The sequence below is a fragment of the Gouania willdenowi genome, chromosome 8 (assembly GCF_900634775.1).
Source record: "Gouania willdenowi chromosome 8, fGouWil2.1, whole genome shotgun sequence".
Taxonomy (NCBI): Eukaryota; Metazoa; Chordata; class Actinopteri; order Blenniiformes; family Gobiesocidae; genus Gouania; species Gouania willdenowi.
This window is the reverse complement of record NC_041051.1, coordinates 12781769-12925947: the sequence shown is the minus strand read 5'-3', so window position 1 is coordinate 12925947 and position 144179 is coordinate 12781769. Positions and strand designations below refer to the sequence as shown.

At 38.3% G+C, this 144179-nt stretch overlaps 9 protein-coding genes across 12 annotated transcripts in view; 5 read left to right on the top strand and 4 right to left on the bottom strand.

Annotated features, from left to right (window-relative positions):
- LOC114467874 (mitochondrial import inner membrane translocase subunit tim16-like) overlaps window positions 1–12753 on the bottom strand; it is a 130754-nt gene extending 118001 nt beyond the window's left edge. For both annotated transcript variants that reach the window (XM_028454371.1, XM_028454369.1), the window contains exons 1-6: window positions 12585–12753; window positions 10159–10255; window positions 9225–9305; window positions 9049–9119; window positions 7960–8146; window positions 5979–6055 (exon numbers count right to left, since the gene is read on the bottom strand). In XM_028454371.1, coding sequence (XP_028310172.1) covers window positions 5979–6055; window positions 7960–8146; window positions 9049–9119; window positions 9225–9305; window positions 10159–10255; window positions 12585–12644 — 573 coding nt within the window. In that variant the 5' untranslated portion in view covers window positions 12645–12753. The remainder of the gene's footprint in view (window positions 1–5978; window positions 6056–7959; window positions 8147–9048; window positions 9120–9224; window positions 9306–10158; window positions 10256–12584) is intronic.
- Window positions 12754–14320: 1567 nt separating this feature from the next.
- Window positions 14321–22786, top strand: dnaja3a (DnaJ heat shock protein family (Hsp40) member A3a). 2 transcript variants are annotated; one of them, XM_028455056.1, is made up of 12 exons: window positions 14321–14579; window positions 16751–16887; window positions 16975–17058; window positions 17151–17357; window positions 18315–18467; window positions 19490–19637; window positions 20757–20821; window positions 21286–21414; window positions 21505–21620; window positions 21720–21817; window positions 21960–22080; window positions 22271–22786. In XM_028455056.1, the coding sequence occupies exons 1-11, from the start codon at window positions 14339–14341 to the stop codon at window positions 22064–22066; spliced, it is 1485 nt and encodes a 494-aa protein (XP_028310857.1). In that variant the 5' UTR covers window positions 14321–14338; the 3' UTR covers window positions 22067–22080; window positions 22271–22786. The 2 variants fall into 2 exon arrangements, with proteins under 2 accessions (XP_028310857.1, XP_028310858.1); XM_028455057.1 differs by lacking the exon at window positions 21960–22080 and having other exon boundaries at window positions 14324–14579.
- A 631-nt stretch (window positions 22787–23417) lies between these two features.
- On the bottom strand, window positions 23418–43310 carry clcn7 (chloride channel 7). The gene is made up of 25 exons (XM_028455840.1): window positions 43068–43310; window positions 41554–41631; window positions 39496–39561; window positions 39287–39352; window positions 39012–39144; window positions 38611–38720; window positions 37966–38046; window positions 37815–37877; window positions 35869–35952; window positions 35686–35779; window positions 35062–35126; window positions 34536–34652; window positions 34390–34444; window positions 34240–34300; window positions 32363–32504; window positions 30775–30868; window positions 29583–29755; window positions 29420–29471; window positions 29206–29333; window positions 26941–27026; window positions 26720–26852; window positions 26579–26638; window positions 26299–26475; window positions 24876–24956; window positions 23418–24774 (listed from the first exon to the last, which is right to left on the bottom strand). Exons 1-25 carry the CDS (start codon window positions 43179–43181, stop codon window positions 24688–24690), a joined length of 2400 nt encoding a protein of 799 aa, XP_028311641.1. The 5' UTR covers window positions 43182–43310; the 3' UTR covers window positions 23418–24687.
- A 6256-nt stretch (window positions 43311–49566) lies between these two features.
- On the top strand, window positions 49567–57311 carry slc2a6 (solute carrier family 2 member 6). The gene is made up of 8 exons (XM_028455592.1): window positions 49567–49812; window positions 50051–50322; window positions 51327–51423; window positions 51822–51921; window positions 52129–52322; window positions 53330–53505; window positions 55469–55764; window positions 56422–57311. Exons 1-8 carry the CDS (start codon window positions 49759–49761, stop codon window positions 56745–56747), a joined length of 1515 nt encoding a protein of 504 aa, XP_028311393.1. The 5' UTR covers window positions 49567–49758; the 3' UTR covers window positions 56748–57311.
- Window positions 57312–73281: 15970 nt separating this feature from the next.
- Window positions 73282–82234, top strand: litafd (LITAF domain containing). The gene is made up of 5 exons (XM_028455591.1): window positions 73282–73386; window positions 77794–77849; window positions 77950–78015; window positions 78114–78300; window positions 81242–82234. The coding sequence occupies exons 2-5, from the start codon at window positions 77798–77800 to the stop codon at window positions 81357–81359; spliced, it is 423 nt and encodes a 140-aa protein (XP_028311392.1). The 5' UTR covers window positions 73282–73386; window positions 77794–77797; the 3' UTR covers window positions 81360–82234.
- Window positions 82235–86260: 4026 nt separating this feature from the next.
- On the bottom strand, window positions 86261–113992 carry usp7 (ubiquitin specific peptidase 7 (herpes virus-associated)). 2 transcript variants are annotated; one of them, XM_028455589.1, is made up of 31 exons: window positions 113775–113992; window positions 108281–108385; window positions 107343–107541; window positions 105356–105494; window positions 105193–105281; window positions 104987–105095; window positions 104003–104133; window positions 103357–103411; window positions 103201–103281; window positions 102597–102687; window positions 102300–102382; window positions 100917–101026; window positions 100362–100539; window positions 99813–99957; window positions 99539–99669; window positions 98739–98873; window positions 98260–98361; window positions 97829–97934; window positions 97483–97575; window positions 97317–97384; window positions 97090–97190; window positions 95725–95878; window positions 94208–94275; window positions 93624–93732; window positions 93152–93229; window positions 92972–93072; window positions 90994–91093; window positions 89051–89170; window positions 88896–88967; window positions 88724–88814; window positions 86261–87560 (listed from the first exon to the last, which is right to left on the bottom strand). In XM_028455589.1, exons 1-31 carry the CDS (start codon window positions 113857–113859, stop codon window positions 87454–87456), a joined length of 3336 nt encoding a protein of 1111 aa, XP_028311390.1. In that variant the 5' UTR covers window positions 113860–113992; the 3' UTR covers window positions 86261–87453. The 2 variants fall into 2 exon arrangements, with proteins under 2 accessions (XP_028311390.1, XP_028311391.1); XM_028455590.1 differs by having other exon boundaries at window positions 87426–87560; window positions 93624–93726.
- A 3334-nt stretch (window positions 113993–117326) lies between these two features.
- Window positions 117327–126855, top strand: hapstr1a (HUWE1 associated protein modifying stress responses a). The gene is made up of 5 exons (XM_028455824.1): window positions 117327–117810; window positions 119173–119253; window positions 120552–120619; window positions 120760–120970; window positions 126184–126855. The coding sequence occupies exons 1-5, from the start codon at window positions 117615–117617 to the stop codon at window positions 126501–126503; spliced, it is 876 nt and encodes a 291-aa protein (XP_028311625.1). The 5' UTR covers window positions 117327–117614; the 3' UTR covers window positions 126504–126855.
- A 2423-nt stretch (window positions 126856–129278) lies between these two features.
- On the bottom strand, window positions 129279–134582 carry dctn5 (dynactin 5). The gene is made up of 6 exons (XM_028455027.1): window positions 134440–134582; window positions 134213–134281; window positions 133267–133385; window positions 131931–132042; window positions 131482–131584; window positions 129279–129878 (listed from the first exon to the last, which is right to left on the bottom strand). Exons 1-6 carry the CDS (start codon window positions 134485–134487, stop codon window positions 129781–129783), a joined length of 549 nt encoding a protein of 182 aa, XP_028310828.1. The 5' UTR covers window positions 134488–134582; the 3' UTR covers window positions 129279–129780.
- Window positions 134583–135501: 919 nt separating this feature from the next.
- On the top strand, window positions 135502–141084 carry ndufab1b (NADH:ubiquinone oxidoreductase subunit AB1b). Its single transcript, XM_028455259.1, has 5 exons — window positions 135502–135722; window positions 136859–136978; window positions 137094–137181; window positions 140699–140812; window positions 140883–141084. Exons 1-4 carry the CDS (start codon window positions 135552–135554, stop codon window positions 140788–140790), a joined length of 471 nt encoding a protein of 156 aa, XP_028311060.1. The 5' UTR covers window positions 135502–135551; the 3' UTR covers window positions 140791–140812; window positions 140883–141084.
- The last annotated feature ends 3095 nt before the right edge of the window (window positions 141085–144179 follow it).

Below are 144179 nucleotides of genomic sequence, written 5' to 3'. Positions count from 1 at the left end.
AATATTCACAACTTGAGTTCCAAAAAGAAAGAAACCCAGCTATTACAAGCGAATTTTGAAAAAAATAATAAAAATAAATAAATAAAATTAAATAAATGCAGTTTAAGAAGGCCGTTCAACTGCTATTTGCTGTTTAAAGCAACACACAAATTTCTTCCTGGCCATGATAAACATACATGAAGTAGATAACATATTAGCAACATTTACTTTGTCATAAATACATATATAATAGCCAAAGTATGGTAGAAATGTTCACTTCATATCATCCTTAAGGTGGGAGTACAAACACATGAGAGAGGAAACTATCTGGTTGTTCAAACACAAAGGGGGGGTTACACACACACACACACACACACACACACACACACACACACACACACACACACACACACACAAGTGTCCACGAACACCCACATGGTCTAATACACACACATTACACACACGCACAAAGCAAATACAGTGCTTTGAGGCTATGACAATAACATATCTAAACTCACCCCTCTTTGACTCATAAATGCACAGATGGAGACCTCAGATTGCAGTGTTTGCATTTGTGTGTGTGTGCGTGCTTGTGTGTGTGTGTGTTCAGACAGTAGCTGTTTAATCCATTTTTCAGACTCAATGCAGAGCTGAGCTAAACATTGAATTGACTTTCAAAACTCTAGGTGACACCAGATACCCGACAACACCTCATTTCCAAACATGGATCATCCAGACACGCCAAACATTCCCTCAACCTCTGCTCTGTGAACTGAATGCTGCCATTCTCTCTACAACTATGTCATTAAATATACATCTCTGCAGGTCTAAGCGGGGCCGCTCACAATTCCTGCTCATTGAGGTGGTGGTCTTTCCTTCATCCTCCCCCACCCTCACATGCGCCCCGATGTTTACCCTTACAGCAGGGCGGAGGGATTGGACCCACATGTTGGCGAGCCCTATTTGCTTTAATAAGCTGGATTGAAGATTGAAAGAGGCCCCCTTTGGGTTAAATGACACCAGAGTCCAAGCCAGCAGGAACCCGAGGGGCCCCACAGCCTCTGATCATGAACCCCCTTTTTCTTGTCCCCTGTCTCGATCTTTTAGGCAAAAAATTATCAAGTCCGCCATTATCCTGTCATGATTTGGACATCTGCTGTGACAAGTGCAATAATTAGTTAGCTGTCAGAACGAAGACAAACAAAGTGAGTTGGACTGACATTCTGTTTATTAGGCATGTGCTTAAGTCTTATTTCGGGGTCAAAGGTTATTTGGTCTCAGGCTCATCCTTTTTAAAGTGAGATCCAGGTGCTTGTCGCTCAATCCGCCTGTGTGAGGTTACACAGGGAATAAAGTCAGACTCTTTATGTGCTGGCCTTCACAAAATGCTTTAGGCCATGGGATGCGATAGCTATCCGTGCACAATCCCCGCCCCCAAACATGTCCGACACCATCTTTTCTTTTATGCTTTAGGGCAATGTTTCTCAAATGGGGGTACGTGTACCCCTAGGGGTACGCAATGGCACTACAGGGAGTACTTAGAGAGAGAGAGTGGGAAATTAACAAATAAAGTGTCAGTCATGAGGCATGAGATGACAGGAAGTGATCAAATCTATAGAAATAAATATGCTGAGGAGCCACTAAATCAGTGTTTTTCAATCATGGGGTGGGGACCCCATGTGGGGTCACCAGGAGTTTAGAAGGGGCTGCCTGAAATTTCTGAAACATTTAAACTGATTTTAGAAATGTGTTATTTTTTTCTTTTTTTTTTTCTTAAACAACCGCATTTCTAGACTTTCACTTCTTTGTCAATATAAATCCTGTTCAACTAGAATGCAGTTAAAAAAAATATATATATATATATGTGTGTGTGAGCTGAAACATGATCAAAAAATTCTAGAAAAAACACGTCTTTGAGGTCACCAGAATTTCTTGATATCAAAATGGGGTCACGATCCAAATGAAGGTCGGGAACCACTGCACTGCACCACTGTTTGTTTTCCCACTTATTTACAAAGTGAGATTCTTTCAAATGTGTGTTATCACTCATTTATTCCATCATTGTGCTCTATACTTGTTTTTAATCAGTTTACTAAGCAAAATGTTGTAGTCGGACAACGGGGGAACTTGAGCCAAAAAGTTTGAGAACCACTGCTTTAGGGTGTTCTGAACATTAAATCAAATGTTAACATTGTATAAGTTGGGATGAACTTGTTAGAGGTACCCTTGAAGCATATTTGGAATCGATATGTTTCCTAATCCATTTTCACGTTTAACATTTTTGTCGTACGTGGTATCTGTGTACTAACAAAACAAACAAATGGGGTACCAAATTAAAGCTGGGCTTCTGCTCGTTTGAATTATTTAAATTTTTTAATGAGTTATTCGATATAATATTCACATTCGACACTGCCTATTTCTGTGAAGTTCATATCTCAGGTTTAATCGTAATTTAAACTGTGACACTAAAAGTTTCTACTACATTACCTCACAAAGTTAAAACAGATTAGAATTCAAGTAATATATCACAAAATATGACCAAATATGCCAAAACAACAAGTTCATCCCAACGCATGGAATGTTAACATGTGATTTCATGTTCAGAACACCCTAAAGCGTCATAAAAATATAGTGCATGGATATCTACCGTAGCCCATGACCTACTGAGACCACTAATTTACCTGCTGAATGTCCAAAAAGACAAAAAAACACTCTCGTTTATTAATATTACAGAAGGAAGAAGCTCAAAGACGCATATCTTACCATTTACTCAATGCACGTAACGGACTAAATCCCCATCTTACTACATGCTAATTTATGGCTTAGTCATGTCTTCTCTTTCCTCAGTTTTACTCACCCTGACTCTCTCTATCCAATGCTTCCCATTCCTTTACAAAACGTCTCCCTGGCTCATATTAGCCATGATCTTGATTTTTGATTTGCTTTAAAATGTATTTACACACTTATTTACCAGTACTTGTTTTAAAGGGGAGAGCAGTGATTTTCACAGACAAGCACATAACACACAGGTCTTAAAGTGCATATATCCTCATGAGATGTTATCTCCATCGTGTCAAATAATAAGTCAAAAGCAAAACAATAGAAAAAAAAAATATATATATATATATTTTCTTTTTTTTTAAGTCAAAGTGAGGGACTAAAGCACTGATTCTGGCCTTTTTCTAAACCAAGGGTTCTCAACTCGTCTCACCCTGACACCCACATTTTGCCTCAGTCATCAAATCATGACCCACTTTTTTTTCTTTCTTTTTTTTTATTTAACCAACCAAATTTAGTTTTTTCAAAGACAGCTGTTGAAAATACGCATATATAATTAAAAAAAAAAAAAAACATAAATCTATATATTTTGCTGTGCAGCATGCTTTTCACAGCATGTCTGTCAAAAGAAAAGTTTCTTTCAAAATAAAAGACAAGTCACACATGACAGACATTAAGTTTTTTTTTTTTTTTTTTGGGCCAGCTTTCCGTGACCCACCCAGTACAGATCCGCGACCCACTTTTGGGTCCCAACCCACCAGTTAAGAATCACTGTTCTAAACTTTTTAATATTATTATTCATTCATTCATATTTTTTAATCTGAATTAAGGCAGTTAACTTTGATCTGATCCTGCTTCTTGATCTAATAAACAAATTCCTTGTTCTTCCACTGGCACATGTGATTTCTTTAATCATGTCTATTCACTATGAAACAGCAGACAGTGCTATATAAATCACCTCTATGTATACACGGTGAAGTGCTACGTCTGAACTATATAAAGAGCTGTTTGGGTAAAATGCACTTACCTGTAATTAAACTTTAGAGCTCTACGTGTCAAACTATTTGCTGTGTGTTTCTGGGAAGATTTACACCGTCTCAGAGGATTTTTTTTTTTTGTTTTGTTTTTTTTTTTACAAAGAGCCATAAAACTACATGCACTCAGACAGCAGGTCAGAGGTCAAAGAGGGTTCAGACAAAACAAAAACTGATGATGATCCTCCGCACATCGCCCTTTGGATTTTGTTGTATCCCTTTATGCCCAAAGGTGAAAGGAAGACTGATATAGGCTATTCAAGTAGAAGTACGGTTAATTGAAAATTGTACTCAAGTAAGTCATAGATGAAATACTTAAATGCAAATAAAAAGTAGCTCAATTAATTTATCTTGCATACAGAAAACATCTCATGTATGAACTTAAAAAGGAAGAGACAAACTCTTGCACAATCAGAACTTAATTTATTTGCCACAAAGGCATCTGCATAAAAGAAAAGGTTTGTCACAATGTGCAATTCTTTTTTAAAAAAAAACAAAATAACACCTATGAATTCAATTCAAAGTAAAAAGATTAAGTATAACTACATTTATAAGCAATAAAAGTGTTAAAATAACCGACATTTCATGCTGTTTTGGTGACATACATTACGTTTAATCTGGTTGTTCAGCTGTGATGTGATCCATTTAATTGTTGCCTGTTCATTTAATTTTTTGTAGTTTCACTATATCCGTTGGTCATTTTAAAACAAAAAATCATAATGAACTCAGTAACGGTTGGGTGTAAAAATGTAATGAATGACTGATTTAGAAATATAATCAAAAAAGTAGAAGTAGCCATAAAAGCAACTAATTTACAGTAACGTGAGTACTTGTAATCCATTATGTTCACCTCTGTTTATGCCTTAATTACCATGACTCAACAAAGTGTCGTCTTTAAAACTTAAAGGTTGTCAGATCTATACCCTTTTGCAATAATCGTACATTTTTGCATTGTTGTGTTTATACACGGAGGCAGCCAAAGAAGAATATCTGTTATCTTTTGTCAAGCCGACAGTAAAATCTGTTCTATCAAGACTCACTTTATAAAAAGATAATATTTGCCCGTGGGCTTTCAAAGTGTACTCTTATCAAACTTGGGTTATCATCAATTCCTGATTCAAAGCTAATATGATCTCAACCCTGTTATGAAACATGACCTCTGCTGAGTTGTTGCTTTTTTTTTTTGGAAATACTCCTTTTAAATAGAAAAAGGTCACGAGAGGTTGGTAAGATCCTTTCTTCACTAAATATGGAGTCACTAGCAACATCTAGTGGACACATTCTGTAAATACACATGTCAAAGGAAAGTGTGGCCAGGGTTGGGATCAATTACATTTTAATTTACGCTTCAGATTATCCATGTTCAGTCACAATTCAATTAAGATTCAGTGACCAGCTTTTTTTGCAGTTACAATTCAATTATGATTATTTTTGTATCCTCTGAAAGTCCATTATGATTCTCAATTCAATTACAATTAATCACAAAGTGGTACATTAACAGGCCTGTTCTTCTGTATGTGTGCGTATGGTGTTGTTTTAGCATCATTACATTTACATTTTAGTGCATTGATTAGAGTATCTTATGTAAAAGCCCAACTTAGGATAAGAGTTGGAATTTAGCAATAACTATAAACTCTTAATGATATTACTGTATTTCCTAACACTAACCCTTCTAACCATTACCACCTGTATGGGTGTGAAGATTCCCTCACAGGTAGTGGGAAAACCAATGAAACACATTTGGATAATTATTAACTACATACAGTATGTGTAAGCCATGGATCTGTAACATTATTCCCCAGTTTTGCATCTAATTAAATTATAATTTACATTTTTTATAGAATTATAATTAGAAAGTCAATTTTCTGAAGTCAATTCCAATTCAATTATGCATACAACAGCAACAGATTTTTTTTTTCAATTACAATTTATATTATATTTACGCCATAACTGTAATTCATTATCAATGACACGATTACAATTATAATTATTGACCCCGTGACCCTGAAAAAAGGAACAAGCGGGTCAGAAAATGGATGGACCACCCTGAGAGTGTCTTCCAAAATACTAAAGAATAAGTTTCTTGTGCTTGTGTAAGTTTTTATACTTAAATATATATATATATATATATACACACAATATACATATTGTGTGTTTTACTACTGTGGTTATAGTTGCTGTGCTCACCTTACAGGAGGAGGCCAACAGAGAACCATCCCGTTTCCAGCTTACACTTTGCACCTGATCACCGTGTTCCTCCAGAACTGTGAAAAACATTGTGACGCAAATATCATATAATATTCAGATGAGATAGAAACACAAAAGCATTAGAAAACACAGTTGAAGATGTCCAGAAAGAGACATTCAAAAGCACATAAATGACACAAAAACACACGTTCATCTAGATAAAAGGTCACTGGAGGAAGATGTGTCTGATTAAACACAATAGAACACCAGACAAGGGGGCATATGTCCTTATCTTAAGGTGCATGTGTCCAATCTGGGTTCTAGAGGTCTGCAGTCCTGCAGGTCTGAGATGTGTCCCTCCTTCTACACATGGGATTCTGGTCATCATTTTTCACCTCAACAGAAAACTTCTCTTAACAATTAGGTTTGTTAGAGCTGGGAAACATTAAAGCATGCAGGACTGTGGCCCTCCAGGACTAAGATGTAAAAGCACTGTTTTAGGCCATATGGAAGTAAATATAAAGGAATGGCAATGTAAAGCTTTGGTGCCTTGTGTGTGCAGCACAACAGAAGAGAATAATCGTTTACACTTTACTTGAAGTTTTATAGATAAGGCTGACATTACACTGTCATTATAATGACATGACTAACCCTGTCATTAAGTGTCATTTGTTACCCTAACCACACTGGATCCCCCACCTAACCCGAAAAATGCCAACATAGCTCCAAAGTAGGGCTGCTCAATTTTTGAAAAAAAATAATAATCACGATTATTTTAGTCATAATTCAAATCACGATTATTCAAACAATTATTTGTCAACCAAAAATGTATTTATTTTTTGTACAAAAAAAACGTAAAATATGTTCTTTAAACATAAATAAAATCCTTCAAACACTGAAATCATGTATGTTCACTTTTGCACAAAACAAAACACGTGTCTTTGCTCTAGATCTTCATCATCAAACCCAAAGTGTTCCCATAGAAGAGAATATGACTTGCCACTTGTTTACCAAGTGTTTTTGCTGATTTTCTCCTGCCATGTTTCAGACCACTTCAACAACTTTCCTCATGTTAGCCTGCAGGCTAGCTTCAGCTTTGAGAGGGGCGGGGCGGAGGGGAGGAGCTTGCATGTGCATGGATTAAATAACTCAAAGTTAGTATTAATAACATGTGTGTGCCAAGCTTTATTATTTGTAGATGTCCAAAATAGTGGGTTTGTTTTATTTAGCAAATAAAACATATGTAAAAAAAAAAAAAATATATATATATATATATATTTTATTTTTTTTTTTGGTTTCTTTCGATTATGTTATTTTGTAATCGTTGGGTGCGATAATCCAAATCGTAATCAAATTTTGAATAATTGAGCAGCCCAACTCCAAAGGTGTCATAATTTAACGAACGACACTTAATGACAGCCTTCATAACACCTTATTCATGCTAATGACAGATCATGACAGCATAATGTCAGCCTTATGTATTAATCTTCAAGTAAAGTGTTACCGAATAATCTTAAAGGAATGAATGGTGCTCTTGTGAAGATAGACACCTTACTTTACATGGGGTCAGAATGTAGAGGACCCCCAAAAAATACACATTTAGATAACACATCATCACATCTATAGCTATAAAGCTAGGAGAAATGAAAATGAGAGCGTGGGGTGCTGCTTGTGAGAAGCTGGATCAGCAGAGAGCAGCAGCAGCCAGGCTCTGCTCATGGTAGGGGGAAGAAGTGCAGTCTGACTGTGAGTGTGTGGGGGGGGGGGGGGGGTCTCCGTCTAGAGAGACAAGGACCAGGACTGCAAACAAAACGGTTACCTGTGCTGCTCCAGCATTTAGACAGAGCCACAGGGCTGTAAAACGTAGACAGGGACAGTCTAAAATGAAAACTTAACAGACAAGCTGAGAAAAGTTAAACATAAGAGACAAACACAGACAAAAGCTTCCGTGTATTTGGTTTGTGCTGCTTCCAGTCGCTACCTGCGAGCGGTGCATCCTGGGAGCTAACGTCCCATATCAGAGGAGATCTGGTGGTGCCTACAGCCAACACGCCCGAGGAGGTGGGATGGAAGAGCACCAGCTCCAGCCTGCCAAGCCCTGGATGCAGGGTGAGGTCTGGACTGCTGGGCTGCTGCTGGTCGGGATCACACAAATGCCACAGCTTCACCTGAATACACACAAAGAAAACGGAGAAAACTTTTCCCAAATCCTTAAAGAGTCATTATGAAGGCATTAACAGATTGTATTAAATCTGTTTTAAAATGTTGAAGCCACACTATTTTTCTATTATTTTTTTACATCAGTGCTTTACAACATAAAGGTCAGGACCCTGGATTTTAAATGGGGTCGCCTGAAATGTCTAGTAATTGATAAAAAAAAAAAAAAGATAATAATAATAAAAGAATTACTGATTTAAACAATTTTTGAACATGGATGAATTATTATTGTTTTTGAAAATAAAACAATCTTGAACAGCTGTATTCTATTGATAAATATAACCACTTTGTCCTATTTCAGGATTGCTGGGCAATATAAATCTTATTATTAATAATAATAATAATAATAATAATAATAATAATAATAATAATAATAATAATAAAGTAAAAAAAAAAGAAAATCTGAGCTGGCAAAACGTGTCACCAATCCTGGCTGCTCTGAATTTGCAACAAACATGATGGAAAACTAATTCTAGAAAGAAAAAAAAATGTCTTTAGGGTCACCAGAAACTCATATCAAAATGAGGTCATGATCCAGAAAAGGTTGGGAACCACTGTTTTACAACCGTAGGACAACTCATTTAATAAAACAATACCCTATCATAGTGTGAAGAGAAAACATGAAGAAAGTGCTTTGTAGATGGTGGGATCTGAAGTTTACATAAGCTCAATGAAGAAACCAAACCGCTGAGTTGAAATCCAAAATCAGCACATTCCTGTCAGTCAGGCCACAAAATTCCCACAGGAAGTCGTTGAAAAATCGAAATGCAAATACTTGAGCTTGGTTGTGTTTTCAAAGAAAAGTGTAGGATAAAAATCAATAAATGAACAAATCTTGAGGGAAGCGACTCACTGTTTCATCTGCAGAGCATGTTGCTAGGAGACTTTCATCAAAAGGGGAAAAGTCCATATCAGTCACCAAATCTGCCAAACAGGAGGAAAACATGGGGAAATCAAAGAGATTTACCAGCACTTTCTAGTGTTAATATTCTTTCTTTACAGAGTTCACTAAAAATTTTAAAAAGTTACCGGAATGACAGGAAACCTGGTTGACCGACCATTGTCCATCTGAACTGGGTCGGACTGATGTCAGGCCCAACATGCCTCCACCTACATACACACATACACACACACAAAAAATACAATTTTAGACTCACACTTGGTCAAATTCAAAATGCATGTTTAGTAGGGCTAAACAATTAATTGCATTTGCGATATCATCGAGATATCATAAAACACGATTTTCTAATCGCAAAGGCTGCAATTTATTTATTTTTTCTTGTCCTGTCCTGTTAAGTTCAGAGTGTTTAAGAAGTGCAGTCCACATGTCTCATGGAACGTGAAGTTAGTTAGATATGTTGAAGACGTAAAGACACAGGTTTGTTTGCTTTATTGTTGTAATGTGTGCTTTAAAATCAATATTTTATATTTATTTTAAGTTTAAATGAATCTAAAATTGTTTATTATGAAACAGATTGATTTATTGCTTGTGTTCATTGAAAAATACATGACAAGAGGCCTTTGAAAGAATAATAGCATATTAAATCGCAATATTGAGGGAAAAAAAATCACAATCAGATTATTTTCCAAAATCGCTTCGGCTAATATTTCTTTTCCCCTTTAATGATAACATACTACCCTTTATTTCTGACACATGATTCATGCATATCATACAGACTAATGCAATACTTGTGTAAAAAGCCTCAGTAGTCTGCATGTGTCAAAAATGAGAAATAGTATATAAATAATAATAGTTTTTGGCTACGTAATTAAATATATATTCAAGTTGTTCTTATTTTATTTTAAATATAAAAAGTACAAGTAAAAATTCTACAAAAGTCATTCTTTTATATAATTTATCGTATTCATGTATCTTTGTCTCTGATATTAAACCAAGTTTGATAATAGATTAAATTATACTAATGTGGGTCAAAATCAGTGTAAGACACTTTTAAAAGCTTACCGGCCTGCTCAGCATTAAAAGCCACCAGTCTGGAGCTGGCTTTGATGTGGTTGCCCTGGCAGGAAAAGGAACCAGCCCGGATATTGTTGATCCATTCCTACAGTTAAACATTAATGGAATTAAAAAAAAAAGAATAAACATGCAAACCAATAACAGAAAAGCACCCCCGCCCCCCCCCCCCCTTTTTTTTTTTTTTTGTTTGTTTCATAGCTGCATTGATCAGTTTAGATGCTTTGGAAAGAGAAACATATTGAGGAAGTACAAATGTCGTATGTGTTGCACAGCAGGAAACATTTTAAAACAACTTTCACAACTTCAACAACCAAAGTCGACAAAAAGACCATTTATGTGTGTTTTTGTGGATGAGGGTATTTATCTGAAGAAACGCACTGGTTTTTTTTTTTGGATGGTGGGGATCAAATACTTACAAATAGGGACGTGCGTTGCCATGAATCTGACGATAAATACGACTCACGATTTAAACGTCACGATACAATATATGAAAATAATAATAATAATTCATTGTATTTCATTACATTTTATTTGACTTTTTTTTTTTTTTTAAACTTGCGAAAACAAGTAAATGGTAACTAACTGTAATTCTAGTACCAATATCAAGTGGTATGTTTATCAAATTATCAAATCACATTCTTCAAAAAACAGTTACAATTTTGCTTCTACAACAGATTATGATTCTGTTAAATACATCTATAAAAGTAGGGATGTCCCGATACTATTTTTTTTTTTTTTTTTTTTTACTTCAGATATAATGCAATATTGCAGCCTTGAGTAAGCTAACCTTCAACATAATATCTACAGTATTCTACAATTTAATAAAAATAATATACTATATATCGGAGAATTCCGATATTCGTTTTCTGGCTGTAAATATCGAATCGATATCAATATCGAATCGGAACACCGCTATATAAAAGTGCACAGTTTGTTTTATTAAAATAAAGTGTAATCAACTTCCAAGTTAAAATGCATTGAGTAGTGAGGTAGTTTAACAAGGTCTGATGTGGTTTACTGACAACTAGTGACCAGGCGTTTACATGCTATGCATATGTTAGTTCAATTAAATGTTTTTTTTTTTTGTTCAAAAAAACCTGATTTAAAAATTTATTTGGACTTTTTTTTTTGGATCGATACAATAATCGCTCGATGAAATATCACATAATATCTCTAAATGTTTTTTTTTCTTACACCCTTACTTACAAAGCAAAGAAAAGCCTGACACTATTAACTAGGGATAAACTGATATGGATCATTTAGGGCCGATGGCGCCAATACCAATTTTTTTCCCATCAGTCTTACCTAATGACCGATACGGACTGCCGATTTTCTTGAGCCAATATTTGGAGCCGATACTACTTTTACTCCCTTAATTTACATCATATAAATTACACAGTGATGATAACAAATGGAGTCTCAATTTTTCAAAAAAGAACATTAGAAATTAACAAAGGTGAGGTAGAACGACAACAAGTAAAAAAAAAAAATATTTAACAAATATCAAAAACAGGTGATTTAGAACAAGAACAAGTAAAAAAATATATATTTCTGCTCTCTGTAAATAATGCAGATTGGTGAACGCAGCAGCCTGTATTGGCTGATGCCGATACACGTAAAAAATGCAAAAATCGGCAAATGTATCGTCTACCTCTGCTATAAACTTGATGAACTTTCTGTGACCAGCCCATTATTTGAGCTCACAAACACATGACTACCACTCCTGCTGATGAATGCATTATCTTCTGCATTGGTGTGTTTTACATTCACAGGAGCCAAAGCACCACCTGCTGTCTCACAATCTCAGTGCAGAGACTTCATAGACACCCAGCCTGAGCAGAGTCTGTCTGTCTGTGCATGCCAAGCATTTCAGTGCTTCAGTAAAAACAAGGTATGGGGGGTTTGCATAACACAGAAAACTGCACTGAAACCTGCAGGCATTGCAGCCTGGGAATAGAGGAATGTTTAGGATGAGCATACTGAACAATCTGCAGGTTGATCATCATAATCATTTCTGCTATTGTTAATTAATTTGGCCCAAATGAGAATTCTCTATAGAAATATCAAATAAAAATGAAAAAATAATCATAAAAAGCCTATTTAAAGGCGACTTCCTAAAACTAGAAGACAACGTGTTTTTGACAAAAGCTCAGCAATGTGATATAAGGAAAAGGATGGGCGTCACTGTAACATGATGCAGGCTAATAGCAGCTCCATTCAAACACATGCTGTAGTGTGCAGACATCACTAAAACACAGCCTGTGCATTCCCATTCCCTGCTGTGTGTTGTGCACTTCTTCCAGATGCAGGAAGTCCACCAACATCCCCTCCAGGCAGGCAAAGCACCACTAAAGCCACTACATGAGCTAACATTAGCCGGCATCTCAACACACAAGCACGACAAAACTACTCACGTCTTTCTTGGCGATTTTCGCGGTGGTGTTTTTGTATTTTGAAGTCTTAAAACGATTCATGTTCTCTCTGTGTATCAGGATTGACTCAAAGTCTTCCGGGTGTGTGCGTGTGTGGCTGGTCGGTAAAACTCAGAGCTCCAGCTTCGACTGACAGCTCTATCCGCCGCTCCGTGTGCGCCTGTTTTCATTCACAAGGCGGCCCGGTTGGGCGGACCCTACCTTTCTCCATTCAAGCAAACGCTTGTGAGTGTTTTGCGTACAACCAAGAGTAGTAAAACAATTACACCTTTCTAAACTTGTGACACTCTTTTACACACTTCACTGTATAAGGACCCGTGTAGTTTAAATGCTTTAAAAACTATGTACGTTTAGAGTGAAGTTTTATTGTAAGTAAGTAAGTAAGTAAGTAAGTAAGTAAGTAAGTAAGTCATTTTTAAAGCAGTTTTTGCAGATAAAATCACAACGTGCTGTACAGAGCTGCGGAGAAATTAATACAAGTGCAACATCATAATAGAATAATAAAACATGGGTGCATGGGTTAATATCCAGAACACTTTTTTAAATTGGGTATTGTTGGAACCGTAAATATTTAGCAAAACACAACGTGTATTTTTGTCTAAATCTTGGGAGAAATCAATCAGTTTGGTTGAAATCAATTTAATAGATTGGACCACATCTGAAAAAGCCAGCAGTACACCATCCTTTTTCTATCTATATGTTTTATCTATTCAGCAGTGTATTTATTTATTTGGCTACTTCCTGTAATAACAATGAAGCAATCAACCTGTTCCTTTATATTTAAGTAATAGAGTGATGTTTTCCATTCACTCTTTGAGTCACCACTACTACTATTACTACTGATGTTTTTGTTCTAAGAATGTATTACGAATACAAAGACTAAACAAACAAAAACAAAAAAGCTATGGAATTAAATTTAGTTTTTTCATAAATATTTTTATCTGCAAATATGTTGAAACATCTGTATAAGCGTTCAAAATGTATAATAATTATTATTATTATTATTATTATTATTATTATTATTATTATTATTATTATTAATATTATCAGAATCATAATCAAAATAGATTTATTGCCAAGTAGAGTTTAAAACAATACAAGGAATGCGACTTGGTGGATGGTGGGGAAAATCAGTATTATCATTTTTATTATTTCACTGTTTTCCATATTAATACGGTGCAGTATATCTTGTACAAAGCAACACATCTTTGTGCGGAGGTAGCACCTGTCAGTGCCCAATCATGGGCCTGATGTTTCGGATCCAGTTCGTGTACTAGGTTGAAACCCTGCTATTTAAAAAGTGAGTGAATTACGATTTATTTTGGTTTTTATCTTATTTTCTGTTTGGTTTTTGATTGTCAATGTTGTGTATTGTGTTTTATCCGTTTTTTGTTAGTTTTTAATTAACAATTAAAACACCACAAAACATTCACATATTTAAATGTGTACACTTAAAATATTTAACAATCGTATCTGTCGTAAGGATTTGAGTGAAGGAAGTGACGTAGTCTACGCACATGCGTTGAAAGTATCTGAAAAGATCAGGCCCGTCCTTGTCTCCCATGTTATATGCGTCTTTTCATGTTTTCTTGGACGATATGTTCTTGGGGAAAAATAAAGTTTTTGATTCTATTTAACGGAAGTGAGCAGCATTACTTATTTAGTGTACAGCCTGCCGGAAACCATTAGAAGAAGAAGAAATGAAAGCGCACTGACGGCCCCTACTCAGATTGCGCATGCGCAGGCCGGCCCTTAACAGCAGTGCAGGAATGATGGCGTCTTCGGCGGTCCGCTGCTCCTCACGCTTGTTCCCAGTTGTCGTGGCCGCCGGGCCTCACAGGACTGTTGGAGCCGTTGTCTGCTCCGGTCATGGAGCCAGACGAAGCTTTTCCACACTTGGGGCTGGGAAAGCCTGGCTTGGAGGGAGCCTGTCGTGCGGTGGAGTGGGTAAAGCGTTGACATTGAGAGGACTGCCAGGTGAGTGCGTGCTAGCCTGGAGAAACTACTAGCCCGAGCTAAGCTAGTCCAAGTATAATGAGTTCTATTTGTGATTCTATTCGATGACTTCATTTAAAACAACTATACACAAGATACAAAGAGCAAGCGATCTAAATACCTGGAATGAGTTTGTTACGTTTGGTGCATTTGCTTGAACGTACATTAAATATTAGTACCGGTAGTTGATGTGATGCAACTTATTCTGCTGACTTTGCAGCCATAGCGTTTGTTTTGTAATGATTCATGTCGGTTTAATTTATTGTTTGCCCACATTTACACGCTCATGTAGATTGTTAGACTTCATTTGATTTGTAAATTATTCACCTTTATATTAACAAGTGCAGTGTCCGTAGAAAGTATGTATTGCTAGAGAAAAGTGTGTGTGTGTGGCTAGAGCATAATATTTAGCATTGTAATATAGTCGCTACACACACACACACAAATCTTATTTTTTATTATTATTATTACTCACCTTAATTACAAACGTTTCTCACCTGCTGGTCAATATTTACGGGGTGTTTTTATTGCACAACATTGAACCAAGCAGCAGCCATGTTGAAAGACTCAGCTCTATCTGTCCCTGAACCGCAGAAAGATTTGAGCCACACAAGCACACAGATTCTTTGCTTTATAAACTATTATAGTGCCCGTCGGAGGTATGTATTCATATTGACATTAACAGGAGTTCCACAGGGTGGATGGGAAAATGAATGGGATATATATATATCTATCTATTTTCTTTTGGTAGCCAAAACATCACCAAAATTTAATTAGCTGTTCCTTGAGCCATTATCAACATTTCCTGAAGATTTCATTAAAATCCGTTCCTAACTTTTCAAGTTATCGTGTACAGACAGACAGCGCCGCACTGCATTAGCTTAGCATTAGCATAGAATAGAACACAGATGATGAAGTCACTTTTGATGACTTCAGCTAGAACATTCTGTTTTGGAACATTGATGACATCACGGTTGATGACATCATCAGTGTTCTAAAACAATGTTTGGACATGAGTTCCACAGTGTATATTGGTCATTTTAAATTGGTTTTGGAATGACCAAATTACTGCAAAATTATGCACACACTCGGGGTATTTAGGAGTCGTTGACAAAGTTTCAGGTTGATCAGACAATGCGTCGGGGAGATATTTGCTCCACACACACACACACACACACACACACACACACACACACACACACACACACACACACACACACACACACACACACACACACACCTTTCTTGCATTATAGATAGATCGATAGATAAATAAATTCTTATGCCTGTAATAAGAGACACCCTACGCCCTTTTCTTGTTATACTGTTACAAATACTAAGTGACAATATGCACCAGCTCAGATATTTTCATACTGCTTCATATTTGAACTAGATTTTTATTATATTATGAAAAAGTGAAAGGCATTACAGTTGATAGAGAATGTATGTGGTCAGGTGTTTTAATTTGAAAAAGAATAAAAAACAATTTAAGCTCTGAGCTTTCTGCCCCTTCCTGCCCTCTATATATATTTATGTGATATTATTGTCACTATTGTTTTGTATATTTGTATTATTTTGTATATATTCTTTTTATATTACTGGTGTTTTTCTGTTTATTTGTTTTTTTGTTGTTTTGTACTGTTATTCCTTTACTCTATTTATTCTTTAAGGGCTTAACAGGGAACATAGTGATGTTATTTTGTTCTGTACATGACGTTAATACATAATTCAAGGATTCAGTCAGAACATTGGCAGCCAATCCACTGTCAATAGTCAGGAATTTTAGAATGTGTATGTATATGTATGTTTTTTTTTTTTTTTGTTAATAGTTTTAGTATATTTGTAATTTCGTATATGTATATATTCTGTTTTATTGTGCAACATGTTTTTCCCGCTTTCTATCTGTACTGTGTACAGGCCTGTGTGTGTATATATATACTCTTATTTACCTGCTGCTGAAACGTCAAGGATTTTTTTATGTGCAAAATAAACAAAATTAAAACAAATTAAAATTAAAAAAATGTCATTTTAATCAGAAATTTTTAATATTTTAAGAATACTAGGTATTTAAAGCAACCCCAATGTTGAGAAAGACTGAAAAGAAAGGTCACGTTCATTATATTTTCTTACCATCTAATTCTGCTCTGTTTTAGGCATTACATTTCCCCATGCTGTTTACACACTATCATTTCACACAAGTGCCCCTGTCAGCAACAAGCAGGATTTCTACGAGGTCCTCGGGGTGCCACGCACAGCCACCCAGAAAGAGATCAAGAAAGCATATTATCAGGTTTGTTTCTTCCACACGCTCATTCTGCTTCTAAGCTGAGCCGTTATTACAGCAGCTGACTGTAAGTTTATGTTCAATCTGCATCAGATGGCTAAAAAGTACCATCCCGACACCAACAAAGAAGATCCTCAAGCAAAGGAAAAGTTTGCTCAGCTGGCTGAAGCATATGAGGTTTGAAGTCTTACACCCAAATTGAACTTCGTACCTGTTTGTTAACAAGGTGAGTGAGAAAATCTAGTATGTTCATGTTTTGTTGCTCACAGGTCCTTAGTGATGAGGTGAAGAGGAAGCAGTATGACACGTATGGCTCAGCAGGCTTTGATGCTGGCCAAGCAGGTGGAGGACAGCGTTATTGGAGCGGTCAGACCTCTCATGTGGACCCAGAGGAGCTTTTCCGCAAAATATTCGGGGAGTTCTCAGGAGGCCGTGGCTTTGGGGATTTCAACGCTATATTTGATCAGCCACAAGAGGTGAGAGTTAAAACCCATAAAGGACTTAAAGGGATCCTCCACTGTTTTTACAAATGTGGCCTAAAACCTTTAAAATGTCCTAATTAGAAGATCTATGCCTAACAAAACACATTATTTTGCACCATATTTGTTTATTAACTTTTAAAAATAGGACCACTTCATTGTTTGAGAGCCTGTGCGTCTCCATGTTGAAATTAGGATGTCGCAATACAACTTTTTCATTTCCGATATGATACCGAGATTGCGTATCGGCCGATATTGATCCTATATCAGCATGAATCATACATACTTTTTATTTTTTTCTCTCTTTTCTTTAATAAAAACATTCTAATGACTTATTATGTAATGTGGAATGTTAGAAAAGACTTGATCAACTGATGTTATTCAAACAGAGAACAATAGTCAGCAACAGTAGGGATGAGGAAAAACTAACCCATTTATTATTAACCAATTGGTTACATAATTTTTAACCTTCACCATAATATCTACAGTATTCTACAATTGAATAATAAAAAATTAAAAAAATCCGGAAATTTGAATTTGATATTTATTTTCAGGCTAATATCGAATTGGGACACAACTAGTTGAAATGATGTCATTTCTATAGGAGTTGAAGCATTTAGGATCATTTAGCAGCTTTTTCAGTCAAAATGACAACTTGTGCTGTTTTGGGTTGATCTAAAAATCAGTAAAAGTTAAAATTTTTGTCATCAGTGACGTCATTTCAACATGACAACGCACAGGCTCAAAAAAGGTATAGTAGTCCTATTTTTAAAAGTTAATAAAATAAATATGGTGCATAATATTGCATTTTGTTAGGCATAGGTCGTCTAATAAAGACATTTCAAAGGTTTTAGGCCACATTTGTAAAAACAGTGGAGGATCCCTTTAAGCCATTTGTTTCACCCCGTCCCATTTTAAAGAAAACTACAATATTGTTTTTTTTATCTGCAACAGTACCACATGGACTTGACGTTCAATCAGGCAGCGAAAGGAGTCAACAAAGAAGTGTCCATTAATATAGATTCATCGTGTCGACGATGTGACGGCAAAGGTCACGAGCCAGGCACCAAGGTGCAGCATTGCCATTACTGCAACGGCTCCGGCATGGTAAGAGCTGCAACACACCGAGGGCAGTTTGTGGTTCTTTTTGTTCGTTATTGCAAGACAAACATAACAACTAGAAACACAGAACCATGGGGGAAAGTACAGGACTGAAGCAGATTAGCTATACAGTATAGTTAATATATACATATAAAATACAGGTGTGTGTGTAAAATTATTAATCATTATTGCTATTATTAGTATGTATAATGCCATCATTGCCGTCACCATTATGTGGTTGTGTTGTTTAACACAGGTGTAAAGACTACTGATATAGCCTACTCAAGTAGAAGTACTGTTACTAGATTAAAATTGTACTTAAGTACAAGTAAGTCATACATAAAATACTCAAGTACAAGTAAAATATAGCTCAATTAAATAGTACTCAAAGTAAAAGTTACTTTCACCCCTAACTTTTATCTTGTTAATACATCTTGGTACAGTTTTCTTGCATACAGTAAACATCTCATGAATAAACTTAAAAAGGAAGAGACCAAATCTTGCACAATTGGAACTTAATTTATTTCCCACAAAGGCATCTGTATAAAATAAAAGGTTTGTCAAAATGTACAATTCTTTTTTTAAAAATAAAATAACACCAATGAATTCAATTCAATTGGAAAAAACCTCTCAGGCTCTAAGTGTAGCGCTAAATTTATGAACTCTAAAACTTAGAAAATAACCAACAATCAGTGCTGTTTGGGCGCCGTGCATTGCGTTTAATCTGATTGGTCGGCTATAATGTGATGCATTTGATCGTTGTCTGGTCATTTTATTATTTGTAGTTTCACTATATCTGTTGGTCATTTTAAAACAAGAAAATAATAATTTACTTAGTAACGGTTTGGTGTAGAAATGTAACAATTGACTTTTACTAAAATTTACTTAAGTACAGGTAAAATGACTGATTTAGAAATACACTCAAAAAAGTACAAGTACCCATAAAAGCAACTCAATTACAGTAACGTGAGTACTTACAATCTATTACTTTCACCACTAGTTCAACACGTGTGTTTTTGCCTCCATAGGAAACCATAAACACGGGACCATTTGTGATGCGCTCCACTTGTCGTCGCTGCGGCGGAAAAGGCTCTGTCATTTCCACGCCGTGTAACTTGTGCCGTGGCTCAGGACAAACCAAACAGAAGAAGACTGTGATGGTTCCTGTTCCAGCAGGTCAGCAACAATCACACACTTAGCTTACTTAGGAAAGTACACAAGGTGTTATTTTGTCTAATAAAACATGATTTTAGCCTGTTTTCATATTCTGGAGGAAGTTTTAATGTTTAAGAAACCATTTAGATGAATTTTCAATCAGCAGCTGCTTTTTTTATCAATAGAAATGTTTTTACACTGTGTGGGTCGGTTTGTATGGTTTAGACTTTATTTGTAGAGCACCTTAAAGGCACAGCGTGGACTGTTTGACCTAAAGAGTTGACCCAAATAAGTCATTTTTAATGATTCCTCAGGCCAATAAACAGGGCTTGACAGTATCAATGCTCCGAGCGGAGCTTCCCTCTTGAAATACGACTATGGAAGTTTGGAGGAGACGGACCGTCTTTCACCAGGTCATGTGACCTGGAGAATGCCTGGAGAACGTTTCACTTTACGGCAGTCACGTGACCACAAGCTCAGATATATATAGTTCCCATGTGACGTCACGACATACGGGGCTTTTCCCGACCCGGCGCCATTGTTATGGGCAGAGTTTAGCCTCTGTTTACAACCAAAAGAGCACAATATGGTAGTTCCGTGTTGGGTTAGTGGTTCACTAATGGTGGCGATAGTTCAGGTAAATGTGGATTTTTTTAGTAAGGGAAGTCAGCAACTCAGATCCGTAACTTCAGGATAAGGATTGGCTCTCAGGGCTGGGGTGCGAAGCGGGGCGGCTGCAGTCTATAGGCTGGAGGGCCGACGATTGAAGTTTTTGGACCTGCATACGAGCCAGGTCCAGAAACTTCAATTTACTACTGGTATTTGCTTTTTATTCAAACAAACGTCTTATTTTAGGCACAGAAAATAAAAGCGAATGGCTTGTGCTGTCACTAGCTCTGACGTAAATTCCGTCCACTCAGACACCATTCTGCATATGGAGCACTACGCATCTGTCCTGAGTTTTAAAGCTTTACCTTTTCCTACATTATCTGAAGCTGGTTTCTGAACATTCAGTGGCTTCTGCAGAGCTGACTGTCAGTAAAAGTAGCATACAGTACACTGGAAAATACAGTACAAAAAGTCCCATTGCAACTCCAGAAAGATGTTGTTGAGGCTGATCTTGTATGTTTTCACTCTTAGGTGTGGAAGATGGTCAGACAGTTCGAATGCCAGTAGGAAAAAAGGAAATCTTCATCACATTTCGGGTTAGTATCAACTTTCAAACTCCTAACGATTGTGCAGCAAATCCTTTTTCTGTTAACTTGTCTAATCAGGTTTTGGCTTTTGCACTCGGAAGGACAAGCTCATGTTAGTCAAAACTTGCATTGTATTCTAGTTATTTTCTTGTAACACTTTACGGGCCGTACTACGATCTTTGATGTACAGCTTTATGTGTCGACTAAACCTCACAAATATAAAATGGAGTGTGACACTTTATCAGTCTGACTTGTATAGACATTGGCATGATTGTCTTTTTAAAATGCAATCTTCATTGTTTGTCTAGTCCTTTTATTTTTATTGGACTACGAGTCTTAAATAAAGTTAAATTGTAAGGTGAAATGTGTAAAATACATTTTAGCTTCACAAAAACAGATGTTGCGATTGAAACATTTAATAGTATTGCTGCCATAAGCCGAGAGGTTAATTTGTTGCTCTGTGTTGTGTTCAGGTTCAGAAAAGCCCCGTGTTCAGGAGGGAAGGTGCAGACATCCACTCTGACCTTTTCGTCTCTGTGGCACAAGCAATCCTCGGCGGCACCGCCAGAACACAAGGCCTTTACGAAACACTCAATTTATCAGTAAGAACAAACCCTATATATAGTCCACTCACTGTGATGAGACAAACAGGAAGTGATGTCGTCAGTAACTGTAATTTTCCTGGTTCTCAGATTCCCGCAGGCACCCAGACTAACCACAGGATTCGCCTCACAGGAAAAGGAATAGCGCGTGTGAGCGGCTACGGCTTTGGAGATCACTATATTCACGTTAAAATAAAAATACCCAAGTAAGACAATAAATAATAATAAATAAATATGACTATGTTGTGTACTTAGAGGGTAGGATTTATGAGGTGTTTCATACTGACTGGTTTTTTCCTGTGCAGGGCGCTGACAGACAGGCAGAAGTCTTTGTTATTGAGTTACGCAGAGGATGAAACCGATGTAGAGGGAACCGTCAACGGCATCACTTCCACCAGCACAGGTATGACTGCACTGTAACAAAGGCATGGCACTGAGTCCAACAATTGTTCTACAGGTATTTATTTAATGCCTCAAACAAGGCTTGAGGGTGAGACGCTTTACCTTTCATAAATCTGGCTGATGCAGTATTGGTCTGTGTCCAGGTGGGGGCAGCAGTGATAAGCGTTACGAGGCAGGGCAAACCGAGCATGACCAGGAGGCTGAGGGAGGCTTTCTTTCCAAATTAAAGAAATTGTTTAGTTTTTCTTGACAGTCACAAACCAGGTAGGAATGTTTTTTTTTTTTGTATTTCCTGTATAATTGTTTCTAATATCTGTTCAGTAATCTGGTTTGTGGCTGTCACTTAGAAAATGCCTCCCTTTATTAGCCAAGCTCTGAGAAATCTAAGTTATTTGCTGTTATTTGAGATTATTTTCAAATTCTGAAAACCTGTTTTAATTGTTTTATCTTGTAGGAAAACAATCCTCCTGGAACTGAGGGTCTCTGTAGACACAGTGGAGCTTAATGGACACGTATTGAAAAACAGACTGAGATTCTTCATCCTTAAGGACAGGATAAGGAGGTTTAAGGTTAATGAAAAATCTTCATTCATCTACACACAAACAAAGGTGGCGCTGCAGCAACAAAGCTTCAAGATTATCCATCAAATACCTTTCCATCATGTGATCTATGTTGACCTTTTCCTGTGGTTTTCTACAACATCATGATGATGGCTAGTTCTAGATTTAAAGGTTCCACTACTTTGTGCCGTTTCACCCTTGGCTAAAACATTCAACTGTTCACCTGAGTGTTGTTGGCTGATGCATTTGTAGTAGATTGCCTCTTCTCTAAACTACAAGCACTTATTTTAAATCAGACGCTCTTTAACAGTCTGCGTTTTGAGCAAAAATCCATTTTGTTCAAATTAAACGTGAAAATATCCTGATACATTATACTGTACAGATATAATAAAGCTATTGTCCAAGGAGAAGTGCTGAGTCGTACATTGGGCTGAAATTATCGCATTAGATGAGCAAGAGTGACTCCTCTGTGCCAGAATCTCTGAAGTGGGGGTACGTGTACCCCGAGAGCAGTGGTCGGCAACCTTGACTCGCAAAAAAAAGCCATTTTGCTTCATCTCACATGGATTGCTCATTTTTTGCCACATATCGAGCATATTTAGTTGTTAGTTACATGAATCTGTCTTTCATTAAAATCTCTATTTTCATCCAGAAGTCTTTTAATTGATAATAGTTTTTAAAACTAGATTTTACAGGAGATGAAGTAGGAAGGTGGCACATGTATTTATACCGTGATGTATTTTAGTTGTGATTTTTAAAGCTATAGGGAGCCTTTGCAAAACAGCCACTGAAGGTTCCAGAGTTGCAGACCCCTTCTTCCCAACAGCTACATGATGGCACTACAGGGGGTAGTGATGAGAGATGGTGGAAAATTAACAAATGAAAGCATTCAAAATGTGGAGTTTTGTATTGTTTACTTTTAGTTAAAATGATGGAAACTATCTTTATTAGAACATGAACTGAAAATACAAAGATCAGCTTTGGTCCCACACAAGGCGAGAGATGACGGGAAATTATATATAAAAAATACAAAACTAAATATTCAGGAGGCACTAAATACCGTTTATTCCACTTTTTTACAAAATGATATTCTTTAAAATGTATGTTATCACTCAATAATTTCATCATTATGCTTTGTAGTTGTTTTTCATAATATTCTGAGCTAAATGTAGACAACAAATTTTTATTCAAAAATAAGATAAAGGGGTACTTGAGTCTAGAATGTTCAAAAACCACTGCTCCACACTTCTGCGGTTGAGCAGTAACATACAGGGCCGCAGAAAATTGACTGTCACGAAGTCCAAAAAAGTAGTGATGTTTAGTCTGGTAAAAAAGGATAAACTTAAATAATAAAATACTGTGTAAAATTTGACGGGTTTGATGGTTCAATTCCTTTTCTCCATTTGATGGTATTGTTCACACAGCTTAGGATCAAAGTTAATTTAATTTAAAACCTCACCATTTAATATGTACTCTGGCTATTTTTTTTTAATTCTTTATTAGAGCTCAGTACAAATATGGTTTAAAATCCAATAAAAAGAAGCGTACATTAAAGGTAAACGTGACAAGCTGAATGTAAAATATTAATAGTGCCTTAAGCTAGAAAATAACACTGATCACTGAGGAAGTGTTTAGACTACATGGATTCATTATTAGTTTTTCCACAGTAGTTAGAAAATATGTGCAACACGAAAGGCAAAATACATTCATCCCATCTTTCAGAAGAACATACGGAAGCTTCTACAGTAGACTGTCCCAACATTTTTGTACACATGGAAACCAATGTGGTTTCTTCTGATCACAGTGCAAAGAAGTGGTGAGCGAACAGGAAGAAAAAGGTGGAGTGATTCAAAATCATCACTTCTTCAAAAATGTAGATGTGGAAAGAAGCACAGAGATGAATCACGGGGTGTAAAATCCAAAATTTCGCCACACATGAACTCAACAAGTATAGTTTAAATTACAACACATTAAACTTCTGAAATAAATAACCTCAGTGCAGAACAAAGAAAAGCTACGTAAAGCTGTGTGCCTTTGCCATCAGTTCTTTAACTTAAATGATTTTAAATATGTCTTACAGTTATTAAAGCACTCTCTCCTATTCTTCCAAAGCAGAGATGTTTTTAATTTAATTAATTTTCAACTTTTGACCACTGTGAGAACCTGAAAAACACTAATGTGATGAATTCAAAAAACAAAAGCCACTGATTATCAATAAAACTCATTCAATGGGGCCCCTTTGAGCAGCATGGCTACTGGTTTAAGGACAGTTTTTGAGGCACTGGATGGCCTGAGTCTCTGTGTCTGTGCTCTATGTCTGGGCCAGATGAAGCTCCTCCAGCCCGTGTTTTCCCAGGTGATATCTGGCCAAGTCTTTTCTGCTAACCAGTCCAACCACCTGCCAATCACAGAGCAAAAACATCACAGCACTGATTTATCTACACACACACACACACACACACACATAACAGACGTGAAGCTGACGCTGAACACACTCACTCTGTTTTCATCATCCACTACCACCAGGTGTCTGAGTCCCAGCGCTCTGAACAGCTTAAACACACGGGGCAGAGATGTTTCCTAAAACACAGGAGTTACTTTGACATATTTTAACACCAAATGTGCACACATTTCCAGAGAATTACATTGAATCAAAGTTTATTAAAGTAATGTCTTATTTTGGTTTGCATTTAGTTTTCATTCCAATCTAACCCAAGCCTTTAGCAGAGCTAGTATGAATAGAATGTAAACACATGTAGAGATTAAATCCAAACTACAGTAATTCATTCCATCCAGTGAAATGAGCCAATCAGAGGTCATCTCTGTATTAGAAGTGCATCACTGCCTGACAGTAATCTTATTCTACGTCAACAGAATCAAACAGGTTTTAATTAAAAAGGTGTGTGTTCTTTCCCCGAAATAATATGAACTCTGTACTCGTGCAGTCACATACCAAATACAACACTCAGATTCACCTCCAAAACATAACAGGAGCTTGATTATTTACAGACAGACTTAACTATTAATGTGTTGAATTAAAAAATAATTATGCTAAATACTAAACTATTTTTAATCTTAACCATTATTATTTTTTTATCCCCTTCTCTGCACATGCTGGTCAACACTACATGTAGCTAGAGCTGCACAATTCATCAAATTTACATTGTGATCACGATTTTGGTTGCCACGATTGAATAAAACTGATAGTTTGCATTATTTACATTTAAAATATGAGCTCTTCACTCTGTAATAATGGATTTATTTTATTAGTCTTTGGTACATTTTAAATTCTTGGATTAATTAAAAACAAAAAAAGGTATAATTGTTATTTAAAGCTTAAAGCTTTGCACTGTAAACTGTACACATGTTTGTTTAAAAGTAGTGTTATAAACATGATAAATAATTGTGATCATAATCGTGAATATTGACCAAAATAATCTTGATTATCATTTTAGCCATAATTGTGCAGCCCTACATGTCGTGCAATGTTTTCGCAGCAGCAATGCATATTTTTTTTATTATCAATTAATTAAATAAATGCTTTTATTTTATTGCATAATTGTGACAATCACCAGCATTCCCTAAGGAAGGGTAAAAAACACTTTATTATAGGGAGTATATAAAAAGAGAGGGCAGTGTTACACCTCGGTGAGGGGGAAGGGAACAGGGAAGAGGGAGTCAGGGTAGGACAATTGAAGGGGTGGGGAAGAGTTGACTGTTTTAAGGTGAGTGTGAAATGTGATGTTATAGTTGTGCATATTGTGTTCAGCCAGTCTGGTGACAAGTGTGGAGAAATTGAAGCGGGTGACACAGCACCCAGTTTAAGTATAATGATGGTGGCCGTGAACAGAGGGAGGGAGGTAGTGGTTATACCTAATATACTGTATATATATATATATAAAACAGTGTTTCCATCTGTTACCTGTGGAACCGTGTAAGGTGTTGGGTTCATGAACTCCGTCAGGTCCATCATACACTCTCTTTCATCCTGAGACACGTGGATGCTCTGGATGGGGGGAAAGCGAGGGTACGCGTCCCTAAAGTCTTTGAGCAGGAGTTTTCTCTGAGTCAGCCGAGATCGAGCCAACTCCACAAACACCTGCAGGAGGAGAAGAAGCCCCCCACCCCCCTACCGTTAACCTTTCTGTCAGAAAATACTTCCTGTTGAATACCTGCGTGTGAAGCTGACCGAGGTTGGATACCTTGTGTTTGAGGAGAACGATCAGCTGAGAGCGGAGGATGAGTCCACATAGCTTGGCTGGCTGTGAAACAGGGAGTAATCAATAAAAACAAATGCTTTCACCCAACATGAGCAGCTGATAAGTGATTCTTTGAACAATTACCACATCTCCCTCCATAACCTGCACAACCACCGGAAAGCCGTTGTGATTGGTTGACGTGTTGCTAAGGATGTCGACAATGGTTCCCACTTTCTCTATTTTGTTCAGACACGTGACTGGAGAACTCATCACCTCTCTGGATCGTGAGAGGAAAGATTTAAAGCGTCAGACACATGACCACTGAGTCATGAGGCCATAAAAAAAAAAAAAAAGCTCATACACACCTGGCAGTTAGCCAATGGGAGGTGGCAGGAGCCTCCCAGTGCAGGAAGGGGACGCTCTGCAGCTTGATGTGGATGTCATACAAGCCCTGAAGCAAAAACACTCAATTCAATCCCCAACATTCTAGATGCTACAGTAATAATAAAAAAAAACTCTAAAGTAGCCCAAAGTTCCTCTGTGTCCTGACCATTTTACTGAAAAATGTAATTGTAATAAAACCATTAGATCTTGTATATTTATTTTAAAGGACATTTATTCATGCAGTGTTAACTAATCTACACTTCTGGTAAAAGGTGGCAGTAACTTTCACACTTTGTTGTTGTTTTTAATAGCACAATAAGATTAGATAATAAAAACATTTAAACATGGGATGGTGGTTCCTGAAGACAGTCCCATTTAGAAATACTGATCTAGTCTAGCATGTGTCAAACTCAAGGCCCAAATCATAGTGTATAATAGTGTAAATTGCTAAATAATCAATTTGAAGATATCTCAGCCATTCTAAATTCACAAATTCAATGAAACTCCAGAATATTTGGAGGATCGCAATTTTCCTATGTTTTTATTACATGAAAGCAGACATTTTAAATGTCAAATTGTTCAAATAACTCAATTTTCCTCAAATTATTAAACAGTTTCCCCCAAATTAAATAAAAACTGGTCACAAAATGACATTTAAAAGAGAAAATTGGACTGATATGTGTCACTATTGCTTGGGGACATTAATGTTGAAATTGCTCATTTCGCCTGCTAAAATCCGCAGCCTACTTAAGATCTAAAACTTTGGATTATGTATATAACCCCGGTTCTATGAGTAATATGGGTGAGATGTCTCACTATGGGATGCAACCTCTGTCTGCATTCCTCAGAAGCATTTATTTCAATCTGCCAATTCTGATTGGCCGTTGAAGCACGTCCGTCCGCTAGGGGGAGACCCACCTCCTATAAAAGGAGTATGCGGACAAACATGCACCATTCAAAATAAGCACCTCTTCTCCTCGTTCGAGCAAGAAGGGTAGTCTGGTGAGACATCTCACTCATATTACTCATAGAACCGGGGTTATATACATAACCCAAAGTTCTATTTCATAATATTTTTTGAGATGTCTCACTATGGGATATGGAAACTCCCGTAGTGCAGACATGCTTATCGAGCGGTACCAGCCCCCAGGGCAGGAGTCTGATCACTTCAGGACAGCAAAACCTCCCGTGCCACGCACAGTGCGAAAACGTTCAGCATGTAAAAGCGGACAAATGTGAGATGCGAGGTCCAACTCGCCGCAGCACAGATGTCCTGAACAGACACTCCACTGAACAATGCCCAGGATGTGGCAAGACCCCAAGTCGAGTGTGCACGCAGACCCTGACACGAGTAAGCCAAAGCAATAGCCTCCACCACCCAGTGTGACAGGCGTTACTTAGTAACAGGCTTCCCCTTGAGGGGATTGGCCCAGCTGATCGCTCCTCCTGAGGCCCCTAGTCATATCCATATAAGTGCGGATCGCACAAACTGGACATAACACATTCGGCCGCTGCTCACCCTGTGAGGCAGAAAAGGCCAACACGTCAATGGGAGAACACGAGCCCACAACCTTCGGCACAAAAGGGTCTCAGGATGATCCTCGCATCACCTGGGAAAAGATGAGCGCATGACGGATGAACCGAGAGCGCATGGATGTCAACAACCCTCTTGTCTTAAGACAGCCTTAAGAGAGGCGAACTTCAGGCCCGCCTCCTCCAGTGGTTCAAAAGGAGGACGTTTAAGACCCTCCAAAACCACCACCAGATCCCACTGTGGCACCAGAGATCTGGACACGGAGAGGACTCCGGTGCACCCACGGAGAGAGGAGCCATACACAAAGCAAAGGCACCCTCTCTTGGAAGCAGACCGTAAGCGACCGGGGAGCCCAAAAGGGAAAAGGGGCGTGATAGCGCCCCCTGTCGAAGGCCGCCCATGTAGCCCGAGGCGGCCCAACCGCACAACGGTGGCCGTATATGGTCAGCCGCCCGACCAAAAACAAAGGAGCCTCATGCACAGCGGATAAATGTGCCCTAGTGGAATTTTCATCAGCAAATTAAATCAAGAATTGTCATTATGATCAGACTTTATTGAGTTAAAAATGTCAAGATTTATAACATATATTACCATTTTGAGAAAAAATATTGAAATATGAATTTTGGTCGATATTGCCCAGCCCTAATGAAAACAGTTCAAAGCCAGCTGATTGTCTGGTTCACAGGAAGTGCGTCTCTGCCTCTTCACCCACCTCTTGAAAGTAGTCGCCCACTATCTTGGAGGTCATTAGGACGAGCATGATGGGGAGTCCATATGTCACATTACCCGTCGCCTCCACCAGGATGACGGTCAAGCTGAGAGTCATTCTCACAATCCCACCTGTGGACAGAGAGTTGTTACCTCTATTTTCAATAAAAAAATAGAGGTTTAAAATAGATTTAATAAATGTGGTCAAATGGACTCACCTAACTGAGCTGCAGCTCCAATCAGAGCATATTTACCAGGATCAGCCCATGTCTGACAGAATAAGATAAAACAGTGAGCTGAAGAAACATTTGTGTACAGCCTTTAACCTCATCTCAGTACAGAACACCAAAACAAACTGGAACAATTGCCAGATTAACTAACCGAGCTGGAGGAGAAGATGGAGGCGAGCAGGATGCCACATAGCCTACCCCAGGCCGCCCCGATCAGGAGCGACGGGATGAAGACTCCTGCAGACACCGCCAGGCCGTAGGTCCAACACGCCAGGAAGAAGTATGTCAGCGTGAACAAACCCAGCGTCAGAGGGTTGTAGGTTCCTTTTTTAAAAACACACACACACAAAGAGGAATGGTGATAAGAGCACATATTGGAATGTCTTTTTGTTTGGCTTGGTCTGTAAAGGTGGGAAATTTAGTATTGCCAAAATATATCATAGGTTAACATGGTGTTATTCAACCTCAGGGTCGTGATCCCATGTGGGGTTGCCTGGAATTTAAACGGGGTCGCCTGAAATGTCTAGTAATTGTTTTTTTTTTAAAAAAACATTCTTTTTTTAATTATTCACAACACACAATTTAAAACAACAGTATTTTCACTTTCTCAAATATAAATCTAAAATATAATATATAAGAAAAATAATAAGTAAAATATAATTCATATGATAAATAAAATAATATAAACTTTTTTTTTTCAAATCACTAATCCTGGCTACTCTGTTGTAACACAGTATAACAAGCATGATCAAAATGTAATTCTAGAGGGAAGAATGTATTTTTTGTTATCGCCAGAAATTTGTGATATTAAAATGGGATCAAAAAGGTTTGGGAACCACTGAGTTAACAACTTAGGGATGTCGCTATGCATGTTTCTATCATCCAAATGTGGATGATAGAAACATGCGGATGATGGAAAGTTTGCTATAACATTAGTATAATCTGTGTTTGAAGAGGTTACTGTGGTTGTTATTATGTCTGTAAACCAGCTTTGAATATTTTTACCCAGCACTATTGTTTTACAGCTTCAATCAAACCCACTTGTATCTTCGTTTCAAACCATGCCAGTAGTTTATACAACACACAACACTAAATAATGGTAAAACTTTCTTTCTGCTTTTACATTCTTGAACATAATCAGACAAAAAAGTTTATAAATACATTTATCTACAATATCAGGTTTTTATTTTAAGGTTTTTACTTTAATTCATGCAGGTTTTCAAACATTTTCAGAGAGAATTTCAGCAGGATGTCATCATAGGTGCCATCTTAATCAATGAGACATGCAACATGAGAAACGCCACGTGACCGGCGGCCGAGGTTACTCCCGAGCACACTTTTACCTGGCTGATCGTGGAAGAGGCTGGTCACGCTTTTCTCTGGAGTGTTGAAGAAGGCTGTCGCCATGGAGTTATACTCTCCATCCGCACAGAACAACTAGACAAACAAAACAAAAAGAAAACAGAGTGACCACACAATCGCCGTATTTTGATGCAACATAATATGTCACAGAGTCAGCAATGTACCTGGAACATGACGTTTATTTTTAGGATTGACATTCCATCACAGACAAGTGTTCAAACAAAGTCGCTTGCCCAATGCCAGAGGCAGTGACTGGAAATTATAATTTGCTTAGATGCATTCGTTGGCACAGTGATAGGGTGACACAAGCATTGTTAAAAAAAAAAGTGACTCGGCTTTAACAACTGGTGTGGCTTTGATACCAACAATCACCCTTTGATAACAAGATACAACCCAAATGGAGGAATATTTGTACTTCCTTAAAGTACAGAGGTACTGCCAAATCCACTTCATCTAGAAGATGGTGGTGCTACAGAGCTAAACAGCTAAGATATTTTTTTTAAAAAAAAAACCTGAAAAGAAACATTTAAAAAGAGAAACAGCAGGTAAACAAGTTACCAAAGTGTCAAAACTTTGAATAAACAACAAGTGGCAGCATAAATAATTACCCTTCACAGTAAAATAATGTTTTTCACCTACATTTTCTCAGGAATGTTACAACATTTTGGAAATAATAAAAAACAGATTTGTTTTAATTTTTAATTAATTCATTACACCCCTACATTCCCACTGAAAACAGGTCCAAGGCCGACAGCGAGTTGAGAAACCCTGGTTAAATGCTCAGAATAATTCAACTGTAATAGCTCTGATTGAAAAGGCGAATAACTAATTTATTTTGTAAAGGATTAAGATGCCCAATTGAAGGAAGGCTGGGAATCTGTTGTTTGTGGTCATGTTATTTCTGATTTAAGATCCAATTGAATCAGGGCAGGCTGTGCATTGGGGACAACATCAGTACAAGGTAAAAACTAAAATATTCCTTACATCTCAAGAAAACAAAGGCTGAATCAAATTATTTTCACCATTTGTTGAAATGCACACTCCTAGAATTTAGAGAGACACTGTGAGATTGTGGCATTGTATATATATTTTAAACTCCAAAAAGAAACTCCTAATAAATTAATTGTAAGAAAACTTTAGCTGTAGCTTCACTAACCTAAAAATAACAAAGGTGGTTTGCATTCATTTTTTGTGTGTTTAGTTCTATTCATGCCTAAAACAACACAATGATTTGTGTGATAAAACACAGAAGGGACCTATCAATAAGTCAGACCGCACCTCACAAAGACGCATACATAAAAAACCGGCTCATAAAACAGCATAACCAGCACAGACACTTTGTCATGCGTCTTGTATAAAACTGTAAAGTACTGCACAGCAATCCAGGAAACTCATTTTTCATAACAGGCTTTAGCTTCAGGGACGACGTTGTTATTGAAAGTAAGAGGAGATGCATCTAAAATAAACCTGTGTGTGCCGGTTGAACCAGCTGAATGAGAACTATGAAAACACATTGCTCGCGTGTGTGTGTGCGTGTGTGTGTGTGTGTGTGTGTGTGTGTGTGTTCACCTGCAGTTGGTACACCTCAGTATTATCAGGTGCCAGAGGCTGACAGTCATTGGAGAAGTAGATCATGGTGAATGATACGGCTGCGGTCACTGCAGCCACCAACGTGGCCTCCATCACTTGCAGACATGGCCGATGAACGTATCTACAAAACAACACAGCCGACATCAAGCAAAGCAATAGTTCAGCCTGTACTCTACCAAAGAGTGTAAAACATGTGATTGAAGTGTTGACCTCAGTTTGGACTTTCCCGAAAGAAAACAAAAAGAAAAGAAAACATGGGAGACGTGCCAGCTCTGCTATTCTGCCAGTAAACGCCTTTGATCAAACCTTAAACAAACCTGCTTTGAGAGGTAAACTGATAAACTAATAAATAAACCTCATTTACAGTTACTAATAAGACGAATTGGAAGAAGGTGGCTCAGGTGATAAAGCGTGTTGTCTTATAATCAAATGGTTGGCAGTTCAAATTCTAAATACGCCTGTCCATGTGCAAGACATCAGGCTATATAAGGATGAGTGAATAAGTGATAGTTTAGACCAGCGATGGGCAACTTCAGATCTGGGCCCACAGAAATGTGAATGTTTGATCCAAAGGCTACATTATCAACGTTCATGTTAGCATTTAGAAAAATTAATGAGCATTAATACAGGAAACAACTAAAGTTTTGTCTTTGTAGTCCTTTTCCACTGGTTTTCTTGGTGTTTTTAGACATTCTGTGTGTTTTTGAATTAATTTTGTCTATTTTGTTGTCAATATGGCTAATTTTTGTTGCCTTTTTGTGTTATTCGAGGTGTTGTGTGTTTTTGTTACATTTTTTGTGTTACTATTGTCTTTTTGTGTATTTTCCTGTCACTTTGGTTGGCATTTTGTCTTTGTCTTTGTAGTCCTTTTGTATATGTTGTTTTTTGTGTTTAGGTGGTTGTTTAGTGTCTTTGTTAGTATTTTGTGTACTTTTATTGACAGTTTGTGCATTCTGCTGTCGTTTCTGGAGTTTTGTGCATTATGTTGGGCTTCATATAACTTCCAACTTTATGAATTACAACTTTGTTTTGGGGTCAGTTCAAAACTGGACTGAGGGCTGCATGTCTGGTTTAGACTTTAGACTTTGAGGTGTGCTGGTTGGTGACAAACTCATAGCCTACAAGACTGCAGGCCGTCAGGACAGATTCTTTTCTTCTATTTACAATTGTTTTTTAAAGTTACCCATCCATAACAAGTGTTAACTTGTTAGTTTTGTAATTAGTGTTATATCGTATTAATAAGCAAAGCCAACAATCACCCATCTAATATTACATAATTAATTTTTCACTTAGTCAAACCTCTGCTTGCTTTTTCTTCACTCTTCTAATATATTACACTTATCAAACAGTGTCATGTACTGTGAGAATCTGTGATACAGTATATAAGTTTTTATATGTGTACATTGTGTAGTATGTGTACATGGACAAAAACATTAAATCTTAAAACTGTAACTGAATTTTTTTTTCCAACTTTCTCCTTAATTTATCTGTAAAAGTGTGAATAAAAAGCTTCAAATTAGCTTCATGCATCATTGATTCATTCAATTTTCTTTAACAGAATATTTCCTTCGACTAACAGCATGCCTGTGTTTATTCAGGAAGTTATTACGAATAACAGATAACTTGAAATGTCCAAATTACAACACACAAATTGTAATTACTGATAAAGGCTTAATCAGCCAACTAGCTAAACATTACCAATGGGAAAAAATACAGCTTGCCAACATCCAACAGCAACGCGTGTTTTCATTGAGTTGATTATTTTGGCACGAAAGGAAGTTCCGCGTACGTCACCTCGGGTTTGTTCAGTTTGTTCAGTCATTAGAATTGGTTCTAGATTCAGAGGAAAGTCTTACCTGATCCTGAAAATAGTAAGCCAATAATTAAGGAAGTTAAAAAGTGCACCCAGTAATCCACCTGCGCAGAAAGAGAATTAAAATATCTAAATGTGAACACAGCAGTTTGTCTGTGCAAATAAAAACATGAATGGGAATAATCTGGATTACCTATAGCTCCCATAGCAATGAACAGGGGAATCTCATAGAAGGTATAGGCCAAGCTCTAGAAAACAGATTAAAATTGCACATCATGTGACACAAACCAACAAACACACTGTAGAGCTGTGGAATATAGAAGTAAAAAAGTCTCCTACATCACTCTCAAAGCGTCCAAAGTTGATGAGACCCGGATTGGAAAGTTCTCCAGGTTTTTTGTGATAAACACTGAGGACGAAGTTAAGAGTAAAAGTGGAGATCATGGAGGCAAAGAACTGTGGGTAAAAAAAGATGAAAAATGATAAACTGAACAGGAAGAAAGTGATTTTCATTTAGGCTGTGTTTGAAATGTCATACTAACATTTTTGAGGTATGCATGGTGGGCACACTAGTTATGCCATTTTAAACACAGCCGAAGTCTAATTTGACATCATTATTTACAGATAACAGCCATAACATTAAAGCTGCCTGTCTAACGTTGTGACAAAACAGTGCTGCCTTCTTAATCTGTGTAGCCTGGATCAGATATGCTACATTAAATTAAATTAACCCTTAAAAAAGGCCAGCTCTACACAATAAACTTGTTGTCTTGCTCAAAGACATGCTGATGGTAATATTAATATGGGTGAACAGTGTGTTAAGTGGTATTTATAATGGCGGTACAAACAAGGAATATTGACTTACAATCCTCCACGTCAACATCTGGTTCCAGAAAGAAGCTCCCTCCTCCAGGGAGAATAAAACTCCACCTGTCGACCCAAACACAATCCATCAAATTAAAAAAAACAAACAAACATACTAAGCACAATTAATTCTCTAACCTGCTTATCTACATGTAAAATCTCGAGGTGACCTCACTGTATCGAGTCAAACATTTAACTGGGCTCAACTCTTTTGTCACATGATCAGAAGAAAACAAAAGTCAGTTTTTAGCATTTTTCACTCTTCTCTTTAGTTTCTGTAGTTTATCTAAAGTCCAAAACTCATGGATCGACTAATCGTGATACAAAAGTTTGGTCAAGCTTTTGTTTTGCTTCAGCACCTTCAGGGTTTACAATGTTTTATATGATAAAAGAGGAACTAAGTGTGAGAGAAAGCTCATCACAGGTATAATTTGGGCCTTTTTGTTACATTTAGCTACATTGTGATACCATAGCCTCTGCAGCTGAACAGCAACGTCATATAAAATAAGTTATTTGTCTTGAGATTTATCAGGCTGTCACACTATTTTACTGTTGTCTCTAACAACTAAACTACTAAGGCTGATTAAAAATCAAACAAAACAGAGAAAGGTGAGCTCTGCGTTACCAACTGGTGCTCCAAACGCAGCAGAAACACCAGCAGCAGCTCCAGCGGAGACAAAGTCCCTTTTCTCTGTATCTCTTCGAAAATATTCAAAAATCTACACACACACACAAAAAAGGACATTTTTATAATTATATATTTATAAATCAGCAATATTGTGACAGCTGCAGCTTCTTTTACACTGACCTTAAAGTCTCTCTTCAAAGAGGTACTCCTGCCCTGAGAAACTCCTGCAGCAACAACACCACCGGAGTGGATCATGGGGCCTTCCTGCAGAATGGGGGAAAAACAAGAAAAGTGTGAGAATTTTCTTCACAGCGACTGGAAAAATAAGACATAACTTCTTATTTACATTTTTACAAAGGCTTATTAGGGCCACATTAAATAAAAAAAATCTGGGCACTACGAGATTATAGTCGTAATATTTTGAGAATTAGGAGAATATGCGTTATGGAGAATGTGTAGCATTTAGTGAGATTATACTTCCTCTTTAGGTTTCACACATGGTGAAATACTGAGCCTTTTGACCCATCATCACCACAATGTTATCAGTTCAGTACAACCACTTTGCAGATGTTGGTGTTTGTTCCGCAAAAGAACCTGACTTCAAGGCTATCGGTTTTAGTTGCGTTCATTTTATTCTCATAAAATTATGATTCAATTCTCAAAATATTACAACTTTATTCTCCTAGTGCTCAGATTTATTTTAATTTTAACTAGTACAGTGTCCATTGGAAGTATGTATTCATATAGTGGGAGCTTAAGTACAGTTGTCAATTATGGCCAAATGAGTATGTGTATGAAGTTTGGATGTAGAGTCTGTCGGGTCGGGCTTCATTTTGAACATTTAATCTCTATTACATTAATATTATTTTTTAATAAACACAAAAACGCTTCTATATTAAAGTGATTTCTGCTAGTAGTGGGACAGGATATTGCCGGCGTTGTGTTGCATTTAGTTGTTCAGCGTTCACATTCACTGAATATTATTTGCTGATTTTGCGCATTCCTCACTCGCTGCCGGAGCGCAGGGAACAAATATGATCGCGTGCTTCAGTCAGGTCTGCGCTCCAAGCACGGGCTGCCCGGTCTGGTCTGCATACTGTAACGGACTGGGTTCTAAGTTCTGATTATGTTCCACTTGTGTGTAATCAGTGGTTAACTGATGCTGAGATTTCCCATGGCAGAGAAGGCATCATGGTTACATGCAGCTTTCTCTGCCAATGTGTGTCTTTGTTTACATGTGTTCTCAGTGTTGATTGGCTGGGAGGCTGGGGAAAGGGCAGGCATAAGCGGGGAAAAGACTAGTGAACAATTCGGTTCCCACGGTAGTGTGAGTGTATGACTGTGTAAGACGGTTCTTTGTGTGTTTAATTGTTTATTTTTGGCGTGTTTAATATTTAGTTTTGAGTATTTTTTTAGTCATTTTGTGTGTTTTTGGAGCCTTTTTGTATATTTTTGTGCGTTTCTATTGTGTGTGTGTGTGTGTGTGTGTGTGTGTGTGTGTGTGTGTGTGTGTGTGTGTGTGTGTGTGTGTGTGTGTGTGTGTGTGTGTGTGTGTGTGTGTGTGTGTGTGTGTGTGTGTGTGTGTGTGTGTGTGCGCGTGCGCGTGCGCGTGCGCGTGTTTTTTTCAGCACAGCCGCTGCCCCGGAGAAAGTGAAGTCCGTGACCCGCGATTTAAAGGAAGTCTGGGATCACGGGATAATCTTAAATAACCATGAGTGATTAACTTAAATAACTTTTAGCAGTACAAAAGCGTTTTTAATATTGACCTTTTTTAAACCCAAACAAACTGCGACACAGTGACGTCATACGACCCAGAACCGGAAGTAGCGCGCTCAATACCGTGCTCACCACTGAGAGGGAGCTGTAATCTTAAAAATAAAATGAACGTTTTGCAACACCAAATTACTCCAAAATAACCAATGCACACACTTGTGGTATTTGGAAGCCCTTGACAAAGTTTCAGGTCGAACTCATACCGCGTCGGGGAGATATTCGCTCCACACACACGCACGCATGTAGACCTTTTTTTGCTTTATAGATAGTTAGATATTATAGATAGATGTGGCCCTAATACATCGTTGTACATATTCTAAAAACACATTGCTTTAACTTCCAGTTGCTCTTACCTTACCGACAGCAAGACCGCCGACTACTGAGCAGATAACTCCACACACTTTCACTACCAGCGTCTGTAAACAACAAACACGAGAACTGCAAAGAATGTTTCAGCCAAAGATACCACGACTTTAACGTTCCTGTGTCGGTGTGCATGCGTACCTTGAGTCGTACCACTCTTGGGATTTTGACTCCGTTCAGGTAACATTTTATTTGAGGAATACCACTTCCTGCAGCAATAGGCTGGTTAAAACAGTGGTAGAATTAAACAGCAAAGAAAAAAAATTATACAATACTTTGTAATAAAATAAATAATGAAGGCAGGAGAACAAAAATTCAAATGAACGTGACTTTTAAAAACTTAAATCTTTCCCTTCAAACAGTTGTAGCGCTCACTTTTATTAATAGAACACAATGACAGATACCACAAGGGTGACTGTCCCCCACTGTGGCACCTGGAATTCTCAGTGGTCTCCCTTTCAACTACTATCCAGGCCCAGACTTGCTTAGTTTCTGAGATCCAAAAAGCAATGACAGGCTGGTATGGCCACACACTTTTGTGTCTAAAAGCTTTAAACCAAATAGGGAAATGTGTATCTTTGCGTTGTTGGAAGCAGATGTAATACTCATTACCACATTGACATTTCAAGGACAATAACTTATTGAGCAATGTGTCAATTTTCAAATGCCAAAGATTCAGAAATGTGATTCAAAAATATAATAAATCATAGGAAAAAAGGAGAAAATGCTTTAAAATGATTATTCTGACTAAAAGATAAAATAAAAAAATATTATTTTCAGTCTTACCTCAAAAAAAGCAACAAGGATGGCCCCCACAATGACAAAGGAACAGTTTAGAACAGCCCAGAGGATGAGGGAGATGGACAGTCCTCCTGCCTCTGTGAATGTTTCGATATCTGAGAAGAATAAGTTAAGGAAGCTTTGGGTTGTCCTGAAAGCAAGCTGTGAAAGCTTCCAACAACAAAAACCTTTTTCTTTAAAAAAAAAAAAGAAAAAAAAAGGCTTTTCCTGCAATTAGTCAGTGAGTAAAATAACCCTCAATTACCGTTGCTCTGAGAGATTCCATAAACTCTCAACCATCTGACAACACAAAAAACAACACCGTTCACAAACAGAATAATGGTGTGTCTCATGTAAGTTGACATTGTTTTTCCTTCTGGGTTCATTATGTAACACATGCAGGATACTCTCTTTGATCACATTGTATTTGACCTTAGCAACCTGCTCCACTACTATATCTATAAAACAGGCAATGAGGCCGGTCAGAAAGCCAATCAGAGCACAGATCACCCAGCGACTGATCTCCAGGCAGCGAAAACCCTGAAAACATCAAAGGCACAAACATGGAGAATAAAATACAGGACGATGCTGACTCAGAGAAATGTGTATTAAGCACATCTTCATTAAGTTATTCAAAATGAAACAAATGAAGAAATATTTTAAACAATTCTCTTGCACTAACCATGTAACTCATCCTCCTCTCTTCGTCTAGAAATAGCTGGTTTTCAATGTTGTCATAGTCCAGACTCTGAAATAGAACAGACAATGAAAAAAAATACTGCATGCCTATCCTGCTCTACAGTGGTGTGAACTGGACATTTTAATTTATGTTAACCAGCAGAACAATTCACATCGGGCCTTGGATTTCCAGGACCTTTAAATTAGCAATACCTCAAATTTAAGTGACAGCAGCTTTTCATTGTGTGGAATTTCTTTGGGCCGCCCTCTTAGAAACTCCTGTGAAACACACAGATCACTGACATTATTGGAAGAAAAATAAACTAAACTAGCAAAATAACACACACAAGAAGAAATTGCATCAACATTTTAACCCCAGAGGAAAAAAAAGTTAATGTTACGCACAGTGAAATGACCAAAAAAAAGGTTTTTATGGACATACAAATAATGTGTATGTAATGTGTATGGATTATATAAGGAGGCAAACAGAGTGTTTATTGCTGGAGGAAACACTGGTTATCATCCAGTTACAGGAAAACCAACTGTGCTCAGTTTCACATCCACATGTAGCGTTAGGAGGGCGGAGGCCAGTGGTTCTCAACTAACAAGAATATTCTCAATTTCAACCAACTGTTAACTCAAATTTCATGCACTTACATTTACTAATTTAACCAAAGATATCACAGTTTCTCACTGAAATAGTAGCAAAGTGATTTTTTTTTTAAGGTTTTTCTGGGACAACTCATTCATCACATTTATGATTACCAACAACACGAAAAACAAAATATCTTTAAAAAATATCTCTAAAATAAGAGCACATGATGTTTTTCTTAACTTAATGCCCGTGACCTAGAGAAAGCACAAATGTGATGCACTATTAAATTATAATCCCGCGGTTAAGAACCTCACACATGCATTTAAGTGAAAACACTCCAACTTTTCTAATGATAAACAAGAAAACTGGTGTCAGACACCCATCATTTGATGAAACACAATTTGTTTGACAGAAATCTTAAATAGCTACGTGGAGGTAAAAAATAAAATAAAAAAAGAAACCCTTGAAGATTCAGTGTCATCACTGAATTCATCATTTACTACATTATTGGACTGTGTTGCCTTATCTTTCTATGATTGTTGCTTCCACAATTCATGAAAATGCAACGACATGTCCTTTACAACATATGATGGAAATCATTAGTTTCCCCACACATGGTACAACAAATCTGGATGAATCCACATACATTGTCATCCTTAAGAAGCTCAGTTCTGCTTCAGTTTTCCCATTTTAGTCATCAGCCATAATTAGAACGGAGCAACTAACAAAAATGTAAAAAAAGACAACCATCTCAACCTTCAGCTTTTATCACAGGCTGCATCTACAAAAACAAATATCTGATTAAAGCTGATATCCGGAGTTTCTGAGAAATCTATGTTTAGGTATGATTATTTTAAAACGTGAAAAAATACCTAATAGTCTTTTACTATGGTCTACTGCCAGTGGTCATTCATATACATTAATGTATATAAGTCCCTCCTTCTTCCTATAGACCCCTATACAAATGGAAACGATCACCGAGTGTGCCCAGCCAATAGGCTTCAACTTCCTGGAGCGAAGACTGTCAATCAAAGTGAATGCGCGTGCTGCGTAAACTGTGCACGGAAACAAAGCCGCGCGTCTCAAACAAGTATCACTCCGAGCAGCAGAGCGTCATGGAGGAGCGCTCCGAAACACCAAAGTTACCCATTCCACGATTGCCAACGTATAAAACTTCTACTAAAAGACAAAAGAAAAGCTTGTGGATAAACGTCTTTGTGACCGCAACAGAATTTATCTCGGAGCTGATTTTCAAAGACGGAGGAACTTTCTGCTTTTAAAAGAATTCTGAATGAACCAGGATTTGGCAAAATTTCCAATGGACAGATAATAAACATGTTTTAATCAAAAGTTATTGCACTAACGAATGTGTAGTTTTTGTAGTTACGCGACTTTGTTATGTTTTGCAATGTGCGTGCACGAACGTAGAGGCGTGGCTTCTGGTAGATTGGCAGAGGCAGGAAAGGAAGTAGAGCTGTTGGGGGCGGGACGTCAAAATGTTCTCTCAGAAACTGCAGATAGTAGCTTTAAGTGGTGAAAACTTCATCTTTTGATATTTTGCATTGGTTTAACATAGGATAACTCAACTTAACAAAAAAGGCTTCACTATTAAAAAATATTTATTAATCACAAGATTCACTTGCAGACTGCAATAAGGTTTGTAGCTCTGACTTTACCTCCTCTGTCGTCATTTCTTCTTCCAAATCCCCTGCGCCGTGTCTGCCTATGTGAAATATGGCGCCTTCTCCAGACATCTATAGACATCACAGACAGCAACAGAATTAGATGTGGCTATGTGGAGCAATGTATAGCCCATCTGTTGACAGCAAACATCTCACTTTCTACGAAAACATGCCAGAAAAAAAAACAAAATGACTCCAAAAATGCAAAAACAACAAAATTACACAAAACAAAAACAAACAAGATAAATATAACAAAATGACCAGAAAATATATGAAACAAAACAAAAAAAAATCCCTTTGTTGTTTCCTTTATAAATGCTCAGGTGGGTGGTTATTCTAAATGCTGACATGAATGTTGATAATGTGGGTCAGACAATCACATTTTTGTGACCCCCGCTGTGATAGAAGTGATCATTACATCAGAAAACTAAAGTAAAGAGAACTAAGATGTCAGGAATGCTTGATTGCTCTCTCTTTTATGACTTTTTAATGGACATTAGAAATATTTAAAAATTATCAACAGCTGTTGAATTAATCTACTGCATCTACTTTAGGGATCCAGCGTCTTTACTGCTGACGTCCACGTGTAAGACATTTAAAGGCTCCAGTTCAGGGGGGAAAATGATAGATTGTGTAGTTCTACTGTTAAGTGTAAATTCATTAAATTATTACCAATGTTCAGTCAAGTCTCACTGATGGCTGATGCAAATGTGTGGAATTAAAAAAACACATATATCTACATTCACTCCATGTGATTTGAGCATCTTTACCTTTGAAAACAAATACAATGCAAAAAAAAAATTGCACAAGTTTGTCTTTTCTTATTTATCAGTGGCTTTACAGTCCTTGTGTTGACAGTTACTAAGTCAAGTTCCTCATTCTATTTTGGTAGTCTTTTGCTCCTGTGTCATGTACGGAAGCATATTGCATTCAATTGAAAAAAAAATGTATAATTTTTTGGGCAATTTTACCCTTTTTTTCAGGTAATTTTTTCATGTTTTTTTGCTTGAATTTTTTCGGTTTTTCAGGCTGTTTTTTTTTTTTTTTTTACCATATTTTTTTGATAATTTTTTTCTGAGCATACAGGGCATTTGAAATAACAAATGCATGCATTTCTTTATTGAGATCAAACATGGCACACATTGTGCAGCTGTTTGTTAATACCTGTGCCTGTGTGACATTTTGCATCAACACATTTAACCCAGAATTGTCTTTCTGGTCAGACTTTATTTGAATTAAAAATATCGACATTTATATCATGCATCGCCATTTAGACAAAAAAATATGGTGATATGACTTTGGTCCATATTGCCCAGCCCTATCTAAACAGAAGCACAATACAACTTAAATGGAGCCGAGTTGAGTTGCACAACAGACCGCAACAAAGCAAAGCCCTCCTACGGCACTGCCTGTAAAGCCCTATTAAATCTCTAAAACCATGCAGCAATCACAGCATCTGTCCACAGCTGGGGGCTCTGAGCCCTACTGAGCTACTGAGCTAGCTCTACCTGTCTGGAGTGTCTGGGCTGCTCGGAGCCGTTGAGCAGCGGTGTGGTCTCTCCGGTAGCCCCCGTCTCGTCCGGTCGGCTGGACCACGACACTTTCTTGGTGATGTTAGCCATGGTGCTACACCGCTAGCTTGTTCCTGCGGGTTTTTAAATAAGCTTAATTCAAAGCTGTCATTGGAGGCTAACTGTTGTTACTCTTCATAGCCACATGACCAGCGGTGCAACTCGTGACGCTTAGTAAGGGTCGCTAGAAGGACCAAAAGTTGCTACGAGTCGCGTTGACTGCTGGGAGTTGTAGTCAAAAGAAGAGCAAATGCGTAACATGCCACAACTTCCTCAATACACAGAGGTGTAAAGAGTACTGATATATCCTACTCAAGTAGAAGTACTGTTACTTGAAATTGTACTCAAGTACAGGGAAGTCATACGTAAAATACTCAAGTACAAGTAAAAAAGTAGCTCAATTAAATAATACTCAAATTAAAAGTTACAAGTTACTTTCACACCCCACGTTTATTTTTGGTAATAAATATTGCCACGGTTAACTTGCATACAGTAAACATCTCATGTATAAACTTAAAAAGGAAGAGACGAAATCTTGCTGAATTGGAACTTAATTTATTTTCCACAAAGGCATCTGTATAAAGTAAAAAGTTTGTCAAAATGTACAATTCTTTTTTAAACAAAATAACACCAATAAATTAAATTCAAAATATGAAAATTTCTCAGGCTCTAAGTATGGATACATTTATGAACTCTAAAACAGCGCCATGTGAGTAACAATATATTAGGTAGAAACTAGTGATCAACCGATTCATCGGCCGATTTTTGCGTGTTTAACTTGTGTCGGCATCGGCCGATTCGGGCTGCTGCGTTGGCCGATCCCATTATATACAGATAGTCCTCCACAGGCTGCTCCATGTTGCTGGAGAGGCTGCCGTAGTGCAGATGCAGAGCCCCTCCTCCACTAGGAGAGCGCTGGAGGAAGCTCTTTAACACAATTGTAAATGTTAAACTTTCAAAGCATTATTTTAACTGTTTAACTTAGCTGAAATATTACTATACAGTTTAAAAGTGGAAACACGAATGCAAAATGCATGCTCGACATGTGTTTTGCTTGAAACTATACGCTAAACCAGTTTATGGGTCCAAATGGTTAACGGGAATGCCGAATGCCTCGGCTATAAAACTGCTCGCCATTGTGGCTATATGTATTTGTACGGTAGCTGCTACGAACACTGGTTATAGGATTAAGTAATGCCGACGTTGTTCCGTGGTGTTGTCGGCATCGCAGTTGTATTTAGCGACCTGGCTGGAGGTTTGGACGTGTGTGTGTGTGTGTTCTTCTCCCTCCTTCTCTGCGTCTCACTCACTGGGACACACGCATCACAGCGATGCATGCGCTGACTGAAGGAGAGCTTTTAAAACTTTGAGAAACTGTCCTCTGTTCCCAGTGAGAGGGTAATCAGCGAGGTCAGTCAGATATATGAAAAAAAAAGAGGAACAGGCTGACGGGAGAAAATGCAGAGCGTCTGTTTCCTCCACTATAACCTGCAGCTCCTAAACTGGGAGTATAAGCGTTCAGTGAGGGGTGTGAAATGACCGCCCTCTGTTTTGGTAACACCGATCAGCAGGAGTCTAAACTCAGTGATACATTCAATATCACAAGTGACATTTTAAAGTTTTTAAGTTATTTGGTGATCTTTTACATTTCTCTTTTCCTAAATCACTAATAATGTCTTTGAATCTTTCCTGTGTGAGGTCAAGACTCAAAAGTTTGATCTGATCATAGAGTGTATTTTTGTTGCTGTGCGCAATAGTGTGTGTTATTTTATTTATGCTTAAATATATATTTTCAGAATTCATTATGTTTACAAATATGTTGTTATTTTTACTTGTTCTACATCACCTGTTTTTAATACTTGTTGTACCTCACCTTTTTTAAAAATTTAATTTGTGTAATTTTTATGATGTAAAAGTAGTATCGGCTCCAAATATTGGCTCAAGAAAATCGGCTGTCCGTATCGGTCATCGGCTAAGGCTGATAGGGAAAAAAATAGGCATCGGCCCTAAAAAACCCATATCAGGTTATCCCTAGTAGACCCCAACCTGAACCTAAGAAAGTGGCTTCATGTTGATCAGAAATGGCACGACTAAGAACATATTGATTATGTTCAATGTGCCTTCATAAACTAGTTTATGAAAAGACCATGAAATGGAAACAAAAAAATTATCACAAAAAATAATAGTTTTCTCAGTAACGGTTGGGTGTAGAAAGTAACGGATTACTTTACTTCTTTTAAAATGAACTTAAGTACAAGTAAAATGACTGATTTAGAAATATATTCAAAAAAGTACAAGTACTCATAAAAGCAACTCGATTACAGTAATGTGAGTACTTGTAATCCATTACACCTCTGGTTCTGTTTCATAATATTTCGTGAGATGTCTCACTATGGGATGTGACCTCTGTCTACATTCCTCAGGAGCACTCTATTTCACTATGCCAATCCTGATTGGCCGGTGAGGAGCGACAATCTGCTGGGAGACCCTCTCACCTCCTATAAAAGGAGGACATGGACAGGTCCGCATCATTCAAAAACCTCTTCTCCTCTCAGCTATCTCGTGCTTAGTTCTGACCAGTTTAACTGTCCGCATGCTGGATTTTCTTTGTTTTCAGTCGACGGATGCTGGCAGGACTACCGCCTGCTTAAGACCACACCAGGTCGAGAAAGTAGGTACAACAACTCTGACCTTGCTCTGCTCGGTGAGTGATGTTCTTCACTGCCGCAAGGCACGTGAAGCCTCCGGGCCTCAGCTCCGGCTGACTGCTCCACGTTGGTCTCCAGCGGCATCTGACTCCAGTGTCAGCGCCGCTGGATGTTCTAATAGAAGTGGACGTGGACACCACAAGGGTGTGGTCAATAGAACTGCAATCTGGAAGGGTGGCGTTGGTGAGATGGAGAGGTCTCTTTCGTTGGGCGGGTCAGCCTGGTTGTCTGCTTCAGCCACTTTGGTGAGGGTGAAAGTGGCGCACGGTGCCCCTATTGGAGTGTTCTTCAATGGCCTATGAGGGAGAGGTTGCTAGTTCACCTCCGCAAGAATAAACAGTGTACAGTATGCGTGGAAATGTGTGTATGTGACGTTTACTAATTGTGAGGATGCTAAGGTGTTCTCTCATTGTCTGGAGCTTCAGGTGGTGCTTCTGGAATTGTCGGTTATGGCATCTTCTTGCAGTGTGTTGCGTGAACCCACCTGGCTCTCTCAGCAACCTTCACAGCCGTGTAGGTCGTCAGTTGGACTTGGAAAGGGCCCAACCACCGTTGGTCGTACCAGTGTTTGCACCTGGGGTTGTGGATGATGACGTAGTCACCTGGCTGAAGTAGACCATTGGCTGACAGAGGTAAGGCCGTTTGGATTCTGGACCTTTGCATGAAGTCAGTTCAGTGAAATCCATCATGAGATGATTTGGTGAACCACTGTGACTGCACAGCTGCAGACATCCCTCCTTTTAACGCATGGTTGCCCATGCGTTAATTTAGACACCAGAATGGGAAAGCTGCAGGTCTCTAAAAATTGCTAAAATAGACAACAGGCCAATACAATACTTTAGCTCATTATTCTCACACAATGTGGTACAGAGAAAGAGAATTAGGAGGTTTAGTTTGTTAGTTTGTTAGGTTATTATTTTGGTTCTGCGACCAATGTCCAGCTGTAGTCCCCGTCCAGGTGTACTGCTTTCCCTGAAAGGTAAAGAAGGACCAAAACTGGCTGTCCTTGTGGACAGGAATGCTGAAAAAAAAAAGCATTGGACGGGTCAACCACAGAAAACCAACAAGAGTCAGAGGGTGTTTGTGATAGCATAGTGTGTGGGTTAGGGACATGTGGTGCAGGAGGGATAATGACTGAGTTAAGCATTTGAAGGTCTTGGACAAAACGTCATTTGGTAAGCTGCCCTTCTGGTCTGATTTTTTTAAACAGGGAAAATGGGAGTTTGAACTGGGGAATTTGAACATGGCACAATCACTCCTGCTTGGAGGAGAGACTGGAAAACAAGATAAATCCCATCCATGGCTTCCTGATGCAAAGGATATTGTTGCTTGTGTGGCCTGTAGGAAGATTTTGGTTGAATAGTGATTGAAGTGCATCTTTTAATTATTAAACCAACATCATACATCTTTTTAGCACAAAGGGAAGTAGAGATGTGGCGCAAGGCTGGTGACACTTCAGATACATCTGTGATGTGAGCAAGGCGAGTGTCCGAGGTGGTGTCAACGAGATACAGGGAACGCAGTGACTCAAATGTCAAAGAATAGGGAAGTCTGAAAGTGGCCAGTGAGGGCGAAAATGAAATAAAAGGATTTCATGTTGGTTGCCAGTCTGACGCGGTCACACAGTGTTTAACCCACAGGCTCACATCCCGGCAAGACGTGTCATGACACTTGGCAAGAGAAATGTGTGGGTGTGAATGACGAACGGCAAAAAGGGGGAGTTGTGTGGGTGTAAAAACAATTACAGCAAAAAAGTCAGAGAAATACAAAAAGTCAGTGGTGGTCTTGTCATTTAAGTCTGAATAGAACACTTCATCATAAAGTGGATCTGTGTCATAAATAAGGAGAAATGTGATGAATAATTTGGCACAGAAGTTGTTCTGCAACATCAACTGGAATCCACCAGTGGTAAACAAATAAACATCCTCTGCAGGTAAATAAATATGGTCAGAGTCAGACATTTGTGTGATTTAATTCCTGTTAACGAACAGGTCAAAACAGTTCCTAGTTTAAACAAAAGGGTTTGTCCACATCCAGTTTAAATCTTTTATTAATAAAACCATTTTATGGATGAATGTCATTTAGAATTTTGAAGTTGACTTCTTTAAATTTTTTCGGGGAATAGGACATTTAAAATATGTTGTTCTGATGGCTGAATTTTCAGCTTTATTGTGGTTTTTGAAGTTAAGTGTGCTTTTCACAATGAAAGGGTACATGGAATTTACTAAATATTGTCTCAGAAACTTATTATCACACTTTTTGTCTCATAAATCTACATTGTCTATTCTAATTTTGTGTAATTTGAGTGGTGACATATCAGCTACATTACTTTTTATTGTCAGGATGAGGACATTTGGTATTTTATTTTTACTATATTATAAATCTTCTGCGATAAATCTCTAACAGTCTTTTTCAAACAATCTGTGGAGGCAAATTTCATCATCCTGCCTTTACAGTGAAGAAAAATGACTTTGTTTCGGTCATATCACCGGCTGCTGCGCTAAAAAGACACAGCGCGCTCTCTCCAAATCCTTGCTTCTGATTGGTCAATCCCACACACGGGGTAGCGGGGAGGGGAGGGGTCATTTCTACGAGCATTAATCGGTTTTGCTGCAGACGTCTCGCAAAATGTGTTGCAAAACTCAAGCAGCGCAGATTCACACGAGAAAAGGAGTTTGTGCATCTGTAGCGGCAGTTTTGAGAAGTTGTAGCCGGAGAGTTGTGGTTATAAACGATCATTTACACAAGTAATTAAAAAACATGTGAACAAATGTTCGATTACAAGTTTGCAGCTGTAGTTTTATGTGTAAATATCAGTCGATGCCTTTTTTTCCCCATCATTTGTGACATTAAATTTATTTCACGTGTGTGGATTTTTTATACACAACTTCACATCACATTTTACAAGCTCTCACATTTTGCAACATATCGACCTTCATAGAATTGGCCCTAGTCCGCTTCCGTAGATTTGACTTCAATAGGAAACCTTCAACTTTTATCACAATAATGTGTTTTGAGTTCATTTTTTAAAATTTAATCTTTAATCTCGTCTTTTCAGGGCGCACGGTGGTTTGGTGGTTAGCACGTCCGCCTCACAGCAAGAAGGTCCTGGGTTCAAGCCCTGGGGTGGACTTGGGTCCTTTCTGTGTGGAGTTTGCATGTTCTCCCCGTGCTGCGTGGGTTTCCTCTGGGTACTCCGGCTTCCTCCCACAATCCAAAAACATGACTGTAAGGTTGATTGCCCATAGGAGTGAATGAGAGAGTGAATGGTTGTCTGTGTCTGTGTTGCCCTGTGATGGACTGGCGCCCTGTCCAGGGTGTACCCCCGCCCAGCGCCCTATGAGAGCCGGAGATTGGCACCGGCAGACCCCCGCGACCTTGTTAAAAGCGGGAATAAGCGAGTATGAAGATGGATGGATGGATGCATTTTTGTCTACCCTCAGTTTAATCTGCTTTCTGTTTCATTTGACCACACCACAGTTAATCACCTCTTGCTTTTCCTTCTGCTTTTTGCTCAACACGAGGGAAGATATATCTACAAATGCATGCACAATAGGGAAGTGCAATGAAGCAGTGAAGGTACTGTAAATTACCTCAACATCAGAAACTGTAGGAAAAGATTTCAGTTTCAATTTGACTGGAACTGCCTCCTTTTGTGACTTCCGTCAGTGATTTCATTACATACTGGTAAATCCTGAGTTGCAGCTTGTACTAACACATGACAGGACAGCATTGACAGAGCTACTTTTGTTTTAATCAGTTCTCTGTCTTTGCTCAACCATCAACAGCTAGCTGACTTTCTAAGTTTTACTAGAATCAGTGTGCTAGATTTCAAGCTCTTCTTTTTATTTCATTATATATATATTTTTTTTCAGTGTTTACAAAAAAGAACATTTTTACTATACCAAAATCCCTGCAACATGGATGAAGAAACTCCACTGCTGAACGGAAGATCAACATCATCTCAGTCAAAGGTCAGAATGGTTTATTTTATTTTACTTTATTGTATTTATACAAATTCTTCCACAGAATGATAACACTGTGCTACCTAGAAATGGTGAAATTGACTGAGAAGTTAAAAAATTTAAAAAAAATTTTAAAAAAAGAGAGAAAAAAAACACCATAAATACACTTTGTGGTTGTTGATAGTTATTTGTCTTAGTTCTGGAGATTTTAACATTCCAACTTCTTGTATCCTCTCCTTTATCTTAGGAGAATAATTTAAAGCTCTTCCTTGCCGTCTTCTCTGCGATCTTGGGGAATTTCAACGCTGGTTACTCTCTGGTTTATCCGTCTCCTGTGATACAATATTTCACAAGTTCCGATGCTGACCCTCGGCTCCGGATGGACAAGAATCAGGCTGCTTGGTTTAGCTCTATTTACTCCCTGGGTGCAGTGCTTGGTGGGCTGGGGACCATTTTCCTCAACGACAAGATTGGACGGAAGGGAAGCATCATGTTGTCAGCAGTGCCATCAACGATTGGGTACATCCTCATATTCCTCAACATTCAGCCTCTAAAATGAGTTTGGATAGCTGTACTGGAAACAGAATCCAAAATAATAATGCTATTAATCAATATGTGTATTAATCACCATCACCAGTGCAGCCTTTTCATCTTTCATTTCCATTGGCTCAACCTGATCTAAGATGCAAAATAGTTGTAACTAACTAATAGAAACTAGAATTTTAGTGAGGCTGCAGGTTCTGGCTCGCGTAAGCAAATTCAGAAGATCCACCCATCTATTTTGTGACACCCTCACTCAATACAACATTATTTTAGCATAAGTTAGCATTAGGATGAGCTAGCATTAACATTAGCACACGTTAGCTTTAACTAGTTTTAACGTTAGCATTAGTGATAGCATAATTGATTATTAACATTAGCATCAACTTTAGCCTAGGATTAGTATTAATGTAGCAATAGCGTTAATCTAGCTTTAGCATTAGCCCAACATTAGCATTGGCTTAACATTAGCATTAGCCTAGCATTAGCCTAACAATGGCATTAGCCTAGCATTAGCTGAACATTAGTAATAAGGTTAAAAAAGGTTGGAAAAAATTGACAAAAGTTGAACTTGTCTAAAACTAGGTCTTTGCTGAAAGTGAACAGACAGCTGAACATGTTAAAGGTTAAATGTTTGAAGTCAGTTGAAGAATGGCTGAAGTTCTAAGTTGAATGTTTAAAATGTTGAAAATGTGGATGGGGAAAGTTAAAAAGTGAAAATAGATTGAAAAGTTTAAAAGTTTGAAAAAAGCTAATACATAGCATAATGTTCAAAGAATTTCTGGACATTATGCTATCAAACTTGTTGGAAATGGTTTTGGTGTTATTATATATATATATATATATATATATATATATATATATATATATATATATATATATATATATATATATATATATATATATATATATTAGACAGATGCTGTGTGTTAAAGTGTAACACTTGTAAATGTATGATGTCAAATTTCCCATATGTGTCCCAGGTATATGCTGATAGGAGGAGCTGTTGAACAGTGGATGCTCCATTTAGGACGTTTTCTTACTGGTATTGCTTCAGGGATATCAGCATCCTCCATTCCTGTAAGCTGTGTCATCATGTTCTGTTCTTTGTTTCACATCTCTCATGCACAAACCAGTGTTCATTTCAAGGTCACCCAATAAATTTCTATGAAAATCCCTGCTTTGAACATTAACCAACCTGTTTTTACCAAATTAATCAATAATAAAAGAACGTTCCTTTTCCAGGAGCTGCATCCATTTTCTTAATATATGCAGCAAGGTGAACAAGTCCAAGTCCAAGTTTAAACAATTCCTGGTTTAAAAATGCACATTCACCTATAGCTAACAGGGCATTTCGACTAGAAGTAGAAAATCATTTTTCTTTTTGGAAATCTGAGTATTTACAGAATAAATGTTACTTTATCGATGCTATTTGAATCATAAGCACAGCTCATGCCTCTGTCGTGTTTCACTTGTAGGTTTACATCTCAGAGACCTCCTGCAAGGCATTGAGAGGCTCTCTTGGTTCCTGCCCACAGATGACTGCTGTGGTTGGAGCTTTGGTTCTGTATGGCCTTGGTGAGAAAATACCAATACTGTTTTCCTGAGTAAAATCTCACTCGATATAATATTAGACTGAACATATGGATATTAGCTTTATGCTGTCAGGACAAGACCTGCGGCCAAAAAAAACAATACCCTGAAACCTGTTGTCCGACGATTTTTAATGATATAATTTGTTCTGTTTTTCTTGCTTTCCATACCCAATATGAATACTGGTTACAGGTTCGGTTCTATCATGGCGCTGGCTGGCAGTATTTGGATCATTTCCTGCACTGCTGATGATTGTGTTGCTAGTTTTCATGCCTCAGTCACCTAGGAGGCTCCTCTCCCTCGGCCGGGTGCAAAAAGCAGAACAGTCGCTCCGCTGGCTAAGGGGAAATGACTACAATATAAACAATGAGCTCAGACAAATACAGGTACAAGACATGCACTGGATTGATTGATTGAGATTGATTTGTTCTTGGTTGTTTTCCAACATATAAAATGCAATAAAAAGAAAAAAACATTCATTCTAACAACCAAAAGTGGAATGGGCTGAAGCAGTAATTGTGTATCGGAGCCCATCCCCAAACAGCATTACAGTATATAAAAAAACAATAGAAACAACTCAAAAAATAGGCTAACAGCACTATTCATCAACCTATCAACTTTTGTTTCAATAGGTACAAAACATTTTGAACATAGACAGTGAACTGATTAACCTGATGATCCTCAAGACCATTCCAATCTTCTTTTAACATTTGTTCTAAATTTACTTTATTAAAAAAAACCCTCTTAAATTATAATTTCCTTCTCTTTGTTTAAAAAGTTAGATGATACCCAAAGGATGGCTTTTATTTCTTACTCTGAATAAAATCTCTAACACTTTTAACCTTACTAAATCAACAAGTTCTATTAATCTATATTTTTTAAACAGTTAGTTGGTAGGTGCGCAGTGTCACGGTCTGAGTTTACCTCCGTACTGAGATTATAACCCTAACCATAATCCAATAAACAAAATAAAACACGTGTTAATTCACTTTGAAAACTAAAATAAACAAAAATTAATTGTTTTTTTTTTTTTAGCAAAAATTAATTTTCCGGTAGTGCGCATGCACATAATATATATGCGCATATACAATCTCAGTACGATGCGCACTAACGTGACACCGGAATTATTTTATCTATTATTTATTATTCTTAATGATCTCTTTTGTAATTTGATTAATGGATCAATACGTTTTACATGTATTACCCCTGTTTTCTGAGCAATAGCTTAGGTAAGGCAATATAAAAGTTTTTGTTCTGTGTAGAATGCTTATACTTTTATGTGATATGTGATCTATGTTGACTCCCAAGAACTTGGTCTGGACCTTTGACGTCTAACAATATGATCTGAATTCTGTGGGCTGTAAGTAAATGTGTTTTTTCTCCTGAAATGCAGGACAGCATCAACAAACAGACCAAGGTCTCATGGACCCAGCTAGGAACTCCACAGTACTACCGTCCAATCCTCATCACCCTCATGATGCGTTTCATGCAACAGTTGTCAGGAATCACCCCCATTCTCATTTATCTGGAGCCAATCTTTTCAAACAGTAAACTCCCTATAAAGCCCAGGTTCGTTCTAATCCTTGTTCTTTTTGTGATGCTTGGATAACTACAATTTTACACAGTCAATTTTGTGTTTCTTATTCAAATCGTTTCCAAACAGATCCACATTATAACCAGAGGGAAATTGTACATATAATAATTATTATTATTGGCACAAATTATTGTTTCTTCTCAATTACGGAAGTTCAAATTCAATTACAATTACTGAGCCTGAAATAAATAACTCCATAAAACTTAATCTCCTCTTGTGTTAGCTTCCTGTTAACATCTCTTATGCCCTAAATCAGCTGTAAAATATGCAAAAAATGTGATCATCTAATGTATTTTTCACCGCTTGTTTACATTGTTTGGCTTCCTTATCCATGAAAATGTCGGTAGGAATGTTTTTGGTGTGGGTGTCGGAGCCTTTTCTGTGTCTGTATAGCCCTAGATTTTATTGAATCTTTTTAAATGGTAAAATAATCCTCAAGAGAACTGACAGGTAGTGGGAAAAGTTGATATGAAACATATTTTAATGATTATTGTGTATGTGCAAGCCATAAAAATGTAACATAGTTACTCAGATTCATGTTAATTAAATTGTAATGAACAGTTTTTATAGTAATGTAATAATTAGCTGAACTTACAATTCAATTATTACTACAACAGCCACAGATTTTTAATTCCAATTCCAATTGTAATTACATCATGATCATAATGAATTATCAATTATGCAATTAAAATCATAATTGACCCCAATCCTGATATTGACACTAGCAGTAATGCTGTATACATTGCTTAAATGCAAGGTAATGTTATTAAAATAATCATAATTGAATTGTAATTGCATAGAATCCGTGTATCATTCGTTTTTCATTGTGTAACAAAAACATGGAAAATGAAAAAAAAAACACTCATTATTAATATTTGTTTCCAAAACCAAAATGAAAAAACGGAAAACACGCTGTTTTTCAAATTCAAGCTCTTTTGCTTCCGTACAGAAAACGAAAAACTAACACGTTTATCCATTTTCTCCATTGCCGATTGGCCAAAATACGTGACCTGGAAGTGTACTTTCATCCGACGCTAACGGCTATGCTAACGGCAGTTCGGCATTGTGCATCCAAAACGTGTCCTTTTCGCTTTAGCTGGTGTTGGTCACAGAACCTCCTCACGTACGTTTCGGAGGATTTAGAGACTCTTAAGTGTTGCAGAGCTAATGATATCGTGGAATGTGTGGGGCCAATTGGTAATGGACAATACGAATACATTTGAAATACTTTATTAATCCCTGAAGGGAAATTACATTGCACTCTGTTATTTTTCTTAGGGACATGCTTCTCACACACATAGGCCCAAATCACGCACATGCACAAACAGGACCTGTGGACATGCATTAATGGAGAGATGTCAGTGGGGCTGCTTTTACAATGAAGGGAGCGCACCAGAGCAGTGTTGGGGTGTGGTGCCTTGCTTGCTCAAGGGCACCTCGGCAGTGCTCAAGAAGTGCCCTGGCACCTCTCCAGCTAGCAGAACAACTATATATTTTGGTCCGCACAGGGACTTGAACTGGCCACCCTCCAGTTTCCAACCCATGTCTCTAAGGACTGAGCTACTGCCGCCCGGGTACTCGTTGTCCGTTTTTCGTTTTCTGTACCGACACAAAAGTTTTTTTGTTTTTCTTGTTGATGATACACGGATTGCATAGATGCTGGTCACTGAAATTGTAATTCAACAAGGGTAATTGAAAATGTAATTTTAACTGAAAAATGTATTTGACCCTATCCCTGACAGTGTGTATATTGCACTATTACACATCATGGTTGGTTGTAAAGTAGGTTGGTTTTGTGTGTGTGCGTGCAGCGTTTAATTGAATGAACACAGGAAGTTGAACCAATGTTCAGAACACTGTGGATCTAAGCAAAGGTTAGAAATGAAAATGTGTTGTAAAACTCATATTGTTCTCATTTAAACCTGCCTGTGCCCTCAGGTATGAAGCTATTATAGTGGGTGCCATTCGCTTGGTTTCTGTTGGCTTTGCAGCCATTCTAATGGACAAGGCAGGCCGCAAAGCGCTGCTGTATACGTCGAGCATCTTGATGTTCGGGTCTACTCTGACGCTGGCCATGGTCTTCCATGGAACACAGTGCCCTCCAAGTCCTACACCTCCAAACACGACAGCTCTGGAATACAGCCTTCAGACGGGCATAGAGCACACTTTTCAGGCCAGCCAACCAACCACAGCAGGCCTCGTCCCTCTCATCAGCATCATTGTCTTTATATGTGGTGAGTTTAGGAAACACCTCTCTCTTCTTGTTCTTCTTCTTTCTTGGTTATTGGCATGTTGTAACCAACTTGAATAGGTGCATATCGCCACATATTGAACATGTTTTATTTAATTACGTGGGCTCTACAATCTGTGGTGAGTAGGTTGGATTGAGAATAGAGTGAATAGAGAGGTATATTTAGTCATGAGTAGCTATAGTTAACATAGCATAGATTGTTCATTGTTCATTGGAGCCCCGCTCATAATTTTTTAATTTCCCTCCTAGTGGCAGGTCAGGAGAAATCAGGGGTTTAGTTAGTTTTTTTAGCTTGTATTTATTATTTAATTATTTTTCCTTAATTTCATAAAATCATTTGCGTTTTCGGGCCGGGCCAGGTATTACAACCTTCTAAATTGTTCTTCAATAAATTCAGCTATTATGTTGTCACACCTACTTCAAGAAATCATACTATGACTGTGTGGTACTAATCAGATTTAAACCATAACTTATCCCATTTGTAAACAATTGAATCCGTTTGAGTAGACACGCAAAAATGTTAAATGCCTCCTGAAAAAACATGACTGCGCCCAAGCAGAGTGAAACATTTTGTGCTTTTATTGCTTAATGGGGTCATTAATACTAATTTCAGCTCTTTGCATTGTTGTTCGTTTCCTAGGTTACGCCATGGGATGGGGCCCAATCACGTGGCTGCTGATGTCAGAGGTATTGCCACTGTCTGTAAGGGGAAAGGCCTCGGGCCTGTGTGTCACAGTCAGCTGGCTGACCGGCTTTGCCCTCACCCAGGGCTTTACACACCTCATGGATCCCAACACCCTGTACATACCATTTCTGTTCTTTGCAGTAGTGAGCGTTTTCTCCCTGCTCTTTAACGCTGTGTGCATTCCAGAAACTCGCAAGCGCTCGCTGGAGGAAATAGAAAACTTTTTCAGGACAGGGCGTACCTTTACCATCACCAATGAGGATCAGTCTGTCAACAGCTAGAACGAAAACACTTCAAATCAAGAGTTCTGTTGTTATGTTGAGATTGGGCTGTCTGTAATCCAAACATGTATCTTTCATTATACTATAGTGTGGATTAAAGCTGGGAAGGGTGGACAGGGTCTGTTGGACAGCCAATGAGTCCAGTAATGGATGGATGAATGAATGAAGGTCCATTTCCCCCAACCTGGTGGTGTAGAAACCCTGGGCTGTGGGGTTGTGTTCTGCTATGAAAGGAGTGGCTCTGGAAATACCATCATTCAGAGCTCACTGTCACACCCGTAATGAATGAACTGGTTCCCTTTTTTCCCCTTTATGTGTAAAAACTGGTTGTTACTGGAGGAACCATGATAGGACCTGGCCCTGCCAGGACTGACACTCATACACCTCAGGGCTGCAGAGAACGTCCGTATTTTTAGGAAAAGACTCAAGACTCACCTTTTCAAATTAGCTTTTAGCCAATTACTTATTCATAGCATTGTTATCTTTTGTGTTATTATTGTTACCTCTTGTTGCCTTTATAGTTTTAGGATTTGTATCTTTTATGTTGTTTTTATAGTTTTAGGATTGGTGTCTTTTTTGTTGTATTTATAGTTTTAGGATTGGTGTCTTTTTTGTTGTATTTATAGTTTTAGGATTGGTGTCTTTTTTGTTGTATTTATAGTTTTAGGATTGGTATCTTTCGTGGTATAATTATCTTTTCCAATCCACATTATTTATATCGCACATTTAAACAACAAAACGTTTCCAAAGTGCTGCACATGAGATCATAAAAACAATAAAACCAGAACAATGCAAATGAGCTCCACCATTAAATGAGTATAAAACAATAAATAGAAATAAAAACACATTTTTTGTTGTTTTTATAGTTTTAGGATTGTTGTTTTGATAGTTTTGTTATGTTTTAGGATGACTATCCCAGTGTTTCCGCAGAGGGAGCCCTCTTTGAACTGTATCTCACTGTATGAAAAGCTCTTTTAATAAGATTGATTGATTGATACATGTCGCTGCAACATTTCAGTTTGAATTGACAGAGGTGGAAAGATGTTAATGTGTACAGCAAAACAAACCCAAGAACAGAGCTACCACAAAATGTGGCAAAGTTAAATTAACTTGGAATTAACGGGAGCAAGGGTTCTCAACCTTGGGGTCATGGGACACTGGAAGGGGGTCGCCAGATGACTTAAAAAAACTAAGAATTTTTTTTTGAACAATTTGAGCCGATTTGTGCCTATTTTTTTTATCCGTTTTCTGCAACTACACCATATTTTCCATATTTGAACCTATTTTCATCACTTTTTCTTGTCACATTTGCATTTTTGCTACATTACTCCCATTTATGTCACTTCTCCATCAAATTTTAAGAACTTTTCTGCACATTTTTTCCTCTTTTAAGACATGTTTACCATTTATATACCCTTTCCATCACTTTTCCCAACTAATGTTGCATATGTCAACCCATTATTGTCACTTTGAACCATATTTCATGCTTATTTTTTCAACTGTATCCACATTCACGATTTGTCATGCCCATTATTTGCCAGTTTAAACTAATTGTTCTTACTTTTTTTTTTGCTACTTTTAAGCCAATATTGACACTTTCAGCCATTTTTTACCACTTTTTCTGTCTGTTTTTGGCCACTCTAATATATCACTTTTCACCAATTTCTGTCTCCAAATGACTGTTCTTCAAAATTCATGTCTGTAATCAACCACCAGTCTCTGCCACCTTTATTTTGGGGTTCGCGGGCTGAAAAGGTTAAGAACCACTGCAATCGAGGACCTCTCCTGTCAGCATGCACTCTTGCAGGTCACTAAGCGTAGCACCTTCTCAGGAATGCTTTAATCTTGTGATAATAGTGAATACAACAGTAGAACAATCATTTTACAATAGTGGTTTTGTTATTATTATTTTTTTTTAATCTTAAAAGCAGAGAGAGGAAATAGTTCTTTGTTTATCTTTTTATTAGCTGCCTAAAGAAATGTTCCCACTCTCACAGTTTCTACTTACTCACTTAAAAAAAAGTTGCTTTTCAAAGAGTAGGAATCACGCTAAATGAACCTTTTTCCTAATGTTTAATGATTGAATACAAAACATCCTACTTTATAGATCAAAACACAGTAACTGTGTTTGTAGTCAGTTATAATGTCATGTGTTAATCAGATAATCTTATGAATAAAGGTCTAAAAATAATAATAAAACAAATGAAAATATTTACATTTTCGATGCTTGACATTATCAGGTTTAAAAGGCTGGCTGTATAATAAGCTTCAATGACTCATTGATTTCTTTCATATGTTTTTTTTATTTTTTTGGGCGGGGGGGTAATGTAGTGCCAAGGCTGATCCAGGGGAGATCAGTGTAACAGTGCTAAAAAAAAAAGAAAAATGTAATCAATGTGACAATTGTTTATTTCAACATGGCACTGTTTGCAGGTAAACAAAGATAACTCATCATCACATCTGTAATCTACTTTATATAATATATGAGATTAATACAGACTGGGGTTACAACCAATAATCACTTCTGTTTACGCACAACCTTTGGTCAGTACTTGGGAAAATGAAGTGTCTATAAATGCATTGCAATGGTGGTTATTGTCCGCTGCTTGCACATGGAAACACAATGTTTCTCCATTGGATCAGGCATACTGTATAATAGGTGAGCAGGTAACGGACATATATATGAAGGGTTGCTATTAATTGCATTGCTCGCCCACAGTGGAGTGGATTTGGAAGTGGAATAACTGGGTGGATTTTCTTTTATCCACATATCTCTGTATGATGTGTGGTTTTGGGAATTCTTTATAATGAGAAGCCTCGTGGGCTACATTTGATTGTATGAAAGGTTCTCAACAAATAAAGCTTGAATGATTTGTCAACTGCTCGAGTGCTCAATCTCCTTCATACGTCACACGGGGGCGCAAAAATGAAGAGAGCGCCAAACTTTTGATTTTAATTTGACTAAAATAAATGCGGTGAGTAATCTGGTTAATGATGTGTGAAAACAAAATACCAGCTGTCTTGTGGGAAAGAAAAACTTGGTTTATTTATCTTATGAGGACAGGAAGTAATGCCAGCAAGCTTAATGTGTCCAAGCCAGCTAGTCTGGTCACATGTCAGCACAGAATCAGTCTTTCATCAAGTCTGATCATCCACAGGCAAGGATTGAAAGTACTGTATATTATCATCCATCAATACATTTGATCATGAGTTTATTTTTCAATATAAGTGATTGTAGTGGATCATTTTTACAAGTGGTTCTCTTTTTTGGCTCAACTTCCCCTTTTTCTTACTTTTGAATCCATGTACAGTTCCCCCTTATGTCCGACTACTACATTTTGCTCAGAATACTGTGAAAAAACAACTTTAGAGCAAAATGATGGAATACATCAGTGATAACACACATTTTAAAGAATTTCATTTTGTAAATAAGTGGAATGAAACAGTATTTGGTGCCTCCTGAATAAAATCAGAAGCGCTTTTTTTGGCCATGTATGTTTAACACACAAGGAAACTGACTTCGATAGACCGTGCTCTCTCTGTACATGTAAACATTAAGTAATAACAATCAACTAAAAATATAAACAAGTATTTCAAAGACTAATATGTACAAGACTAAATAGAGAGTTATAAGAATAAGACTAAATAAGATAATAGTGCAGTGGTAAGTATTGTAAAAGGATGATGAAGTAAACATGAGGTAGTTATCTTTTCCAGATAAAGAGTGTGTGTATGATCATTTAAATTAAATAATATACGTAGTGCATATGTACATTCACAGTGACAGTTTAGTTCCAGGGTTATTTCACAGCAACAGGTCTGACACTCTTTGACTGTTTAGTGTTGATCAGAGTGACAGCCAGGGTGAAGAAACTGTTTTTATGACGAGTTGTTTTGGCGTACAGTGAACTGTAACACCTGCCAGAGGGGAGGAGTTTAAATGGTTTGTGTCCAGGGTGTGAGGGGTCGGCAGTGATGTTACCTGCCCGTTTCCTGGCCCTGGACCGGTAAAAGTCCTGGATGGGGGGCAGTTCTGATCTTTTCTGCAGTCCTGATTGTCTGTTGCAGTCTGTGTCTGTCAAGTTTGGTTGCAGATCCGAACCTGACAGTGATGGAGGTGCAAACAGATTGATTTCTATAGCTTTTATCATTTACAGTCATCTTTCTCCTGATGTGGGATCTTTTTGGTGTCATTTTGTGTATTTTGTTGTTGTTTGTCTTTTCTTTTTTGTATTCAGAATATTTTTATCTTCTTTTGTGTGTTATTGGGCCTCATATTCTATCTCGGTGTGTGTGTTTTTGGTTGTTCCTTGTGTCATTTTGTATGTTCCTCTGTTATTTTTGTGTGTTATTGTTGTCGTTTTGTGAGTTGCTGGTAATATTCAGTGTGATTATCATTTTTAACTAAAAATAAACATTATAAAAACCCATGTGTTTAATGCTTTCATTTGTTAATTTTCCTCTCTCTCTCTTTCTGAAGTACCCCCTATAGTGATATTGCGTACCACCATTTGAGAAACACTGCTTTATGCAATAATTTGTACATTTATGAATGAAATGACTTGTAAAAAAAAAATAAAAAAATCCTGAAAAATGAACTCTGTTGCTCTCTCAGCTTGGTCACATCATGCTAATCTCTTCTTGTTTGTTGTGCAGCATTATAAATTAAACCTCCCTCTGTGGTGTCAAACTGTCATGTGGCAGAACGAGTCATGGTGCTTTTATGACGTGTGTTAGTTTATCAAAGGTTAAGATAATCCTTTCCTGGAAAATGCTTTCAAACTTGACATCTTTTCATATTTTGCATCAACCGAAGGAAGGTTTTCATTTGATATCCTGATAAGGGGTCACAGGGTGTTTGAACTCAGTTCATTTAGGGTATAAGTAGCTGGTACACACGGTGCCAGTCCATTTCAAGGCAATTACATGAATATTTGTATTCACTTTTGCAGTTTTGCAGAGATTATAAATTACACAGTGACTGTGGGAGGAGATGGGAGAACAATAAGAAAGTCTACATCCATCCATCCATCCATCTTCATACGCGCTTATTCCCATTTTATCAGGGTTGCAGGGGTCTGCCGGTGCCAATCTCCGGCTCTCATAGGGCGCTGGGATTTTTTTTTTTTTTTTTTTTTTTAATCTTCCGAACAATGACATCAAACTCAAAAACTCCAGATCAGGAAACAAGCTTGTTAAACAAGACATTACAGGAATAAACCCTGCCAGTAGAGACACATGCTATGTCAAATATGCAAATAAAAAAAATCTGTGTGTGAGTGGAATGTTTTATTCTCTGTCTCTCTCGAACTCCAACATTGATTTATTTAGGGCTTTTAAGCAATCACAGATGGATCAAATCACACCGAAATACATCAAAGATTCAAATATCTAAAGAAAGCTATAAGAAATACATAAACACATAAAGTACAGATGCAGCAGAGCCGTTTCTGGCTATATGCCGTTGATAGAGATTTACTATGATTTAAGATGTTTTTTTATGGGAGCGTATCATAAGTGTAACCCATTAGGCTGGAAAACTGTAATAAATTGTAGCAGTTTGTGGACCTTTTAATGGATTATGAATTATTCCACGTAGTTTAGCACACTTAGGGCCCCCAAACAGCATAAAAGTAACCTAAAAACAGGATAAAAAAAACCCCTGAGAAAACAGGTGGGTCATAGATAATGACTGAGATGAGGGATTCAATATTTATCTCAGTGTTTACCACTAAGTGAATATATTGAGATGCTATGTATGCTATAATCTTGCACAAATAACACAAGGTTTTATTTCACAGGCTTTATTGCAAGGTTTTCCAAAAATGTTCATTTTCATTCTTGATTCCAACATATAGTGTGTAAGTCTGTCCTGATTGATCCTCTGTGTCATGATCACAGAAGTGGCATTAAAATGGCTAACTCTTTATCAGTGTTTTATTCTAAACAAATGATTTCATTGAAAGTCAGATCAAATCCAATCCAATCCAAATTTTTATTTTTATAAATCACCATTAAAAACAACTCAGTTGACCAAAGTGCCGTACAACAGGGCAATAAAAATACAATTATAAATACAACAGTACAGTGGCATCACAGAGTACAATTGGAAAAGTAAAAGTCACCTTTAACACTGATTAAATGCCAAAGAGAACATGCGTGTCTTAAGGTGTGATTTAAAAACAGGAAGGGAGTCAGCCTGTCTGATGTCCTCTAAGTTTGTGATACGTCTGAGGGACCATAAGCAACGCTTGATCGGCTGACCTGAGTGAACGTGCTGGGGAGTAAGACACGAGCAGGTCAGACAGACAACGCGGGGCAAGGTCATCGAGGCATTTAAAAACAAATCACAGAATTGTAAAATCAATTCTGTATTGGACTGGGAGCCAGTGAAAGGAAGACAGAACAGGTGAAACGTGATCATGTTCTGAACCAGCTGCAGGACTGACTGACGCCGGCGTACAGAGCGTTACAATAGTCCAGCCGTGTTGTGACAAAAGCATGGATCAGTATTTCAAAGTAATGCTTTAAAAGTGAGGACTTTATCTTTGTTAGTTGCCTCGGATGAAAAAAAAAACTCGTCTTCACCACACCACCAATCTGTTTGTCAAATTAAAAATTTTGATCCATTTTCACTCAAGATTTGAAACACGTGGGCTTGACAAACTATGACAACGATTCTAGGTTTACCAAGGCAGCACAACCAGAATTGCTCAGCCGAACTAGGAGGACTTCAGTCTTTCTATCATTGAAGTGCAAAAAATTAGCCGACATCCAGGATTTGATTTCAGCAATGCACTCAAAAAGTTGAGTGGCACTGAATGCATTCTCCTGCTTAAGGGGCACATAGATTTGGCTGCAATCAGCATAGAAGTGAAATGACACCCCAAATCTACAGATCCTAGCGGTAGGAGATACAATGAAAACAGGAGTGGCCGGAGGATGGACCAATGCGGTACACCGTACGACAGTGGGGCTGTGGAGGAAACACCGTCCTCAACTTTGACGCAAAAACTCCTCTCTGCTATGTAAGATCGGAACCATTTCAAAGCACAGCCCCAAATGCCAACCAAATTTTCAAGACGACGCAGGAGGATTTCATGATCCATTGCATCGAATGCAGCGGTCATTTCCAACAGCACCAAAGCCACAGTGTGGCCAGAATCACTAAACATCAAAATATCATTAAAAACCCTTAATAAAGCTGACTCAGTACTGTGGAGGTTCTTAAAACCAGACTGAAAAACCTCAGGGATCTCATGCTCATCCCACTGGACAAAAATGGGAGCTTGGCAATTGGGTAAAAATTAGAAGGATAGTTAGAATTAAGGCTTTTTAGATGTATAAACATGATGTCAGTCAGCATTTAGTAGATATGCTTACAAACACATCAAACTGAATCTATATATGTCATGCCCTCTACCTCTGGCATCTCCTGAACTGGTCCGTTGGCACCATCTGGTGGTCTCCATGCCTCACTATCCAGACTACTCAACTCTAATCATCAGGATTGCTTCCAGCTGCGGCGGGGAGTGGTCACACCACTACTTAAGACACCGGCAGACCACAAACCGACGCCAAACTGTAAGCATTGCAGACTCTGACCCTCTCAGCCGATGGGAGCTCTCCTGCTTCCTTCCCTCCTGGAACCATCATCACCGCTGGAATCCCTCAGCTCACTCCACCCTTCAGCTGGTTCTTCCCCACTCCTGTGCCAGGCTCCTTCGTTTCGGCCGCGTTGGCTGCAGCTCGAGCGTCTCTGTGTTCCTGCCCATTTGGGGTTCAGAGGTTTCCTTTGTTAGTTTAGTCATTCTGAGTTTATGCCTTTAGACCTAGGGTTCTGTTTTTTCATCAGTAGTTTCCTGATCGTTTTTAGTTAATCTTAGTATTAGGTCTCCCTCAGTTAGCTCAGCACTTAATTTCTCCACCACCCCACTTAGGGCGCTGGTAGGTTTTCTGTTGTATTCAGTTTTTGTGAAATAAATCAGTTAATTGTATCTGTGCCTCCTGTTGTGCTGTCTGCGCTTGAGCCTCAGTTCCGTCTCGTGACAGTACAGTTTGGCCATAATGAGCTCAGCAGACCGCACTACAGATGAGGCCTCAGCCGCTCATCATGCTGTAGTTAGTCATGACGCAATTCTAGGCCGGCATGATGAGCTACTCAAGACTCTCGTGTCTAGCGTTAAAGCTCTAATCAGCCAAATGTCTCACCTTACTGGTCAGCAGTCCGTGTTAGCATCTTCACTAGCTGCGTCAGGTTGCCAGCCTACCCCCATTAATGCCCCCGAGACGACGGTTGTAGGCTCTCCCTCTGCCCTGGCCACAGTAGGCCGTGAACCCACGGTTCCGGTTCCTGAGCGCTATGCTGGAGATCTCGGCTCTTGCCAGGCCTTCTTGACTCAGGTTTCACTCGTCTTTGAGTTACAACCGACCTCCTACGCGTCCGATAGGGCTAAAATCGCATATCTAATTGGCCTTCTACGGGGGCCTGCACGGGACTGGGGAACAGCTGTGTGGGAGAAACAGGGGGAGATCTGCACCTCCTACTCCCGCTTCTCTGCAGACATGAGGCGCGTCTTCGATCACCCAGTTCGGGGGCGAGACGCTGGAGATCGCCTCATGGCCCTGAGGCAGGGGGCCCGCAGTGTTGCAGAGTACTCCGTGGAATTCCAGGCCCTTGCAGCTACCAGTGGGTTCAACGATCCGGCCCTCCAGAGGTCATTCTATAGGGGACTGTCCGAGGCTCTGAAGGATGAACTCGCCACCAAGGAGGAGGTGGGCAGCCTGGAGGCCCTAATCTCCCTCGCCATCCGGCTTGACAATCGCTTGAGGGAGAGGCGCAGAGAGCGCGCACACTGGAGGGACTCAGCACCCTCCCGCCGACTGAGTCCCACTCTCCAGCCTGCTACGCCCACACCGTTCCCTGAGGCTGCCTCCGAGGCCATGGAGGCACTTCATTGCTTCCTGCCCCAAGAGACCAGCAAAAAAGAGGGCTCACTCGTGACAGGGAGTCTACGAGTGAGCCGGACTGCTTCCACCTCCCCTCATCTGTTACAGCTACCCGCTACACTCAGCTATCAGAACCACTCACTTTCTGTGACCGTGCTGGTGGATTCTGGGGCCGAGGAGAACTTCCTTGACTCGGACCTCGCCAGGCAGCTCTACATCCCGTCGGTGCCACTGGATTCTCCCGTGGAGGCCCGTGCTCTCAACGGCCTCCCCCTGGCCACGATCCACCGGAGAACAGTTCCTGTCACCCTCCGGTTAGCAGGTAACCATCATGAAACACTAACCTTTCACTTGTTGGAACATTCTCGCCCACAGTTGGTGCTGGGGCACCACTGGCTGATTAAACATAACCCCTCCATTGACTGGTGCGGCAGCCAGGTTAAGTCCTGGAGTACTGGGTGTCATGCTAACTGTCTCCGTTCAGCCCCATCCCCTGCTCCAGTAAATCCCAAGCCAGATCCTCGGCCTCCGGACCTGTCCGGCGTTCCTGAGGTTTACCATGACCTAGGTCCAGTCTTCAGTAAAGAGGATGCCCTATCCTTGCCTCCTCACCGGCCCTACGACTGTGCCATCGAGCTCCTGCCTGGAGCCACTTTGCCCTCTGGCCGTCTGTACAACCTCTCTAAACCCGAGCAGGCCGCCATGGAAACTTACATAAGGGACTCCCTGGCAGCAGGTATCATTCGGCCCTCCACTTCTCCGGTAGGTGCGGGATTCTTTTTCGTAAATAAGAAGGACGGGTCCCTGCGACCCTGTATTGACTTTCGGGGCCTAAATAATATAACCGTGAAGAACAAGTACCCTCTACCTCTGATAAACTCTGCCTTCACCCTCCTCCATGGGGCCAAAGTGTTCTCCAAACTAGACCTGAGAAATGCTTATCATTTAGTGAGAATAAGAGAGGGAGATGAGTGGAAGACGGGTTTTAATACCCCCCTGGGACACTTTGAGTACTTAGTAATGCCCTTTGGCCTCACGAATGCCCCCGCCGTCTTCCAGAACCTGGTTAACGATGTGCTCCGGGATATGATCAACCACTTTGTGTTTGTTTACATAGACGATATCCTGATTTATTCCAGAGACCAAGAGGAACACGTCCGCCATGTCCGCCTGGTTTTGGAGCGCCTGTGGAAGAACCGCCTTTTTGCTAAAGCGGAGAAGTGTGAGTTTCACATTACTACAGTATCATTTTTGGGTTTTGTCATCTCCCCAGGACGTGTTATGATGGACCCGGCCAAGCTATCGGCTGTCTCCGAGTGGCCCCAGCCAGAGACCCGGAAACAGTTACAGCGTTTTTTGGGCTTCGCTAACTTTTACCGCCGCTTCATCCGTGACTATAGTAGGGTGGCAGCCCCTCTCACAGCCCTGACCTCCACCTCAATTCCCTTCCAGTGGACCCCCAAGGCCGAGCAAGCATTTCAGTCCCTCAAGGTACGCTTTACCTCTGCGCCTATCCTTGTTCAGCCAGATCCCCACCTTCAGTTTGTGGTCGAGGTGGATGCCTCCGACTCCGGGGTTGGGGCCGTACTCTCCCAGAGGACCCCATCTGACCAAAAGCTGCATCCCTGTGCCTTCTTCTCTCGCCGCCTGACCCCAGCAGAACGGAACTACGATGTGGGGAACCGGGAGCTGTTGGCGGTCAAGCTCGCTCTAGAGGAGTGGCGGCACTGGCTGGAGGGGGCAGAGCACCCATTCATTGTCTGGACAGACCATAAGAACTTGGAGTACATTCGTTCAGCCAGGAGATTGAACTCTCGGCAGGCCCGCTGGGCGCTGTTTTTTGGTCGCTTCCAGTTTTCCCTCACGTATCGCCCGGGGTCCCGTAACATCAAGCCGGATGCCCTGTCTCGTCAGTTCTCCTGCGACGAACCCTCTGGTGACCCTGAATCTATCCTTCCCCCTGCTCGTCTTGTCGCCTCTCTAACCTGGCAAGTGGAGGATCAGGTCCGTCAAGCACAGTCCCAACAGCCAATCCCAGGTAACTGCCCGCCTAATGTTCTCTATGTTCCTGAGTCTGTGCGTACCCAGGTGCTCCAGTGGGCTCATACCTCTCGCTTCGCCTGCCATCCTGGGGGCTTCCGGACCACAGCCATCCTTCGGCAGAGGTTTTGGTGGCCCTCTCTCGAAAGGGACACTCGGGACTTTGTCGCCGCTTGCCCCACCTGCTCCCGGGGCAAGACCCCTTACAGACCCAGCTCGGGTCTCCTTCAACCACTCCCGGTGCCCACTCGGCCTTGGTCACACATCGCTGTGGATTTCGTCACGGGGCTACCCCCCTCTGGAGGTAACACGGTCATCCTCACCATTGTTGATCGTTTTTCCAAAGCAGCACACTTCGTCGCCCTTCCCAAACTCCCCTCAGCCAGGGAGACGGCATCCCTCCTAGTTGACCACGTCTTCCGGTTGCATGGGATACCAGCAGACATTGTCTCGGACCGGGGTCCACAGTTCATCTCCGGAGTCTGGAAGGCCTTCTGCGCTGCCCTAGGGGCCACCCCCAGTCTCACCTCTGGCTTTCACCCCCAGTCTAATGGCCAAGCGGAGCGGGCCAATCAGTCTCTGGAGACGTACCTCCGGTGTCTGGTCTCCTCCAACCCCACTGCCTGGGTTGAGCATCTGGCCTGGGTGGAGTATGCACACAATTCACAGATAAACTCTTCTCTGGGGATGTCTCCTTTTCAGTGCTCCCTCGGCTATCAACCTCCGTTGTTCCCCTCCCAGGAACAGGAACTCTCCGTTCCCTCTGTACAGACCTTCGTCAGCCAGATCAAAAGGGTCTGGGACAGGGCCAGGGCCAGACTTATTCAATCAACTGAGAGGATGGAGCGGCAGGCCAACCGCCGTCGCTGCCCGGCACCAACCTACTCTGTGGGCCAACGAGTCTGGTTGAGGGCCAAGGACCTCCCTCTGAAGGTCGAATCCAGAAAGCTGGCACCCCGGTTCATCGGTCCCTTCCCCGTGGAGAAGATCATCAGTCCGACAGCGGTACGTCTCACCCTTCCCAGAACTTTGAAAATTCACCCCACGTTCCATGTCTCGCAGGTCAGGCCCGCCAGGGACTCCCCCCTGGCTCCTCCTGTTCCCCCCCCCCCTCCTCCCAGGATGGTGGATGACTCGCCCGCCTACTCGGTTCGGCGCTTGCTGGATGTCCGCCGCAGGGGTCGCGGCCTCCAGTTTCTCGTGGACTGGGAGGGTTACGGGCCTGAGGAGAGGAGCTGGGTTCCCCGCAGTCAGATCCTTTGCCCTGACCTAATCAGGGATCTCAAGCGGCGGCGTCCTGAACGTTTTGGTCGTGCGCCTGGAGGCGCACGTAGGAGGGGGGGTACTGTCATGCCCTCTACCTCTGGCATCTCCTGAACTGGTCCGTTGGCACCATCTGGTGGTCTCCATGCCTCACTATCCAGACTACTCAACTCTAATCATCAGGATTGCTTCCAGCTGCGGCGGGGAGTGGTCACACCACTACTTAAGACACCGGCAGACCACAAACCGACGCCAAACTGTAAGCATTGCAGACTCTGACCCTCTCAGCCGATGGGAGCTCTCCTGCTTCCTTCCCTCCTGGAACCATCATCACCGCTGGAATCCCTCAGCTCACTCCACCCTTCAGCTGGTTCTTCCCCACTCCTGTGCCAGGCTCCTTCGTTTCGGCCGCGTTGGCTGCAGCTCGAGCGTCTCTGTGTTCCTGCCCATTTGGGGTTCAGAGGTTTCCTTTGTTAGTTTAGTCATTCTGAGTTTATGCCTTTAGACCTAGGGTTCTGTTTTTTCATCAGTAGTTTCCTGATCGTTTTTAGTTAATCTTAGTATTAGGTCTCCCTCAGTTAGCTCAGCACTTAATTTCTCCACCACCCCACTTAGGGCGCTGGTAGGTTTTCTGTTGTATTCAGTTTTTGTGAAATAAATCAGTTAATTGTATCTGTGCCTCCTGTTGTGCTGTCTGCGCTTGAGCCTCAGTTCCGTCTCGTGACAATATAACAAAATCTAAAGCTGCTGTTGGCGATAACTAATATTTTTAGAACACAGATAAAGACGTAGTGTTGGCGTCATAGATCAATAAATCAAAAGTATTTCTTCTGAAAAATGGGTGAATTTACTCATACACATGATGCTCGCGATCAAACAATTGGTTGGTTGACAGATGGTCATGTCATTTAACTTGAATTTTGGATAACTTTCACACTTTGCATTGTGGGATTGTGAAACCCGTAGAATGTTCGATGTTACATTTCGATGTCTAAGAACTGTTTTTCCTTCATTATTACCGTGATTTCTTCAGTGATCGGCTTGACCTCATTTTTTGTTCTGGTTTCTTCATGGTGTTCCCGTGATATGACGTCAGCGTTAACTTACACATAGTGTAATGACAGAAGGCTGAAGTTAAATATGGACTACCAAATGAATCAATGCAGAATCACACAAAGCTGAACCGTGATGCATTTGACAATTATTTTTCCCACAATTGCCTGGGTGTACTCTGCCATACGCCCTAAGTAAGCGAGGATAGGCATCATCTCCCTGTGAATCAGAACAGGGTAAACAGGTATAAAACGAGGATGGATCTGCAATGTCCTTTAGCAACAACAGATTTAGGAATGTTAACGCATTCACACAGAAACACATCATCCTTTAAAGAATGTAAAACTCTTGAAGGATTCATCTATTTCTTGGAATGTTGCTCATCTGGACAATCAAAACATGCACACACACACAAATGCGCTCTCTCTCACTCACACACACACACACACACACACACACATACACGCCTCACCCTGAACCCAGGCTGAGGCTGAGACACGCCTTCAAACAAACACAAAACTTGTTTACTGCAGACACTTTTTGATCAGGAAAAGAAAAACAAGGCTTTTTACTTTTTAGTTGTCGTCAAAAGATGTCTAGGATGATTTACAGGAAAACTGGAAATCCCATTCAGTCTCATTTAGCATGCAAGTCGTCTCATTGGAACAGTGGGAACAAGTGATTGACTAGATAAAAATGTAGTCAAACTGGCTTGTTTTCAAATGCATGAAAGAAAATACTAATCTTTAAACACGTATTTAGGTCTGAAATCCAGTGACGTTAACATGACTCAGGCAAACAAAGGTGGTAACAAAAATCAAAAATAATGCTATGATTCTGATAATCCCAGGGGAGGAAACTGGGGCTTGTGGTTCAGACCTCACAGTTCTTCACATTTTTGCTGATAGATGAAACATCAATAAGGAAAACTCATTCCCCCATCCACAGCCACCACCATTATAGCTAAGCTTCACACTTGTCACCATACTGGCTTGACACAACATAATAAGCACAATATGTTCTACAACTTCACATCTCACCCTCACTGTAAAATAATCTATTCTTCCCCACCCTTTCTATTTCCTACCTTGAGTCTCTCCTCCCTGCTCCCTTCCCCCCCACTTCACCTAGGTGTAACACTGCTCTCCCTTTTTATATCCTCCCTATAATAAAAAATTTCTTACCCTTCCTTAGGGAGGGCTGGTGATGGTCACAATTAAGCAATAAAATAAATCAATTTATTTTATTGCAATAACAAAACATGCATTGCTTTCTCATAACGATTGCACTCCTTGTAGTGTTGACCTTTGACAGCATGTGCAGACAAGTAAAAAAAATAAAAATAAGGAAAACTCCAAGTACTGCTAATGTGAAGTGCAATGACACTGATGAGTCATTTATTGTTATTCCCACATGGTGGGGATTGTTCAGCATTGTCTCTCGTTGGCGAGCGGGCCTCGTTTATTCATCTGATTTAATTAATAAACATCATCCTCCTGCACACAGCTCAAAAAGGCAGTTTGAGACCTAAGCTTTTTTCAAAAGCGTTCTTACTCTGTTCCTGTCTGCAGCTTTTGACTGATATGCCATCACAGGTAATGAAGAACAATCAATCCCCCCCCCCCCCCCCCCCCCCCCCCGTTTGTCTGTAAATGGTCGCATTTGCTGGTTCAATAAACAGGAAGAGATTCAAATTCTGATGAAGCTGGTTATGATTTACAGTCTGCATAAACAGGACTGAATCATAACATAACATAACCGCTAGAGCGGACATGGGCTTTACAATAAGTGTTGACTAGGCCACTGGGAGTGAGGCCCAAGGCCAAGGCAGGAGATAATACTGTATCATGTTTTTCTGCAGTCAGTGTCTTCTCCTTGTCCTTCTCTCTCTGCTCTGTTTCAGGTGTCGTGAAGCTGATGATGGCAGTTCCTGATCTGTGGTTCACGGCTCAACTAGTCTGGAACACTCTGATGTTCTATCTCTCTATCCTGTTCTGTTGGTCCTCCTGTCCACTAACCCCAACCAGTCGAAGCAGATGGCTGCCACCTCTGAACCTGGTTCTGCTGGAGATTTCTTTTTGTTAAAAGGGAGTTGTTTCTTCCCACTGACGCTAAATGCTTGTTCATGTGGATCTTGTTGGGTTTTTTCTTTCTTAATATGAATTTTATATTTCAATAGGCGCATTGAGATTATTTTGTTGCAATTTGCGCTATACAAATAAAGTTGAATTGATAAGTGTCCATTCCCTTTTACATTCAACAGTGGTGGAGCTGCCAAAGCTTGAAAACCAGAACCTTTTTATGCTGCATTGACATGGAAGCAGTTATACTGATACTAATAGTCATCATCTCATGGATCTGGCAAATAATGACTTATCCAAAAACTTTTGTAGATAGCATCCCCTTGCTATTGAAGTAGTGTGTCAGATGAATGGTAAGAAAAAGAATGGGATCAGAACAGTCCATTGTGGAACCAGTAAGCAGGACAGAGCCCTATTGGACGGTCTAAGTCCTTTATGGTAAAACACTCTGTTACACCAATGAACAGAAGTGTACAGGACAGTTGGAGAAGATGGTGTTTGAGAGCAGTCTGTTGGAGAAAAATACCACAAAACTTCTTCTGCAAGCCCTGGCTTTAGTTTATCTGATTCGTTGACTTTGGGTGTCAAAGGAATTTATTAGCACCGGAAGTAGTGTCTCAATAGGAACATGCCACACCTTACTTTATGAGTCTCTGAGTGGGACTCAGAGAAAGCTTTGTGGTTGTTTATGGATTAAATCAACCTGAAACAGCCACCATTATCATTATCGTTTTATCACAGGTGGTAGAAGGATTGTCTTCTGAACTTCGATTCCATGATCATACTTGTCCGTGAATCGAATTTTTCTTGAGCAAGAAACTGAGCCCATAAGTTTCTCCCAATGGTAGATAAGCACCTTGTAAGGCAGCTTTGTAACTTCTGTCTTACTTACCGTTGAATGGGTAAACGTGTGTGACACTGTAAGGTGCTTTAAAACTACTTGCTAAAAAAAGCCTGAGCCTGTCAATAAAGCCAGGCAGAATACCAAGCACGTTGTCAATCTTTATGCAAGCAGCTTCGTCGTCAAACTTAGGCATTTCGATTCGACACATTTTCACTTGATACTTTAAAAAGGCGTAATTGTCGAAGCTTTGAAAGTGACTAACCACTGACAGCGGCATAGGCGTGTCTTTCTCGAATGGGGAAAGGTTGTGGGTGGGTCAGTATGGATTGACTGAGGAGAACAGGTGGATGGCTTAGAATCAGCCAGTCTTCCACATCAGCAGCAGCAGTTCACATCACATCAAGCCAAGGTAAGACTTCATTCAATTTCATTACTCAAACGTATTCAAACCAGTTAAAAACTTCATCATTTTCCCACCTGAACAGATCCAATCATTAATTGACGCAGCAAAATCTTTCATCTGTGTATTACTTAAAAATGCTTTCAAAAGGTTTTAGACTAAAAGGTATGAATACATTACCTCACGCGGAGGTTTATCATTTATTCCTATTAGATAATATTCAGAACTGATGACAGGGAACAATATTATATATTTTGGCCAGATGGTAGAGAACATGATGACAGACCAAACAGGTTTTTATCAAATCTTGCTGAGCCAGGTAAAAGTCTTTAAATGCTGGTTCACTGTTTTTACCTTCTGACTTCTGTTGCTGGGTCTCCTGCTTGTTGGTTTGATACAGCGTGTGATTTCAGTCGGTCTGTTCAGGTCAAGTGTAACATTAGTTTAAATAACTGGAGAACCACAATCAAATAGAATTTTTATTTTTTATTGCCGCTTCTGTTCATACGTTCTCTATGGTTTATAACATATTTATAGCTAGAACCTATTAAACGGGTGCATTACCTGTGACAATTTGAGTTTAGTTGTCAAACTTATAAATGTGCGTTTGGTTGGCAGCAATGAATCATGCTGAATGTAAACATTTCATCTTTCCAAAAGCAAATGAGCAAAATGTGTGTTTGTTTTAAATAACTTTCTTTCATTAATATAGCTTTCCAAAGCAAAACAAAAAAAAAAGAGATGGATTAAAGAAAACTTCAATTTGCATGTATAGCTGCTATAAAAGTTAAGAATAAAACATACTTAGAAAGATCAGCCAATCACAGAAATGCACTATTTATCCCTTACCCTATCAACTGACAGACTAACAAACACGCACAAAGTGTCAGAGTCAGGTTTGACCACTGACGCCACACCTATGATTCACATGCGTTTCAGGGTGTCACCTCGTCTCAATGTAAAAGTCAGAAAGGGCGAGTTTCGCTGCTCCCATGATTCATAGCTGATCTGGAGATTCATCCTAATGAAAATTCCCTCAGATCTTCTCGAAATCCAATATACATATGTTTCTAAAGTGAAATAGCAAATCATTTTGGTTTTGTAACATCTGGTTTTAAAACCACAGGAGCTTCAATTTTTTTGCAAAGGTTTTCAACCAAATTTCAAAATGATTGACTGTTCTTGGTTGGTCAAGTTTTTCCATATGACTTAATGTTTTTGCACTAGAATGTTTAATACCTTCAAAGCTACAGTTTCATTTTCCCAATTAATCTACAGACAAAAGATTAAACTGTTGCTTTGTTAGCTCGGTATGCTTTGATTGACATTTAACCCAGTTGTTCTCCTTCAGTAATCCACCTGCCTTCACGATGAATCTTTTCAGTGAGCAAACACCAACTAAGATGAAATAAACCATGTCAGTTCTCTCATACAAACGCCCTATTGTTACATCTGTAGCCTCCAACAATACCCCATGGTGGTTTTAAAGGGTGTGTGTAGTGTTGGCGATTGTTGGCCATAAAAGTCACTAACCCCACCACCAGCTATGATCTCTATCCGATTATGGAAAAGTTTAATTATATAAAATCAGATTGACCTTATGGTTCCCATCTGTCGGTGAAACTACTAATGTTCTCAACTATCTGCTTGACAAACCTGAAAAACACACACACCCAGTGTTTTCCGTCAATGTTCTGTCAGCTGCTTTGAGTAGATGTGGAGCAGAGCCAAAAATCTGCTTGTGATCACAAAGACGACAGATTTGTCTGGGATGTAGAATAGAACAACTGCATATGTCTGAATGTGCTGTCGGACTATCTCAGAGTTTGACTTTTTTTTTTAAGGTGAAACAGTGCAAAGGTGATGAACTTGCGTGATAGACCGCAGATCAGTTCAGGTAGCAATATATGCCAGGTCATCGTCATCATTATCATCATTATTATCCACAGCAGCAGCAGTAGGTTTTGACAGACACACCCTGTCAGTGACTCAGAGGAAAACATGCTGCTCAGTGGCATTCCTGCACTACCATCTGCCTGTAGATGGACAAAGCATTCTTTTAACATTCTACTGACACACAACCCTAAGGACAAGTGACAAAAGTGACGCTACACCTTAGTTTAGACTTCTAAATAAACACTTTAAAGACAATAACTATGGTTTAAAGTTATATAGAAAATAACTTTATTATTGTTATGGCCAGGGATCGACTGTTATTCAATCAAATGACCTCTGAAGAATTGTAAAAACAATTCTGCAAATTGTTTTTTATGTACAGGACTTTTTAATTGTTCAATTTGACAAAAGCTAGGATGGTTCTTCAAATATGTATCATCCTCAAGTTAACGTCAGCCCAATAAAGTTGAATATGAAACAGTCATCCCTAGAATACCAATCTACCATTTTTTTTACATTTTTTTTTAGAAATAGAAAACTATTTTGGAGCAGTTTTAATGCCAGGCATTAGCTTTTTGATGCAAAAAGAAAATCTATTTTTAGAAGAAAAAAAAAAGCAACACTGAAATTGTGGCTATGGTGTCATATTTAATAAAAGAGCTAAAGAAGGGAGAAGAGCATATATAATTTTATTGATAATTATGGCTTAACATCTTCTTTTAAGTGGCTCAAATGTATTTGCTTATTATGTTTTATTGTATACACACCCACACACAGTGATAGCCTGTAGTTACAGAATTATTCAGGACAAAAATGTTTTTCTCATTTGTATGTAATCTTGTTGATTATAGCAGTAAATTAGGACGTCATTTAAATGATCAAGAGTATTATTTGCTGACATAAATGTTAGATTAAGGTTTTAAATATTGGCAATGGAAGGAACTGGGCTGGAAAAATGACCAACAGTCATGTCACAGAATGACATGTTCATCACAGAGTTGTCACTGATTTCTATTGGTCATAATTTCAATCATATTTTATGTAAATTTGTTGAGGTTTTATCAAATATACTGATTTTAATATTGAACAAACCCTGAACAAAATATCTACTTTTTAAATTGTAATATTGTTTACATGTACATTGTTTTAAATGTTACATGTTTATGCATTGTATTATTTAGTTATCGAATCAATAAGGTTTTTTGTCCACATTTAGGTTTTTTTTTTAAATACAAATAAAAAAACTGGAACTTTTTTTTGTTTTTTTTTTACAGTTCAGCCAGGGAAATAAATAGCTGCATTAATTACAGACTTTTAAAGCAAAAACGTATGTTTAAGACACAGGAAAGAATGAACACACCGGATGGATGACAAATTAAAACTCTAAAGAAAAGTCTAAAAAAAAAAAAAAAAGAAAAAGAAATCTGAATGTAAAATCTTTTTTCTAAAAAAAAAAAAACAAAACAAAAAAAAGCGTCAGCGAGCACGCGCTCCCGTCACTTCCCGCGCAGACACGGCCTCAGGTGTTTCCTGTTCGTTCTCACAAAAAACGGCGAATGCGGTTTTTCAAGCCTACTGATATTTTTATTTTTTTTAATTTATTTTCTTTATTAATTTTAACTTTGGTTTGTTTTAATCTTTCATTTTACCTTGTATTTAAAACAAACAAACAAACCCTCTCAAGAAACACTGGTGGTCTAAATAGGTTCATTTTAAAGGTCTAATTGAGCTGCAACGACTTGGAAAGTGTCAAAATGAGTCACTAAACTGGAAAAAAAGTTTAAAAAAAAATATATATATATATTTTTGTATATTTATTTGTTTGTTTTTAAGTGCTTATGTGGCTGAGACAGAGCCATCCAAACACAGCCTATACTCAGCCACAACAAGGGAGACTTTAGTGCCACCTAACGGCCAAAGTCATAAATACAGTCTCAATTGAACAAGAAATATTTTACCTCTGAGGCAGACTGACAGTCGAAACATGTCAGGAGATTTTTTTTTAATTCCTGAAAAAAGATCAAATTAAACCTTAACATAAAAAAATCAAAAATGAACTTGATGGAATTATTAAGAACTGTGTTCTGAATTTACACGCGCGCAAACAGAAATCTAAATAAATAGGTGATGAAATAAATTAAAAAAACATGTTTTCATAGCGATATTATAGAGTCTGGTTGTAATGGATGATGAATGATAGACTCTAAAAAGACTATAGTTAAGGTGGTGCTGCAATGGTGTAATGGGTCTAATTATTAATTCGTTTTGGACAAACATACCAATTTTTAGACATTTAGTATGTGGAATTTGCATTTTCTTTTTTTAAGAAATAGGGATAAAGATAAAACAAGACACAAACTTACAAAACAAAGGGAAGACAAAATGTAATAAATAAATTAAAATAAATTAAAAAAAAACAAAAAGAAAATAAATAAATAGCGCAAATTAAAAGAAATATACTTTTCTTTTGAGTTGAAATGATCTTATGTGTGATCTTTGGGCTGATTTTGTTTTTTACAGCACAATGAGTGGAGATGGAAACCAGGGGGTTGAGCTCCCTCCCTACATTATACCATGTAAGATCAGCACAAAACACACATCATCATCATCATCATCATCATCATCACTCCAGACTGTTACCCACTCTAACATTCACCTTTATTAACCTCTGTGCAGCTCAAGAGGATGTAAAGCTCTATAAAGTCCACTCTCCGTTCCATCCTCAGGACAATCCAAGGCCAGGTAATATCTCACCACATGCAGCACCTCCACTTCTTTAAAAAAAAAAAACACATCATATACTATTACATTTTGGATCATTAATCTCTTTTCTCCTGCAGTCGTCACCACTGGAGTAGGAAACGCTGATGGCGATGGCAGGACTAAATATGTGAGCTACGACACAGGACTTGGATTCAACTCAGGTACGACCACCTGTACCTCCTGCCAGCAGCAGGTGAGGACTGATGTCACCTACAAGGCAGGGACCTACGCCTGGCTCATGTGCCTCCTCTTCATCTGCTGTGGGTGAGTCTGACCAAAAAAAAATCACACTGGGACTGCAAATTTAGATTTAGTCAGAGTTTTAGTCATCTGTCGGTAATCTAGAATAGTATCAGTCATATTTTAGTCATTCCACTTCTCTCCAGGTTGAGTCTCATTCAGAGGTGTAAAGAGTACTGATTTATTCTACTCAAGTAGAAGTACGGTTACCTGTTTGAAATTGTACTCAAGTACAAGTACGTCATACATTTCTTCTTCTCAACTCAGACAAGACTGAGGTCATTGTACTGGGCCCGCGACACCTTAGAGAAACCTATGCTAGCCTAACTGCCCTAGATGGCATTACTCTGGCACAAAGCACAACTGTTAGAAACCTTGGGGTTCTATTTGATCAGGACTTATCCTTCAACTCTCACATAAAACAAACTTCAAGAACTGCCTTCTTTCATCTCCGTAACATTGCTAAAATCAGATCTATCCTGTCTCAGGGCGACGCCGAAAAACTAGTCCATGCTTTTGTTACCTCTAGACTGGATTATTGTAATTCTCTTTTAGCAGGCTGCCCGAGCAAGTCGCTTAAGACACTTCAGCTGGTTCAAAATGCTGCAGCACGTGTACTGACTAAAACTAGGAGAAGAGATCACATTACTCCTGTATTAGCCTCTCTGCATTGGCTTCCCATAAAATATAGAATAGAATTCAAGATTCTTCTTCTCACTTATAAAGCCCTAAATGGACAGGCACCAGTCTATCTCAAGGAGCTTGTAGTGCCATACAATCCCCCCAGAACACTACGCTCTCAAAATGCTGGACTACTCGTTGTTCCATTCATCTCTAAAAGTAGTATAGGAGGAAGAGCTTTCAGTTATCAGGCCCCACTTCTCTGGAACCATCTACCAACCACGGTTCGGGGGGCAGACACCCTCTCTACCTTTAAGGTTAGGCTCAAAACATTCCTCTTTGATAAAGCTTTTAGTTAGGAACCAGCTCATAGCTCATAATTAAGATGCAATAGGCATAGACTGCCGGGGGGGGGGGGGGCTGGCATGCTCGGTTGGAGAGAGGTTGGAGAGGGCGTTAAGAGAGAGGTCATTTAGGTTAGAGAGGGACCGGAGAGGGTCCCATTCCTCTTTCAAACACTCCCTCTATGTCTGCTTACTCCCTTGTGTGTTTGCTCCTGTACTCCTTCTGGCTTTTGTCTTGCAGGTCCGTGGGATCCTCAGTGTGGAGTTACAGAGACTCAGCGGCTCTGTCTCCACCCTTTTCTCTGCACACACCCAACACAGCATAACGTGGATGGCTGTTCATCATAGGAATGGGATCCACACAAGGTTCCTGCTGCTTAACAGAAGGTTTTCCTTGCCGCCATGATGAATTCATGTTGGGTGTGGGATACATATGTATGTGTATATACGTATATATGCATATGTGTGTATCCATAAAATGAAGAGTCCGTCCTTAAGACTGCTCTACTGTAAAGTGCCTTGAGATACCATTGGTTATGATTTGGCGCTATACAAATAAAGATTGATTGATTGACATAAAATACTCAAATACAAGTAAAAAGTAGCTCAATTACTAGTTACTTAATATTTGGTAATAAATCTTGCCACAGTTCCCTTGTATACAGTAAACATCTCATGTATAAACTTGAAAAGGAAGAGACCAAAACTTGCACAATTGAAATTTAATTCATCTGTATAAAATAAAAGGTTTGTCAAAATGTAAATTTTAAAAAATTGTAAAAAAAATACTAAAAATTAGTAGCATCAGCTTTCAAGGCTGATTCAACCTTCATTGCTGCAGAACAGCTTTAAATTTGTATAATTGTGAAATGTACATTATCTTTCAGTTTTGGGTAACCATTACCTTTGTATCATTTCAAGCTATTCATTGGACTTGCGCGACTTGAATTGTAATAAATAACTGGAAAAATTAGGGTGTTCTAAAACTTTTCACCGGTAGCGTATTTCCGGGACTTTTATTTTGGTAATAGGTTTGGATAGGCGAAGTGGAGTGTGTAGAGTAAGATGTGTTTTGTGAATAAACTAGACGGGTCTTGTTCAAAGTACCGACACCTCCGCGCCTTTATACGATACATGCATAGGCGGAGTTTGAGATTCTTGCCAGGAGAGGGAAAGAAAAAAATAGAATTAAATATATAAACCATCTCGAGATTTGCGCCAACCGTAACATATCCAATAATGCAGAAATGATAAGTAACATAACAGATAATGTTGACTACAAAAATCTGCATCGACGCGTCGTTTAATGTTATAAACTCATGATAAAATCTTCCTGGCGGCCGCTTTCTTCTTCATTTTTGCTGCAGTACCATACATGACCTGCTGGGCGCAGTGTGGCTTCACCATTTATATTGTGAAGAAGAATTGCGCAACAGAAGAAGAACCAACCTAAAGTTTCAAAAGTTTGGGATTGTTTCACTGAAAACTTGTATTTTTAAAAGAACATGATGAATTCCTATATTTTGTACATTACTGTGCTTTATGCAACTTAAAATATTTGGATATTATGTACATTATATTAAGAATTGCAGTTTTTGGAATTCATTTGGAGCCGGAGATTGGCACCGGCAGACCCCCGCGACCCTGTCAAACAGGAATAATTGGGTCTAAAAATGGATGGATGGATGGAATTAATTTGGGGGAAAACTGTAATGAAAACTTTTGCTCCCCCTACCCCGCAAACTCCGCCCATGTCATGAACATAAATGTATGAAGGCGCGGAGGTGTCGGTACGTTGAACAGGACCCTTCCAGTTTATTCACAAATTATTCAATCTGCACATTCCACTTACTCTATCCAAACGTATCACCAAAATAAAAGTCCCGGAAATAGGTAACCATGGCAAAATACCTTACAATAGCTTTAAGATTTAAAAACTACAAATACACACTGCAGATGGAACCTGTCAATAATAAAATATTTCTCTGTGTGTGTTGCAGGTTATTCCTGTGCTGCTGCCTGATCCCATTCTTCATGGACAGGTTCAAGGATGCTCACCACACCTGCCCAATCTGCCACCGAGTCCTCCACGTAGAGAAGAGAAAATGTTGTAAATGAAGACCCTGAGGCCATGAAGCAGAGCCACAGAAATGAGAAACACGATTTGCTTAACTTTGTCTATGTTTGAGATTGAAAAAAAAAAAACAACCATCAGGCTTACAGTGAAATGTGGAATTCCCAAAGTAACTCATTACTGTGGATGAGCCTCGAGCTCAGGCAACATTGAACAAGAACAACATCTAATGTTAGCATAAAGACTGGGAGTGACTGTGTTGTCAGAGTTTTAAAATCCTCACTGTGTTTTAAAGCTCTGACATGCCAAAGCGCACCCTTTGCACTTTTTATTTTTTGTTTTGAAAAGGCTGTTACATTATCAGTACATTTTAAATCTGCTTTTGCTTACTTGTTAAAATGAAGGCTTGTATATAGACGTTTATCTAATAGTTTACAGTTAAGGGGATCGTGCATTTAAGCTTCTCAACAGGCCTGCTATCCATTCAAAAAGCACTGTGTCATATACTGTGCCTATATGTAAAACAAGCCAACGTAAAATGATGAAATTCCTCTGCAGATATTGCACACAATGAATCTGTGTTGGCGTTTTATTTTTTTATCATCTTGATAATGGAAAAAACATACAAAAAAAATAAAGTTACCTCTGTGAAAATTTGATTGAATGTATCTTATCCACTGTAGGAAGAGCTGGAATGAGTGTTTAAACTTTAGGGTTATATGAAACGAGGGATGAATATTGTATGTGAGGCATAGCTAATGTCACACATTACTTTAGAATGTGTCTAATGAAGTCACCAGAGAGTTTCAAATATCATAGTTATCATATAAACTTTATAACATTTATTCATTGTTATAGTTTGTAAAGATTAAAAAAAAAAAAAAAATCATGATTAAAACTTGATTGTGTGTTTAATGAATATTGGTGTCATGGTTACTCCCTCCTCCCTCAAAGAAACTGTTCTGCTTGGACTATTTTATTTACAAGTATATTTTTTAAAGCAGTGTTGCCTAAAATAAAATTCCATACTGAATACATGATCTATATGCGATTTCTGATTTGGTGCACTTGTTTTTGCCTTTTTTTTGATCAATTGGATCAATTGAAATCTCATTTCGCAAACATGTCAGTTCAGTTCAGGTCAGTTAAAGGGCGTCGAATGTTAAGTTACAAAGCATGCTAAAATAAACAGCAACTTTTTGCAACAAACCACATTTAAACAGTTAATGTGAATTTTTAGGTCCGAGCGCCACAAGCTGGCGAAGGGCCTTTTGCTCTCGTAGTGGCCACACTACGAGGGAAGGGGCAAATGCAAATGCCACATCCCCGTCAGTGACCAGAGACCCTTGTCATGTCGTAGGCATGACCCTGCGCTTTCCGAAAATGTATTGTTCATGGTACTCAAAAAGGGGAAACATTGTTATTGTGCTGGATTATTATTCTTTCTTTCTTTCTTCTTTGTTTCCTGGTGTCGGAACCAACTCACCAACTTTTCACCCACTGAATCATTATGTAGACTCTCAAAAATTCAAACAAAATTCAATCGCGCTCCTCCATAATTTCTGGCTATTTCCAATTTCAAAAATGCAAAAATCTGACGGCCCCCTTTCCCTCCGCACATGGCGCTCCTGCCGCCTGTCCTGTAGGACCTACGCAATCGCTGCCCTGGGCCATGAATGTATTCTCCCTCCTCACCGCCAACCAGGCAGAGCTCTGAGGATTTTGCTCTGTTCCGGGACCCAGCAATAATGGAGGAGATATCCACGATCGCCGATGTGTGTCTCCGCACCCAGGCCTGCTCACTCTAGTCCATGGGTAAGGTGGTGGGCAACATGGTGGTCCAGGAGCATGCTTGCTGGCTCGACCTCGCTAAACTAACGAATGCTGAAAGATGCAGCATCCTTTATTCCTGATGGAATTTTTGGCTCTGCCCTGTCTTTGACGCAGTGGGGCTGTGAAGCCAGGAAGAAGGATGATGAGGCTCTGCGCCCCTGCCTTCCCCAGAAGCCCTGCATTTCCTCCGACAAGGCGGAGGATGGCCCCGCAGCATGCTCCCTAGGGTCCTCAGTTTAAAGCGCAGAGACCCTCCACTCCAGTTCCGCAGCCTCAGCGTGGCCCGGGAAGCCTCCGACCCCGACGGCTGCCCAGCGCACACAGGCACGGAGGAAGAAGAAGTTGGCCTTACCACTTCTCCTTTTCCACCAATGTTACAGCTGACTGTTCCTCGTTCACCAGCTCTCACTCTTTCGCTTTCAAGCGTGCTCCCAAGGGCGTCCTCCTCTCTATCAAGGCCCGGCCCTCCGTTGATCGGGAGAGATGCACAGGTTCCGTAGAATGTTTGGTTGCATGTCCACAAGCATGCACTCACACACCTATTCAAACAACAGTAGTTGGCTCATCACCCACGCCCCTAGGCCGTACCACAGATGATGCCTCTCACAGTGAGGTAGCCGGAGTGCTTAACCTCTCTTTCCCTAACGATAGACAAGTGGAAAGCGCTCGCAGTTCCTCCATGGGTGTTACGGACAACATCGAAGGAATACAGGCTGCAGTTTGCATCTATTCCTCTGCGGTTCACCGGTATAATACACTCACAGGCCTGAGGAGATTCAGCCCGTGTGTTAGGAGAGGAGATCGCCTCGCTGCTGCACAAGGGGTCTATCGCCGTGAACCCAATCCAGGTATTTTCTGGTCCCCAAGCAGAGGGGGGGACCGGAATCCGTCCTATCCTGGATTTACGGGCTCTAAACAGGGGCCTCAGGAAATACACCTTCAGGATGCTCACGCATTCCTTCCTTTTGCGTCTTGTACGACAGAGCGACTGGTTCACATCTGTCGACCTCAAAGATGTGTATTTCCACATTCCAATATATAATCCCCTCACCGAAAGTACCTATGGTTTGCTTTCCTGGGGATATGCTACAAATACTGCGTACTCCCTTTCGGCCTCTCCTTGAGCTCAAGGGTATTTGTGCACTGCACGGATGCGGCAATAGCCCCGCAGAGGAATCGGGGCATTTTCTGGCTACATATTTGGACGATTGGCTGCTCCTGGCCCGGAGACGGAGGTCAGGACGCATACGCGTATTCTGCCGCATCACCTGTGCAATCTGGGATTCATGGTGAATACAGAGAAGAGCGTGTTGTCCCCTACGGAGAAATTCATCTTCCCGTCTTAAGGAAATTCTGTTATCAAAATGGGGTCACAATCCAAAAAAGGTTGGGAACCACTGAGTTCGGGTAAACGGCTTTGCTCAAGGTCAATAGTGCTGACACACAATGGGGTTGAAACAAGACTGCTCCCGTAACCCTAATGCTAAGTTCACACCAGATGCGTCACGAAATGTTCGTACATCCAGATTACTAACAAAGTCAAGAGATAGATGCATCCCAGATGCAAAATCTTTCCAGTGCTGCGGTGCGGTCCGACCCACACGTCAAATGCGTTGGCCATGTGAGCGCGATCCCGATTTTACGCATATCCGCAAGAGTTGAAAATAATGAACTCCTGCGACTGTTTCGTGTGATGAAAGCCATTCAGAGTCTTTGTTGACGATGACGTCAGGGCATCAACACGGACACTGGTCTGTTCACCCATAGAGTACAAGCTGTGTGTGACCACCTGGAGCTGTATGACACAGCCTTTATAACCAGGACCGGACTAGGAAGGATTTGGCGTGGAGGAGAATCAGCGAGGTGGTGGTAGTAGCAGTAAAAGTTCTCTGTAGTTTTCATCTTTGAAAGTCAGCACGGAGCTAGGATAGCATTAGCCGCTAATCACACCAGCTTATTTCACTGGTGGTTTATGTTTATGAAAGGAGAAAAAGGAGCGCAGCTCCTCGCTTCAGCAGACAGTGAAATGTGCGTATGAAGCGAATGGGGACATTTTTTGATCCTGCAAAACCTGCGGAACGTTTCTTGCGGCAGACGCGTCCGGTGCAGCAGAAGACACATTTAGTGTGAACGCAGCTTTAGGCCTATACTGATATTGTGGTTTATTGATTTACTTTTTGTAGAAACCTTATAATTTATAAGGACATTTTAGTTTGCTAAATAACCAAGATTACAATGTGAAATTGGCATAAAATATGAAACAAAAAAAAATTCTAATTTCTTTGGGAGATTTTTCTCGATGAGGTGGACACGACAGACGCATAGCATTGATGCAGGTTCACTGCAATGAGAACAGCTACTAAAGCAGAAATCGGAATGAAACCGACTCAGAATCTTGAGTTACTTTAACAAGTGTAATAATGGACGTTTGAGAATTATCATTTTCTGACCAAAAGAAACTTCAATAGGAAAAATTGTATTTGGCAGCTATGGCTTTTCATCCAATCTCAGTGCATGACCACAAATAAGGAAAACAATCCAATGTTTCCATGAACACACGAGAACCTTGGGCATTCCGAAAAGTGGAAGCTTGATTATCATGAGATGCTGGTGATAGCATACTTATCACCCTTCAGATTATCATTTTATTTAATCTAAATTTACAAGCAAGACCTGTATCATTTGTTTTTATAGAAAATTTTATTCAACATACATTTTCCAGCAAAAAGGCAATATACAGGAATAGTTTGTCATACACTGCTGCTACACTGAGGATTTGAAAGTGGAAAAGATCAAATTAAGGTGTGATTTTGCAGGTCATCTTTGTACTGCGTTATTCAACAGGACAAACGATGCAGTTTTAGTCTGGAGAAAAAAGTTCATATGTAACAGAAACTAACCGTCAAATGGTACATCAGGAACGCAAGAAAGAACAAGAAAAAAAACCTACACAAAAAATATGAACACCTGGCTCCTTCTGTACCCAACAACAAAGGCATGTGTATCTCTTAAATTTTACACGTCCGTATTTTTAAATATACAATTCTTAAATGTTGTCTTTACAGAGCCAGCTATGCGCTATGAAGGGTGCATTCCGTCTGTGCGTTAAAAGAAAACACAAAGAAAAAATAATAAATTCATAGGGCTTAAAGTGTTTTACAATGCTGGTTTTGTCTCTACACAATCCTCAGACTTGTTGGACTAAGTGTCAGCAGCTCCTAACAAGCACAGCAAAGTTACTGCTCCCAACCAACAGGTGGCGACAGTTTAAAACAAGGAGGGGGGAGGGATTTGGAAGGAAGTGATGAAGCTTGGGTGTGTGCCTTTTATATGTAGATGAAAGCTAAAGATCTAGATATCCATTTCCTCAAAAAAAAAACCAAACAAAAAAAAAAAAAAACCAGAGGGATGTTTGAACTTGTGCGACACCATAGACTTGCCAATGTCAATATCCGTCCGATGTTCAAGATGAAATACAGACAAAATTTATTTTCCCCACATTTATTTTAAAACAGATACTGTTTTGCAGACTGTTTTTTAACTTTATTGTACAAGATCTACAGAGAGAAAAATCGATCACTTTAACTGATCTAAGTTAGAAAGAATAGTGTGTAAACTTGGAAATACTGTTATTTGTGGTGCTTTAGGAACGGGGACAGAAAGATTCAGAACCTCCAACTCGTCTAGAGAGGCTCCACTCGCCTTTTTTCTGTCAGTCCTTGCAAAAAATGCCTTTCGTCGGCAGCATGAAGCCTCTCGGAACGACGGTCATTTGAAAACAAACCCCACAAAAAAAGTCTGAATGAAAAGCTGATGAGAAAGAGACGTGGGAGAGGAGAAAAGAACAACAAATTATATACCAAGCTCTGCTCTCCTTTGCACCTAGTAGCTTACAACCTGCTCATTTCTCTCCCACAAGCAGAAAGGAGAAATCAGGCAAATTTCAGCTTGAAAGTCAAAAAAAAAAAAAAAAGAAGCGAAAGTGCCTCCATTGTGGAGAGACAAAAAAAAAAAAAATGTGGTTGGTGCAGTTCATTTATAGTTGAATAATCCGTCGGCTGCAGCGAGATGTCACAGAAGACGTAGTGCCAGTGTAGAGCTGCAGAGGTGTCCAAGCAGGCTGTTAAAAGTGATAATTACACACACACACACACACACACACACAAGTGCACACACCCAAACAGTCTCTTGCGCACAATCACACACATGCGCACAAACGCACGATTGGTTACAGTCTGTGGTTATGGTTTGTTAACGAAAGGTAGGGAGGAGGGTGGAGCAGGTGGAACAGGAGGAGTGGCTGCTTTAGTTGTGGATTTTGATTGCTTTCTCCAGGTAGGTGTAGCGACCTCTCTTTGGAGCTTTGTTGAAATGATCCAACCCTAGCCAGGGGCGCGGGTGGGACATGTTACCTGGACAGGACATGACACAGAACGGCAGTTAAAGGCAGGGATTCCCACACATTCAGTTATTTGTGGCAGCTGTTCGTCCTCGCTCTATGAATGTAGCATGTGAAGACGCGCTTAAGGCAGCTGGTCCATCAGAGAAGACTACGATGTTGCAGAAGCAGGAGATGAGGCTTAAAGCTGCACTTCTTAAATCTTGAACCATGACAGAGGGGCATGGCTGAATTTGAACAGTAAAAACCATCCCCCCACTCTGATAATCCCTCCTTCTTGGAAGTGCACAAAATTGCGCACGAGAGCTGAACGTGCACTACCGGTAAAACACTTCGCCACACAAAAGGATACAGCCACTTGTACGTCCAAAGTTAGTTTAAGACTGAAAACAAGTTTGCACCATGCACACGCTTCTCTATATATCACGACAGCCAATGAGGAGGCTCCTTCGTGGGCTCTGCTCACCCCTCCTTTCTCTAAATCCTGTGATTGGAGCTGGAGGGGGTGACCGCCAAGACTTTGTCTCCTGGGGTTTAATTAAATAACATACTTAAATATAAGGCACAGACAGCACGCAGATGTACAATTTTCTTCAGAAATCATTACTTTTACGATGTACTATATGATGCTAATAAGAATCTTTTTTTTAAATTAAAGAAAACAATTTGAGTACGCAAACAATGAAATTTACACTCAAGTGCCATTTATGTTTTGGTCAAAAAATCCTGACTGCAGGAATTCAGCTTAGTCTGCAATAAATGCAACAGTACTAATAAATGGAATAGTTTTTTCTTTCGGTGTTTCAGCCAATCATTTTCATGCGGGTGCATCCCTAGTTAACATAAAGACCTCACAGTACAAACAAGTCCAGAAGTCTGAACAGCTCAACCTCATATTATATGAACCTGTGTTTACAGAAATGTAGCTGGAAACTCAACATGTGCATAAACTTCAACTCATGCTGTTTGTAGTGTTAGACAAGATGCTAACCACTTAATGCGTCGAGCTACTGCTGCCTGTGGGACAGTTAAGTTTATTTATTCAACCTTATTATTTTAGTCAAGTGATTAAACATGTCTTTTAAGTCGATTTCATGGTATTTATTATAATTATGAGGTTTGTATTGCTTGTGTGGGCTAATGAATGAGCAGATGAACATGTGAAGGAGTGAATACCTGGCTGTGGCTCAAAGTCCTTCAGGTTGACCTCGTACTCATCCTCAGTGATGTACTGATGCCGGCCCATCATCACAATTGCAAATTTGAACTGAGAAGACAAACACACATGTAATAGTTTATTACCAGCGCCAACAGTTTGAATGACGGTCAAGGACTCGTGAGGCAGTACCTTCTCAAATTCCTTCTCTTGGATTTCAAGCATGGTCTGGATCCTCCTCATCACCTCCCTGAAGGACTCTCCCTGCAGGGACGAGGCAGAGGTTGGTATGAATTAAGAAGGTTTGGCTCCGTTTAACACGACTAAATGTATGTTTTTACACACACCTGTCTGATCTTCAGCAAAAACGGAGTCCCAAAAGTGCCAAAGACTTCTTTGTGGAAGTGCGCGACAGGGATGAGCATCTCACTGTCTTTATCTAAGTCAACCTGGTCCATAGGAATCTCCTGAATAACATAAGCAAAGACACCATCAATTCAGAAATGCTTATGTGTGTAATAAGCTTACTGGTTACCACCTATGTGCTATATATTACGTGTTTCCCACTAGACTGAGAAAAAGAAAAGAAAAATGTGCAATTTTGTTGGTTCAAGGATCATATTACAGACGGCACTCTGTGTGAGCAGGTTAATGTGGACACTGACTTTACAAATAGGCTCTGAAAGTTTATAATTCAGAATCAGGTAATAAGTAGCGTTTTTGCTTTAAGGGCCAGTGGGGCACGGCACCACCAGATGTCGCTGTTGTGCAGAGGAGACTTACGCTCATCTGTGTTGAACACCATTATGTTGGTCAGCAAAACCTAAAATTAGCAAACTGAAATTTGTACACCAAATAAAACATGAAAGATCTAATTTTTTGAGTATTTCTTCTCTAGAATTGTTTGTAATGTTGTTCTGTGTGGATTTGTCTGTGCTTATCTCCTGTTTCCTCTCTATGGGGCCCAACATGAGCTGACCCTCCTCCAACGCTCTGAATCAACACACTGCTGCTAATGCATGCGCGTGCCCAGCGTATAATTCAGCTCTGCCAGTGTGGCCTGACAGCCAGGGTCCCAGACACGTTTCTATTGGTCGATTTGGTGTGTCGGCAGGCACTAGGCATTGGTAGTTTGTCATGTATTGGCTGTGTGCCGTTTACTCCATTAGTTCTACATTTGATTATTATTGTAAAGTTGTTTGATTATTTGATCTTAAGAGAGCTTTAATACTGTTTTTTCAGTGGTGGTGTTGATATGGTAATAGGCTATTAGGTCGGGTTGTTATGTGATTTCTGACGGCATTATAGAGGGGATTTTGTCATCAAATGTGTTATCTCTCATTGCACATTATTTTTTATTTTAAGTAGTACAGTGACCATTGGAAGTATGTATTCATGTGGGAGCTTAAGTAGAGTTGTCAATTATGGCCAAATGAGTATGAGTTTGAAGGTTGGATGTACAAAGAGGTGTACATACTCTGGAGTGTTATAAAGAGGTATATTGGCGGCTGCAAAGTAAAATAGCATGTGCGATTTCCCTGATTCAATTCTATGCTACATGCGCATGATAAATGTTTGTTTTTCTTACTCATTTTTATAATTTTTTTGTTTAGTGTATTTTTCTGTAGTGTATGTTTTTTAGAGTCATTGTGTGAATTTTTCTATCTTTTTGTACATTTATGTACAATTATTGTTTTTTGTTGCCATTGTAGCGTGATTCTGGAGTCATTTTGTGTATTTTTGTATCTTTTTGGTGTAGTTTTGTGCATTTCTGTTGTCATTTTGTGTATTTTTTGTATAAATATGTAGTTTTGTGTATTTTGAGTCATTTTCATATTTCAGTTGTATTTTTCTGTAAAGTTTGTTTTTTGGAGTCATTTTGTTTGGAAGTCCAGAGGAACAAAAAACTCACACACACACACACGCACGCAGACCCTCTTTGCATTATAGATTGATTGATAGATTTTGAGTGATACTATGTTTGGATTACACAACATAGTGAGGCCCCACCAGAATTTCCAAAACAAAAACGCCACTGCAGGTAATGTTCAATATCAACCGTTCAATCACATGTTGGGAAATTTGTTCAATTTCAATTCGTTTTCTGTTCTTGGAAAGTGGAAATATTGTTATAAGCAGACTGAAGGGTTCAAAAAAACTTGTGCAGGGTCTAACAATAACAGGTGGTCAGCAGGTTTAGAGGAAATAAGACTGGACAGCGCAAGATGTCTTTAAAAAAGAAAAAAAAAAAGTCAGATAAATGAGAAAAATGACGAGCTGTGAAACGTACCTCTATCCTGAAGGTGCGGCTGGCAGCAGGAGATAAACATTCAAGCAGCTCGTCCTCCTGGTGAACCCCAATTATTTTATAGCTTACTATCTCTAGCAGCCTGGAGAGGAAGAGACGGAAAATACAATCAGAGCTAGAATCATTACACAGCAACAGGGCTTTAAAGCTTCAACAAAGTTCTTTCACATCTCAAGATCAATTAGTTCTTTCAGATACTTTTTCATCTTAAATCATTTACAAGTACATGTAGCAGTGGAACAAAATATACTATGTCTGCTGCTAAATGTAAATGATTGTCATACAACCATTCTACAGGATGTCAGATAATTGATGATTGGATTTATGTTTTATTTAAAATAAACAGAAGTCAAGCAGGTGTCTCATGTTTAAAAACAAAGGCTGAAAATGGTCATCCATGATGTTAAACTGCATTTTTTGTTTGCTCCTGTACTCCTTCTGGCTTTTGTCTTGCAGGTCCGTGGGATCCTCAGTGTGGAGTTACAGAGACTCAGCGGCTCTGTCTCCACCCTTTTCTCTGCACACACCCAACACAGCATAACGTGGATGGCTGTTCATCATAGGAATGGGATCCACACAAGGTTCCTGCTGCTTAACAGAAGGTTTTCCTTGCCGCCATGATGAATTCATGTTGGGTGTGGGATACATATGTATGTGTATATACGTATATATGCATATGTGTGTATCCATAAAATGAAGAGTCCGTCCTTAAGACTGCTCTACTGTAAAGTGCCTTGAGATACCATTGATTATGATTTGGCGCTATACAAATAAAGATTGATTGATTGATTGATGGATTTCTCTCTGACAATCGCCGTGGAAAGGGACGTCACAGTGTCCTTTGATTAGAAAGTTGAATAGAGTGATAATATTTTTCTATGCTGCTTTGTTTTCATCAGTGTAAAATCATTGAATCAATGACCTAACATAACCAACAAGTCAACCCAAAAGACAAGACAATTAACCATGGCATCCAATACACTGTTCCAATGTTAAAAACAGAAACTGCAGAGTAGTTGTTCTGTGACTCATGAGAATGCAAAAAAAGTAGTGTTTAGATGAAGCAATATTTGAACAGTTAAAGCAGTTTTTTCCCCCATTTGACCTCCAGAAAATACAATTTTTTTAAAAAAAATGTGTGTTATTTCTGATTAAATATGAAGTCTTTCCACATAATTGGTTTATATGGACAGTAGTGGTGTGTATTAACTGGCATCTGGCAATACGATTTGTATAACGATACGATATATCCCGATATTAAAGTATAAGGTTATTATTGCAGTTTTTTATGTATATGACTTAAACAACTAATCTGTAAATGTGTACACCTTCATGAGAACATTATGTATGAAATATATTTTATTGGAATATTTTACAATCAAAACATTGGCTTTAACATGCCATGTGCCAACAATTTAAAATAAATAAAAAGTAACACAATCTGCCTGTGGCTTCTAAACCAATTTAACTGAGGTATATGCCTAGAACAAATAAATGCAGAAAGTTACTACTTTCTTTTTAGATTTTATTGAAAAAAACACAAGCTGGTCAACATGCTTAGGTTTCAGCACTTCTTTGTGCAGTTACAATGCCTCCTGCAGTGGAAAAGACTTTCTTGGTTAAATAACGGTAAAAAATGTATTTATTTATTTTTTTTAATCGATATGGATGCATTTTGAATCTATCCGAGAATCGCGCAACGTAATATCGCAATATATCGCCAAATCAATTTTTTTTTAACACCCCTAATGGACAGTTAGCTTATTAATGTTGGCGTGCACTGGCATGTTGATTCCTTTCTCCCCTTCACAATAAATTAGCCAAAACAAGCACCACAACTGTGGTAACAATACATGTATCAGGTTTTTCCAAAAATCAAAAAGCGGTCTCTACCGACAGCTGAGTCATTGTAAGGCTCCAAATTAGAAACAGTGAGTGAACAGATCTACATAGTGGATACCTGAGCTTCTCAGAGCCTTTTTCTGATAGCTCCACTGCTTTTTTACATTCTTCCAAAAGGTCTCGCACACAGCCATGCTTGTCGGGGTAGAGGGTGATCTCCTGGAACAAACAAATACACACATCCTCTTTAGTCATAACATTACTCTACAGTCACTAATCAGTGTGTGTGCAGGTTTACCTCCTCTCTGAACTGAGTGTTGAGCCAAATGGATTTAAAACTCCTCCTGTTCTCAAAGTCTGTGATCTTCATCTTCAACTGAAAGAAGACAAAAACGGCAAGAAATTGTAATATTTGTCTTCAAACGGCAGGTACGGGAAAGGATTTCCAGGTTTCTTTTATACCTTTGTGGGTAAAAGGGCTCCTAAAATAAACTTGGTAATAAATAAATTTTGTTTATTAACTTAGATCAAACTTTTAACTCCTTTTGGACACAGCATTACATACCTTAATGGTGCTGCTTTGATCTAAGTTAAAGCTACTGTAACTAGTGTGAGTAGTATTTCTCAGACAGCCGTGATGCAATGCTTGTGAAAGCTAACAACTGACAGCTTGTCAACAGCTTAAAGTAACAGATTCATAGACACAGTAAAGTAAATACCCCCCCCCCCTCCCCCAGGGGTGTGTGAGAGAGTGGTAAAGCAGAACCGACCTGCTGGTAGTACAGTTTCTTTGGCTGTCGAGGTTTGAAGAACTGCAGCAGGTCACGCAGCGTTCCCTCATAGTTGTGTCTGAGAGGATTCCCTGGACCATCCCTGTACCTGGCCACCACACCGTCAGGCAGGGGGAGGATGGCAACGGGGTAGAAGAGGTTTGAAAAGCAATAGGGAGGGGGGACAAAAGGAAGTGAAGAAGTAAAAACAGGGGGCAAATGAAGGAAGAGTGAAAGGAGCAGGAGGGTTAGGAAAGACAATATAGAGACACAGAAGAGAGAGAAAGAGAGAGGAGAGGATAAAAAGCAGCAAGAAAGGGAGGAGTGAGAGGAAAACGACAAAGAGAGGTGGGGGACAGGTTACGTAACATTTTAACTGGCAACTTCAAGTAATCAAAGTACAAACAAAGTTATGCTGCTTAAATATTCATCTATCAGGTCGGTAACAGGAAGCAGACTAATGAACAGGTGTGACATGTGTTTCTATGGTTTTATTAGATTTACAACAGGTTGTAGATTATCATCAATGGTGTTCACACAGAAATAAGAGGTGTGTGCGTGTGTGAATGAGACAAGCTTCCTACCCCTGTGACTTGAAGAACTGCAGCAGCATCGGGTCTGTGTTCAATCTCTGTGCAACCGTCTTAGCCACCTGACAAACCCATAAACAGACAATATAAGTAAGATTCATCTATGCTAAACCTGTAGGATTTCTTTGCTTCACGTCATTGAAATGTCTGCAGAGACAATTCACGACACGCTGCCATGTCAGCAGTTTCAAACAATATAGTTTGTTGTCCGAAAGAAAAAAATAAAATAAATAAAATGTATCCAGCTGGAAAGACTTACCGTATTTTTCGGACTATAAGGCGCACTTAAAATCCTTTAATTTTCCCCAACACGACAGTGCACCTTATAATCAGGTGCACCTTATGTATGAAATTTATGTCAAAATGTTTTAGTACAACTTTGGTAAACTATGAAGCTGCACCACTTGATGGATTTTTGATGCTTCAGGGCTACCGTAGTTAGGCGCCTCGTGGGGTGATATGTACCTATACTGTGCTTCAATATACTGAACTGAAAAAGTGAGTGTAATGTTCTATATTTTTGTATTTATTTATGTTAAACCTGAACAATGTTGAGAATAATTGTTAATGAGTTGAATAAAGTTTGACTTACCTGACTATTTTTATTTCACTTAATGAGCCTTAATAATAATAATAATAATAATAATAATAATAATAACAACAACAATCCGGTGCGCCTTATGTATGAAAATAGACCCAGTCAGACTCATTCATTGATAGTGTGCCTTAGGGATGTAACGATTAATCGTAAGGCATTTAAAAATCGATTCATAGGTACCACGGTTCACATCGATGCTCTGAAAATTGAATCGCAGTAATTTTTTTAAACAGCAGAGGGCGCTATATTTTAATCCTTCCAGAAGCGGACGTGACGGGCGGAATCAGCTACTATAACATGATTCTTTACCCCTTTAGCACCAAAAGAATATCTGTAATATTACGTGAATATCTGAAAAAGTCACGTTTTTCTATTAGCTCTGCTGCTAGCATGGCTAAACAAATATCTGACGTAAATACAGTAAAATGACTTTTTAAAAGTCCAATTGTTAAGGCACAAAATACATTTTCAGTTGAATTTTAAAAAGAAAAAGAACTATTATGCAGTTTTGAATTGTTTATTATAGAACCAGAATTTAAATGAATAGGTTTCTTCTTCATTTGTATTATTCCTTTATTTATTTCATTCAAGATTTATTTTTAGTTAAATTGCATTGTTTTGAATAGTTTATCAAGGGATTCTTTTGACAATGAAAAATAAAAGGAAAATAGTGTAGTATTTTCCCCAAAAAAATAAAGGAATATTTTTCAGTCACTTGTCAACATTCCCATTTTGTAAAATAAATCGTGAGAAAATCGTATCGTGAACCCAGTATCGTGAATCGAATCGTATCGGGAGTTGAGTGAATCGTTACATCCCTAGTGCGCCTTATAATCCGGTGCGCCTTATAGTCTGAAAAATACAGTAAATAGAGTTTCATTTTCAACAAAATCTGATGCCATTGAGAGTGTACCTGAAAGTAGTTCATGCGGTTGGAGAGCGTGACCACAAAGCCAGGATCATTGTGGATGGTCTTGTCACAGAATATGACATCTACTCGATGGTAGAGGTCTCGAAAATAATCCTTGGCTGTAGGCAGCTCACTGCTGTCATTCTCTGGGTCGTCCCTGCAGCAAAGGCAACAAATAAAAATTAATGAGAGATATCGTCAGTTGGCAATAAAATATAAGAAAAATGCAAAAGGCAGAAATTGTGATTAAAGAAGTTTATTTTAATCACAAAGAAAGTTTAATATCATGTTTCTGTCTTGGATCCACAAAGTAGTGATCGACCGATTCATCGGCCGATTTTTGCGTGTTTTACGTGTATCGGCATATCCACTTTATTAACAGAGCGGCTGCTCCGTGTTGCTGCAGACAAGAGTGCAGAGCCCCTCCCCCCACTAGCAAAGCGTGAAGCAAGCTCCCCAATCCCAACGACAAGTTTTAAACTTTCAAAGCATCTTTAAACTGTTTAACTTAGCGTTGTTCCGTGGTTTCACCTGTTGTCGTAGCGCTTGTAGTTCACGAGCAGCTGGTTGGGAGTTTGGTGTGTGCGTGCGTGTGTTTCTATTTCTCTCTCTCTGCTTCTCACTCAGCGCTGCGCTGAGAAGAAGTTTTTTAACTTTGAGAAGCAGTTTACTACATGTTTGAATATATATTCCTGTTGATGCAATTTAGAACAGAAACTTGAACAGTTTGTTGCTTAATGCGCATCTGACATCACGTTATTTTCCCTTGCTAATTTATGTTCTGGGGTTGTGTTGGAATGGACTATTATTCATGGGTTTTTTTTGTGTTTATTACTATATTTATATTATTTATACTCAATAATCCACTTAATAAAATATGTCTTCAGTCAGGCCAACTTTTGTCAAAGCTATTTTCAGGACAAGGATGAAGTTATCATTCATAATATTTCATGAGATGTCTCACTATTTTTTACTTGTTCTTGTTCTACATCACCTGTTTTTATTATTTGTTAAATATTTTTTACTTGGTGTCATTCTATCTCACCTTTGTTCATTTCAATAAATTCAAATTGAGATTTAATTTATTAAATTGAGACTTGTACCATTTGTTATCATCATTGTGTAATTTTTATGTAAATTGAGAGAGCAAAAGTAGTGTCGGCTCCAAATATCGGCAGTCTGTATCGGTCATCGGCTAAGGCTGATGGGGAAAGAAAAAAAAATAAAAAAATAAAAAAAAATAAAAAATTCGATAACGCCCCTAAAAAACCCATATCTGTTGATCCCTACCACAAAGACAAGCTGAACAATATTTTCAATCTATGATTCAACCAATCAACTCAAGCTGAAAACTCAAACCAAACTCACTTCTGAAACACAATGATGTCCCCATCCATGAGCTCATCCAGGGCCTTGTCCAGAGAGACATCATAGTCCTGTATCCGCTCTGTTAGATTAGGCTTTACTTCCTGAACACACACAGCATGTAAGAGTGTTACTGTAGCTGTATAACTTGTGAAGAGAAAGCTGAGTTAAAGGATTGCTGTGAAGGAGCTTCTGTGAGTCAGCATTGAGTAGATATATGAAGAACTCACCTCATAGAGGATAAGAGTAGTGTCCTGCTGAAAACCTGCTCTCTCACACATGACAGGTAGCAAGTCTCCTAATCAGAGAGAAAAAGACAATAACATTGGATCATTGAGTCTGAAGCCACCATGTGATCTAATATTAGAATCATGTTACTGCTCAGTCAACACTTACTTATTTTACAGGATATAGGTGTGTAGATATGCCGACAATAATTTAAGCTTCTGGTTTTGGGATCATACATCTTCAAGAACAACATAACATCATCTAAAGGAGAAGAGAAAGAGAGAAAATGACAAATCACTTGCTTAAAGGATGCTCAAAAAAAAAAAAAAAAAAAAAAAACTAACTGAGTCTACTGCAAAACAATTGGGTCATTTTACACTGTGTTCAAGTGAATTGTATCACTTGTGAGGAAAAAGCAAACCTTTGAATAACTAGAACCTCACTGATATTTTAAGGGAATGAAATGCTGTTTGAAGTGGGGGAAAAAAATAAATAATTGAAACTATCAACTTACGATCTTTGTCAAACTTGGGTAACGTGGCCCCACTGGCTGCCATTTCTGGATCCACTGTCTCCAAAAAAATTGTCCAAGGGTTCTCATTGTCACTCAAGTCGATCATCTGAAACAGAAACACTTGTTTTATTTCTGAATATGTGGTACACTAAAGTAATAATCACAACATATTATAACTAACAAAAGTATTTTAATCCATAAACAATATGTAATTGTGATATGGACACATTACTATTAATGAGGATTCAGCACAAAATTAGCCCAGCCCATTCAGTGAAACAGGAAGAATTATCTTTTTATGATGTGGTTTTATGTTAGATTTTGTATTTAGATGCTTTGACAATGGATTGTCAAAGCTCCATCATTCATATATCATATTTTAGGAAGGCTTTTCAAGGGTTACAAACAACTATCCAAGGTAGCCAACTTACAGACTTGTTGCTGTCAGCCTCATAGTCGAGCATAGCAGGACGTTTTGTTCCATTGCTGCGCGCCTGCATGGGCCAGAGTCTCATCTGGTCCTGTGGGAAACCCTGTAGCAGATAATTCAAGTTTAGGTTTAATACTTCAAAGGTTTGATTCTCTTAAAAATATATATGAAACACCTGTGGATTGAAAACCTTTAATAATCGCTCAAAACCTAGACAGCAGCAGGATGATTTTTAGTTTTTTTATTATGGTTGATGTTACAGAGGACTACTGTCTATACATCTCCGCTTACATCACACATGTGGTTTATGTGCAGTCTGTGCATCAAAGACTTTAAAAAACTTTTTAAAAATTAAAAAAGTTGAAGCATTGCCAAGTGTTACTTTAAACAGACATTAATAAAACATCGAAATAAGTGTTTTTAAAGCAGGGTTGGTCCTTAGATTTTTTTTGGTGACCTTTTCAATGACATGTTGCTCACCATCGTCTGTGAGAGGTTTTGCACAAACTCCTGCAGCGAGGAGCTCTTAAGGACCTTGAAGACTGTGTACTTGACTTTCTCCTCATCGTACATGTCATTGCCCTGATGGCCACAGAACTGGTCCTCTGTCACCATCTGCAAAGTGGAGGAAACTTCAGTACAACTTGGAAAAACTACCAAAAACAAACAGATACAAATATCCATAAATATGAATGCTGCAATAGCCCAATGTTGATATGACTGCTGGTCATTAATTAACAATACATCCTATAATTTATTTTCAGAAATGTGTAGTCAGTCTTGTAACAACACAAAATAACTCAATACATTCACATGAAACGTTAATTATTGAAAACAATTAAAAGTAGTATTTTATTTTAAAATTCCTTGAAGCGCACGGTTCAAAGTGTAAGAAAAAAAGTAGCGGCTTATAGTCCGGAAATTACGGTAACTAAATTAAAATTATAGTGCATACACCCCTGTCGTGAGTTTGCATTACCAGCTATAAAAGTATTTCTAAGGCTATGGAGGAGAGTTGGAGATGTGTTGAGTGAAAGAATAATGCAATGTAAATGGCTTTTATCGTTTATTATATAAAATCATGTGCAGTATCATCGTCCTCTTATTTCCAAAAAAATTAGAACTTTAAATACTAAAGATTTTGTTCAGGTGGTTTGTTCACCATTTTCTACAAACCCCTAAATGTGTGTATTTCATGTTGTAAAAAAAGCACCTTTCTGGAACTGGTCACTTACAGTCAATAAAAACACAGCTCTTAAACCACCTATCTAGTTTCCTACCTGGACTTGCATGTAGAGGTGAGCCTCTTGGCGCTCCTTCCTCTTTTGAGCCTCCACCCTTTTCTCCTCCTGCAGCCTCTCCACCAGCTGCTGGGGGATGTCCACATCTGTCATTGGTAGTAGCACCTCACCTGGGACAAAAAACCCTTCAAAGTGAGAACTGGGACAATAACATTTGTGCACACTTCTATTAATAAAGACAGTGTTAACAACCTATACTGTTGAGACAGCAACATTTATTTATTTCACATTTGGCCACTTTAATGTGACTTACTTAGCTTTGATTCACGGATGTACACCAACATGTATGCATTGGTGCAGTGACGGACTGACAGGTCATCATCGTGTCCACCATAATTGTGTTCTATGGCTTCCTCTTTAGTGCACCGTGACACCACGTCGTCGTCAAACTTACACCACTGTGGAGAGAGGGAGTGAAGGAGGGGAAGGAGCAGGTGGAATAAAGGAAAAGAAGAAAAAACAGAAAACCAAAGAAAACTTAGAACTATCACTGCTAATCATTTTGTTTAGATGTTTTTAACATGCAATAAACATGAAATGAACGCTTCGCTAGTTGCTAAATGTCAATATGAAATACAAGCCTGTCAGCAATTTAATTTATCTAAAAAAATTAGGATATTTACATGTGGTTTGTATTATGTGACGAGAAATCATATTTGAAAAAAACAGGAGGTATAAACAAAATTAAAGTGCTCTGAATAAAATTTCTTGTAAATTACATTTCATTGTTGAGAAAATCACACTACAAAAATCCAAACAACAAGCATTATGATGTGAAGTGCGTAAAAAAGGTTGTTCTTACAATTGGTTCCTTGACACTCACTTTGCCGTCTCCTTTGGGGTTAAGATAGACGACGTAGTGACCGCCGTGGTTGTCCCCGCTGTGCACCAACACTGCATGGAGGATGTAGTTGGCCGGATCCTTGGAGTCCGGCTTCTGAAGAAACTCATCCAGAGGCAACTGATCTGGAAACTCAAACCTGTAAATGAAAGTAAGGCATGAGAAAAAAAACAAAACACAACAACTGTACAATAAGTAAACAAAAAACAACAAAACACCATTACAAGCATAACTGACATGTTGAGAGGCCGGAGAACATTTAAAAAAATATCGCCTGTTTAAAAATTCCTGCACATGCTTTGTTTTTTAGTGCTGCAACAGCTGAAACATTAGCATACGGGAGCCTTGAGACAACTATCGGCTACACTCACTCTATAACACAGGGTGTAGGCTTAGGTGCTTTATAAATCAGAGAGATGGTTTGAGACCAATTGTGCTGTGGAATCATCTCCTATAGTTTAAGCATTTCACTGAACTATATAACCGTGTTACCACAGTAAGTCTGCAGTGTCTCACCTGTCATTAATCTTGATGTTTTGGTCAGTCTGTGGGTCATACATGAACCTCATCAGCTGCAGATGTAGGATCGGAGGAAAAGTGAGGAACTTGACTCCTTTTTCTGCTTCCTGCAAATCAAATGTAAATATTCAGTTTTTAAAACTCACTTACCTTAAACTTCAAAACTAACATTTCTTCATCTTCAACTGATCCATTTCTACATTCAATGGAAAAACATTTAACAAACATGGAGACTCCTGGTCATCTTTTAAGTTTTCAGCTTGTACTTTGAGTGAGCAAAATCTCAAATTAAGTCATCAGATTGGTCCCATAGTTATACTGTACAACATGGTAGGGCTGGGTGATATGGTCTTTTTTAAATTTCTTGGTATTTTCAAGTATATCACGATATATATCTCGATATTTTGCCCTTGCCTTGAGATGATGCTTTGATGGATAAAATCAAACCAGAATGGCATTACTCAATATATAATGATGTTTTCTCTGTGATGTAATTACATGTAACTATTATAGCATAGCGTACCTGTTAGTTTATTTTTTCAGAGGCAAACCCTTAAAATAAGGTAAGTCAGTTAAAGCCACATGCCAAATGTCACACAGGGACCTTTATTAACAGAGGTGTAGAGAACAATATCAAAATCTATAAAAAAAAAAAAAAAAAAAGTGCATTTGTGCACATTTTAAAAGCAACTTCAGTTGACCAAAGCGAGGTACAGTTTTTTTATTATTATTATTATAATTAACTAATAAATATATTTTTATTATCGCTGACAATTGTGAATTTATCAGATACTATTATCAAAATTGGCATACAGAATAGATAAACAGTTGCCACTTCTAACACGCGCTGTAATGATCGTTTTCTGAGGACTGTCCCTTTAAGGGCCATGGTCATGTAAGATCAGAGTTCAGTCAGACCAGCCGTCTTCCTGATTTGTACTGAACGCATGGACAGAGTTTTATGTTACTTTTCTGTTACCGTCCTGTTTGAAATTTCATAAGCGGTGTTTGAACTTCCCCTGCATACAATAAAATTGCAGTGTGACAAACAAGTTGTTTTGAGTTCTGTTTACAACAATATCGACACGCAGAGACTTCTGGTTCTCTACAGCACGGAGTGTTTTACTGAGCATTATGCCTGTCATAGACTTTCTTATAATGGGGATCATGTCTTTAGCAATTGTCCCATGTGATATCGTGCTTATAAATATATCTATATAAATTAAAAAATATATTTATCGCCCAGCATTACAACATGTCACTCATTTATTCTAAAAATGTGTGTTAATCTTCCTCATTATACCATAGCTGCCCAACAGAGTAAACTGTAAAACAGAAAGAGTAAATGGTAGAAAAACCCCAATCTCATTTATCTCTCACCTGAAGGCCGTGCTCTCCTGCATCGTATTTATTGTCTCCATCCAACTGCTCAGTTGCAACATAATCTTTGAATGACTCAAAGACTAAAAATGAGCAAAGCACACAGATGAAAAAACTTTACCTGGAGATCCAGGTATTCATTAGGTCAAGAAACGTTCTTTTTTATTATCAATTGAAATTCATTAAAAACAGAAAATGTAAAAAAATTTAAAAAAAAAAGTCAAATATGCATTCAGGCTTCACTCTTAAAGAAAGAAAATATTAGTATAACTGTATAATATTAATATAAATACTCACTGTTCTTCTTTCCTTTTATGCTAAGCTGGATGTCATAGTAGTCCTCTATTCGCTCAGACCGGTAGTCCACGTGCTTACACTGGATATACGACTGAAAACAATTACCCAGTGAGATGGAGGTTAATGCACAAGTCAAGCATATTATTTACTAAGGAAAACTCTAAGCTTTACTTAACCTCAATATTTATACACTCAAAAAACTCAAGCATACATCCTGCGTCCAGTTAAAACACATTTATCAATGGTTACCCAAGTATGGGGCAGAGCTCTGAGCTACTGAAAGGAACAATAGCAGGTTTAAAATTCTGCCAATGTAATGTGTGATCTGCTGTTATAAATGTGAGAAAATTACATCAATTAAGTACTTCATTGTTCACTATTAAAACAATGTGTAAAATGAATAGCATTGATTTACACACAAGAGTTGGCGGACACTGCTTGAAATCAATACAAGCAAAATGCACATCAAATTGTCCTGGTAAACATGACTGAGCAATAAAAGTAAGCGTGAACATCCAGCTTTAAAATAAGCAATGGGTTGTTGCATCTTAACGTTGGATCTTACACATGCTAACACGAAAGTAGAGACGGGTGTAACACGTACCACCATCTTTCCTCTGAAGAGTTTAGGAATCGTTCCCTCGACACAAGTGCCTTTCATTTTGTTCTCCACATTGTCGAGGAGCTGAGAAAAGACAAAATGACCATTATTATTCTGCACAGGCACCGCTTTAGCGTGAAAATGTGCGAGACGACTAACCACTCTGCACAGTTCCTGCACGTCATGTTGCATGAAGCTATCTAATGTTTCCCACCTTAACGTAAAACACACAGTGAAAAGAGTTTCAGTTAAATGTTTACAACTTTCATCAAATGTTTTTACACAGCCCTAATCATACACTGGCCTTATGGCATGAGGCCTGATATAAATGCAGAAGTAAAATTATCTTCAAGTGCAATACGATTACTAAACACATAAATGTTCAGTTAATTGTAACTTTTTGCCATGTGTTGTTCTTACTGTTTTTACTCTATTGTCTTAGTCGCTCCCTTTGTATACATACTTATATTCTTTTTTTATGGTCTTGTATTTTGCACAACGAGATCTGTCTTAATTTCCTTGTACATTGTTTGTGTATAATCACAATAAAAGTTATTCTATTATATTCCTTTGAGATTATTCAAACAAATATTTACAGAGATTTTCCAGCTTTCTATCATCTATTTCAGTCCTCATGAGCAAACCAAGTTAGACACAAACATCTGTCACACGTGGCAACCATCTTCCCACCTCTACCTGCCTTATTTTAACAGTTGTATCACCGAGTCAACGACAACAAACACTTGTTCTTCACTTCATGACGAAATGCATGTGGTGGATGAATAATTCAAACTGGGAAACATACCCAAAAGACTTTGTGAGTTTCTTGGTGCCGACGGGTTTGTCGCTGTGTTGTAGCTCATAGAAAACCCTTTGCAGTGCCAGTGGAACACTCTTGGAGGAGTCATCTCCTTCTGTGGGCATCATGTACACCGCCTGCAAAAAAAAGGAGTGTTTAGCATCTAAACCAGGAAAAAAGCTCAATAATGTTCTTAGATGTTGAAGTTGTGAACACTATTTTATTCTCACACAAAAATAAGGCAACACACGCTTGCAAAGCTGTATATGGAAACCAAGAAAGAAAAAGACTGAGAACAGAATTATCTCTAAACCACTTCTTATTATAATTTTGGTAACACTTTAGTTTAGGGAACATCTATTAACCATTAATTAGTTGCTTATTAGCATTAGTAACATATTGGCGCTTAATTTGTAATTATTAAGTACTTATTAATGCCTTATTATACACTTAATGGCAATCTCGCGGCTCAAAGAGGGTTAGGATTAGGGTTAACCTTAATCCTAACCCTAATCCTGACCCTAGCATGTTAAGATTGTAATTCATATACAACAACTTCCTTACTTAATACCAATAAGTAATAATTCTGAGGTTATTGAGGGAAAACTCTTAGTTAATGGCTTACTGGTTGTATATTAAGGCCATGCAGAATAAGGCATTAATAAGTACTTAATAATGACTAATTAAGAGTCAATATGTTACAAATATGCATGCTAATAAGCAACTAATTAATGGCTAATAGGTGTTCCCTAAACTAAAGTGTTACCATAATTTTATACACATGTATCTTAATTATTCTGTTTTTATTGTAAAGTGTCCTTGGGTGAAAGGCGCTTTTAAATAAAAGGTATTATTATTCCTATTATTAATAGAGATTTAAGTACAAACAATGAATCTAAATAAACATGTGCTGAAAATCTCGGCCAAAATGCAAGTTTTACTACATATAGCACAAAGATCACAACATAATGTGCAGAGATAAATCCATACCCGTCGTAGCTGGTTGGTAAAGAAGAGAGTCTGCAGTAGACTGTTCATGTAGCAGGTGGCGCCCTGGTTTTTTAGTCCAACATAGCCTGTATGTTTCTTTGAGTCCCAGCTGATAAGACAAAACACAAAATTCAAAATTTACAATGAATCCAATCTTTAAGAAGGAAGAATGAAGCTCGGATCAGAGGACGAAAACGACAACGTACGCCACTCCATGCGGCGCATCGGCCTGCACGTAGACCTCAAATGTGACTTTGTCATCATCCACAAAACCCCTCTCTGGGTCCGTCACATCCTGAAACAAAGCATCATCAACACAATCAGGTCACATAACTGCCTCTTTTTTATTGAGAAAAATATTGTACTTACACTCCAAGACATGAAGTTGGAGAAGCCCCAATCGTTCTCTTTGTGGAAGAACAGGTGACTGATCCTGCGGCTGAATGACTTCTCGTCGTCTTTGTAGTTTATTATTTTAAGCATTGCCTGTGCATGGCAGGACCATGACCTGGAACATCCAAACACCACAACACACACATTTTTAGAGTTTAAAGCACTTACTTAATTTGCAGATGTGGGCATGACCTTCCATTCAACTCAACTCATCTAGATGAATGGAAGAAGGCCTTACATTTTATTAAACATGCATTATGAACACATTTCAGTAACAATTTGCACACTAGGATAACTGTAAATTACCAATATAAATACTGTATTCTACTAGAGGAAAAATATAAAACTAGAAAGCAATTTTTCACAATGCTAGTAGTCTTGCCAAAGGTAAATGGCAAATGTAGGGCATACAATTATAATGCTCCACTTCTAACACTCACTGATAACGTGTCAAAGGGATGACTGAAGAATATCTTTAAGTCAAATCTAGGTTTTATTCTGGTTTTCACTGTTTTTTAATTCACAGTTTATCAATAAGTAACGTACAGGACTGCCAAGCAATAGAGCAATGCAAAAGTAACACCAATTAATTAAAGTAACTTTGTTTGCATTGACAGACAGCACAATTAAAACAGTAAATCATTTGATCAAGTATTGTCTTTATGTTCTAGTTTTTCTGAATGAGCATATTGTGGACTATCAACACATCGGTTTTGTAAAGCAACTACATAAGGACAAGTTTATAACATGTTGTTTATACTCATATTAGATTAAAAACCATTGTAGGAAAAATGCATCGCAAGTTTTGAGGAAGAGATCAATAAGACATGAATCTCATGGCTGTACAGCTGTTAACAAACTAGCATGTCAGGCTAATTGGTGAATTAGCAGCTTTTATGCTATAGTGAGGCCTGAAGGTCTGCTGTTCTGTATGTTGGGGATGATCCTTAGTTCGACATGTCTGGATATGAACAAAATTCAAAGCACAATTAAAAGCACTTGCAGCTAAAAATACCTACTTTTAGCAACAAAGTAAAAACAAGAAAGCGACTGTTGATAATGATTAAACAATTTAGCCAAAGTTCACCAAATGGTTTGTGAGCGACTGCAAACAAAGTTATTGGGTTAAAAAAAAAAAAAAAAAAAAAAAAAAAAAAAAAAAAAAAAAGAGTATATAATACAAGCTATTAAGGCTACTTTCTTACATGTTGGAATATCAAAACACAAAGATTCGGTATCATAACGCCTGGTGGTGTCATGATAGCCTTTCTGCAGCACATTGCACTAATGAGCTTGGCCTATATTCACAAACAATGAAGTCTTCCTAGCCTAACGGGCAGGTGGCCTCACTCTGTTTAACTGTGACACTTTCACAGAAAAGTCAATAAAGGAGAAAGCTGCAGCGCCAAGAAGTTCCTGTTAACGGCAATATGCTTTAGCAAAATTTTAAACGCTTACTGCTAACATGCACGCAGGTGACATGTTTAAAATGCAAAATTGTCAAACGCACAATCTTGAGGTACAAAACATTGCAAACCACTCCTCACAACTAATGTCGCGAGATTTGAACATATTTCTATTTCTGAAGCTAAGAACACAACAATAATTTACAAGATTTAAGCAAATTTATCCCCATATGTACAGTAATGTACTGTATTTTTGGGAAGTTTTTGGAACATTTAGTACATTAGTAACTAACATCAAATTATGAAAAGCCAATAAATAGGCAAAATTTTAAATCGGAGGCCCTACAAACAAATACCTGTATTTAGAAGCTCATTTAAACCATTTTTTTTTTTTGCAATCAAACAACTGTTGCTGAACTTACACAGGCAACAATCGCAGGAATACATTTACGATGTGAAAAAAATGACCCCTAAATACACCATTCTCCTTAAAAACAAATGGTGTGTTTTGGTGACAGTGATGCAACTTTATTTCTTCATTCAAAAACCTCACTCACGTTGAATCTGACTCTGCGTTACACTGCAAGAAGAAGCCCACGCTCTTCTGGTGCGGCCGGTCAGGATAAAAGCGAGGCATCACCATGATTTTCCACGGCAGGTTCCGGACAAAGCAGGATGGGCTGAGCACCGACTCGCTCAGACGGCTGAAGCGTTCGACAACGAAACGAAAAGTGGCCTCTGACCGCCAACTGGTGTCTGGGAAGCAAGTACAAAAAACAAACACATAGAACAAGCAGCTCGGAGGAATGACCAACAACTCCTACTAGAAATGTTTGATACTTAAATAAATGTTTGGAACAAGAAAGAATAAGATACCACAACATATCCTTAAAATTTAATAATTTCTACAAGCATAGTACGCCTTAAAATCTTCTGTCATAGATGCAGAGATGCTTGGTGTCAAGGACTGAGCAGGAATTTATAATGTGCCAAATTTGGCCATATGGAAATTAAAAATCCCGAGTTTATGCAATTAAAATGAGACATTAAGTTTGTCAACATTTCTGTAAAATAAAAGGGGGGCCCCGAATGACAGAAGTTTAGTCAAGACTCGGTTTTGTTTTACAAACTAGTGGGTGGTCTGACTTAAATTGATTTTTCAAATCACACAACGATCCTCATGTGCAATGAAAAATGTGTTTTTCCCAACCTTGAAGCCTTATTTACAAAAAATACATCACTTTACGACAATTTTGGTTTTACATTTATTTACTTTACCATGCCTGCATATTGGAATCTTTTTTGCAACAAATAGGCATGTTTTTCTTTTTCCATTCCATAAAAAGCTATATTTGTTAAAATAGAAACAAATCAGTCAATTTTGCGTGATCAGTGTTGTATATTTAAAACTAAGCTTTAGCAAAAGCATATTATTTCCAATTAATCTATAAAATGAATTACCTAAATATCCAATAACTGCAGCACTAATCCTTACCATCTTCCATGTCCTCTTCTGTATTGTTGTGTCCTTCTCCAATGGCCAAATTGCCATTGATCACTGCATTAGCAGGAATTCTTGGAGGGTCATCTGTGTCCCCACCTACAAAGACAGAAAACACTGATCAGAGCAAAGTTTCCTGAGGGATTTAGCAGCTGATGTGTATAGCTATTTTCAATGTGAAATAGATTCAGTGGGTTATTTCTCCAATCTATTTTTAAAGACCATATAATACAACAAGATTATTATATTTTTTCTGGATTATGAGTCGCTAATTCTTTTCATTTAACAATCAGTAAGTGCCTTGTACACCATCAAAAGCTGTATATGTACAACTGGCAGGCATTTGCAGAGGTTTGTAGAATAAAACAGGAATCATGAGGGCCTCTGTTTGTCATCATTTTCAAGTCAACTGCAATAGATAAATCCAATCTGGATGCAGTAGTAGTCGCAATATTTCTCCAGATACTCAGTTGTAGGCTTTACACTAATCTGATTGCTATTTCGGATCGGAGGATATTTTGCATTTTATGCAATTCATGTGATCGGCTGTAATGTCTTATTTCGCCGATCCGATCAATGACATCATTGTCATCATGAAACCTTCTGTAGATGATCCCAGTGTTCTATCGTCTCAATTACACTGAAGAGTTGTTTGCTTTATCTGACAGAAATATGGACTAAGGTTGTGGAACAGTGACAAGAAAGATGGAGAACAGAAACAAGGGTTAAGGGTTCTTTTTAATCTAATGGATACAGCACAAAAAACAGCCTCAAAGTTAGGAAAAACTAGAAGAGAACAAATAGTAACAGAATTTTGTTGGGTCATACTAATTTGAACAATACATTATACCCAATAGGTAAGCATGAAGCAGGACTATGTGAGCAATGCTTGGTGGACAAGTCTGTTATACATGTTTTATTTAGTTGCAGTAGGTATAATGAGGAAAGAACTCAGATAATGGAGGAATTATAGAGCAGGAATTCATCAGTTCAATATGAAAAATATTGTACGTACCCAGAAAGCACTTATTACATTCCTCGTGCAAACAGTTAATGAAAACGATTTAGGATTTAATAGTGGGCGGTAATGCTCCTTGCCTTGGTTGCCGACTGCTCTAAAACTACACAGAAGAAGAAGTAAATATACTATAACAGACTAAACAACAGCAGGTTTTGCGATGCCAAAGTCAGAAAATATGCGTTTGCTCCAGTGGGCGTGTACTGTTGCTGTTCCCATTCAACGTACTTGAAGCCAAAATACAGCACTTAGGGGCGCTGCCATCTTGTAAATTTGACGTCTGCGCAGTAGGGTCCGGCGGAAGGAGCCCTGGTAACACGCCCCGCCCATTTAGCATACTGCCCAATCATCGGCTGTCAATCATTGTCATATATGACAAATCCCATTTTTCAAACTCAAATAACTTCTTTAAAACAAACTCCACAGAAAAATTAACACTTGAACACAATGTAGGGTAATAAATAATGATCACAGGAGAGTTTAGGTTTGACATCCCACCTGTTATCATTAGGAGGCGGGGTTTATGACCTATACTGCAGCCAGTCAGCAGAGGGAGCTCTAAAAAAAAAAAAAAGCTTCACTTCCATGGGAGGTTGTCCTATCCTGTCCATTTTTTTTATTTTTTATTACAGTCTATGGTTTGCTCCTAATTCTAATGAGGCTTCACATACTTCCAGTGTGATCTGTCTATCCTCAGCTTTGGGGTTAACTCCTTTGCTTCACAGCAGTCATTAAGTACGACATGGGACTCCGGTTTAATTCAACAGCTGCAATGTTTATTTTGCCAATCACTCAAAACAGCATACAGCTGATAATCAATCTGCTCCGGTCCCACACGCTCCCTCACTCCGCACACTGGTCGAGCGACCAGCACATTCATTTGCAGTTAAAGGGCCACGCACCCACACACACTGACACCAAATGTTATGTTCAAGTCCTGAAGGGGAATTCTTTAACTCTTCCACTCCCTCAGTCACAAGGCTGCGTTTAGGGTTCGAAACATAACATTTGATATTCCGTGAATCTGTATCAGGTAGTACCGAAGGGTTTTGGTCGGTACCTTAAAAAACCACCTGAATTCATATGATCGCTCTCCATGTAATTCATCTATAGTACTAATGTTCATCTTGCTGCCATCAAGCGTAGACACATTTTAAGCTGTGTGCGCGCGCTCATCTTCAGGTCAAGTTAATAATCGAGTCCTGCAAGAGGCTGACCTCCTTTACCCCTAAAGTGGATTATGATTCGATATGAGGGTCTGTCTGTCAAATCTACATCTTTTAGCCCTGAACGCCCAGAAAAAAAATTCCAGAAAAAATGTCTCGAGAAACATAACGTGTAATGATTTATTAGCTGAAAAGAAGTTTTTGTCTCATATTAGTTGACATGGTTCTTTTTTCTGTATGAAACCATATGAAAACAAATAAACAAGGATGCAACTAAAGTGAAACAATGACCTTGAGGTAAATTGGAAGTATGCAGTCTGGTGCATAAGCCAGAGACAGAGAATAAAAAAGCACAAAATCCATTATTTAATTACAAATTCAAACAATTGAGTGTTTACAGCAATGGGTTTAATCTTGAATTGAGGACTAGGTTTATTCAATAAGAAATTGATTCATCGGTTCTTTAACCTGCTTTCAAAAAAAAAAAAAAAATTCCATTAGGGGCAACTCAGCTTCCGTGAGTGTCCATATACAAAAAGAACGATGCAGCAGGTCTTCCATCCAAGTTACTGTGTATTGGAGAACATAGGGGAATAAAATACGCATTAAAGGTCACACCCCAGTGCTATAGTGAACCTCATAAAGTGATGGAAAAGAAATATATTGCTTTAAGCCCATCAGGGAAAGCATTTGGTTTGATCACATCCATTTGTTTTCACTGTCCATGTATGGCTGCAGTGCACCGAGGTAAAACCCCCAGAGATTAGGAGCAGCAAAAAGGAAGTCTGGCTAATGCACCTGCTTCAAGTAAAAATGTTGTTTCGCAAAGCATGATACTAACATAAAAGCAATATGATGCTAAAATTAATAAATTATAGCCATGACAAGAGGATTGCGTGAATCCATATTGTGCACCTAATGCAGCACTGCGTTAAGAGCATTGCTAATTCATTTGACATTTACATTCCTCAGCTCAGTCTGGTGGCACACTGTCTTTAAGATCAGGTTAAAATTATTTTTAATAATACATTTAAGACTAGCTTATGGAATCCCATATTTACACTAGTAATGCAGCTGTGGGTTTAGGGTATTGGGGGCCACAAATCTCTTCAATCATCACTCCATAAGTGTTTTTAAGTTACTCTTTTTCTCTCTTATTGTGTGCTTTCTAACTTTCTGTTCTCTGCAGGAAATCTGGCTTTGGAACGAGAGGCGTCTGATGTACAAGTGTTATTGTTTAATGCTGTTGTGTCGTTTCCTTTAGTGGTTGTGATTAAATAGTATCCATCTGGTTCTGCTGGAGGTCTTTCATGTTAATGGAAAGACCCTCTCAATGATGCAGTTGCTTGCCATTCAAAAAATAAATGACAATACTCATTTAGATGGACCCACTTATAAGTTCCATCAGTAAAACTATGGTAAAAGGCTGCCTTGGGTATAAACTTGTAATTTAGCAGCAAAGGAATTGTCCAAATCATAACTCAAACGCACAACAACATGGATCATTAAAAATGGCGAGCTCCATGCGTTTTGGTCATGCATACAATGAAGCAGCAAATCCCCGCGCTGGCTTACTGCAGCGAACACTACCGCTGCATGCAAGCACTGCTACACTTCCCCACAATAACTCATCAGATGGAATATAATGTATATAAAGCGTGGCTAGCACATAGGGCTGAGGAAGATATGGTCTTTAATTGTTCCCTTTAAATCAGAAAGTCTTCTGAAGATGAACCGTAAGCGATTTAGCCAAACGGGACTGACGCATACGGGATCATGTTAGCAGCCTAGCAAACACTAGCCACGATTACGTAGGCCGGGCCTTTATTAGCCAACATTAGCTGCAAGATCACTGGTATAAAGATAACTGTCAGTGCAACGCGTCTGCTCGGTGCAAAGCTCTACCAAAAGTGAAGATGTGTGGAAAATATTACGTGGAGAAAATATCTGAGGCCTAACATCTGACAAAAGCCGAGCTCGAACGATGCAAAATACAAGCCACCATTTTGGAGCGCCACACACCCCCTCCTTAGCTGCACAGGCTAAGTAGCATGCTAGCTACATAATGCGCATAACAGGAGGGCCTGTTAGCTACTCGGCTAGCTGCAATGCTAGCAACTTTCTTTTGCATATAACTGTCACAATGGGCCATCAAGGCATCTACTCAGGAGTGTGATGTTCAAACGAAAACCATTAAGCTACAATTAGCAGGTTTTATCCTAATCAGAAGACCGATTAAAATACATGCAATACATTGAGCCGCATTACCTCTACAAATCAAAACATGTGAACATACTGATTAACAGGGACACACCAGCAAAACAGGGGCTAATCAATAATATCTAAACGTTAATGTCCATCACTCTCCTTCTCTATGATTTAATCCAGTGATCATCCAATAACTTTTCTGACATTAGTTTGATGATGATGGTGATGCAGTCCAACTGGTTATTATTCTAATTAAAGACTAACATCCGACTGCATCATTTATTGCTGCTGATAATGTCTCCTGTTAAAAACATTAGGTCACCAACACACAGCTTTATTGATTCTGACATTTAACATTTTAAAACACAGGCCGACAGATGATTAAAACTGAATTTCGGAGGAGACTTTTTATGCCTTCACTCAATGGAATAATAACATATTGTAAAACCGTTTTCACTTATCATTATAAAATCTCAAAAGAATTAGGCCCGATTTGAGTTATTTAAAAATAAATAAAATAAATCAGTCTTTGTAACCAGCAGCACTATTGGATGTAGGTCATTAGATAAAATGGTAACTAGATGTACCGGAACACTGGACATTGCTCCACGTTAATTGCTGGATAATTAGTGTTTACTATTAGCAACAAGCAGGAGATGTATTATGTGATTGTATGGGAGGGCTTCACGAAGATGACTTTAGCTAAAGGCACCAAACAACGCAACAAGCAACTCATATAGAAGATAAAGCAACCATTTAATACAATTATCAGCCTGCCTGGATAGTTATAGACGTGGGCTTCTTTTGGAAATGTATGTAAACTCAAGTTAATTATGGGTAAGTTACTACAAGAAGGTGAAGAGACGTGTGATTATAATTCAAAAGCGTTCACGTTACACGAGTCTATTGCAATGGACGCACAATCAGCAAAATGCAACCTGCCGGCTATCAGCTAGCAGAAGGCCTGTGTGTTGGCTGTAACACTGGGATCGGCTACAGCTACGTTTAACATTTATCCTACTGCGTTTCCACCATGCATCGTAATTCAATTATATTCCGTTCAGTAGAGTTTGTTTTATGTTGTTTTTTTACTAACCTTCCATCTCCATGTCCTCCGGTTCACTGAGCTGCTGCTCACCGGCTTTCTGCTGCTGCTGCTGCTGCGTGTGGTGGTGATTCATGTTGGCTGCCGTTGTGTTGATCCGCTGCTCCCTGCTTTCTCTGTTCTCCTCGACCTTGTCCAGGGTCGGCTCGGTGGGGAACCGCGCTCTTGCCTGCTGCTGAGGTGTGGTGGGATGCGGAGGCGGAGTGGACAGGTCGAGCCTGGGCGGCCGGGCCTGCTCTGTCGCAACCTCGGCCTTGTCCGCTGTCAGAGCCGGGGAGAGAGGAGGGGAGGTCGGCGGGGGAGCGGGTAGAGAAACGCGAACGTATTTGCTCGCTATTCGCCCAATCTCGGCGCTTTAAGTGGTTGCGAGTAATTGATCGACGGCGAGAGGCTGGACTGACGGATGGACCGGCGGCTCCAAAAGACGGAGGGCCGCTGAAATTAGACAAAAATAAATCCGCCTCTACCCCGGGAAATGTGGGGCAGTGGGGGAACTCGCAACACAAAAACAGAATTTAAAGATAGCGGTGAGCTACCTGACACCTGGCAGCCAAATGGTGAAATAAGCACAATAAAAACAAAGGCTCATTTGCTGCAGACGCATTCAACAACTTAGCTTGCGATATCCCCAGTCCGTGTGGTCCTCAGGTAGTCCCTCGTCTGGGGGCGAACGGAGGGAGAAGCTATCCATTCAATCCAGCTTCCAACCCCGACTAGCACCGATATTAGTGTTGGGAGTTCACGGCGAGCAGACACGGCTTAATATCAACACAACACACGGCCAGACGCGTCAGCACGTCGCATTCCTGCCTAAAAAAAGCTAAAGTTTAATCTGAAGCGAATGTGTCCGGCGGTGATGCAGCGCTAGCCTGAACGGAGCAGCTCGCTCCCCCCGTGCTCCGTGATGTATGCAGTCTGAGGTAAATCTCAAAATGGCGGTCGCGCTCTTCTCTGAAATGTCACATCCGCATGGTGATCCAAACACGAGCCCAGCCCAGCTTCACGCTGCTGCACATGGACGAGCGGCCTTTGCAGCTTAATCAACACACACACACACACAGGGAAACAGGCTGATGCTTTAGTACACACAAGCAGGTGTTTGGAATATTTAAAGTTTATTGTCTTCATTTTACTCAAGACAGCACACTTCATTATAGTGCCATTTTTAAACACAACTCTTCCCCACACATTAAGATTCATTATTGTGACAATGACACTGTTTTTGTGTTACTAATAAATGTATAAATATATATAAATTGTGTTAAATATATTTGTAAAGGAAAAATTTAGCCCCAGGGTCAGGCGGTGCATTGCGCACCTAGAGGTGACCCAGTGTTTTTCAACCTTGGGGTCGCCAGAAATGTCTAGTAGATGATTAAAAAAATAAAATAAAATAAATTCTGATTAAAATTAAAGCTTTGAATTTATTTTCTTTAGATTATTATACTTTTTCAAATGAAAACATCACACGCAATCTCAAACAACTGTATTTCATACTTTCACTTCCTCAAGGATACATGTAGTTAACGAAAATACAGTGTAATATTAAATCGTCATTAATAAATAAAAAATAAAAACATTCTTTTTTTAATTTTTTTGTATTATTCTTTTTCAAAATTATAACACCACATGCAATCTCAAACAACTGTATTCTATGCATTCACTTCCTCAAATATACATCTTGTAAAATAAATTACAATATAATATTAGTCATTAAATAATTAATAAAACATACATACATATACAGTATATGTGTGTGTGTGTGTGTGTGTGTGTGTGTGTATGTATATTAATTATTGTTTTTCAAATTAAAACACCACACAATCTCAAACAACTGCATTCAATACTTACACTTCCTCAAATATAAATCTAGTATAAAAAAATACAGTACAAAAATATCTGAGCTGCCGCATCTCGTCACTATAGTGCTACTTGTAACACTATATCACAAACCTGATCAAAAAGTAATGTTTAAAAAAAAAAAAAGGTCTCTTAGGTTGCCAGAAAGGTTGTGAACCACTGATGTTTAAATTGGTTTATATGTAATATGATATTATGCCATATAATGGATATCCACTTTGTGTGATCACTGTACATCTACTGTATTATTGAGCAAATACCATTAAATACATCTTCTACCTTATTCCTGGGTGAACTACTATATATTTCACTGTACGTTTTAAAAGAAGTATGTTTTAAAATCAGTAATTTGTTACATTTCCACACCCAACCATTGCTGAATAAATTATTATTATTTTTTTGTCTTAAAATAATCAATAGACATTGTGAAACTACTACAATGAAATGACCAGACAATCAAATGCATCACATTGCAGATGACCAATCAGATTAAACCTAATGCATGGAGCCAAAACACCATTGAATGGAGATTATTTTCTCAGTTTTACAGTTCAGAAATATAGCTATACTTAGAGCCTGAGAATTTTTTTAAAAATTTTGTACAATTTATTTTATACAGATGACTTTGTGGAAAATAAATTAAGTTCCCTTTGTGCAAGATTTCATCTCTTTCTTTTTAAGTTTATACATGAAATGTTTACTGTATGCAAGGGAACCGTGACAAGATTTATTACCAAAAATAAATGTGAGTAACTTTTACTCTGAGTACTATTTAATTGAGCTACTTTTTACTTGTACTTGAGTATTTTATGTACGATTTACTTGTACTTAAATACAATTTCAATCAAGTAACAGTACTTCTACTTAAGTCGGATGTATCAGTACTCTTTACAGTGCTGATAATAGGTATCTTGATCTTCAACTCCATGGTATAGATCAGTGGTTCTCAAACTTTTTTGGCTCGAGTACCACCTTTTGCTTATTTCTGAATCCAAGTACCCCCTTTGTCCACCCACATTTTGCTCAGAATACTCTGAAAAACCCCACTATAGAGCATAATAATGGAATCAATTAGTGATAGCACACATTTTAAATAATCTAATTTTGTACATAAGTGGAATGAAACAGTATTTAATGCCTCCTAAAAATAGTTTTTCTCATAGTTTTTATCATTTCCAGTCACTTTCCGATTCACCCCTTGTATTTTCAGTTCATGTTCATTTTTGTAACTAAAAATAAACAGTACAAACCCACATATTTTTAATGATTTTATTTAAACTCTCTCTCTCTCTCTCTCTTTCAAGTACCCTCTGTAGTGCCATCGCCTACCCCTAGGGGTACACGTACCTTCATTTGAGAAACACTGGTATAGATGGCATATTCCAAAAGTAAAGATTCAAGATTCAAGAAGTTTATTTTAATAAACAACAGAGTTAAACTAAAATAAATAAAATAAAAAAGAATAGAATAAAAAAAATTGCAAATATATCATGTTATACACAAAATTAAAAAAAAATAAAAAAATACAATAGAAAACAAAATAAAACCATTCATTTTTACTCCCCAATCTTCCTCCCAAGCTTCAATAAGGAATTGTAACTGAGGTTCTTTTGTGTCAACACTATGACGGACGTTCTAGAGAGCCAATCAAACTTTGAGGAAGACCTTACATACCACCCTGCAGCAGTCATGTGACCAATCCGCGTTGCCGTCCAGCGCTGAGGCGGACTACATGACACAGCAGGCTAGTCTGCGGTATATATATATTTCGACGTCGGCGTCTAAGGAAAATAGTAAGCTAAGCTTATCTTCGAAGATGGCTGATGTTGGGGACAACACGACGTTCTAGTTAGAAAAAGGAAGCAACTGTAACACTGCTCATGTTTTTGTTGATATAACTCATTACACGGCGCTTATATCTGACATTTTCCGTTGCCTAAAGTGAATTTCCCTTGAGTTTCGGCTCATTAAATGGAGGAGAAGAAGGAAGACGGGGACTCGGAGATACAGGAACATGGACCCGAACACTGGTTCTCAAAATGGGAGCGGCAGTGTCTGGCCGAGGCAGAGCAAAGGGACCTGAGCGAGGAGGAGGCCGACAACGACCAGGATAAACTGTGGCACCTTTTCCAGAACTCCGCCACTGCCGTGGCTCAGTTATACAAAGGTCCTCACTGGTTCATACAACTACACATACGTTGACATTACGCTTGGATTCGATAATTGTTAGCCTAGCTTGTTCGTACATAGCGTTACAAACTTCATTTAACCTCGATATTGTCAGCAGTGCTGAACTGATGGGCAGAAGGTACTACCGGACAACAGATTCTGAAATTATGGTTAGCTGGTCTGTGATAGGTCGTGTATTGGATCTATTGGACTCAATCGTAACTGATGATTGACTTCCGTAGTTTCTAAATGTTCTCGCGTGTCCAATTTATTTATTATTCTTTGTTTTGTTTTTCCTTTAATGCTTCGAACCCAAATATTATCAGTTTCGATATTTAACAACTCTTTGCAGGGGAAACTTGAAACGCGTTGCTTCTGTTTACAAATTTCATAATAGTTTTTTTTTTTTTTTTTTAGTAATTGTTCAGTTTCAACCATGGCTCACGGGCCAATGAAATAACAAACATTTGGATGTATTCATAAGCTTCAAATAACAAGCTGTTTTTGTGGATCCAAACCCGGTGTCTGACAGCAGCCACCAGCGTAGTTTGAAAGCTAGTCACCACTTAAGAGCGTAACGAGCGTATCCAGTACATCGGTAACTAGCTATTCGTACAAAAAATGGCGTAAAAAACCAGCAACATTGGACGCTAACTCGTAATAAATTAACATAACTTATTTGTTTTAGTAGCCAAATTTCTGGTGAAACCATTAGTTCACGGACGAGCTTTTTGACAATATCTTGTCAGGCGGCGTAATGGAAAGATAGATTTACAAAATGGCGATAGCAACACTCGTAGCTACATGACATTAACAGCTGTCATAGTGAAGAATAGTTGTTTACTTTGTGTTTTAATAGGAGCTCTAAGCGGTTAAAGTGATTCATAAAGTTACTTTTAATAACTCGGTATCATTGCTAGCTAGGTGCTACGTGAGTTAATTGTTGGTATAATCAAACGCAAGATGTTGAGGATAGTGTTGCTCAGTTCTGTATTTTATCCCGACTTTGGGACATTTGTATTTTAGAATATGGTTAAAATGTTAAAGACGAGGCTCTGTTGTAGCTGTTATGTCACCTCTGCAACTTTATTGCTGAGGCGGCGCTCTTCTTGGTTCTTGCCTGACAAGCTGTCCAGCTGGCCCTGTAGTGAAGGCTGCTGGTTATTTTTAATGTCAAACCTTTAATGTCTCTGCAATCTCAGATGCAAGACAAAATGGCGAATGAAAGTGATGAATACCCTGCAGTCACAACAATGTTTTTGCCTTTCAGATTCTCTCCTGCCTCCTGATCAATTCACAGCTCACACTGTCAGATCACAGCTACTAATACATCATGTTGTTGTTTTTGTTGCTCTTTTAGACAGAGCATGCCATCAGCAGGGCCTGTCATTATGGGTGCCATTTCAAAACGCCGCTACAGCTGTTACCAACCTTTACAAAGGTAAATAAATACACAGGCCTTCCTTAGGTCTTGAGTGACTAATCCTCTATAACAGGGGTTCTCAACTGGTCTAATCCTGGGTCCCACTTTTTTTTTTAGAATTCAACCAACCAAATTTAGTTTTTCAAAAAATAGCTGTTAAACACACATATATAATAATTTTAAAAACATAAATCATTATATTTTCCTGTGCAACATGCATTTCACAGCATGCCTGTCAAAAGAAAAGTTTCTTTCAAAATAAAACAAGTCCAACATGAGACATTAAGCATTTATTTATTTTTGACCAGCTGTCTGCGACCCACAAAGGACATATCCGCGACTTACTTTTGGGCCCTGACCCACCAGTTGAGAATCATTGCTCTATAATGTGCTACATCTGAAGCTCGGTATTCTTAATCAAGATGTCACACACTTAACATATAGTGCAGATATGTTTCTTTTTATTAGGTTCATCCATTAAGCTTTGTAAGCACAAGGTGATCTATCACCCCTGTTTATTCTTATTTGTCATTGTTGGCAAAACCAAACAAGCCAAACCAAAAAAAAATAAAAAATCTACATTGGGTGTTAAAATGTGCATTATAAAGGTCACTAATACATGTTTCGTAATTGAATACAATTTTTCTTAATGGTTTAAACTTAAGATTGGATTTATTTTTTATTTTTTTTAATGTTTAGGAACATAGAAACACTGGGCAGACTTTCTCAAAAATGGGTCCTGTCAAAATATTTAACATTTACATTCTTGTGCATTAATAAAAATTATATAGTAGTACTTTTCACAGACCTATAGTCACAAAGTGCTTCAAAAAGATGAAATTCATTCAAATACAAATTTACAAAGATAAAAGACGCATTCAAATACAAGAAAATATAATATTTATTGGCTGCTCTGACTAAGTCTATAAAGCTAGGACACTTTCTTAAAAAAATAAGCTTTTAAGTGCTTTTTAAAAGAATCAAAAGTGCAAGGAAGGAAGCGAGAGAGGAAGCTCTTTCCATATATGTACAAGTAACTACTGCATCTGTGCCAGATTCTCGTACATACATGATTAAAATCTGCAACAATTGATTCTGCATACGGTACTGTAAAAAAAATAAAGAGAATTGCTGGGTTTGTGAAGTACATTTCTAGATGTTTATTTTCTTGAATTGAGGATGCAATAAGGCAACAATTAACAAAAAACCACAAGGGTTCGTTAAATGTAATATAGAGCAAATAATTTTGTTGGTCTAGTCTTACATTTGTTAACTGTGGCTGATGTCCTTTATCTAATGTTGTCATCTGCTCACAGAGAGTGTTGATGCTCATCAAAGAAGCTTTGATCGAGGCCTACAGATGGGTCACCAGCGTCGTAATAAGGTGTGTTGAGCAGGGATAAATGCTGATGTGTTTTGGTTTTTTTTTTTGTATGCTTGGACTCAGATCTTTCTGTTACTTGGAACATTTGGAAAATAAGCTTTATTCCTTTCACACATTAACTTTACTTTCTTTAATGCCAGGACATGTTGGCTTGGGTGAAAAAGCGTCGAAGAACCATCCGCAGGGAGGATCTTATCAGCTTTCTATGTGGCAAAGCCCCGCCGCACAGAAGTAGCAGGGCCAGCACCCGACTGACTATGGTAGCCCCCAGCCGGGCTAATTCACCCACAGAGACGGGCTCCTCTGTGGAGGCTGACCTGCAACCTTTCAGAGAAGCCATCGCACTTCATGGTAAGAGAGAGACTCGCACAGAGGTTAATGTTTGCACATGTTTGGCTAATGTTTGCACTCAATATTCAAGATATAGCGACTTCTCTATTTTGGTGATAAAGAAAATTACAATATCTCCTATATAGGTATATTATTTTATCTTCTATTAAAATACTTGTTTTAGGGAGTAGCTGTTTTCTCTACTTCTCAGAAAAGCACAGTTAGATGGATTACTGAGTACATCCTAACCCAGACCTTCATCTAATCAAGCCACATTAAGGAACTCACTCACACTTGCTGTTTATTTTTGTTCTTTCATGCATTTCTGTTTTCTCATTGTGCATTTTTCTCTTTTTGTGTCCTTTTGTGTTTTTTTTTATTTAATTTTTGTTCTTTTGTGTATTTCTGTTTGTACATTTTTTTTTTTTTGTTCTTTTACTTATTTTTGTTTTCCCCTCCTTTTGTGTATTTTTTTGTCCTTTTAAGTATTTGTGGTCTCTGTTAATTTGTATTTTTTGTTGTAATTTTGTGTATTTCTTTGTCATTTTGTGCATTTACTTTTGGAGCTGCTAGTTGCCCATGTTTTAAGTTTGTTTTTTTTATTGATCTTAAAGCACTTACGTTATTTTAGCCTGTGTGGCATTTTGCATGAGCAAATTTGACCCAGAAAACTTTATTCATATTGTATATTGCCATTTTGAGAAAAAATATGGATATGATTTTTAGTCCATATCGCCCAGCTCTCATGTGTACTGTAAAAATGTTTGACACTTTGTGACACCATGTTGTCCTTGAGTGATCAGACTCTGCAACATGTGGCTCATAGATAAGGTTTTGTTTGTACAAGCATGTTTAAGTGCTGATCGGGGCCTCACCTGAAGCCCCACAGCATGCATGTTTGTGCTCAAAACATCCAACAAAATCTACTATTCTTTCATTCTGGATCATGTTCAGTAGTTTTTGTATCGGGTCACACAACCACATGTTCAGTGTCTTAACTCAGCTGTATATCCTAGCTTCAGCTGGTGGGATATTTTTTTCGTGTTTTGTGTAAAGAATTGCAACTTTGTAGTAGGCTGTTGCTCTTTAAGGGTCAGTATTTTTTATTATCCCCAACCACAAAGTGTGGAAGGGGGATATAGGTTTGAGCTCTGTGCGTCCGAGTTAAAGGGGACAGCTTAAACTGTTTTAGATAGGATAACCAAATTCGGTGTGTGGCTTCAGGGTATCAATACCTTGATGGAGTTCGAAAATGAGAAGCGCGCAGTTATTTTTTCCAGAATTATTGCCCTTGTTTAGTTTTTTTTTTTTTTTTTGGTGGGGGATGTTTGACTATGCCTTTTTGTTTGATTTGTAATGATTGAACTTTAAATATTTATTTGTTTGTCAATGTGTCAAAAACTAGAACACTGCATCATTTAGAGTCTGGACAACAGCTGTAATTGTTGCTGTACTTGTTTCCTAAGTTGATTTTTGAACTGCATTACTGATTGATATTTAGCTTATCTTTGTCTGCTTTAAGTGTTACGATTAAGAATTTTTTTTCTAGCATTTTTTACATTTATTTTATAATTTCAGTTTGTTTAGGGACGTGTCAGATTTGTATGCCATTTGTTCCTTTGAAAGGGTAAAGAACTTGGAATGCATATTTCCTCACATTTTTATTCCTCATGAGTCATGAATGGACAAAACATATTAAAATTAGAATTTGCAACTTCTGTATTAACTTGCTGGCAACAGTGATTTGAAAACATAAATGACCTTTTCTTTAACTCTTTCTTGGTTGCTGCGTCATCAATGGAGGACCATTGTCAGTGTCAGCTGCTGTCTGTCTGTCTCTTACATTTATCTCACATAGTTTCCTCTTGTTTCAGCGTCCCCAGTTAACACATTACGACTGTGTGAATGGTTTGAGTCAGTTTTCATTAATGGATTTAGATTGTTTAGTTCATCTCAAACATACTGGTTGGTAGAATAGGCTGATTTTGGTCGTTTTAATGGACGGCCACAAATGACTGTGCAACAAGGGTTGTTTGCTGTTAAAATTATTAAAGAGTGCCAAAATATTTAAAATGGGAGCTTTTTGCAAAGCACATGAAGCAGATGTTGTAGGTCAGTTACTAATAGGTCCACTCTTTCCTACAGTACAGATCCTTTCCAAATCCTAAAGGTTTTTGACAGTGTTCCTGTTTTATGGCCTCTCCTACTGCACGAGGCACGATGCTCCTCAGAGCTAATGGCAAATTTATGGCTCCATTTCCTTGAATTTTGTTTACCAGTGATTGCACTTCCTTAGTTTCTGAGGATTTTGTTGCCTGTTTATTTTTGAACCAACTATGTATTCACATAGATGTAGAAATGATTTTGACTTAAATATGGAGAAACAAAGTTATACAGGAAGTGTGTTAACTAGTCTTTTACAGTTCGGCAAATAACTCAAACTCATTCTTCCATATAAGTCGTAACTATACTTGGACAATTCTAAAACAACACAGTTTAACATTATTTCACATGGGCTTCTTATCCTGAAAATGTCCATCTTAAGATTGAGGTGTAGCAGTAGGAAGTGGTTTTGGTCATGATATAGTGCATCATCATCTTTCTAGCTATAAATAGTAGGACATGTAATATATAAACCTTCCTGTTTTTCTCCATCTTTCTTTAGCGAGTGCTCCAATAATATAAAGTTGCAGTAAATTAATGATTGTTCATGTTTATTGATTATGTGTGCCTAGGGCTGGTCACTTTAAAGTGTTACTGTATTGGAGGGGGAGTCCATGGGGGCTGGCTCAGTATCTGGTGTGACCACCATTAGCCTCTTGCAGTGCAACACATCTGATGCACATAGAGTTGATCAGCCTGTGAAGTGTTGGTCCACTTGTATTCAAGGGCTTTGAAGTTGCCTAATATTGGCAGGAACTGGAACATGCTGTGGTTTACGTGGATCCAGAGGGTCCAAACATTCTCATTGGTTGGGTGACATGTCTGTTGAGTATCCTGCCCATTCAAGAACTATGATCACATGTTTTCAGCTTCCTGGAGTTGTGTACAGATCCTTGCAACATTGGGATGTGCATTATCATGCTGCAATATCAGTAAACTGCTACTACTGCCATGTACAGTTAAAACTGGGATTCCTCTGTGATGTTGTCACCTCTCCAAAGTGCTAGATGTCCTCAGATGCATTTACCCACTGAAGTGAGTTACAAGGACAAACTACAGTCAGGTTGAAACCCCAGTGAGGACGATAAACATGCAGATGAGCTTCCCTGACATGATTTCTGACAGCTACTGCTACAATTGGTTTGCATATCCAAAGAATATCTGCACAAACTGTCTGGTCTGTGACGATGCTGGATGTGGAGTTCCTGGGCTGGTGTGGTTACACATGGTCTGTGGTCATGAGGCCGGGTGGATGGACTGCCACGTTCACTGAAATGCCTTTGGAGACTGCTTATAGTAGAGAAATGTACATTAAATTCATGGGCAACAGCTATGGTAGACATTATTTTTATTGTGGCCAGCCTAAGGCACACCTGTGCAATAATCATGCTGTCTTAATAATCAGCATCTTTATAGTTTTTATAGTTCACAGCTGTGAGGTGGATGAAAAAAGTGCTTACTAACAAATGTAGAGATGGACTGTTTGAAACAGCATACTCTGTACTATGCATTATAAACTCAATGAATATATATACCTTCTACTATTTACTATATGTATGGTGATCAGGGCTGGCATTAGGTCACAGTGTGTACACATTATTTATTTTAAATATCAACGCAAAACAATGCAATTCTGTGACATGACATAACCATTGAAAATAAAAAAAAAACCTATTTTAAAATTTGAATAATACACTATAACACAATAACACCTACAGGTATAGTGCAAATGTCTCAAGGGAACAATAAGAACAATGGTGCAAAATCCAAAAGCAATGCAAAACAGTGCAAACATGATAAAATGAAATATTTAAGTTTCAGTGCAAGGACATTTTTACTTCTCTGTTTGGCTTCACTAGTCAGTAACAAAAATATTAAAACCAAAAAACACAATAGAAGTTTATAGAATAGACCAAGAAATAAAATAGAATAAAAATAAGCAGAAGATCAGCAGATATAGGTAAAGATTTTTATTACTAATTAAGAGAAAACATGTACAGGGTATATTTCACATTTATTATAAGTTTTACATTTTTATTTTTTTGGGGGGGGGGTTGCAATTTGGTGCCCCTCCAGTAGTTGGCGCCCTAGGCAGCCGCCTGTGTTGCCTGGCTGGGAGGCCTGCCCTGATAGTGACCGTTCCCACTGAAGTATACTTCAAAATTTCCCAAGATGCATTTGGAACCTACAATGACCAAAACTTGAACTATACCGAGGCTAAATATCGGTTGATTTGCCACCTTTGAAAATTCTGAAAACATTTTAAGTGAGAAAGTGACAAAGTAGAATATCAACATGTGGTAATTTAATCAATAAATTTCACGTAAACACATTTCATGCTGACATTTCGGAGACCAACCACCATTGTGCTACTGACTAAACTTCCAGTTAACTTCAAAACAAGAGCCCTATTTACAAAGCTGTTAAAAACGAATGGAAGACAAGAAGAGATACTTTTGTTTTGAAAAGGGGATGTTTGATTTTTAGCTTGAAGCCGGTCTAAGGACGAATTTGCGTTCGGCTCGCAATGCATCATGGGATGGTTGAGTATGACTAGTGTGCCCACCATGCATACTTGAAAAAATGTCCCGATATAGTATAAATCTGGGTATTTCTTGCCTACTCGAACTATCCTAATGTGAACGCACTACATACTCATTTTGACGTCAAACTTAGTATGAGTAGTACGTTAGTATAACATTTACAACACAGCCATATTTTGTAAACAATATTTAGAAGAAATGGGCTTTATGTGTACAGAAAAAAAGTGTTGCGGTTATATATATATATGTATGTTTTTAAGTGCACATGGAGTCCTTTCTTGTTTATTTTTTTTTTAAATGCCCAAATACATGAGAAACCTGAGTTTATTTGTTAAATTGGAAAAACCTGAGAAATAAGTTTTAAAGCTTTTTCCTTACTATAAAATTGTGAATACCAGTTTTGATGGCAATTTTATTTCTTTTTACATTTTTTTATAGTCACTGAAGTAGCTCATTCATCTGTGATGTTTTTTTCTCTTCTTTCCCCTCTTCCTTTTTCTTTGTTTTTTTATTGTAAATGAACTTCAGGTCTGAGTGGAGCCATGGCGAGCATCAGCGTTCGCTCCGGAGCTCCAGGTTCCCCCACGCACGTGAGCGGGAGCAGCAGTAACAGTGGCAGTGCGAGCGTTGGCGGCAGCTCGTCGGGCTCCGGGGCAATATGTCGCAGCAGGCGTAACGGCCTGCAAGACGTCGACCTGAACACTTTTATTGCAGAGGAAATGGCCCTGCATCTGGACTCTACAGGTTCTCCCTCTGCTGGAGGAGGAGGGGCCCGGAAACGGAGCTCCACCCAGTGCAGTGATGTCATCACAGGCTCCCCTACACACAAACGCAACAGGATGATCTGATCTCCCACCGGCTGCTGTGAAGAGGGTGGGACGTTGGGGCTCGGAGGAGTGGAACGGTTGAACAGACATCTGCACGCTCACGCTGAAAATAAAAACTGGGACTGAAGGCTCTGTGCTCGGTCTGTTCTATTGAATGATTTGTTAGCCGTCTCCTTTCCCAACGCAGTTACCACAGATTACTGATGTACAATCAGAACACACGAGTGGAGAGGGAATGTGTGTGACATCCACACACTAACACCTCTGCCCTGGAAAGGAGAGAAGCCAGAACGTCACTCTAAAGCTGTGACGTTGCAGGTTCTCAGAGGGTAGAGACGCACTGTGCTGCTTGACCAGAAAAAAAAAAAAAAAAGCCACTTTGACACATCTGTGCCCTTCCATTCATTAACCTCCTCACCTGTCACCTTAATAAGGAAGTGAGGGTCATGATCAAACGTTTAATGCAGTGGAGTGAGTCATTTGGCCAAATGTTGGATAAACTTGCTAGTGGAGCTCCTCAAAGTGTAGCTTGTTGCACCATGAGCGCTGGGTTTACGCAGCAGGGCTCCGTCACAGTCCCAACACGGAGTCCATTGCCACTGGTCTGTCAGATAAGCACTAGTTAGAGGCCATCATTGTGTTCACATTCAAACCTTTACCGGCGGCTAATTTTTTCTTCAGCAGTGGCTCTAATCGCAAATGCCAAGTTATCTTTGTTGTTTTTCCCTTTTTCAACCACCCAGTGTTAAAACGTTTTAGATTTCTCCCCACTCGTTGCTCCAGAAAAATATCTTATTTCACCGTTTTTTTTTTCTTTTTCTTATGTTGATTGTTTTCTAATATTGGAAAGAAATTGACTTTGTGAATAGTTTGATGCGGATTGTGGAAGTCCTGGTTTTATTTTTAGTCTTATGAGAGCAGCTGCTGTTTGTGGTTGTGATGATTCAGAAGTTTGCAATAAGAAATATTTTGTTTTGCACTTAGCGCTCACCTCTTTGCTCATGCAAACAAATCAGCTCTTCCATCATGTTCTAATAGTAGCTTTGACCCCAACAGGCCCCGTACACCCCCACCATGAGGTGCTTTAAGTACACCTGCCACGGTGAGGAATAAAAGCACTCGAGCACACTTTTCTAGTCCAACTCTTAAAGTATTTGTAGTACTTTTTAAATCTTTATGCACATGAGCTCCTTGTGTTAAAAAAGCCACAATCCTCCCATGTTTAAATATTGGAAAATAATACATTGTCTGACAGTGATTCCTCCTGATCACAAGATACTAGAATATGAACCAATTTAATAATGTAGAATATTCTTATTCTTAATATAGAATAATCAATTTGTTCAAGCCCAAAAAAAGACATTTAAAATGCACGTTATTGGAGCTCTGTCTAATGTTAAGTGAAAACACAATATGCTAGAATTTAGCATTTTTTTTTTTTTTTTAACATATCAATTTCCCTTGCTGTAAAGCAGCCATGAAGCTATAAATGGATTTAAAAGCCTTCAGAACCACAGGAGCTGATGTTCTGTTTACCACTGTTTGTTGGATCAGATGCCCTTTAGTTTTTCTAACTTTATTTCTGACAACACTTCATCTTATTCGTTAAATAAGAATGCATTTTAAACTTGAAGTTGGCTTCTGGCTCCAGTTGACGTGAATGACTAAATGAGTCTTTTTTTTTTTTTTGTTGATGGTTTTGCATGACATGTCAGGTAAAAGAAGTGTTTGCTGTTATTGCAAAGGCTTAATAGTAATTGACTGATGACTGAAGAGTTGTGAAACAACAGGATGTTTTACATTCGTATCCTGCAACATTGACTCTCCATGTTTTTGTTCATTTCCTTTGAGCCGGTCACAGCCTTAGTCCACAGCGTCTCAAAGAGGACGAGTAACGCCACATGTTTCTGGAGCCAACACCACTATCAGCTGTTTCATATGTCTTTGGTAAACAAATAAATGGCTAGTCAATCAAAAATAACATGGAACTGTTATGTGGTTTGCATTGTTAAATAAAAACAATTTAGTTTCACATGAATTGAGTTCATTTGATTAAAAATTCATTGTTTGAATTCAAATAAGTTAATTACTGTTAGTTATGACTGGGTAAAATACATATTTTGATGGGGAAAACTAAAGTACGTTTTCAAGCCTAAGAAATTAGATTACATGCAATGTATTAGTTTGGCCAATAGAGGTTGCCAAAGGCACAAAATAAACTTCTTACCGTTGAAAATATTTAGTTTTGACAAAATTCCGACAGACATTGAACGCAACTTTATTATGAACGAGTGGAACGTGTTTCTCAGATCTGGAAATAATTTTTCCATTTTAAAACAGCATTTTTGAAAGGATTGCACTTGATATGTCCCTGAATAAGATATGATCAAAATTATATTTAAATGCCTATAAACAGATGTTATTGTCAAATTTAAGTAAATTGTTGGAAGGTAAATAACCATTTAGGAATTTTGGTGTATAAGATCAACCTTAATTTTTATTAATTAAAAAAAGCTTTTATCACATTTTTATGTGAACAAAAATGTTTTTAGAGTAACATTTAAATATATATATATCTATATATACTTAAGGAATATTGACAATTAATATTCTTTAAATTCCAAGTTTACAAATATTTTGAAATGTGGTTCTTTGATGATTTTCTAGCTAGCATCAAATGTAAAGTAGTTGTAAGTTTAAGTTGATGCAGCAAACACATGGAGTGACTGATTGTTTTAAACATATTACTTCAATAAAGGAAAAAAGATAGAATAAAATAAAAGGTAAAATCCCTAATTGTTGACAGATTTAGTCATTTATTGCAGTGCCATTTATACATTATGCATTAGTATTTAATCACTTTCAGATGAACAGTGAAATCAAAGAAGTGTTGAGCAATAGATTGAATATACAAATAGTTTTAAGCTTTAAAAAAAAAAAAAGTTTAATACTTAAACAAGAGCCAGTAAAAGTGAGAGTAAACACACAGTCTACAGTGGAATATCTGAGTTGCTGTTGAATAGAGTGAACACTATGATCCAAGAAGTGTCATTTTGGTCCGTGAGAGTTAAAATATTTAGATCAACATCCTTCACAGCTCTTTATCTTTAACTGTAGCCAGAGCCACATGGCATGGAGTGATGAAAATAAATACACTAATGTGACTCTCGTCAAACCATAGAGTCACTGTATTGATCAAACAGTTCCTCAGAATGTTGTGTGATTGATGGCAGCTCTCTGTCTGTCTGTCTGAGCGCAGCGTGTTACTGTTGATATGGAAACGTTTGGGGGGAGTGACTTAGATCTGACTTAGAGGCAGAAACTTCTGGTAGTAGCTCTTGGTAACGTCGATCATCAGATCCTGCGTGCACTCGGGCAGCTCTCCTGAAAACAGACCTGTGAGCACGAGACAAACGGGGTTAAATAAAGTAAAGTGGTGCTACGTCAACGACTGTGGCTGTGTTGGAAATAAAACACTCTGTACTACACACTAAGAACTCAATGAGTATATAATGTCTACTATATACTATCTAAGCATGGTTAGGATGATGAGCGTTCCAACTAGGGCTGAACGATTTTGAAAAATAATCTAACTGCAATTTTTTTCCTCAATATTGCGATTCAATACGCACTTATTTTTCCAAGGGCCTCCTGTCATGTATATTTTCAATGAACACAAGCAATAAATCAATCTGTTTCATAATAAACAATTTCAGATTTATTTAAACTTTAAATAAATATAAAATATACATTTTAAAGCACAGATTACAACAATAAAGCAAACAAATGTGAGGTTTTACCTCTTCAACATATAGACGTATTGCACTTCTTATAGTGTGTAGACAAAAATAAAAAAAAATTGCAGCCTTTGCGATTAGAAAATCGCGTTTTATGATATCGCGATAATAATGCAAATGCAATTAATCGTTCAGCCTTAGTTCCCACTGAAGTATACTTCTAAGTTTCCCATAATGCATTTCAAACCTACGACGACAAAAACCTCAATCACACTGAGGCTAAATATCTGTTAATTCTTTACCTTTGAAAAGTTGTGAAACCATTTTAAAACGAGACAGTGACCAAGTAGAATATCAACATGTGGTCATTTGATCCACACATTTAACGCAGACATGTCGGAGATTTTCGGAGACCCTCCATTGTGCTACTGACTAAACCTCGGGTTAACTTCAAAACAAGAGCCCTATTTACAATAGAGTTAAAAACTAATGGAAGACAAAAAGAGATGCTTTTGTTTTGAAAAGAGGAAGTTTGGTTTTTAGCTTGAAGCCGGTCCCAGGACCATTTTACATTCAACTCACAATTAGGGCTGGGCGATATATATGGAGTTTTCTATTTTGGTGTTATAGAAAATCACAATATTGCCTATATGTATGTATGTTTTATAGCTTATTTTGTATTATAATACCTGTTTTAGGGGTCGCAGCTTTCACTCTTTTTCAGAACAGCATAAAAAGCACAGTTAGATGGAATACTGAGACCCAGACCTTCACCTAAACAAGCCACACTACAGAACTCACTCACACGTCCTGTCCCTTACAGGAAAAAAATCTAAAAGTGCCACATATTGTGCAGCTGTTTGTTAATAAATGTGCCTGTGTGACATTGTGCATCAGCAAATTTAACCCAGAATTGTCTTTCTGGTCAGTTTTATTTGAAATAAAGTTATTAAGATTTATACCGTATATCGCCATTTTGAGAAAAAAAAACATTGAGATGCAAGTTTTGGTCCATATCACCCAGCCCTACTCGCAATGCATCATGGGATAGTTAAGTATGGCTAGAGTGCCCCCCGTGCATAGTTAAAAAATGTCCCCATATAGTCAACATCTCGCGTTTTCAATCTTTTCATACTATCTAATGTGAACGCACTATATATAGTCATGTTGACGTCAGACTTAGTGTGAGTAGTACGTAAGTTAGTGTGACATTTGGAACACAGCCAGCGTGTAATGGTTGATGTACTGTACGTGTGTCAGACCTGGACATCCAGAGAAGACCGTGAAAGGTGGTACGACTGTCTCTGGAGGAAGTACGGTGTTGTCTAAGATCTTGCAGCAGTCCTTCAGCACGCAGCGACGCCCCTGCACGCAAACGAGACGCCAGTAGCTCAACAACCCAAAACCATGAAATTATCATAACAAAAATATAACTGAAACTACACTTACAGTTTTTTCTTCCTCTGACAAATAAATGAATCAATAAAACTAATCCATGTTTCAGTTTGCAAAGGAGCCCGACATGCTTTTACATTTCTGTTGTTATAGTTCATCTAAACATGACGACCATGTGATTCACTCACCTCAGGCATAAAGACACACTGGTAGTTTGTTCTTTTTTTTTTTTTTTTTTTTAAACACTAGCAGTTTTCAGCCTCAGAAATGTGTTTCTTTGCGTCATCCACTGATGAGCTTCCTTCATTTCACTCACTATAACACAGTTTTTGCCGATGTGGACGTAGGAACCGATCTGTGCGGCGTTAACAACGCAGTCCTCCTCGATGAAGACGTGGTCCCCGATGTGCAGTGGGAAGAAGGCCACGCTGGAAGGACAAGAGCACAGGCCAACGGCTTCAGGGATGTAGACATGATGTGCATCATGGATTATTTGTGTCTTAAACTGATTAAAAGGCCGAATCAAGACTGAAATACAGTGATGATAGATTTGAGTTAGTGTGTATTTACTAACTTGTTGTCTGTGCAGCAAATCAAAGGTTCCACTCACTATATCTACTAATAGCACAAAGCTGTGTCTTCTACACGGCATTAAATATGTAACTGTCCATTTTATTTGTCCTTGTGCAGAGGTGCATTTTTTTTTACTAAGTGTGTTTGGGTTTTTATCCATTCTCCTTTGTTTTAATTGGACGTTTTTTTTTTTGGTTTGATTGATTGATTGTGGGGGATAAGGGGTTGGAGGGTGGAGGGGGATTATGACATTTTCTCAACATATTTTTTTTCTGTAAATACCTTAATAATTAATTTAAAAAAAAATATGACGGGGAAAAAAAATGAATCAAAAATCGGTTTGTAATTTAATCAAGACTTTCATCATCAGAATCGCTTAAAAACAGCAATTTGGGCTGATTATCATACCCTGCAGAATGCCTTATGGTTTTAGTCTATTTGTAAAACATAATATTGATCACGTGACGTCGTGAATATGTGGCGATGAGAGGTGAACTTTATTTGTGATCATTAACGTATGACATCATTGTTGTAGTTTAAAAAGGTGAAATATAAAAAGGTGCCGTATCTGATTTGATTTATTTCGAACATGATCACAACAGTAGTGTATCTCACAATGAGGAAAAAAAAATATATAAATAATAATAATAGTGATTAAAAAAAAAAAAAAAAAAAAAAATGGAAATAAATCAAACAAGGAAAAGAGAGAACAACAGGTACAGAAATCCTGCTCATGAAGTAAGAGGAAGTATATACTTATATGATCCGATTCCTATCCCTTGTAATATCTAGTACTATACCTATAAACTAATATACACCTATTTACACTATGCTGTATATACACACACATAATTCATTGATATATATCTATATAATTATACAATTCATGTGAACCATTATACATTCATTTGTCCACACATACATACAGTAAGTATATACACACCTATTTACAATCTTATCCCTGTAACACTTGTGCTTCGAGAAGATAAACTTTATGTATTTATGTTTGATATGCTTTAAAATTCACACTTTTTTTTTTTTTTTAATTTCAACACACAAATGAAATGAAAGAGTTTTACCCTTTGCTGAACTTTTTGAACGGGGGTCTGATGACACTCCTGCTTTTCACCACACAGTGTCTCCCCACCCGGACGTTGGCCAGGTCTCCCCTGATGATGCAGTCATTCATAACTATAGTCTAAAGGAAACACAACACAGTGATGATGACACAGCACTAAGAGTGGAAACACAAAGCTCTAAACCAGTGGGTGTCAAACTCGGACCAGCTTAATCTCAATGTATCATTCTCGTGCCCTAGTTTGCACTTCCATGTATAATTTGGGGAATAGTTTGAGGAAAATTGCAGGATTTTGAAAAAAAAAACAAAACAAAAAAAAAAAACGAGAGTATTTATTTGTCACAATTTGAGAATAAAATCGACTGCTATCATGTGATATAATTATGTGGAAACTGTGAGGGAAAAAAGTGAAGTTTCATTATATTTATACAAGTGAATTAGTTAGTGATTTAGACCAGTGGTTCCCAAGCAGGGGTACGTGTACCCCTAGGGGTACATTAGCACATTGCAGGGGGTACTCGGAATGATAAAAAAATTAAATAAAATAATTGGGAAACGTTCATGAAAAAACTCATTACAAACTAACAGTACTATTGCTTATTCAAACACAATACTTTCTTGTGTCGGTAATTTATTGAAACATGATTTTTCTATACTGTAGAAAGGCTTGCATAATACAATAAATAGCTACAATTTACAAAGGAGACTGTATTTACTTACTATTAAGTACTTATGATATGAAGTTAGTTTACACATGATTTGTTAAAAACGACAAAAAATATTGGGAACCACTGATTTAAGCAATGAATCATGTTTTAGTTGTCATTTGAACTTTCTCCTGCGGGCCGAATTGAGAGCTTTAAAGGGCCGGATTTGGCCCCCGGGCCTTGAGTTTGACACAGGTTCAGATCTGGACTGTGTTTAATGGAAACACGAGTTTCTCTTACTTTTCCATTTAGAACGATGTTCTGACTCCCACAGAGCACAGACTGTCTGCTGACTTTGTTTCCAGATGCCTGAAATAAATCAAAACACACTATTATATTATTTACACATAATACAGCAGTTATTGTCTAAATTATTATCATGTTCTATCGTGAACGCCCTGTTCGGCTACTGTAACTACACAGCTAAACACTGAGCAACGAGACTTATAAAAAGCTAAAAACATTACCGTCTCGATGTATTCCGCTTTGTTGTACAGTAATTCGGACAACTCCATGACTTTAAATAATGTAGATGGTAAAAAAATGGTGCTTATCGTCCAGTTTTAGCATCCAACACATCAGTCTGTCAGCAAACAGACGCCTGAGCTACAGAGCAAGACCGGTAGTGACGTCATGACGTATCCGCAACAAACACGCATTTACAATTTATTAAAAAAAAAAAAAAAAAAATAGACCTATCGGAGTAATGGAGTAATACATTCTGAAAATAAATCTCAAGATTAAAATCTATATTGTTTTTAAATAAAATACCCGAAAAGGATCAATCAAATTTACAAAACAAGGTAAATAAATAAATTACTGAATTATTAAAAGTCAGATAAATACACAATGAAGATTTAATTGTATTTCCTATTTAGTTGTTCCAAAAACAAAAAAAAAAAATCAATGAAATCTGACTTTGTCTAAAAAGAAACGACAGCCGTTGAGTTTTCTCTGTGCATCTTTGTTTTTAACAAAATGTAAAGATATTTATTTATTTTTTTAAATTATTATTATTATGCTTTAGCGCAAAACCTATTCCAAAACATGACAAAATGTCCAAAATAAACCACCAATTTGCCAAACAGAGAGGGTTGTTTTCCCAAATCAGAGTAGCATAGGTTAGACACTATCTAACGAGATGCTATCTACGAGTAATCATTTTGATTGTGCATTGTTTACTATGTGAAATAATCTATCAAGCACTGACCATTCATTGGGTCACCTGAAAACCAAACCAAGAAATGTTTTTAAGTCTGCAGTTGCTGATAATCTTCTACTAGCCTCATGTAAGTCATTTAGGTCATCAATGTTTTTAATCTGGGATCGATTGCTTTCCCCTCAGTTCTTTCTTTGCCCCTTGAAAAAACAATCTAATTAAATTTAAAAGTGTAATTAGTTATATTTATATTGAAATACTAAGTTTAAATAGTTAAATATTGTAATTAATTTGTATAAAACTGGTACATATTTAAAAATTATCACGGGCTCTGCTTGTGCGCATGCGCAGCGGCAAGCCCTTGACCCCTGTTTCTTCTTCTTCCTGCACGCTGCTCGGTTGTTTTAGCTTGACTCCGTCATGGCGGCCCGTGTCCTGCAGCAGTGTGTCCGCTCCTTCACCCGGCCCTCGCTCAGGCTCTGCACCGGGAACCTCGCACTCAGAGCCTCGGCTGCTCCGTTAGCGGCCATTCACCGGCCGCTGTCGTTGTTCGTAGACAGCCGGAGGACGCGGAAAGTCGCTTTGAGCCCGGTGAGTGTGCGCGGCCCTGCCGTGACCTACCGACGTCTTTCAGAACTACCCGAGCACCTGCGTGTGGTTACAGACAGGCTGCTTTAATGGTTACATAGTCCGAGCCCATGACAATGTACGGACAGAGATCAGGATTCAGGAACTGCTGTTAGTTTTAGTTTAAACACTAGGAGTAATGTTATGACATGATAGCTAACATGTTAGCAACATTGGTGCGTTCAGGGATCCACCGGGGCTGTTGGACTTTTCTGCTCTAGCGGAGCGACCTGGACAACACGATGTTAACAGTAAAATCCTACAAATTTAAAACAGATTTAAAGTGTTATTTATAGGTAAAAGTCGGTATTTGGTTTGTGAACCCCTGCTGCTGCAGTGTAGCTGTTGCTCTGGGCTTTTCTTCTCATGTTTTGCACATTTTGTGGCTACAGATCCTGTAATCAAAACAAAATTACGACATTCCACAACTAGACAAAAACAATACAACAACAACAATAATTACATTTATAGGTTGAAAAAGGTCACAAAGTTTGTCATCAATAATGACCAAACCTTGTCAATATTCAGACTTAATATTCACCCTATTTCTAAGAACGCTACTTACTCTCTACTTTTTGCAAACACTTGCCTACTATAATGCACCAAGTATGGAAACATGTCAAGCATGTGTATTAAAGTTTTATTTATTTATTTTTTGTGTGCGTGTGGGTGCAAAAAATCTTATGAAATATGCAGCATTTGTTGTTTGGAATGCAGAACAGCATTAACTTGCAAGTGAAGTTAAAGCCTTTAAATGTATAATTCAATTTTCTCACTTTGCAACTACTTGTTAAAATTGGGCTTCTAAAGTGTTCTTTCCATGGGGATTGAATGTAAATGCACAAAAAATGTGCCTGTTCCAAAAAAAAAAAACGATTTGAATGGAAGAGATAATTTAACATATTTGAATAAAAAAAAAAAAAAAAATCATGGATGAATAACTGTGCAACATGATGTCACATCTTATTGTTTCCCATTACAGAGCTTTGAGTTCCTCACTTTAAAGTCATTGAAGCTAAATTAAGCAGTCATAACAAGTCACACGTGTACTGTTTAGCGTGCTCATACACTGACATCCTCCTTGTTCTTCCTACCCTCAGAGCTGGTCTGTGGGTGTGTTGTGCAGACAGTATGGTGGCCTGCCCCCCCTCACCCTAGAAAGCATTAAAGAACGTGTCATGTATGTTCTTAAGCTCTACGACAAGGTGGACCCCGAGAAGGTGAGGAGAGAGCAGAGCTGCAGCCTAACGCACATACACACGCACACGCCCTTAATGACATCATCAGTGAAACCAATCCTCTGTCTAAAATAAGCTGAATGTTTTCTTCCCACAGCTGCAGCCTTCCTCCCACTTCATGAAGGATCTAGGACTGGACAGTTTGGACCAGGTGGAGATCATCATGGCCATGGAGGATGAGTTTGGTGAGTCCAACAGACACGCCCGCCCTGCCAACAGGATCCCACCCAGAAATTCAATGTGTAGATGAAAAGCTAACTCTAATTTGTGCAATTTCAGAGTGTAATGCGTCACTATTTATTTTTTATTTATTTTTTTTACATCAATTGAAATGCATCTCTCCTGTCCTCTGTGTGGGCGGGGCTCCCAGCTTTCACCTCTCACAACGGTACCGACAAGCCCATTCACACTCAGAGAGAGTGCGTTGCCTACTTTACGATTAAATAACCCCAACATAAACAACAGACAATATATATATATATATATATATATATATATATATATATATATATATATATATATATATATATATATATACATACATACAGTAACGGTTAAAAGTTTTAGAACACCCTGATTTTTCCAGTTATTTATTGCAATTCAAGTCGTGCAAGTACAGTGAAAAGCTTGAAATTGTACAAAGGTAAGAACTGAACAACCAGAGGTTAAAAAAAAAGAGGTTTGGTTCCCAAAAACTGGAAAATTATGTACATTTCAGAATTATACAAATAGGCCTTTTTCAGGGAACACAAAGTAAATTAACAATTTAAAGCTGTTCTGCAGCAATGGAGGTTGAATCAGCCTTGAAAGCTGGTGCTAATAATTCCTACAGGTGTTCCAACTTTTCTTGGTTACTTCCAACCCCTTTTGTCTGCATAAAAGCAGTGTTGGAACACACTGTGGTACCAGACCATCATGAGTCACGGAATCGACCAATGAAAACAGAATCCACTGCTAAACGTAGAAATTGACATAATGTGAATGAAACGTTGTCACCGTGAGACAAAGAACATGTGGAACAACATGTGAAAGCGTTTTTTTTTTTTTTTTGCAGCGCAGCACGCACTTACACAGCTGTTGCTGGACATAGAATCATGTTTAGGCATTAAATAAATTATATTGATATCTAATCCTTATCACCAATATAAGTGCATTGCATTTTTTTTTAAACGGTATTGAAACTGATACCATTGTTGGTCAACCAGTGAAAATCTTGGTCGACCACGACAGCATCGACCAATTAGTCGACTAAACGACCAAAGTTGGCCGCCCTAGAAATAAATCAGGGTGAACTGCGTATTCAGGTACTAATGCTCTATAATAATTATAATTATGGTAATGATGATGATGGTAATTCTTGTCCGTGCGTTGACGTTTCCTTTGGACTACTTTATAAATCAAGGCCATTTACAGTTTCATGGGGTGGGCGATAATATGGGGAAAAACATCATCTTATCACCATTTTTTTTTTTTTTTGTAAAATCCTGATCTCGATTTTATCACAATTTTTTCATTCAGATCATTTAGATTATTTTCACGTTATTTACCAGTAAAACAAACCAATTCACCTACTTACAATAAAGAGATGAGATCATTTAAGTTTAGATTTATGTAAGAAATTTATCAAACTGGTTCCAAGTACAATTAACCTCAAACAAAAATGCTGACATGTTATTTTAGTCACAGTCTTTTTTTCTTTGTAGTGTAGCATTAGCATTAGCAACACTTGCTACATAACAAGACAACATATCAGTCTAGTGATTATGATTTGTTTTTGAGGCAACGCACATATGAATAAAATCCTACTTTAAGCAGTGTTTCACACAGTTTAGACAATCATATCCTTTATAAGATAAAACGTTACTACTTTGGTTACATTAGGTCTTGGTGATATGGATCAATATTCATATCTCTATATTTTTCCTCAAAATGGCAATAGGCGATATAAACTCTGTTTATTATTTATTTATATGAGGCTGGATGTGCTGTGTGTGGGCACACAGACATATGACGCAGACACGGCACCGCCAGGGATAAAATGTGCACTACAGACGCTTCTACCATCTCCATGACTTGGCAGATCGTCGTCATGTTTCAATCTAACATCGTCAGATCACACACCCTCAAGTGTTTGTGATTTCTTTCTGTCTTTCTTTTTTTTTTTTTTTTCAAAACTCTTTTTATTACACATTTTTGACACTCAATTAAAAGTTTTCCACATTTGGTCCAGAAATTACATACATAAAAAAACAACAGGATTAGGGATAAATTAAAACAAAAGAAAACTGCTAATAATAACAGTAGTAATGGTAGAAATAATAGCAACAATAGTGTTAAACAAATAGTCAAAGCAATAGATATTTTAATGAATAGATGTATATTATATACATCAGTGGTTACGCCTTCAGACATTTAACGTGAAGCCATGTGCCCCCTATTCCTGCTCACTTAAAAAACATAATAAAGTAATATCATATACAATGTAGCCCTACAGTGAATTTTACCTATCCTGTTGAGGAATAATATATAATAATAATACTAATAACTAGAATGTTTGCATTTCCTGAAGAAAATGCAAGTGAGGATGCTGGTGCTAGCCCGTTTTACACTGCATTAGCTTATCATTGGCATTAGCATTATCTAGCTTAAGCATTCACTTAGCAATGGCTTTAACCTAGCATCAGCATTAACATTTGCATAACAATAGCATTAGTCTAGCATTAAAATTGACCTAGTATTAGCTTTAACATAGCATTATCATTAGCCTAGCAATAGCAGTAACCCAGCATTAACATTAACAAAGCAATAGAATTAACCTAGCATTAGACTAACATTAGCATTAACCTTGCAATAACATTAGCATTGCATTAACCTAACATTAGCTTAGTAATAACAATAATCCAGCATTAGCATTAACCGTAGCCTAGTAATAGCATTAGCGTAGCATTAGCTCTATTTATATTTGTTTCCAATGGTGTCATTGTTTTTCATTTTCATTCACGTACCCCCTATGACTATTCGCGTACCCCATTTTGAGAACCTATATATATATATATATATCCCCCCATAGACAGGGTTGGGAGGGTTACTTTAAAAAAAAAAAGTAATCCGGTACAATTACAAGTTACCTGTTAAAAATTGAATCAGTAACTTACTTTAAGTATCACTATATTAAAGTAATGTAACTGATTACTTTTAGTTACTTTTTGGATTACTTCAACACAAAACATAGACGTATAGAATACGTGTAACCTGCTCACTGTATTATTTTAGACAAACATAAAATCATCTTTTCCAGTCACACTGCATTAAAGGAAACGTTGTAGTTTAACACAGACTGGTTTAAACCCACAGTAGTTTAAATTAATATCAGTTAACTCATGAATTATGAACAATTCAGTTGAATCATTGACCACAGACTATACAATAATGATTATTGTAATCCCACTATGTAATCCCCATTTTTATACATATAAAACACCAGTAATCTGATTACATGTTGTTAAATGTACTGTAATGGATTACAGTTGCATTATTTTTGTATCTGTTACTTGTAATCCATTACTCCCCAAGTCTGCTCATAGATATATACACGTATGGGGGAAAAAAATGAAATACAGAGTGTTACTACATCTGTTTAATACCAGTGACTTTCTACTGGCGTGAACAGAACTGTTGACCTCAGTTGTGTTTGTTTTGCAGGTTTTGAGATTCCAGATGCAGAAGCAGAGAAGCTGATGAGTCCAGACGAGATCGTACAATACATCGCAGACAAAAAGGACGTTTATGAGTAATCGTCTCCACAGAGCAGCACAGGTCAGTGTCCCACAGTGAGTTCATGAGTGAAGCTGTTCTGCTGCTAAACACTTGGTTTCCTGCTCCTCAGGCTCCTCTCCCACATTATTCCACAGGACGTCAAGCAAACGCTGCCAAGCTGGAACGTTCCCACTTATCCGCATCAGATCACCTGGTTTCCAGTTTGGCGTCGTCAGCGTTCTCTGCCGTGTCTTGTGTTCGACTGTATTTAAACAAACATGTTTTTTGTTGCGCAGGTTAAAAGTCAATATTAAACAAAGTCATGTCACAGGCCTGATTTCTTCTTTTTCTCCACCTTGTGGTTCACATGTGTAATTTCACTTGAATAGATTATTAAAGACTTATTTTAAAAATGCGCTTTAATATTCATCAAACTCAGGCCATTGTTTTGACTTATTAAATATTCTGTATCGACTGAACCGTTCGTCCACCTTTTTCATGTCAAATTACTGACTTAGTTTTTTTATTTTTATTTTAAGACAAATTGATATTTAAATAAAAGTCAACACAAATACAAGCAGCAGCAGCACTAGCTATTGGTTAGACACTGGGAGGGGGTTGCAAGAAACTAAGGATATTTTTGGAACAATTTGCTCATTTTTACTCTTTTTCTGCAACTACACCAAACTTGCCATATTTTAACCACTTTTTTTGTCCTTTTAATGCATTTTTGCTACAATACTCCCATTTCTGTCACTTTTTTAATCTTTCATGACGTTTTTGGCACTTTTTCCCACTTAATGTCACATACGTTAACCCATTATAGTGACTTTTAACTGCTTTTCACCACATTTGATGCTTTTTTTTTGCTGATTTAACCACATTTATGATTTGTTATGCCCATTATTTGCCAGTTTAAACTAATTGTTCCTACTTTTTTCATTACCTTCCCACCACTTTTAAGCCAGTGTTGACACTTTTTTTAAAAAACATTTTTTCTGTGCTGTTGCACCTTTTCCACCATTTTTTAGTCATTTTTAACCCATTTTATTTCTAATTAAAACAAGGATTTACATCCTAAAGATGACTATATACTATTCCGCAAATGATAAACTAGATAACAGTGTTTAATATTCAAATAAATAAATGTGTTCATCACAGATTCATAGAACAATGGACCATCATTTTTGCTGACTTAACGGATGGACCCCAAAGAGTGCTCCCCTTTATCCCTCCCTTATAGATGGCCCTGTCTCCACATGACTGTTCTACCATTAAAAATACAACTGTCTGTGGTTCAGTTTTATGGTTTTTATTAATTGACTGTGAAACCTAATAGTGGACTGTGAGTATTTGCTCTGCTTTGGGTAGAAGGATGTTTTCTGTTGGACAGATGGTTCCAGCTTCATAAAATCTTGTTCATATTTGTTTTGTAGCATCAAAAACCAAAAGACGGTCAACACACCTTATCAGGTGTCTTAGTAAAGGCAGGAAATGAGAAAAGATAAGGAGAGACCAAGACTTCCTCAGCTGGTGTCAGATTACAGCAATAAAAGCATCAGAAACATAAAGTCATGTGTTGCCAGGTCTCCACGTAAACATAAAGCTGATCATGTGACTGATCAGCTGCTTAAAGGATATTTAGCCATTATTAGGGGCAGATTTGATTTCTTTTTCACCTTTGAAAACCAATTGTTAGGTTACATTTTTATTTGACTGTTTATATATACAATATATATAATAAATATTAAATAGAAATATATCCACAACCTCATGCAAAGAGCAGCTTCTTTACAAACAAAATCAGAAAATACAGATCATTATCCACATTATTGGTTGTTTTTCATCATAATGTAATAGATAATATTTTGTAAACAAAATTTGCTGCCGTAGTTTTTGTCGACCACATTTTTAAAGGTGACAATACCTCGACCAATTTTTTTTTTTTTTTGGCTCGTGACCCCATTTTATTATCATGAATTGATTTTTTTTTTTTTTTTTTTAATCTAGAATTTATTTTTGATCAAGTTTGTCATACTGTATTACAGAGTAGCCAGTGATTAGTTTTACTGCATTTTATTTGAACTACATTTATATTTGGCAACGTGAAAGTATAAAATACAGCTGTTTTAAAATTGTGTTTTAATATGGAGTAAAAAAAAAAAATCATTAAAAAATCAGTCATTATTTTTTTCATCATGAATTACGAGACATTGTATGCGACCCCACATGGTGTCCCCATGGGACGAAATCCAATCAGAATTCATTGATTACATAAATGGTAACTGAATCTTTCAAAGAAAACGCATACGTTGTCATGCTTTTATCTTTTTGTCAACTATAACACATTTAGTTGTTCAAACATAATTCAGTTTAAAAATAGGAATAAGGAAAGGATTTACAACATGAGGTACAGAGGCCACTTTACTATTCACCAGTTGTTTTTTCCCTGTTTTGAGTAATACTGACGAGTTATGGACTATTTGTGAATATGTAGATTGTATGATGATATATGGTTAATTAAATTGTATTATTAGTCATCTTAAAAAAATAAAGGGGTAGTTTACACTTCTTCCTACTCTTTTTCACGCATGTATATTGAGAGGTTTGTGAATCAAATCAATGGTCTTTTTTTAGGGATGGGAATCTTCGAGTGTCTCACGATTCGATTAAAAAACGTATACAATGCATAGTGTGCTAAGGCAAATTATGGCATCAAAACAATACAGTTTGTATCAAATAATTTTAAATAAACTGATTCCAATGATGTAATCACACAAAGGCAAACTTAAGACACAAGGTTAACATTTAGTCATGCTAAACAAATAAAAACTAACTGTACAAGATATAACTTGTATAAATAAAATTGCCTGGAATAACAAATAAAAGCTTACACTAGTTGCCCCTTTTTTCCAGAAGTAAAGCTCAACTCAGTGACTACGAGAATAAATTCAAGGTATACAATTACGGCGCTGGAGCTGAGTCAATTTGTTTTATTATTATTATATCTTATTTTGTTATTAATATACATTTTTCCTCTCTTTATCCCATTGTTTTCTGGGTGTATGCTGTCAGGTTATCACATTGTCCATATATGTCTTGTATGTTGCAGAAAACAAAACAAAAACACACATATATATATATATATATTTAAATTGATTTTTGAAGTTTCGGAATCAATTCAGAATCATGGATAATTAGAATTGCGATTCTTACGTGAATTGATTTTTTCCCCCAACCCCTACTATTTTTGATGTTGTAATTTGTCATAATTTTTCATTTTCTAAAATGTTGTTCCATTATCATTTTACATGTTTGAAATAAAGACAATATCATTTAGCTGACCTAATTATGACTGAAAACTACAGTAAGTTGTATTTTTAGTCAGAAGCCTACGACTGAAACTAAATCAAAGTCTTGCTGAATA

Coding starts and splice junctions, on each gene's coding strand:
- slc2a6 (XM_028455592.1), top strand. CDS start 49,759: ATGGATGAAGAAACTCCACTGCTGAACGGAAGATCAACATCATCTCAG. Junction 50,323..51,326: donor GCAGTGCCATCAACGATTGG/GTACATCCTCAT, acceptor TATGTGTCCCAG/GTATATGCTGATAGGAGGAG. Junction 53,506..55,468: donor AAACTCCCTATAAAGCCCAG/GTTCGTTCTAAT, acceptor CTGTGCCCTCAG/GTATGAAGCTATTATAGTGG.
- usp7 (XM_028455589.1), bottom strand. CDS start 113,859: ATGAATCACCACCACACGCAGCAGCAGCAGCAGCAGAAAGCCGGTGAG. Junction 99,958..100,361: donor TGAGTGTCAAGGAACCAATT/GTAAGAACAACC, acceptor CTCTCTCCACAG/TGGTGTAAGTTTGACGACGA. Junction 98,874..99,538: donor ACCTCTACATGCAAGTCCAG/GTAGGAAACTAG, acceptor TCCACTTTGCAG/ATGGTGACAGAGGACCAGTT.
- dnaja3a (XM_028455056.1), top strand. CDS start 14,339: ATGCGCAGGCCGGCCCTTAACAGCAGTGCAGGAATGATGGCGTCTTCG. Junction 17,358..18,314: donor TATTTGATCAGCCACAAGAG/GTGAGAGTTAAA, acceptor TATCTGCAACAG/TACCACATGGACTTGACGTT. Junction 18,468..19,489: donor ACTGCAACGGCTCCGGCATG/GTAAGAGCTGCA, acceptor TTGCCTCCATAG/GAAACCATAAACACGGGACC.
- hapstr1a (XM_028455824.1), top strand. CDS start 117,615: ATGGAGGAGAAGAAGGAAGACGGGGACTCGGAGATACAGGAACATGGA. Junction 117,811..119,172: donor CGTGGCTCAGTTATACAAAG/GTCCTCACTGGT, acceptor TTGCTCTTTTAG/ACAGAGCATGCCATCAGCAG. Junction 119,254..120,551: donor TGTTACCAACCTTTACAAAG/GTAAATAAATAC, acceptor ATCTGCTCACAG/AGAGTGTTGATGCTCATCAA.
- ndufab1b (XM_028455259.1), top strand. CDS start 135,552: ATGGCGGCCCGTGTCCTGCAGCAGTGTGTCCGCTCCTTCACCCGGCCC. Junction 136,979..137,093: donor ACAAGGTGGACCCCGAGAAG/GTGAGGAGAGAG, acceptor TTCTTCCCACAG/CTGCAGCCTTCCTCCCACTT. Junction 137,182..140,698: donor GGCCATGGAGGATGAGTTTG/GTGAGTCCAACA, acceptor TTTGTTTTGCAG/GTTTTGAGATTCCAGATGCA.
- clcn7 (XM_028455840.1), bottom strand. CDS start 43,181: ATGGCTAACATCACCAAGAAAGTGTCGTGGTCCAGCCGACCGGACGAG. Junction 37,878..37,965: donor CAAGAGTGGTACGACTCAAG/GTACGCATGCAC, acceptor TGTTGTTTACAG/ACGCTGGTAGTGAAAGTGTG. Junction 24,775..24,875: donor TAGTGGATGATGAAAACAGA/GTGAGTGTGTTC, acceptor TGTGATTGGCAG/GTGGTTGGACTGGTTAGCAG.
- litafd (XM_028455591.1), top strand. CDS start 77,798: ATGAGTGGAGATGGAAACCAGGGGGTTGAGCTCCCTCCCTACATTATA. Junction 77,850..77,949: donor CCCTCCCTACATTATACCAT/GTAAGATCAGCA, acceptor ACCTCTGTGCAG/CTCAAGAGGATGTAAAGCTC. Junction 78,301..81,241: donor CTCCTCTTCATCTGCTGTGG/GTGAGTCTGACC, acceptor TGTGTGTTGCAG/GTTATTCCTGTGCTGCTGCC.
- dctn5 (XM_028455027.1), bottom strand. CDS start 134,487: ATGGAGTTGTCCGAATTACTGTACAACAAAGCGGAATACATCGAGACG. Junction 132,043..133,266: donor TTCAAAAAGTTCAGCAAAGG/GTAAAACTCTTT, acceptor TTGTCCTTCCAG/CGTGGCCTTCTTCCCACTGC. Junction 129,879..131,481: donor GGTCTTCTCTGGATGTCCAG/GTCTGACACACG, acceptor TCGTGCTCACAG/GTCTGTTTTCAGGAGAGCTG.